This window comes from Scomber japonicus, chromosome 12 (assembly GCF_027409825.1).
Source record: "Scomber japonicus isolate fScoJap1 chromosome 12, fScoJap1.pri, whole genome shotgun sequence".
NCBI classification, from domain to species: Eukaryota; Metazoa; Chordata; class Actinopteri; order Scombriformes; family Scombridae; genus Scomber; species Scomber japonicus.
In genome coordinates, this window is record NC_070589.1 from 8,568,471 (window position 1) to 8,682,888 (window position 114,418).

Consider the following 114,418-nt stretch of genomic DNA (forward strand, 5'->3'; position numbering starts at 1 on the left):
CAGCTATATTATCCAACTGAACTGAACTGACAGCCAAGCAGACCAACAGAGACTTCCTGTAATAATGCTGTGATTTAAGGTGGGTGGTAATCTTTCTAATGAGGACTACTGTTACCACTGATAGCACACCTATGAGTTATGTCCTTTTATATATTGCATAAACATTTGCTCACTCTTCCACTTCAGCTATTTCAGCTATCAAAAGCATAACGTTGAATTAAATGGAGTGTGCTTAGCTGTGCTTAACTGTGTAACTCAATACTCTTACCCTCAACTAATGCGAGCTGTGCAGATGTTACTGCACCCCCACTACCATTGTAATTTCACTTACATCAAAAACATACTGTAATGCTTTAATACATTCTTTAACATTTTATGCCAACCACTCTGTCTCTTGCTCTATTCATTCTTTACTACATTTTTCAAGGACATAAATTTCCTCCATTATGCTTGAGAGGAATCAGTTGCTGTAATTTAAAGCTGGATACAAAACTCTACATGATTTGAACATTTCAAAAGTGAAAGTGTATCACTGAGAAGATTTCAGTTAGAGATTTGGAAATATTTGAAGAACAATGTAGACAGAGTGCAGACCTCCACTAGAGCTTAATAGCCTTAAAGTTAATAGTTACTTTCGCTACACTGACATATGGGTTATGTAAGCACAGCTAAAGTGTGGCCTGATGGTGGTGGGAGTGTGAACATACACAACAGATTTTACACCAATACAGCCATTAGTTCTGAATATGTTGATCACTGGCACACAGAATAAACACAGATGGACAGAAGTGATCAGAAATTGGTGGTGTAGTTGGAAGAAATGTCAAAAAAAATGGTATATTTGGTATACACAATTTTTTGTTGGTGGTCTCTGATTCAGCTTAGATGTATATGCAGACTAAATCTGTGCTTGGCTGAGCACAAACATTATTCTGACAGCGATGACACTCGTTATAAAAACAGGACTAAGTGTAATTTTTCTGGACTATGAGCTTTGGAAAGATTCATAGAACAAGTAAATCTGTTATTTTCACACATGCTGCAGGGACACTACACAAGAGTTAATGGTCTGGCCTCTGTGTGGTCAACACAGCCTTCTCCCTGTCACGTACTAAAAGCAGATTCACAACTATTGACTCTTCAAGGGAAAGCAGCCAATATTTGCCTCAAAATCTATTGACTTGTCACCAGGCTTCTTTTAAAAAAATAGTTATAAAAGAAGCCAAACCTTGTGATGTAGGTGCTAATGGCAACTCCAGGGTAGTTTTAAGAGTTCCTCATTAGGTCACCAGTTGCTTATGTGACTTTTTTCATGACTTTTTTAAAGCTAATGCCATCATGAATGTGTTATAGATTGCCCGTATGCAAAACAAATAGAAGAAAATTTGGTTTTATTCAAGAAGCAATTTTGACATGAACATACAGTATGAGCAGCCACAGCGTATAGACTGATGAATGCACTTGCACATTTGACATTACAAAAAAAGTGGCCATAAATTGCGTAGCTGTGATATTGGATGTATTTACTTATGTGATCATGCGCCTATCTCTTACACAATACTTATCAGCTGTAACCCAGGAGGAACATTGTGGAGGCTACAAGTATACTAAACATTAGAGATGAAATAAATGTTTCTAAAAGAAAATGATAAGAAGGAGGTTTATTCAGCTAAAGTATGGGTTGCTTTAAAAGTAGTCTTTAGGGGGAGAATTATATCCTTTTGTACCCATAGAAAGAAAGGAAAACAATTAAGACCAATAAACCTTAATAAAGAATAAAAATATCTTGAGACAACATAAAAGGCAACAAAGCCATCATCTGGCAACAAAAATAAAGACAATTAGAAACAAAATAAATATGTTGTAGTCACAGGAAATGGAAAAAAGAAATACATGAGTCAGTCTCAAAATCAACTAAACTTTTGGCAAGGAAGCTACAAAAACAAGCAGATAACATAACATACAAAATATAAGACCCAGACTCTAAAACTATGCAATATATACAAGACAAAAGACAAAACACATTTAAAAAGTACCATAAGTTTTTGTACACACAACTCAACTTAGAGGATGATTGGAACATTCCTTGATTCTCTCAATTAAGCAGTTCTATCAGAGGAACAAAATCAAATATTAATAGCTGCAGTGACTGAGACAGTGCTATCTCCAGGCTCAAAGCGAATAAGTCACCTGGCCCAGATGGCTTTCCATTAGAGTGTTATAAGGCTTTCCAACATGAGTTAATACCAAGCCATCTTCAGGCTTGTAATACATCTTTAATGAATGCTAAAATGCCTCCATCGTGGAGGGAAGCCTTGATCTCAGTTATGCTAAAGGAAGGAAAAGACAAATTAGAATGTGGATAATACAGACCAATTTCAGTGTTGAATGTTGATTATAAATTATACACAGCCATCCTTGCCAAAAGACAGGAAAATATCCTCCTCCAGCTTATACATAATGACTAGACTGGGTTTATCTCACAAAGACAAACTCATCGTAACATTAGACAATATCAACACATTATAGCATATTCAACAGAACAAACCTGAAGCTTTCTTAGTTACACTAGATGCTGAGAAGGCATTTGATTCAGCGAGTTAGCCTTTTTTCATATAAAGTTCTTGAAAGATTTGGCATGAATAAAAACTTTATTATGGCCATCCACATGCTATATTATCAGCCGTGGTAAAAATAAACAAGTACCTTTCAGACATCATAGTATTAGACTGTGGATCAAGATAGGGGTACACAATTTCACTGTTACTCTTTGCACTTTATATAGAGCCTGGAAAAGACAGACAGAAAAGCATCAAAAACATCTACATGAATAGAGAAGACCACAAACAAGTATCGTACTGTATGCTGATGACATTTTTATTCATTTATGTAAACGCCTTAACTCATTTTTTTAAGTAATGGTCTTTCTAGAAACATTTGGTGGAAGTGTGGGATGCGAACTAAAATTACAAAATGCGAATTTTGACTTTTAATTATACACCCTCAAAACACCTTTGGGATTAGAAGTCATTGTAATATTTAGAAGTATACTTTATTTAAATATATCTATGATAATAATCCCAAATCTGGAAGAGATAGAATATGACCCCCTCTTAACCCTCGGGTCAATTTTGACACTAAAAAATGAGGTGTAATTTCATTTAAATGAGACACATTGACCATAGTTTCTAAAAATATGTGTAAAATCTGGGGTAACAAGTTGGAATGAAGTTCTAACCCAGAACTGAGTGATAATTTATACCTTATGCTTTATGAACAGTCAAACCAGACTGGATCAATTTCAAGTCAGACAAAAATTGCAGTCGACAGGAAGACAACAGGAGGGCTACAAATAACTAATTCCATCCTTTCCCTTGGTCTCAGTCATAGAATTGACTGAAAAAAACCCAGGGTTAAACTCAAAACTCTATAACTCCCAAAAGAGGAAAGAGGAATGGCATTACCCTACTTTTAAGGATTATTTTATGCAGCCCAGACTAAACCCTTAATTAACATGTGTAACCCAACATTTCACACCAGGTGGAAAGATATTCAGGCATTTTTGACTCTCAAAAATGTGGGATGATTTATAGACTTTGTGCTAAAACCATGGATCAAAGCTCAATTGAAAGTCTGGAAAAGAGTAATACAAACCAAACAAATAATTCAGTGTTGTGACTACTGTTTGAGTTCAAGTTCAATAAAATGGATCATGGATTGAAGCCTTGTATCTCACAGGGAATAACAACATTCTATTCTCTGACTGAAGGACAGACTTTGAAAACTTGAGGAAAGAATACCAATCTTGAAAAATGTGATTTTTATAGAGAGCCTCCAGATATCATTTTTGAACATACCATTAAAAAAACAGACTTTAATGATCTCATAGTGACGATAGCAGGTGAAGTATTCTGACATATCTAACAGTATTTTTAATAGAGTAACTGCAATGTTTAATTCTCTCTGGCTTTCTGTTTTGACATGCTTGAAAAGGTAGAATTGCATTCAGTGTAAATGTCACCTCATTTTTTTTAAAGAGGTGACACATAAACAACTATACAGTAAAAAATGAGTGACTTAGCACATTTTTACCTCCTGTTGAAGACTCTGACATGTGACCTTTCAAAGGCCAGGAGTGAACTTTTATGTACAAAAGTTGTTTTCTAGTCAAATATTCTATAGTGTCCAATCAGATTATCACAACCTACTGTTTCTCTTACAACTAGGCAGTGCACATAATCAGATGTGGCATTCATTCCTTCTGCACACTTCAATGCAACACTCATCTCATCACCACCACCGCCACTGCTGCCTGACAATCCCTCCACTCCATTTCTCCAGCCTTCTCTTGCATTAGCATTTAGATTTGTGTGATTTCAGGATGTTTCTCTCTATGGCTTCATGTTCATTCAAATCTTTAAGACTCTGCCAGAGGCTCTGTGAGCTCTGAGACAGTCTATATGTCAAGCTTTTGTCAGATCCTTGAGTATTTCAGGGGCAGAGCCAAACCACCAAACTCTATCTAAAATGCTCATTGTAATAAATGGTTCAAATGGTGATTTGAGTGTCCTGGATGACATTTATTCAAGTTTAGGTCATGTCCTCCCCTCATACTTTGGCATGGAGTCAAATCTTCCCTGTTAGGAGAAATCTAACAGCCTTAAAGATGTCTGGGAAAAAGGACAGTCAAGCCCTGAAGGCATCATGTCCAATCAATACTCTGTTCAGCTTTTTGGTCTGTGACATTAACAGATCAGTAGAGCTATGAAATAGAAAGCCAGACAGTTGAGCTCATGCTGTTATCCGCTCTCCAGTGATCCTCCATGTTCCCTCCAATAACTCACTGACTTACCGTCTATATTTCTTTTCTTGAGGGGCCAATGCAATAAAGAGAGGAATCAGACAAAATAAGTCTTGTAACAGCAGGAATCCTGACAAAGCAGAGTGTGTTGCTTCTTGTGGAGTGCAGCACATTCAGGCAGTCAAGCTGTTTCCATGTTGCCAGCTGTTTGAGACTCCTTCTTAATCTGTATGCAGGCTCATTTAGCAACTGGCTGCTGTGGATTCGCTTTTCTCAAGCAGAGTCGTTGCTGTGAAGGTCAGCGAAAATGTATTCCCCTGGGATGCCCCCAAAATAAGATAGGAATCCAGGCCTAGAGTCCATTTGTGAAAACGCTTCTGTGATGGTATTGCAGCACCGTACGTGATTACAATTTTAAGGTACTTATAAATCATTTGAGTATATCCTTTTATACTGCTTTATACTACTACTTTTCAAAGGGTATTATTGTACTTTTTGTTCCACTGCATTTATTTGGCAGATAAAGTTACTGGTTTCATTTCAGATTGAGATTTGATATAAAAGAACATATGATAAACTTATAAAACAGAACACATTGTTAAAGATTAAATCTGTGCCTTTCAACTATTTTGGCTTTAGTGTGTCATTTGGGTCCCTTGTCATGTTTCAGAGATATTACCAAAAAGAGATTCACCCTCTGTACTTCTCAGATTCATTTAAAGAACAATTTGGAATCCAAGGAGGTATAATTATCCAACAATTCCCCCCAAAAATAATGTTATGTTACTCTTTAAGTACAGGAGCTGAGTACTTTCTCCATTACTGTGGTATGGTCATAGTAATTTATTTAACCCTTACGTACTGATCATAATCTGACTCATAATTAATCTCTACACCCATTCACATTCATACATTCCCCATCAGTCATTAATAAATATTTGATTCATCTTGTGGAAAAAAGACATTCACAAGCACTATTTTATGCTCCAGGACATTTTGTGTCATGTGGAATACATATTTAAATGCTGATTTTGAATAAAAATAAATAAATGAATAAGCACAGGTTAAACTTGTTGTGTATCAGCTGTACAAACATAAACAAAATGCATTTTATTTCCATGTTTGTATATAAAATGTAAAAAACCCCAGCATATTATATTTATAGTGATTTGTGCTCCCTTACACTATACAATATGCTAATATACAATATCAGTCTTCCTTCTTACCGTCCTTACATGAAATATACAACTTGTGTCCAGGAGATGTTAGCTGTGTTTAACCAGATGAGGGCAGTATATCACAGCTCTGCTACCTGAAGGCTGTATGTTCCTCCAGCACGTTCCATACACTGAAGAGCCTGTGCTGAGTGTTGGAGGACGGATCGAAAGCCTGCTTTAAAGCGTCATCTTGAGTTATTACTGATGTCGGGGAGGAACAGTGAGACAGTGGCCGCTTACACTGGCTATTACAGACAGGATGTTGTTGCCATGCAATGTGTTATACACTGTTACACCCTCCTCTCCTTCCCTCCTTCCCTCCCTCCCTCTCTCACTGCCCCCTTTTGAGGGAGGACTAAGTGTTTCTGTCATGTGTGGATTGTCTCACCTCTTCTATGCACAGATGCTGTGTTGTCTTGTATAGTTACTATCTGCCAAATGACTGTGGTCTGCAGAAGAATAGAAACACAGGCACATTTTTCGATGAATGGATGAATGTTTCCCTTTTTGCAACGAGCTTTGTCTGCTTTAAACACGCTTGCCTCCTAAGTCGCAGCACCTTTTGTAAAACCTTTTTATTCCTGCATTGTTTTATAGAAGCATATTCAAACACATACAGCACCCACACAGACAAGTAATTGAGGGCGTATGGAGTATCTCATCTCCCATCTATGAGATGCAGCATTGATGAATAAATAATGGTTCATCCTTTCAAGTGTATCTTTGAATGGTGCTGAAGTTTTTAAACCCACGAAACCTGGAGACAGCTACAGTCTCCGAAACTATAAACCTCTTATTCTTCCTGTCTCGGGCCTACGCCTGTCTCCTTCAACGCCCCCACCCCCTTTCTCTCTCTGGCATAATGCCCCCCACTGGGTCCTCTTTCATCAGAGAGAAGTATCAGTGAGATGCAGACACAAAGGTCTCTCACACACATGCGCAAACATATACAGAGGCATGCATGCATATAGCAGACACCGCACTTTTGTTATATGGCTCCGGGGTCCATAAAGGGCCAATTTCTTGGAAACGACACCATGGGACACCTGCACCCACCACGTTACACACAAGCACCCTCATTCATTGGATTCTTCATGAGCACATTTGTCATATTAAGAAATGATATATGAGACTAAAAGGGTTAAAAATCCTGGTCTAATTTTGGCCGCCTCCGTGAAAAACAGCTGAATTGGGTTGCATAAGCGATGACATTGACAAGTAGCAGCCATTCAGATGAGTGGGTGAATCATATATCATAGTTACTTACAGTTTGAGCTTCAACCTGCCACCACCCCACACCCTCCATCCCCCACTCCCAAATTCTCCATCCCAAATCCTATCACAGCCATGAGTGGTGATCTCACAACTCCAAGGAGAAAGGCATTGAATGTAACTGTTTGATATATTGCTCTATTTCCAAAAATGTCCTCACAATGTTACAGAAATAGTGCCACAAAAATACATTTATCAAAAACACCAAATCATCTCTGTGCCTCTGACAGTATTACTTTTCAGTGAAGAGCTATAATTTAAACATATATTAAATTAATTATGTGTTATTTTCTGTCACAAACCCAGAATAAATGAGAGTGTTTGTCACATGAAAGCCTTTCTACAGTACAGATGTAATCCTGGATCTGTTTAGATAATATTGAAGGTGAAGTTGAATTCATCTCATTCATTCAGTTTCCACATGTATGGCAGGGGGGGGGCTTGAGGGTCATCACGACCAGATCATTATCATTCAAAGACCTTCTTTAGAGGAAAATAATAAAGTCTGGTAGTGTGACCTCCATCTCCTGATCACACTAACCTGGTTTTAACAAGCTCTGTTACAGGAGGAGGTGAAAATGGCTTTAGTAACTCTGCCTAGAAGCTTCTATAATGCTGAATCTAAGACTACAGAATAACTGCTGCAGGAGATGTGTTGATGTTTGGGGGGTATTTTTGAGCCTTGTTGGTCAATCTGTCCACCACCACATTGAAATATCTATATAACAATTGGATGTCTTCACCAATTCATAGTCTCAAGAGGAGACTATGCTGACCTTTCATCCAGTGCTGCCTTGAAGTTGACATAGTGATATGTCTTCAAAACTGTTGGATAGATTGCTATGAAATAGACAAATAAATATTGCCAAGAGGATGAATCTGGAAGACTTTGGTGACTCCCTGATATTCCATCTAGTTCAAGTTCAAGTTCAAGTTTATTTGGAATTTGTCATTCCAAACATATAGTGGAAATAAATTGCATTTCTCAGGACCAAAGTGCAAGAGAAATAGAATAAATGACTAATCATACATAAGAAACACAAACACAATTAAAAAACAATAAGGCAGCAGCAGTTAAAAATAGCAGTGCTATACTAAAATGAAGTGCAATTAAGTGCCTGATCTACCATCAACAGCAAGCCAACATTTTCACCTATCCTGGGAAATATCTTAAAATCTACCAACATTTAGCACAAAATCCACAGTTCCAACAGGATGACTCTGAATATCCTCTAGCGCCACCTTAAGGTTGATATTATATCTTGATCTGGAGGAACTGCCTTGAAATATGGTTTACATTCATGTTCCCTTTAAGATGTTGAGGACTTTAGAGCAGGGGCGGAGCTAGAGGGCGGCTTTTAGAGCAGCCCCCAATGTTTTCTCAAAAGCCCCAAATCTATTAAAAAAAAAATCACTTTAATTTATCAACAATAGTGAAACTTCTGAAGACATGTTAAATGTAAAATGTAGTTAAAAATTAATATAATACATTTTACTTTTCTTTTTGATTTAATGTCTTATTGTTATTCATTTCATCCATTTAGGAAAATAGTTAATAAGAACAACATAAATCACTACTACTACTGATACATACAATACAGTAAAATTAAATTCAGTGCATGTGAACCATCCAAAAAATAGTGGCCTTGGCTGTGGGTGCTCTGGGCTAAGCTCCGGATCCTGTCAACTCCTAGATGCTTTGATGATTCCTCAACTTTTCCTCTTGTGCCAAATTCGTCCTTTATCTGCAAAGATTTCCATTCCCATCAGCTGTACTTTAATAGTTAGTGCTAACTAGTAAATGTTAACATGCCAACACATTAAACTAACATTAACATTGTCATTGCTGATATTAACATCTAGCAGCCTCTCTAGCATCTGGTTTGTTGATCAATTTAATATGATCCCCTTCAGCTTTAGAACATAATACACTGAGGAATAAACTCACACAGGAGGAGTCAATTAATCAGTTAGGCACCTTAAAGACAATGAATCAAGTTTTCAAGTAAGTAAAGCAGAAATATCAAACATGTCAGAAGATTTGATACTCTTGGAATCAAATCTCTGTAGGTTTTTGTCTGTGTGTTGAATAAAACAAGACATTTGAAGATGTCAGCTGGGCTCTTGGAAATTGTAGTGGGCATTTTTCTCCTATTTTCTTTTGACATGTTATAAATGAAACCATTAATTTAAGAAAATGATTGCCACATTAATTAGTATAATATAAAGTTGCAGCCCCAAAGCAAGCTGCAGCTGCACTGTTTAACAAGGCATTTTGCTTCCAAGAATGAGCCATATGCATATCTAGAAATAACATAGAGCCCCTGATAAGTAAGCCCCCCCCCCCAATGTAACCTCTTTCATGAGTGCACTTATTACAAGAAAAATGTAGTGAATTTGATTATATGCATTGAGTTTGCAACATTATGAAAATACAGCAGCAGAACCTACAACATTCCCTAGCCCCCACTCCTCCCATCTCTCTCTCTCTCTCTCTCTCTCTCTCTCTCTCTCTCTCCCTCTCTCTCCCTCTCTCTCTCATTCATGTGCTTGAGTGTTGAAGTCGGAGGCGCTCCTCGGGTTTTTGCCAGTGCGCACCACGGCATCGTTTTGCATCACTCTGACCGGCTGTTGCTGCGCCCGGAGCACCTGCAGGCGCAGCGGAGGGAAGTCAAAAAAAAAAAAAGAAAAAAGAAAGAAGGAAGGTGGTGGTAGGGGGGGATACACGAGAAGGACCCGTGCACAGCGGCTGTCTAAGGAGACGCTTTGAGTAGCAGAGGAAGGAGAGCTGAGGGCCGGCGGGAGGAGCGCACCATGGCCTCAAAGGAAACCACAGCTGCGGGCTTCGTCAACGTCAGCAGGGAAATCACAGGTGAGCTCTAACATGAGTTTTTGTTCTTCTCCTTTCAGCGAAGTCTGTTTCCACCTCTTACCAAGGGAAAGAAGAGAAGGAGAACATGTTTATTTTTTAAATTTTTTAAGACGCATGGGATTAGTTTTTTTTTCTTCTTTTACTCGGCTGCTCTTTAAATCTCTGCTTTCCAGTGTGTTTGATATGAAAGGAGTTATCGCCGCAGGGAAGCACGGGGAAATGTCTCCCAAGGCTAAAAGCAGAGTTAATGGTTGTTGAAGATTGTAATCCCATCGATCTCGGTGCGTTCGGAGTGCGAGTGTGTTCACTTTCGGATTGATTTGGCATAAAGATCCGCCGTGAAATGTATCGCGCCCAGGGGCCCCGTTGCGCTGTCGGGAGTTATATGGAAGTGGTGCTGTGGTGCGCTCTCGGTGTTCATGTGCGTTCATTATGAGTTTCTTCATCTCTTTTTCTTTGCTTGAGTGTGTGTGCGTGGGAGTTATTGTGCAGACTCGTGCAGCAGGCATCAAGCAAGCATGGGTTCGGTTTCACACAGCCTGAGCCTCCCTCTCATCTCTGCTGGGGAGATTGGTCTGTGCAACAAACAAACACACGCACACACACACACTCACTCAAGGATTTCCACACCAACATGTTTGGATGGTAAGATGTTAATGAAGGTGTGTCTCTCACTGCTAATTATCCTGACATGGCGAGTTAAATCCCGCTGTTTACCAGCTCAACCTGGTCAAAGCCCGTCTGTCTGGCCTGCAGATAAGAGACAAGCAGCATTAGGCCATCAACACACCTGCCACAATCTCAGCCGGTGGGGGTGGGAGGGGGGGGGGGGGAGTTGGGGATGGGGAAGGGAAGGGAAGGGAAGGGGGACATGTGTGGGTTGGTGGGCAATGAGTGAGCAGATCCATCAAGCTGTCAAAAAGCCAATGGGGATATGAGATGGAATTAAAGATGTAGTAGTGTGTGGGGGGGAGCTGATCCATCTTCATTCTTGGTTCTTGGTCTGCCCCTTTTCACCCCTTTGGGAGCAGATGCCGAGGTCACACTAGTAGGCGGTGTGTGTGTGTGTGTGTGTGTGGAGATGGAGGAGGAGGGGTGGGGGGTGCAGAGTGTGTTAAAAGGTTTAAGCGATTGGGTCTTACCCAGCTTAACGTCAATAACTCTGCGTTTGTCTTGGGCTGATCCTGTGCTTCGATCTGCCAGCGTGCCACCTTCCCCCTCGCCACCCCCCCCCCCCCCCCCAATACACACACACATTCCTCCCATCCAATCCCCCCCGCCTCGTCCTCCCCTCATCTGCCGCTGCTCACTCGAGCGTGAGAGCCAACTTCATGGTTGTTGCCGGATGTGGAAAGTGAAGAATTATGAGTGTGCAAAGCATAGTGAGAGAGTACAATGGAGCATCGTGACACAGCATGACTCGCTGTATCTCCATCTGGTAGTTGCTCCATGGGCGCATATTTAACATGAGAGGCCCCCCCCCCCCTCTTCACTGGAAGAACGTGGAGATGTGAATTTCACAGCTTGCAGGCATATGTGCTTTGTGTTTGCAGTGTGAGGATATAGGTTTGCCATTTGCGAGTCGCAGGTTGTGTTATTTTTGGGTGGATGTTTCCTCGGATTGTGCAGGGTGGGGTTGGGTGTAAATGGAGGGAGGCCTCTGGTGCAGTTCAGTGAGCTTCAGCAGGGTCATGTGGTGTTTTGGAGTAGAGGCCCCTAAAAAATTGCAGCTCTGGATCTTGTAGTCAGTTCCATTGAGATGAGCCGAGCTGCTTCTATCTTTCTCTGAGGCTAAAAATAGCCCAGTTATGAGTCCCTTTCAGCTAGAGGTTGTGTATGTGTGTGTGTGTGTGTGTGTGTGTGTGTGTGTGTGTGTGTGTCTGTCTGTCCTCAAGCTTGGGTCTTCGTAGCTGTCTACATGTCTCTGTGACTGTTCACCCTCATGTGTGTTTTTGTCTTTTTAAAGGAATCATCAACCAACAGCGTGTCCTTAAACTGACAATCAGAAAGACAAGTAGCCCGCATCCTCCGCATTAACATGGTGATTTTACCAGGAGATGGTTTATGATTCACAGCTGTTATCGTCCCATTCAAACAGAACAGAACTCATTTGGATGGAAGATCAAACCAAAGCGTTAAGATAACCGAGTCAGTGATTCATTTTCAAAGGACCGACTTCAAACACCTGCTAATGATGTCCTAAATCCCGAGTCTTAACGCTCACATGTCCATCTTACTTTACTGTTGAGATTCACTCGAGTAGCACAAGGTACAAGTGATGAATTTAAAGAAAAAAAAGCCAACAACATAAAATGTCTTAGAGTGTTGGGTTTGGCCTGTAAGCCTCCAGAACAGCGTCAGTACTCCTTGGTTTAGATTCACTAAGTCTCTTAACTCTGCTGGAGGGGGGCAAACACTCAAAGCAGTCTCCTCTCAAGGTCCTTTTAACTTGCTTGAACTGGAACTTCCAACCATCATATACAATCTCCGTCAGCACATGCATTTTTGGCTAAATTGTCATAGTAACGTAAAACTTCAAACGTCATGATTATGAGATTACGACTTTTAGGGCCTTTTTTTCAAATCTAAAATTTAAACTAGCAGCTTGGCCTGGAGCAAATTTCATACGCTGATGGTTATGTAATGTAATGCATGTAAGTGAAGCTGGGGTCAATATTGTTTTATCATTTGTCAAGCTCAATCGTTCTTAATGTTTTGATGATGGCGAGGGATGCAGCAATCTGATAAACCAGATTGTAATCAGCACTGATATTGACCCTGTTTCGCAAATCAGGTGTTGGCCATTACAATATATTCCTGATGCACATTAAATGTAATTTTCTATGTCAGTGTGATTTATAAGAATGAATTGTTTCTGCTATCCGTTACATTAATGCAGTCACAGAGGCCTGCTGACTCAGTTTTTAGCAGCGCAAAGATCCCTGGCCTCATGTTACCTCACAGACTGTATAAATAATCCCAATGAGTTCTACACAGTGTGGTTTACAGAGTTTAAGTGGTATCAGATAGGTATTCAATATCTGAAGATACCCTGGGTTAAGGCATTGGAATTGGCACAGAGAGAGTCAAATGCATCAGTGCATCCCCAATTTTCCTACTCATTTAACCAATTTGTGCCAGCTATTGCAATTATTATGTCTCTAAGGGATGCAGCAGTCCAAGCTTTGGCCAGATGTAACCAATCTAAATTAAAGTGTTTTTTATTAAATTTAATTCAGTGGGATTGGCCTGTTGACTAAAATTTGACCACCACGGCAACCATGTGCATGCAGGAGCCTCATTGTAGGGTTGGGCAGTGCAGTGTCTACCGATTTGGTGTACAGTGAAACAAAGTGATAGAAGATGAAATTCCTGTTGGGGGGAGGGGGGAGGGAGGAGGGTTGTTTAATGGGCTACTCATATAAAGGTTCCATGTTTCCTGGTCCTCTTTGTTTAATGAGAGTACATGACAGTGTTTTAGTCACTTTACTCATCTGAAAGCTCCTTTACTTCTCATGCCAAATAAACTAGCTGACACCATGAGCACATACTAGCAACACATAGTAACATTAGCTGCCACTACTTTGAATTAGGTGCTAATATTTCCAGTGTGCTAATCGCAATTAGCATCTGACTTTAAACACTAACTACATGTTGAAGAATCAGTACAAAACATTAGAGCTCAACTGACATATCGGTTAGTCAATATTATCAGCCGAAATTGGCCTATCACAGATGTATCAGTGAATATGTTGTCAAATATGTGCCGATATTTATATCGTAAAGTTATGTCGGCAGCATTTTATGTATATTTGACCTTTTTCTTAATCTAAGTTTTATATGTGCATATGTTGTTTTATTTCTGTTTGTTCCGCAAAAAAAAATTCATAGCTAATTCTAATTATTGAATTCCCAGAGAAGTTTACTGTTTAAGTGCACTGATAAAGTTGATTGTTAAACTGCAAAATATCACACCTTCATTATATTACATTTGAGGGATCATTACAAAAAAAGATACCAGTTTACAAGTTTTGTTTTACTTCCTAACATCGGTATCAGCATTGGCCCCAAAAATCCAGTATGGGTCTGGCTCTACAATAAACACACACACAGAGGTATTTACCTCCTGGATGTTGCAGTACGTCTGTTACACTTGTTACAGTGTGGCATGCCGATCTGATCCAGGCTGGTCATCACAAATTGGGGTCTGTGTGTGTGTGTGTGTTGTTGCTCTGCCCCATTACTTTCTTATCTGCTCCGTTCATTTGTTGCAGTGAACTTTTGCTACCAAATAAATACACTCATTGCTTCCACTTATAGTCAAAATTTGCATTACGCATAGCGGAAAATAAGAGTCAGATCAGATCTGTACTCGGCAATGAGTTTTCAGTATCTAGAGAGAAAATTGGTGCATCCTTAATGTTCCTTTCAGGAGTTTCCTTGAATTGTTAACCATCTGCATTTTTAAATGTGTATATTTTTCCCACATAAAAGCTTTTCATGCTGATTCAGAGTTTAACTCAGGCCATCTTTTCATTCTTTTATGTGTTGCACATAATATAATTAGCTTCCTTGTTTTCATCTTGTTTTTTTTTCTTCTTCCTTCTGCTCTTTGTCCCTCTCCAGAGAGCATCAGGAAGGTGCTAGACAAGCAGGCCATTAAATTTGTGCGAGCCATCAAACAGGACACCAGGAGTGGCAAATCAGAGGACAGGATTCTGGTGAGTGACCCCAAATCACCCTCACGCACCTTTCTTCCCTCAACAACCGCCTTTCATCGCTCCGAGGTCTACGTGAAGTCAATCGCGCTCAAGTGAAAGCGTCTTAACGTGAGAGGTGTGGAATATGGGACAGGGGGCGAGAATGGAAATCAATGGAGCTTAATTGAGACAAATCGAAAGGGCCATAAGAAGTCACAGATTACGCATGCCGAGACACACAACAGACGCGTTGAAAATCAGGCTTAAGGCAGATGCTGTCTAAGCAGAGTAAAGTGGACACCATGCCATGGCCTACTGAGTCTGTCCTCAGAGTTTATTAGATGTGGCAGGATGGCCTTAATGCCACAGGCGAGAGATTGGTGTGTGTGTGTGTGTGTGTATGTGTGTGTTTGCCTGACATGGCATACTGTACATACAGAGGCATTGTTTTATTGTTTGTTTCTTTCGAAGAAGTAGCTTGTGTGTGTTTGCATGTAAGTGCATCTCAGAGGGTGTGTGTGTGTGTGTATGTGTGTGTGGGGGCAGCCTGCAAGCCAAGGCCATTGCTGCTATTGAGAAATTGTCAATTAGTCTGCCACATTAGCGAGCGATCACTTACTCAACACGCCGTTGCTATGCGGGAGAGCGAGAGTGAGCTCATTTCCTCCGTCGAAGAAGACAAAAAAGGACGAGCTGATGAGCAAATCAAAACTATTAATCAGTACTTTTCTCAGTTTCTGCTGTTTCTTTTAAACATGTTTCCTTCCCCCACTCCTTTTATATCTCCATCATTACCACACCCCTCCTCTCTATTTTTGTCATCTCCTCTCTTTGTTTCCTCTCTCTCTCCCTCCCTCTCCTCCTTATCTGTCCATCTCGATCATCTTCTTCCCCGTCATCACCCTCCTCCTCCTCCTCCTCCTCCCGCTGCGCCATGCCTGTGGCCTCTCACTTTCTCCCGTCTCTCCCTCCCTCTTGCATGCCCTTCCTTCATCCCTCCATCTTTACTCAAACCTGTAAAAGGGTATTGAGCTCCTCTTTCCATCAGAGGCAATTCAATTAGGTCTCCGCCTTACGAGAGTTTTTTTTTTTTTTTTTTTTTACTATCCAAATGGGTCTTGGCTGCTGCTGCCACTGCTCCAAATTCTTTCAAGGAAGGGAAGGGAAAGGAAGGGAGGGGGGGGGGGGGCAGGATGGATATAAGCATTCATTCTTGCTCGTTGTGAAGGTCTACCCTCTAAAAGGCAATCTTTTCACTCTAATGGATAAATTCGGTTGGACGTATGAAGGGTGAACACATGAGGGAGTTTGTAAATAGACTGTTTGTTTCGGTCTCTCTGGGTATTGAACACAAACTAGTCGCTCATGCTTGAAAATGTCACACATGCCACAGACGTGTAGTTAAGGAAAAAAGGTAGAGGAGTATTTTGAGGATTGCTTTCTTAGAGGGAGCTGAATTTTTAGCCTTGAAAAATCACTTCTCTGAGCCTTAAGGCTTAGGCGAGGTCTTCCTTTTCTGTCATCCTCTCTTTCATGTGCATCTCCCCTTTCGACGACTGAAGTAGGTTTAGCAGGTGGACCTGTACAGGATAGCAGCTTTCATCTCCGCTCCTGTGGTTTGTTTGCCGTGCGGAGTTTAACATGTTTTATACGTTAAATGTATATCATATCCATAAAAAGTCTTTGTTCTACATCTTGCTCTTTCTTTTTTTTGCCCCAGTTTCCCCCTCTGGAGACTACTGGTATCCAGCTGTCTGCGTGTGTTGACTGTACCAGCCGTCACGCTGCGACACACACACACACACATACACACAAACACAAACACAAACACAGGGTTGACTACCCCACCCATCTCAGACAGACACAGGGAGAGCTCAGCATGACACCCAAACTGCACCCAGGGCGATACGTTGGGGTAGCATCAACATGCACGCACACACACTCACGCATACAACTTGACATGTGCCGGAGGTGGGGGTGGAGAGGAGGGAGGGCGAGGGTTCGGGGGGGAGCATCTACACAGACACGCATGGTTCATTGCATCAAAATTTTCCTCGCATACATAGACACACACACTCTTACAGCCATTATTAGATCACCCTATTTGAAGATTAGAGGCAACTCAGAAAACAAAGCATCTTCAAAGGCGTAGAGGGTGGGAGAGACAGTGGGGGGAGGTTAGAGGGTGGGGGTGGGGGGGTTGTGATGGAAGGAGATGGGGAGGGGAGGCTGCATCACCAGAGGAAAAGAGAAAGGAGTAAGGGAGCGAGAGAGAGAGTGAGAGAGAAGAGGGGGGGAAAGGAAATCTCTGATGTGTTGTGATGCCCCAGTTGCCGATTTGGCTCTTCCGCCACTTATTTATCCTGATCGGTCGCTCCGTTTTATCCTCTGTCAACTCCGCCGCTCCCTCGCTCCTACCTAATAATGGGCCTATTACTGGCTGAGATTGCCGCTGCTTGACAGTCCCGAGCACACTCGGATGCATCAGACGCTTCGCTTTTTCCACCAAGGTCCCTCGATTTCGTGGAGGTCTCTCTCATGAGACCCCGGCAGGACAGGGGTTTGAGGTTGAGTTAATGGTACTGCATTTTAAAGATTTAGGGTTGTGTTGATTCGGGGGGTTAATGTGCAAAGGAGGATTGTTTATGTAGGAAAGTGGTGGAAGTAGTGGGTAATGATGAATAACAGCATGCTCAGCAATCACTTTATAAAGCTGATTTATTCTACAAGCCTCTATAAGTTCTCCAATCATTTCCTGGAACTCCTCAACCTCAATATTGACTTAATATTGCTGTACAAACTTTACTTGTACTCATTATTGTAACACTAATACTGCTGCTACTTCTGTCTACTCTGTACATTAAAAAAAGAAAAAAGAAAAGAAGTATTCCTCCACATCCCTGTTAAATGTTTTATGAGGTGTGAACTGAGCGAAGACAAGAAGTTTGTGATGTCGGGCTGTAAAGAAAATGGACTTTTTAGAAGAATAGCTACAATCGTCAAAGGTGGCCATACTAGATGTAGTTGAGCGGAGTAGTTCTGGACAACATATAGATAAAAAGAAGTTAAAGAAAATAGTTCAGAGCTTATTGCTTCCGAAATCCGTGTTTTTGTAGTTTATCTGCATCATCAGTGTCTTTCTTTGAGATCCTTTCATTCCTAGCGTCCCAGATTCACCCTCATGAATCTCATTTCTTTTAATTCACTTGTCTTCTTGTTTTAATTTTGTTGTTTTACTTTTTCCCCCTTTTTTTTCTTTTTTTGTGTTAATAAGGTAATGTGTTTCTTTTACCGCTTGGAATTTCTTAACCTCATTTGCACAAATTAGTGCATTCATTCTCTCTGTGTATCTTTTTAATTATTGAATTGTTGGCTGTTTGGGATTGTGAAATTGCCTGTGTTCCTCAGCGCTCTGTCCAGTGAGTAAACTATATAATCGACTTGTGCTTAACTGATTTCTCCAGACCCTGAGTTAAATCAGTAGTGGTGAATCTAAATGTGCGTGTGTGCATGTGTGTGCGTGTGTGTGTGTGTGTGTGTGTGTGTGTGCTAGATAAATGTCTCCTGAAGAGCAAGAAACTCAGCAAGAAGTCATATGTGACATCTCAAAATTACTTTTAGTTATTGGCCAACTTTTTTGTCTGTTCTTGAACACACACAGAAAACCAGATATCAAGGGTTAGGGTTTGGGTCAGAGGGTTAGGGTTAGTTTCAATTTGATGAGCTGAATTTGAGAGCTGAATTTTCTGAAATATGACTATTTGCCTAACCGTTCACAATTTATAAGGCCAATTTCCCGGACAGGGACTAAATTTAGTCCAAGACTAGACTTTTTTCTCATTGGATATTTTCACAGAATCTTGCCTTTAATCTAGGACTAGTCTTAATCCCTGTCTGAGAAACTGGACAATAGACATATACAACATTTGAGCAGATATGGTTTTCCTTTTTAAGCAATCAAAAGCTAAAAAGTTTGGGAACTGCTGGACTACTGTAAATCTGGACCTCCAGCTCAGCCTCACTTAACCCTCACAAACTGTTCATATTCTGACTCATAATTAGTCTCTACACCAATTCACACTCATAAACTCTCCCATCAGTCATTAATAAATGTTTGATTGTTCCTTCTGTTTGGTTAATGGACTGTATACTGTGGGTCACAAAAGTCCAGTTAAAATAACTGTCAAATGTAAAAATGGCTGCAATTTGACACTGAACAGTATGTAAGAGTTAACTGCATTAAAAAAAACATAGTAGGTCACTTGTATTAGAGCTAGGCCTGACAGATGTGACAGCTGATTTTCCAATTAAATAAGTAAAGAGTATGATATATTCCCTGCAAGTAAGTAGAGATCTGGGTCTACCCATTGATGACGAGTCCATACCAGAGCAAAGTATGGGGTACAGGTATAGAATCCTCTATGAACCCTGATCATTAACAGATCCACTTGAACTTTATCCATAGGACTTATCTTTCTTTGAAAAATGTGCCACACAGTGAAAAAGGGAATGTAGTGTAGTCATGGTGTTTTTTAGAGTCCACTGTGTGAGATGTATTTGGAACTTTACTACCATATTCACCTACAGCCATGCTCTTAAATTATTTCTAACTATCATACCCTGGGAATCGTGTATCGTTGGCAGGCCTGACTGCAGCTAAGAAAGATGCTGGGTCTCCGCCGGCAACCTCCTCGCACACTTCCACACACTCAGTGGCCTAACACGTTTCTCGATGTGGTCATTATAGAGCTCTCAGTGGCTAGATTGCTTTGTATAAGTGGGAGGACAGTTATACAATGAGTGGGAGCATATGATAAGGTAAAGAAGCTATTGGAATGAGAGTGATGTCTGTCTTCTGTCTCTGCTGTAATGTTTCAAACTGATCCTGAGATCTGTGGGTGGTTAACAGCTCTGCTATCTTAAATTCAACTTTTAGAAAGCTCATACATATTGCTTTTGGAATGTGATGCTTTTATGTTTTTTGTTATTATCGAGATCATAGTGGGTGGTGTTATACTGCATGAAATTCCATTGAAAGGTAACAACATTTTGTCTGATCCTTTTATGTACATTACATACTTTTACTTCTTGTGGCTGTTGCAACAAAATATGATGTGATAACTTTCCAGAGTTGTTAAATCTTGCCTCCTATAAACCCGCAGTGTGTTCCTGGATCATTACCTGAGGCAACACACTGCTACCAACGCAGCCCCAATTCTTTATAACGCCCACTTAGAACTGTGTCGGTAGGTGAATGGAGACAGATTTCATTGACACTGAGGCCAAGAGTCCACAATTGGTTCTCCTACACAGACAAATGTATCTATCAATCTGAGATCATTACATCTGACAATTACAAGTGTTGTTATTTACTTTTTTATCATTCCCTAATCTTGCTTGAGCTATATCTATTACTGATTTGGTGCATTTCCTTGATTGTGACCATCTTGAACTTGTAGGCACAGAGGACAATATAGCATCCAAAGCAACAAAACTGCTTCATCATAACCAGGAAGACTGCCAAAAGCTCTTTTTGTGGCATTTTATGACTTCATCATCGCTATATAATCACACCATACAAAAAAGGATTTGGGGAGGGAGAATGTTGCAGTCTCCTGAGAACCAAGTCCCGATTCAAACGCTGTACGAGGTTCATGTTTCAGACAACTGAGCCAAGCAGGACGGGGAATAGATTGACTGAGGCACACACGTCGGGAGTGGTGGTAAACGCCGTGTAAAGCAAGAGACTCGAGGAATTGCATAATCGTGTTGTACAGTTTAAACGGTGGAAGCAGGCCTCGCTTTCTGCTCTGATGACACTTTGCTGCAGAGGGGAATCCGACTGTGCGTTGGACTATGAAAGAAAGCCGAGTACAAAGCAGTAAAGTAGAGATGGGGCTCGTGCTAGCGGCAGAATCTTACATTCTCTCAGTGCTTACACCGCCTTGTCAACACCACCCAATTTTTTTCTTTAAGTGTAATATGCTTATGTAATGGCCAACATCTATATTATCCACGATGTTAGTTTCACGGCTTCTTCCCTGTGGAGATGAACTGCGTGGAGTCATCCGGATTTATCATTTGATGGCGCGTGGCGAGCGCTCGCTGCTGTAATTAGAGCCGTCCTTTCTTTAATTATCATAACACATGTTGGTAGCCTGTGGCAGAGATTCTATGAAGTGCGACTGCTGACCTTCTCTCATCCCCCCGTGAGGAGGAGACGAAGGTTGAACGAGCGCGTTGCCTTTTAGCCCTGCCAACGCACACAAAGTATATCTCTGCCTCTATCTCTCCATCCTATTCATTTCCTTTCTCTCCTTTTGCTCCCTCTCTCTTATTGTCCTGATCCTCCTGTACTCACCCCTCCTCTCCTCCTCCCTCTCCTCTTCCTCCATCCATTTGGCCGATTCCACACTCTCTATCTCCATCCCACACTTAAATTTCTTCTCCCATTTTTTCCCCCCTCTCATCCCTGCCACTTCTCAGTCCCTTTTTCTTCATCTCGTACACTCATCTCTTTCTTCCATCTACAACCCCTGTAACCTCTTCCCATTATCTGTCTCTTTTTCCGCTGTCGTCTTTCTCTCTTTAAGAGGTCCTCTGGCTTAAGGATCGCCTGCTTGCCATCTCTTTGATTTAGAAGCATTGGACTTAGTTTTTATGAGGGAATCTGGAACAAGAAGTGTTTTGTTTTTGAGCTTTGCATTTATTTCCTCTCATTTGGTCTCTCTCTCTCTCTCTCTCTCTCTCTCTCTCTCTCTCTCTCTCCCCCTCCCTCCCTCCCTCCCTCCACCACTCTAAAGTCCACTTTTGAAGCAAGACCTAGGGCATCTGTGCTTTCAAACACCCCCCCCCCCCCCCCCCCGTCACTTACACACACACGCACAAACACATGCACGTAAGCTGACAGATTGACTGATGACAGGGTTGTGTTCTTATGATGCTGAGTTCACTTGAGTGATGGTGGCTGACTTTGTGTGTGTGTGTGTGTGTCACAGTGAGAGAGAGAGAGAGAGAGACGAGAAACAGTCAAGTGTAGTCCAAAGCCAGCTTAGCAGGGTATTGTGCATAATTGTACGTGCATGACTGTCCAAAAGGAGTGTGTGTTACTGCACTTGCATGCCGGACTTATCCAAATGTCTGTATTAGAATGTCTATGATTTTTTTGCACTGTGCGTGTGTATGCATGTGTGTTTGTGTGTTTTAAAATGCCCTTGCGGCCAAGCCAGATATACCGCAGGCGGCCAAATCTGGCACTGATCCTCAGCTTGTTCCCTCTGAGGCATCACTGCAACTCTCTCTAAACTCTCTCTCTCTCTCATACACATACACACGACCCAGAGACACACTTTGATTTGCACCATCTCCTTTGAAGTGCAAGACCCAGAGCCTGACAGCTTATGATTAATATAAGCCCCCGCCCTCTGCCCTCTGCGCTGCGCATTCGTGCAAACACACACACACCGCCGGAGAAAATATACAGTTGTTGTTTTCAGCGCACGTACTGTGCACACACACACACACACACACACACACACACAGACAGTCACACAGTCTGTGTGACACACACCAACCGTGCCCTCGCTGTCCACTCGGGGCACAGGCCAGCCGCCCCTTTGAACTAGAGCTTCTGACACCGTGCCATCACAGCAAGGGTACCTCTGTACCCCTTTCCCATCATCTTCACCTACCAGCCCTTTTCTCCTCTCGCCTCCACTTCATCACTTTTTTCAAAATTTGTCACCTGCCGTTTCCGCGGTTGGCTGGGTCAAAAAGTCGACCATCTCATCTCGGAGGATTTCCTGGGTCGGGGGGAGAAGAAAAAAAAAAGAATCTTCAAGCGGCTTTTAGGATCTTCAATTGATCCGTGAAGGAGGATGTAGCTGGAAAGCCACATGAAAGGAAAAAAAAAAATCTGGTCCCTTTTTTAAAGTCGGCTACTGGGGCTTTAGTTTATCTCTGGCTATTTGTGCTAATTAATTTTAGTAGTTGGACAATTGACCTCTACAGTATGCTTCAGAAAGAAACCATATTTTGTTACTTAACTTACTAAAATCGTATGTTTTTTAACCTCTTTTTCAGATGACCGTTTCATATGATATCTGAATAAATACCCCTCTGATTAGTTCCCATCTTCTCTGCACATGCCCCGTCCAAGAAGGCAAAAAATAACTGTCTGGATATTGATTGGCTCTAATGATACCTCAATGGGCTGATAATGATATATCAAGAGAGCCGAAACCCTACACAAGAGGCCTTGTTCAGCAGCGGAGGATCAAATCGGCACCCGTCAGAGGGGCCTGCATTATTGATGCCTCTGTTTACATGATGAGACCATCTGTCAGGTTGCGAGGCTTTTTGATGGGAGAGGATGCTTCTGTCTTTCATTTTCTCACCATCATTTTTTTTTCTCCTCTTTCTGTGAGCCTCAAGGTCCCATTACGCTTCCCCCTCCCCTTTTGTGACTTATATAACAGAGTTTTCAAACTTGTCAAGGTGCTGTGATTGGACTAACAATCTTCTCTAAAGGCCTCTCCTCTGGCTTAGTGTGTTTTTTTTGGCAGGGACGGGGGCGGGGGTGGGGGGGTCTTTGGTATCTGTCTGGTATCTGCGTCCTCCCTTTTTTTTTTTCAGTCTCTCATTTTCATTCCTCTCTCTCTCCGCTGTCTCAACTCAGTGGGAGTCTGTTATGGATGTCTATATAGTTAAGACGCAGAGCTGATGTGAGGCCAGCTTGGTCCTCAGTTGTTGTAGTATAGAGGATGGGAATCTGAAGACTTTATTATCAGGAGGGGAATCTGGTGTCTCTGTCCATCTATCTGTCTCTCTCTCTTTTCCTCGCTCCCTCTTTGTATCTTTCATTTTCTTTCTCCCTCTCACTGCCACTCAGCGGGGCGCCATTAGCCATTCAGCACAGAGAGACCTTGAGGAATTGAAAGCGACAGAGCAGAAAAAGAATAGAAAAACTGAATCGAGGAAGGAGACAGGGGAGTTGGGAGTTGGGAGAGATGGGAGGCGAGGGGAAGAGGGTGAGGGCAGGAGGGGTGGAGAGAGGTGTTAAGGCGGCTGCAAACCAGACAGGCCACTGTGGCACACCGGGAGATGGAGGGATTAGGGATTAAGAAAGAAGAAATAAACAGATTTCCATGGAGATGAAGAGAGAAATCAGAGGAATGACAGGATGCAAGGGAGGGAATTATGGACAAGACAGGAATGGAATTTGAAACCCAGCTAAAAAAAAAAAAAGAGCAAAAGAGAAAGTGTGGCCAAGAATTGAAGAGAGAGAGCCAGAGAGGGATAGGGATGCACAGTGCATGCAATAGGGTATGCTAATTACGGATTTTTGAATTATGAATGAGATTAATTACATAGGCAGATGTGAATATATTCACGTTTTCCATCTCTACTTTACCCCAGACACTTTTAAATGGTAATGCCTGTCTTTTGGCAAAAGCACACCTCTCGTTTTACTTACTTTTCTCGTCTTCTCTGTCCTCTTTCTCCCACTTTGCTCGCTCCTCGTATCACCATTAGTTTTCGCCCCTGATGCAGTGAAGCATCTGTTGAATAAGTGCTGCTTAGTTCCATCAACACAACTTACACCCGATAAATCGGACTGTCATATGACTCACAATCCAGCCACAATATTTCTTTCACACACACGCACTCACACGCACTATCATCATTAGCCCGCTAATGTCCTGAGTGCTTAGTATGACTTACGAGCCATTGCAATGAACTGCAGAGATGATTTGCTCTCTTTATGGGGTGTTTGTACTGTGCTATTTTTTGCTGTGATTTGCATTTTGCATTTCCTGCTCTGTGACAGAAAAATGAATGTGTTCTCCCCTCAGGTCCTGGCAACATGGAGACTGTATCTCTTTGCTGTCAAAGTGCCCACCAAGGTAAATGTTCCCCCACTCTCAGTGGAATTTTATGGCTTTCACTTGCCAGTCTTGATCTCATGGTAATTCGCAAAAGATGTGACAAAGAAAAAAAAAAAAAAAAGAAGTAACAGACTTTCAGAGCACAAGAGAAGAGATAACGATGATGACTGTAGTGATTATGTTTTGGAACGATAGCGGGGATGATGGCGATTACGGTGAAGATGGCAGGTGGCATGAAGCTAGTGGTTTAAAGCAATAATTGAACATTTTGGGAAATATGCTAATTGGCTTTCTTGCGCAGATTTATATGAAACCATGATACCAGTCTCATATCTTAATATGAAGCTACAGCCTGCAGCTGCTTAGTTTATGGTTGTTTTTACACTTTGGTTTCTGAATAGATTATTACCAAATGTATGTGTATTTCCCAAAATGTTGTACTATTCCTTTTAAGGATTAGAGGTTTTTTTAACTTGGGTCTTATTTAAATAGTTTTTTTTTACAATCATTTTGAGTTACCCACAACAATGTGCATGCCAAAATAATTGCTGAAATGTGGGAATGTGGTGACATTACTGCAATAAAGTCCAATAGAGAGAAGCAAACAATAGGGCTGGCTGATATGAACAAAATCTCATATCCCATTATAGACGATTGTATATAGTGTATTTAATTCAGTGAAAAAATAATTGGTCCATTATAAATTGGCTGGATTACAGTCAAGTGAAGCCTTTTTTTTTAAAGCTATTATTTGTCTTTACCCAACCATTATATAAACATTACTGATGGTTATTTATCAAAAACATCATTGTATAAATATTTTGTGAAAGTATCAATAATCATCCTTACAACTATTGTTGTAATACGGATATCAAGGTATTTGGTCAAAAATATTGTGACATTTGAATCTGCCCTACTCTAAGTGCCATAAAGTGCAACACATGTGGATTCTACTTTAATAATCTCTTAAACCCCACTGACCTACTGGTGAATCATTTATTAAAAGCATATGCTGTGTAGCTAAACATTGCTCAAACCTAAGAAATGATGTTTAAACGTCTAGTGGATATATTGTACGTCAGGCAGAACTGTCTCTAGGATGATGCACGACTCAATGTTAACATCATTTAGCTTAAATAATGAACTAGAACAAAATAATACACATGCTATGTAATACTGTCAGACGGTGTGGAATAAGATTATTTTAATAACCTAAAGACCACTTGTGTCTAAGTGACTAATAGGGACAACAGTTTTTGAAACGGGTCCAGCGAGAGCACTTCAGCCGGCAGCCGTGAAATGGGCTGTAATGTAATCCAATGAGGCAATAGTGGCCTGTCAATGTACGTCCACTAACAGAGCTTGTTTGCCACTGACAGGCTCAGATTGTTAATACAAGTGTTTCACAACATTATGAAAAGGATAGAGAGGAAAACATACTTTTTTTCTTTACCTATTACTTGATCCGGTCTGTTTGTTGTGTCTAGACAAGTCTCGCTCAAGGAGAAGTCTCCATCTGAAATCTTGTGAGAGTTGAGTTGTTGTTGAAATCGTTTAAATATTCAGCCATGACTTTGAAAATCTTTAAGATTGTACCAAGCTTTGCATTCTGTGCTCGAACAGAACAATCTCCTCCCGGCACTCCTCTTTCCAACTCTCTGAATATTTAGATGATTTCGACAACAACTCGACTCTCTAGATTTCTCTCTAGATCTCTCTAGACTTTCAGAGACTTCTCCTTGAGCAAGATTTGATTCGACACAATAGCAAACAGACTAAATCCAACAAAAGATAAAGGAAAAAAGGTTTAAGGTTTGTTGCCAGACACTCAAAACAACAATCTGAGCCGGTGAGTCGATAGCAAAAACTAGCACTTTTAGTGGATGTACATTGACGTGTGCAATCGCCCCATTGGATTACATCTCAGCCTGTTTAGTGGCTGCTGGCTGAAGTGCTGTCGCTCAATTTTGGACCAATTTTAAAAATTGTTGTCCTCATTTGTCACTTAGACACAAAAAGATAACATTTGAAAAGTAAGAAGGAAAAAGGAGATTACTGTGCAACATTTCCATTTGTGGAATTGTCTAGTCTTGTTTGCCTATAATGGCATGGTTGGTGGAAAGTGGGTCTGGAATTTGTGAAATGACCCTCCCCTCCAGGCCAAGCAGTAGTCTTTCTATGTCTGCCAAAATCAGGTGAGCCACACGACAATATATTTGCAAGCATGTGCAGAATTGACGTGGATGGCATTAGCTTTGATTATTTTCCATCTTTAAGATAACCAGTTGTAGAAAGTTGCAATAAGTATCTCTGAAAAAATGATGATTAATACAATAGTATAAAATGAAACCACAAAATGGTCTGTACACTGTGTGTTTTCAGCTAAAAGTTTGGGTAATAATTTTACCCAGTCGTTGAAGTTTGGCAGACCTGTTTCATTGTCTGCACTGTTGCCACATTCCTAAATTAGAGCAAAAAAAAAAAAGAAAGAAAGGTGTGTATCATTTGAAGATTATATAAAATGAGAACTTGATCACAGTGATGTTTCTGTGCTGTTTTTCAGGTGGAGGTCACATTCAACTTCTTGGAAATCAGAGCGATGAATACTTATCCCGAGCATCAGGTGACACACTAAAGTACAAAGTTTTCCTGCTTTTTGGACCGTGAATCAATACAAAGTATTACTATGAAAACCTCTCCTGTCCTCACACTGCAGGTTGTCATCGATACAGACAAGACTACCTTCTCCCTGAGACTGCAGACCCAGGACCAGTTAGATCACATGGTCAACCACATCAACTATGCCCTCTCCCGAGTCTTCAACAACTCCATTTATGCGTAAGCTTCACTGAGCATCCTCGCCTCGAGCAAAAAAACAAGCCTTTTTGTTTCTGTATTGTGTGTTCTGAGGAGTGAAGACAAGTTGGCCGATGTTAACAGCACTCGACAGTGCGTTGGCAAAGTTGGCAGATTCACTTTTGGGCAGCTTTCCTCTTCAGCAGCCAAGATGCATTCTTGTACTGCAGCAGTTTGCATCCAACCCGTTTCTGTGTCACGGTTAGACTTTAACACCCAGCAATCACTGGGATTAAATCAACCAGCTGACACTGAGTAGGCTGGTACCTGAAGGCATTGTGATGGCTCTTTAAAAAAAAAAAAAAAGTCTAAGCTGTTTGTGTAGTAAAAACAGTGAGTAGCAGAAACACACAGTCACTGACGGAGCCATACAGACTCATGCTGCCAGTCAAAAAGCTGTTCTTACACAGTTAAGAATCCTGAATCGGGCACTGTGTGGCTTCTTTACTTTCTTTAAAAGGGAAGTACAGAGGGCAAACTCCAAAGAAAAGCCTGGTGAGAGTTGAGTTCAAGTGCCGAAAATGTTTGTCCCATGGTCATGTTAATGTATGGGTGGGCAGGCAAGCAAGGCAGAGTGTACTCCCCTTTCTCTTGGGTCTCATCTACAATTTCTAAGAGCAATGGGATTGACTGTGCTCCGACTATTGACCCGCACAAGGCTATCTCCGCACTCTATCATCCTTCAGAATGGCTCTTTTCCATTAGGGCCACTGTAGATGATTGCTTCCAGTGAGAGCATTTAAACAGAATAAAGAGAGAGGAGAAGACAAAAGGGAGGGAAGTTGTTGTGGGTTTGATTGTGCTGTCTTGTAACTGATTGGCGATGCTGCATTGAAGTACATGATGCAGATGGTATCAAGATAACACACGCATACACATACTCTCTCCATGAGCGGATGGTGATTGTGGAGATAAGGTGGGGATTAAGGTCATGGATGTGGTTAGGTGTGTGTGTGTGTGTGTGTGTGTGTGATGTGTTGACAAATGGGATTAAGGATGGTGTGTGTTGAATGCAACAGTATAGCAGCGTAATCCTATCAAAAAGCTTGAGCAGGTACAGCGTAGTGTTAAGTGCGAACACGGTGTTTACTTTATGATCCCAGTCCATACTCTTTTCTGCTTACTGGTTGGTTTTTTTGTCAAAGAAGAATTCAAAAGAGAACAAGAAGTAAGCTCCCAAATATCTGTCTTTTTTATGTAATTGCAACAGGGAGTAACAGTAGCTTCAAACAGCATCCCAGGGATCCAATTTTACAGTTTACGTGTTATTTATTCACTTGGAAACCAATGCCATAAGCAGTTTTGACACTGCAGACGTGCACTTTCCATCTTAATTCTGACTGGAGCAGCTATAATCAATGAAAACAAGTCTACAAATTAGCATCTTGCCAAGACAAGTAAGACAGTGGTATAATTTAAAAAATATTATGCAGCTGTGGTGCATTTTAGTAGGCATAGGCTAATTCTGGACCGGAATGTTTGTAAGTCAAATGACCTTTTAATGCTTGATTTAACTGGAAGTTGACTGAGAATGTGTTTATTCATAACAATGTTTTGGAGGATGCGGGCCGGACGGCAGCGGGAGGGTTACGCACATTTAATCATTCACACCTGGCAGCAGCCTTGTACCAGTGTATAATCACTTGGGCATTGAATTACTCCACTTAAGCAGCTAGTTCATTGTCTTGCTTAATGGCACGTCAGCAGCAGCAGATGAGGGAGGGGTCAGCATCATTTACCATCCACTATTCACCTGCCTGTATTTTGGACTGCATGCCTTCAAATCACATCACCAATTCTCAAGAATTCAGGTAAAGTATCCTGAAAACATAGATAATGAAGGTGATAGATGTTTAGCAGCTTGGATTGGATGAATCTGGTGAGCTCCACTTTACCTCTAGCACTACCTCAAGCTTGAATTTGTGGTTTTGAGTGAAATATCTAGACAACTATCAGATGAGTTGCTATAACTTTTAGTACACAGATTCATACCCCACCAGGATGAATTGAACTTTTTACCAAACGCTGTCTTCTGCTCACAGTTTTGATTTGTCCAATATTTTGTATTTTGACTGAATACCTGCATAACTAATGACTTTCCCCCCGGCCTTGTGCTCTGTGTGCAAATATTTGCCAAAACACTGAACTAACATAGTGATCTTAGTAAATATACCTGCTAAACATCAGCCTGTTTTTCCATTCAGTGTGTCCAAAGTCCATACCATGTATACTGTATACCTCCTGTAAACAGTATATACTAATTGTCCTAGACCTAGTATACTGTTTTGCTGTAAGTGTGCAAAAAAAAAAAAATCAACAAACACACGTCAGTTTTTTGCAGCTACATTTGCACGTAGGTTCTCAATTTCTGTTGTGCTTTGCATTGTGATAGAAAAGTTTTAATCTGCATTCTTACTGTTCTGAGCACATTTAGTTTAGTCTCTTTTCTAGTGTGAACTCTACTCAAAACCTGCTTATGTGTAGTGTGGATTTTGGACACAGCTATTGTTAACGTGTTAGCATGCTGACATTTAGCTCAAGGCACCTCAATGCGTGGAGTCCCAGAGAGCTGCTGGCATGTCTGTGGACTCATTGTTGTTTTGACCTCTTTTCTCTCTGTCTTCCAGTCCTCCTATTTGTCGAGCAGAAGGTGACTTAACTGATGGAAGTCACAAGTTTTCACCAAACTCAGAGTCGTCATTAGACACCCAGAAAACCTGCGGTGAGTCATCTACTTTTTCCGTGTGTCATCATCACACACACACTCTTGCATGCATATAGACCTACACACATATACGGCAGAGTTCACCCATTCGCTGGCTCACTGACTCACACCAAATCCTTAAGTGGGTCAGAGGACCAAAGTTGCTGGATGCACTCCCTTTCTGCTAGTAATCCTATTAATCTACAAGAAGAGCTCCTTCATGGTGCAATACTTTCATCTCACCTCAATATTTGCAGTTAATCCCCGCCGTCTCTGTTGACTATCTCTGTCTCGCTCTTTTTGACGTCCTCTTTCATCTTTGGTCTGCACCCTTTCTCCTCTTCATTCCTTCATATGTCCTCTACACAGCTTTATTCTATCCTTGCCATTTCTGATCAGTTATGGCCTGGTTTTGGATTGATTTGTTGTCTTCTCCTCTTTACCTTTCCAGGTGGATTTTCGGAGACCTACGCAGCTCTGTGTGACTACAATGGAATAGGCTGCAAAGAAGAAGTGCAGTGGGTAGGAGGCTGAACACACTTTACAAAAACCATTCTTGTTTGATGTGTTATTAGATATACTCTACTGCTATCTTTTGTGCAGCTGAACAAAGCTACTAGGCTATCTCTTTAATGTCACTATCCCATATCTCTCTCTTTTCTGTTATTGTTTTTCCTCTCTCACCTTTTTTCTCTTTCTTTCTTCTTTCTCTGCATCTCCATTCCAGGATGTTGACACCATCTACCACAGTCAGGACAACAGAGAGTTCAACTTACTGGATTTCAGCCATCTTGACAGCAGGTGACATAGTTTACCGACTTTTTAACCACACTCGGGCTCAATGTGCACTGCTTGGAAAAATATAATTACATAGATAGTAGTGTATAGCAGTGCCCTACAGTCCTCCAGCACATTAGATTTGAAATGAAGCAATTCAAATGAGGTTAAAATGCTGTCTTTATTGTTAATTTGTGAGCGTTTACAATCAGCAGGGCTCATTTAGGGAACACAAAGAAATCAGACAAATTAATACAAACTTGCTCCTAATGACAATGCTAACGTGCTCATTTTAAGGTGGTATATTTGTGTGCTAGTTAGCTGTTGATGGGATATTATTTGTTTAGCAGTCACTTGGTTGGAAGTTGAAGTATTGACAAGTTAAAATTTCGACTTGACAGTGGCGGTAGATGTAATCTGTCCAATAAGTTTCCCTTAAAAACCAAAAACTGTCAAACTGATGGCAGAGGAAGTATCAAGAGGATCACCTCTGGGTAGGGCTGGGTATTGTTACGATACCAGTACCAATCCAAGTACCCTTAAAGTGATACCGATGCCAATTGAGGTCTTCATTCGATACCCATCCGTACCCTGATCCAACCCTACACACACCGGACGAGTTACTATTAACATGTTGTGCACAGTTGTTTACTATCTTCTTTAGCCTCCTTTTATTAAAGCAGCCGGTTTGTTTGGGTGCGCTGTAAACAGATAGTTCTCTCCTTGCATTCCTGATGGGGTAGATACTCAAAGTGTGTTTGCGGCCCCTGTGATCATTGCAAGAGTAATTCCGAATGGCTCTCGAGGACCTGTGCTATTAAAATGCACAGGCAGCTACTACTATTCCCACCACCCACCACCACCACATACAATATATCACCATTCAATCATTACTGAAATCTAAAGTTACCCTAATTAAAAATGCAGCCCATGAAACCTCCTATAGTCATTGCTGGAGTTCAGAACCCAAAACAATAAAAACATATCATTGTCTTGATATTTCCTGACTGCACTGTAGACTTGTCCTCTCTGTTCTGCATCACAACACTTTGCAAACACAGATTTGTGCATCACATCGGCTGTCAGTCCTCGTCTCCTCTGACATTAGACTGGCTGTTTGTCTAACATCGCCCCTCCCTGGATAAAATGTTGAGCGTATTAGTCTGCCTCTGTTCAGTTTCAGTACAAATTTTGGAAGATCGTAGACAAGGGGAATGATGAATACATGGAATACTTGGAAACAGCAATAAGATGACATATGTCTACTCTTCTACCTCCCTGTTGGTATTTTATTTCTTTAAGTCCCTTGTTTCCTTTTCCAGACGCGTTGAGGAAGACTAAACAATACCTGAGTGCCGCCGATCATAAAAAGATTTGACAGCTGACATGCAAAAAGAGAATTCAACCTAGCTCTCTTGTCTTTTGTTTGAGGAATGTCCCGACTGCAGAGGATACAGTCTCACTTAAAAATGCATATCTCATCGTAGGAGCAAAGTCTTGCTATGCTGGTAAATATGAAAAAAAAGCCATTCATAGAAGCATGATTGGAGCCGCAACTCATGAATATATTAATGCTTTTCATATCCAGAGAAACCCAGATCACTGCATCGCTGGTTGCTTTTTCCTCAGAATTTTTTTTTTTTGATATTATTAAATAGTGTGTGATAAAGAGAGAGGCTACATCAGGAGAAGCTGCCTGCCCATGTTGTTTTTAAAGATCTTCCTTATTCCTTATTGTTCCCTCGAGACCTCACTTCAACGCTAAACATTCGTTCCTCGCTCTTCGAGAGAGGCTGTAAGAATTGGAAATTGGTAGAGGAAGCAAAGATTTGACAAAATTACACAAGGAATCAAAAAAAAAACACAATGAGAGGGAACAAAATCAGTCCAGCAAGATGAAGGGAGAGAAAAGGTGCAAATAAATGAAAAAAGGGTTCTAAGAATCGGCCTTTCCGTGATCATGTGCCAAAGGCTATTTGTGGTGCATTACTATCCTCCTCCCTTTCTTGTCCTTTCACATTTCCATTCCCTCCATCTCCCCTTGATTGGGCTCGTCTACCGTTACTGCGAGCGACAGGCTGATGCTTTTTCTGCTGACTGCTGCCCGTCCAAACATTGCCTCCGTTTATTCCTCCTGACTGAAAGCGGACACCTTTTTCTCTGGCCCTGTCTCATCCTCTTTTTATCCAGTTCCTGTGTTTTCTTCCCCTTTCATTTCCTCAGCTCTCTCTCTCTCTCTCTCTCTCTCTCTCTCTGTCTGAATCATCATCCTTCTCACACACACACACACACACACATACACACACACACACACACACACACACACACACACACATAAATACACAGTCTGCCTGTCTCTGTTGGTCCCGTCTGCTTTGAAAAAATGGCCACTGCAAGTTGTCATCATGTTGTAGAGAGGACTGTGTTTGTGTGAATTTGGTTCAAGAGATTTTGTCCTGGCATACGTTTCTGTGTGTGTGTGTGTGTGTGTGTGTGTGTGTGTGTGTGTGTGTGTGTGTGTGTGTGTGTGTGTGTGCTTGTGTTGGTGTGTGTGAGGAAAAGAATGTTTCACCTTACTGCCCCGAGAACTTATTGGGGCACCAGCTGGCTTGACAGTCATTCCGCTGTGTGTTACACACACACACACACACACACACACTCGCACACACACACACACACACACACACACACACACACACACACACACACACAAACAAACACAAACTAATAAACACTATCCTGAGTGCACTGTCCAACTTTCCTCTCACTTTCTGTCTGATTTGTTTTTTCCTATTCCTGAAGCAGGAATGCAGCTTCACCTGTCACTGTCAAATAACCTGAGTCATGTTCTGTACAGGGGTAGAGTGTATTTATAACAATACAGGACATTGGTGCACCTCAAAATCCAACCATCTTCCAACTGGTTGATCCAGCTATCAACCACATTGCTGTAAAATTAGTTTTTATGGTGCCCAGAAGATGCTTTCTATAATGATTTCAGTGTCCTGTGACCTTTACTCTAATCCCATCAATTAAATCAAAATATCCCCTTTCTATGGCTAGAACGTTATAGAGATGCTGTAAATATTGATTGTCCCCTCAGGCTAAATGATAATGTTGTTTGTGACCCTTGCTGACTTTGTGGGTATCACTCCAATTAGAGACTTACAAAAAAATGTGAAAATCTAACGGGCAAATTGCCAAGCTATTTATAGGACACATTCATGCTCCCCAGAGAATTAACCCTGCTTGTTGTGGACACTACAGATGACTTCCCTCAACTGCACCCACAAGCTATTTCACAATCTAACAGGCTTACTGCCATGAAATTTTCTGAGCACATTCATGCTGCCAGGGAGACTTTGATTTGAAGGACCCTATGACCTTTTCTCCAGTGCCACCTCTGATTCCCAATCTAAAAATATCAAAATCATCATCATTTTAATGTTGTGTGTATTGTAGGAAGTAATAGATGTTGCAGCCTTCGATAGGCAGCTTGGCAGGCCTCAAAGGACCGGTTCAGAAGTGAGACAGAAGTCTATCTCAACAAAGCACTTACCTTCTCATATGTTCACTGAAAGAGTATAGGATTCTCTGTCTGGTGAAACACAAAGAAAGATGTTTTTAATATAAGAACACTCATTTTGAAGAAGACCATTTTCATACTGCTAATGCCTCCTTTTTAGTTTTTGTAATACACTTTTGCACAGGACAGGGACTTTGGATTTTGTCCTCCAGCTCTTACATTTGAATTCCACTATTAAAGTGATCTCTTAATGGCCAGTATGACCCGAAGGATTGATTACAGCAACCAATAACTCTTTCTATGCACATGTGCATGTACCTCCTTAAAGTTCAGTGACTTACAAGAGACTAATTTAAATCTGAATGTTTAAACTCAATGCAGCAGTAGCTGAGGCTGGTATTAACATGTGATCTGTATCTGGATAATGACATCCAATCCATGGGTCTTGGCATTGGCATTTTCATTATCTCAATTGGATCTCAATGTGCAAATTAGGTAGGCAGGGCGGGGGGGGGGGGGGGGGGGGGGGCTTGTCAATAATCATGGCTTGTACCCAGTTCATAGTGAGCAGTGCCAAGAATGGACGGGATTCATTCCTAAATCACTTTTAGCGAGGGAAGACTTCTAGCTACTGCCACTGCTTCTAGCTTTGAGTGTGACCTTTCAACTAGCTGTGTTCTAATGACTGTGGTCACGCTGTATGGATTACATTTACACTTGTCTGAGATCTGACTACTGTACGAGCTTGACCACCTCCTAAATGAGATCGATATGATCGCATTCTGACCACAGTGTGCCCAGAGTGCATTTACACCATGCATTTTAATGATGTGTAAATAGACTCCCGAAATGCTTCATTCTCCAATTCCAATAATACAAATAACTAATTATACATACAGTTTGTAAAAGTCTCTAAACCACAATGATGACAGTTATTTTCTCCCATCATTTTCAGTCTGTGTGGTATTATTCCTCATGATAAGTATTCTAATTTCCTGTGTGAAATCAGTAGAGTACCCTTGTAAGATTGCCATGAAAAACTTTCAAGCAGCCTTTTAAACATTTTTTTTGGTCTTGTTTATATTAAAATTCACAACATTTGCATGTGTGGTGTGCATGTGCAGTGTGCATGGTCTCTAAGTTGCACCACTTGAACAACTCATTTTCTATGCAGACTGAAAAGCAGGATCAATAACGTACATCGTAAAAATTCATGGCTGGCCACACATGCACTCGCTAATATACTTGTATACGTACGTGTGAGGACCATCAACAGTATATCACATTATTCTGTACCCTAACCTTCACTTTAACCCAACCCCTCACCACTTAATTCTAACCTTAACCCTGAACATGATCCTAAAACTCAATCTAACATTAACCCCTCACTCTTAATTTAAAATCTTAAGTCCTGCATCTTAATTTAAGCGTGCAAAATAAACAGTAAACAGCGACAGATTGACCTGCTGTGCCAACACGTCCCCCGTGTGCTTGTCCATGAACGAGACGACTCATGAACGCCAACACACACATGCATGACTGAGTGAGACATCATAGAGGTCAATTACATGTCCTGCTGTCAAACATGAATCAACCGCCAGCGCTGATGATGAATCCTGACATCTTGTCATCTTGTCATCCACTTATACACACACACACACACACACTGTCAACCTCGATACACTTCTGTTGTGTGAAACAAACATAGGAAGAGTGTGTGTGTTTGTACATACACACACACATTCACGCACATACAGAGGCTCAGCTGTGTTAGTCAGGGTTGACTGTTCTGATGGCTGGCATGACAATGGAAAAGGAACACAGCTTGTAGCCATTTTACTCCTCTGAGATAAACTGTAATGTCTCGGCTACTGCAGTTACTGGCACCAGGACCCTCCCTCACTAGATTACACTCTTTCTTCCTCTCTCTTTCTTTCTCTTTATATTTTCCTCATTCATTCTTTTCCTCGTTCATTCTTTTTGTCTGTCTGTCTGTCTGTCTGTCCCTTTGTATTCTCTTTCTTTTTCCTCTCTACCTCTTTCTTTCTTTCTGGGTTTCTTTCTTTCTTGGTTTCTTTCTGTCTTTCTTTCTTGGTTTCTTGGTTTCTTTCTGTCTTTCTTTCTTTCTTATTTTCTTTCTGTTGTCCGTTCTTTCTTTCTTTCTGCTGTTTGTTCTTTCTTTCTTTCTCCTTGTATTTTCTTTCTGTTGTTCTCTATTTATTTTTTTCTTTCTCTCTTTCTTTCTTCTTCCACCCTTTCTCTCTCTCTCTGACTGGGTTTATTCTCTCTTTCTCTCTGTTGCTGCTTGTTTTTCAATGATGTATAGCAGGTGTAGCAGCAGTGTGGCTTTAGTTGGACCTTGGGGGATTTTAAAACTCTCCCTCTCTCTTTCTGTTTCTCCTTCACAAACACACACAAAATACACACACACACACACATATATACACACACATACATACACGCACACACCCACAGGACAGGTCTGTGGGGTGCTGTGTCTGTTTGCACAGCGGTGGAAGTAGCAGTGTTTGAGGTCTGCAGCTGGGATCAAACTGTGGCTTTATTGAATAATCCACTGACCCAGCCATCGATCTTTATATCTCTCCCTCTTCTTTTTTTTTCTCTTTCAGTCTTTGCTTCTCCTCCTCAGTGGGGCTGCGGTATCAGTCATCTTTCAGAAAGCAGCCCCGCCGATAGCGTTCTCTCTGTGTCACAATGATAAACTGCTTTCAACAAAACGGGCAGCAAAGAAAAAGTTTGGCCCACGATAATGTGAATTTATGGATCAATGACATCAAATGGTTTTTGAGCAGATGGAGTTCGCTAATTTAAAGATTTGAATTTTATCTGTTTGTGTGTGTGTGTCTCTCTGTGTGTGTGTGTGTGTGTGTGTGTGTGTGTGTGTGTGTGTGTGTGTGTCCATTCCAGGGACTTGGCAGTGATCGTGGCATCCATTGCGTACAACACCTGGTTCACCAAGCTGTACTGCAAAGACATGCGCATTGTAACTATCCTTCTTTTAAATCTTCCTCACTCATAAACCTTCAGCCAGATGTCGACTTCTCATCACTTTATTTGATCTTTTTATCTCTTTAAGTTTTCCTTTGCCAGTCTGTGTGTAATGAGAAGACTTTTATTTTATTGAAACTGCTCGTTTAAGTGCTCGTTTGCCCAACTTCAGTTCAAATATGTTCAAAGCTCTGGCATCAGCTCACATTTTCTTACTCTTAACTTAAAATAACATTTAATTTACACCAATGCATCGTCTACATAAGGCCAACCTTGAATATCAATTTAATCTCCTTTCTATACTCTATATATACTAAATAAAACATCAAGAATAGTCTATAAAAACAAGTTTGAAGACAGGACTTTAAAGAGTTTGTCCTCAGCATGGCTTTAAGCACCAATTTAAGATGATATGAAAATGATTGATGCTTAGCATTAAGTTAGATTAAGCAGCATCAGTCTGTGATTGAAGTGCATTAAATTATTTCACCTCAGTGATCATTAAAGTCCCTGTCATATTTTCTTGGAAATGGACAAAAGTTATGTTTACATTGATGGTTTCTAACCAAGAAACAAATATTTTTTTTTACAAATATGATTTTTGAGTCTTGCTTTGTTTGTTGCCATGTTCTTCTTCACTGCCTTTGCTGGAATATTGTCGTGCATCTTCGCACATGACCAACTGCTGATCAGCGTGTACACAATACAAACAAAAGAAAAGGGGCCAACTCATTAAAAAAACGTTGCTCCATAGTTACAGTATTCTAGTGGTAAAAAAAACTCCACACAAAATTGAGTACATTTCTATAATATTAGATGTTCATGGCTAAAAAGCAACACTCAAAGTTAAAATTCGGATTAAAAATATTCAGTTATTAATATTTATAATAATATAATACTGAAAAACATGAAAACGAACATAAAATTGTTGATTGGTGCATATGTGTGTATCACTTTTTTCTAACTCAGTCCCACCCAATTCAGACTAATGAAATGACCCCAACACAGAAATCTCTCATGTAAAATGGTAACAATTGTTTTAAATCTGGCAGCAAGTTTTGTGTTTACTGTATGTAGGGGCCCATCATTTATAGTGAGGAAACAACTGAGGATATATAGATTTTTAGGGATTTAAAAAAAAAAATCATGCTAAATACAAATGTGTGTTTCTTATTTTGAAACTTGATTTCAAAATCTAATCAAGTCTATGAAGTTATTAATGTTAATGCGCATAAGGTCAATTTCATGTGAACTTGAGGCCTCGTGTCACAAGCTTCACAAGTGTTCTTTTATTTGTCTCCAGGGGTCGGAGGTGGTGGATCAGGTCCTGCACACAGTCAGCAAGTCCAACAGTCTGGAGGAGCTCACTCTGGAGAATGCAGGACTTAAATCGTAGGTTTCCTCCTGCCTGACAATCATCTGCCACCTCACCTGTCACCTCTCTTTGTTTAATTCAATTTCCACTCCTTCTCTTCTCCTCACACCTTTGCCTCTCAAACGCTCCTCCGTCTCTCTGCTTTTGTCTGCTCTACTCCCCCTCCCATCCCCAGCATTTTCTCTCCCTCTCTCCTCTTCTCTTCTCCTATATGCCTCTGTCCTCTCCTCTCACTTCTATCTACCTCATCTCATCTCTCAATTCCTCCTCACCCTCCCACTCTCTCTCTGCTGTCTTGACCTTTCCAATTCTGTCTCCCCTCCTTTTTTTCACCCCCTCTCACCTCTCTTAACCTCCACTCTTTCATCATTAACCACGAAAGCTCCCTCTGCTCTGCCTGCGACAGGCTTATTGTTTCTCCGTTCAAACATTATTAAAATTTTAGGCTTCACCTAGCATGACTTTTCACCTTCTACGCATTCCTTATTTAGTATTAATTGAGATGAATTGGCTGTGTCAGGGCATAATCATTTACTTCAGCATAATGATGATGTTTCCAAGTTTTTACACTTTATTTTATTAAACCTATTCCAAAAGAGAGGGCAATTTGTATTAGAGGCTCTCTATAAGTGCTGCACCAACAGCTGACGGTGAAAAACTCTATGTGAGTGAGAGTGAATATACTTTCTGATATGTCATTTAAAATAATTGACACATTTTAAGAGGAACAAACTATAAACAAAATTGTGGCAAACATGCTAGCACACAGTTGTCTCTTTACACATCTAACGGAACAGCTTTAATTTGGAGCCATATTGTTGCTGGCCACCACACAAACATAAGTCTGGTATTCAAGCTATTTTTAACTTTTGGTCTCCAAGGACCCCTGACAACAACAACAAAAAAAATCTGTTTCTTTAGCTGCTTTATGCTCCACTGTGTTCATCAGCTCACCACTCACTTTTCATGTCTACCATTTTGGTGCAGAACAGTGAGAGTGAACCACCAAAGCTAGGTCTGTAAACGAAAAACCGTTAGCTAAGAGATCACAGTACACACTCAATAGATATGAGGGAAAATGCAAGAATATATAATATGACCTTCATATTAAGGCTGCGTATCTGATACTGACAGCAATAATATGTCTGGCTTTATGTCCAAATAGCAAAATTATACTTTATTTTTAGTCTCTAAAAGCTAAATTAATGAGCTAATTAGCGCCATTAGCAAAATTATCTTGTCAGAAGATAAGTACATGTATGCAAAGCTAACACTATGTCAGAAATGACTCCCTTTCATGATTCTCTATATAATATACAGTACCAGTCAAATATTTTACTCAATAGTGAGCAACAAATTGAAATTTCCAACACTTCAAAATCCTTTTGTTTCATACCTTTTAGCTGTAGAGTTGAACAATAGTCTTTTTTTTATAGCTATAAAATATAGAGCATTGCATTAGGGGATTGTTAGCTGAACGGAGTGTACATACTACTACTTTTCTTGTTCCACTGTGAAATTTTCGAAAGGTATCATATAAACTGTACAAAATACACTCCAATACAATGCCAGAGGGTAAATGTACTAGTAGAAGTATAGTAGGAAATACAGAGTGATTTCAGACACAGCCAAAGAATCTGGCCAAGCATTTAATGACAACTTTCACTACCTGACAGTTCTGATACTGTGCTACAGTCACATATCTGTGGTTATATGCAAAAAGTATAGTTTATAAATTTAATTTGGAGCCCTGATAATACTGGGATTTAAAGGGGCAATACTTCTCTTTAGCAGGCTGTTTGGCATTTGTGTAAATATGGAACTTGGTGCATTTAGGCAACTTAGGGTAATCTTTCCAAGAGATTTACTGATTTCTCATACTCAAGTTGCTCATTCAATTTCACTCTAAAAACACCCATTTTCATTTTTTTTTCTCTCCAGGGATTTTCCGCAGAAAATGGCGTCGGCACTGTCAGAGAACCCGGCGTCCGTGATTCACTCCCTCAACCTGGCTCACAACACGTTAGACAACCAAGGTACTAGTCTGTACTCAGTGAACTCTTTCTCCCTCCTACTGCTGGCTCTCTCAGGGCTCCTCTGATTGTTCTTTTGCTTTTACTTCGCCGCGGCTTTTGTTTGCTCTCAGAGAATTCAGAATCAATCTCTGTCCTCTCAGAACCCTTATTTTCTGTTTCTCTTTGTTTTTACTATTTTTTTTCTCTGTCATCTATCTTTCATGCTGTATCTATGAGTGGTCTGTCTCTTTAGAGAAATACTTCTATTTTTTTTGTCTCGCCCACAACTCGCTAGACAAAGTGAACTTATTTTATTTACACACACACACACACACACACACACACACACACACACACACACACACACACACACACACACAGGGTTTCCAGGGTGCATGCTTGCATGTCAGTATCACTCATTAGCTACTTTTGTTCTTGCAGTTGACATGTCACCCCATAAATTCAATAGATTATTTGTACTACACTAGCAACGCTCCATTTACTTGTGAGTGTGTGTTTTATGTGTGTATAAACAGTGTGTGGACTTACTTTACTGTGATTACAACCACAAAAGTGATGCAGCTTTAAGTACCATCTCAATAATATACGTAATCATAGTAAAGAATGACCTTCAGTCAGTGCTGGGCCTATTGTGTTTTTTTGTTGTTGTTGTTGTTGTTGTGTACATGCAGATTAATAAAAACTGAGAAAGAAGATGCAGTAACCATGAAAAAAGGTTTTAGAATGACATCACAATAGATTTTTAATAAAGCACAGCCTTTTGTTATATTAGCATTGCTGCAATGTGTTTTAATAAGATTGCTGAGCTGAAACTGTGAGTTATGTAATCTGGCTTGGCATATGGTATTCATATGGGTTTGTGTCTGCACTGGGAATGTGGGAGAAACTGTAAAATACAGTATGTGTGTATTGTTTGTGGGTATGATTTATATATTGTATGTGTATGTTTTGGACGGGATTTATAGAGAGAGGTTGCATATTAGCTTGATATCAAGTGGCAAAGCTGTGTGTGGGCTGACTTGACAGTCTTACTCATAACTCCTCAATAGTGTAGGCCTTTGTGTGTTTGTGTGTTTTTTTTAATTAAGTGAAGCTATTTTTGTCTTCCCCTCCATGTTTCTTTTTCCTCTTCTCTCTCTGTTTAATCTCTTCTTATGATTATCTCTCCCCTCTCTCTTTGTCTCCTCTTCTCTCCTTATACCAGGAGTGTCCAACCTGATTCAACAAGTGTGTCGCCTCAACAAAGGCCTTCGCCTCCTCAATCTCTCCAAGACTTCCCTGTCCTCTAAGGGTAGGAGTACTCCTCTGACACACAGCAACCCCTAGTGGCTGTCACTGCACACAAACACATAAATGTGAATGAATGCCCAATTAAGTTTTAGATTGGGTATAATCATCAAGGACATTTCAGCAGAGTGTATGCTTTTAACCCCAGCTCCTCTGTTAAAGAGCAGTCTCTTTAACCATAAGGCCACCCTGCTAGCCCCAAATGAAGATTTATTGTGGCTGGAACTTACACAGATAAACAGACCCATGCTGGTAATGTATGATCCATCTACCAAATGATAATCAGGTCAGAATCATAAGCAGTTGATCTGTTTTTCCCCCTAAAATCCTACATAGGCATTAGTGCAGTGTCCTAGTTCTATTGCTTTTATCCCAGACAATAAAACCATCCGCTAGTATTACAGCAGACTCTAAAGGATAATATTGATACAGACATAAATCCATACATTTATAGCTTAATCTTGATAGCATATTTGCTCATTATAGCTTATTTCATAGCATCTTTGATCTTCCATGGCATTTATGGTAGACGTTTATCTGATTTAGCTGATGTTATGATTTATTTATTACTGAGTTGCAAGAGAAGTGTGCTGCCTGACAAAGGCAAAACACAGTAACTAAGTATTTTAGATACATAAAATCACGTAAAGATGTTTAGGTCATGCCTTAACTACAAAATAAAGCTAATAACTAAGTGTTCCACTTAGCCATTGCCTCTCTAATATAGCCAAAGATAATTTTTCACAATATAGACAGTAAAGCTCCTAAATAGCTTAAATCCAAGCCAAGTTGCAGTATCACCCTGGACTCATCAAGCTACTATTGGACTTACTACAAAAGCTAAAGCAAGAGAACTCTGTCAAGTGAAATCTAGCTGATGAGATAGATACAGCTACCGTTAGCTAAACCTAAAACTACATTTATTTGATTGAGTTTAGCCCCTGAAAAATATTCACTTCATTGAACTAATGTGGTAATTTAATTTCTCCATATCTAAGGTACAAGAGAATATATATGAATCCAATGATAGAAAAACAATACAGCTAAATTCCTGCTAAACTAACTAGCATAACAGAGTAGCAGTAAATGCTATATGACTGTAATGGAATCCATGTGATTGGCAGGTAAGTTTAAGCTACCTTAAAATTGTACTAAACTGTAAAATTCCGATAGAAACATGATAGTAGCCAGGCAGACAGACAAATAGCATAACAGAGATTAATTTAAATACTATGGACTTTACTACAAATAATCAAAATAGTTTATTGTCTTGAAGGGGACATTTTATGTTTTTCTTTGGGTGCTTTCACACCACTAGTTCAATTATTTGATCCGCACCAGGCAGTAAAATTGTTACTATGTAGCGTACCGGCTGTGGTGTGGTCCGCGTTCACACCTGCAAATGAATCAAGATTGGCCCGATTGACGTTCCCTCATCTTCACGTAGGAAGGCATTTAGTGCAGAATCAAGCGGACCGAGACCACCTCTTTTTGGAGGTCTCGGGCCAACTGCTGTTGGTGTGAAAGCGCCCTTTATTTTCTCATATATATATATTGTTTCAATGTCAGATGTTCATATTAAATGTGGCAAAGTGTCAGCATGTGTAGAAGCAATCCCTGTGAGCAAAAAGCACAGGCTTGAGTCTACTCTAAACGCTTGGTTTAACTTTTTTTTTCAGCTCTATGTCATTATATGGTCATGTAATCCAAGCGTAGTGTGCAAGTTCACTGCTCCGTTCCACTAACATTATGGCATTTTTTTCATTGTTTTGGGGGTAATCATGCCAAGCCGTGACTCAAGTTGAGTTGGCAGGCTGTGTAAGTGTTTTTCCATTGCACAGCACAGCAAAGTGAAATAAGTTGTTTACCAGTTAGAGGCTGGTCATCTGCAGCTTTTAGTCAAACATCATCATCACTATGGCTGTTTCTGCTTGTACTATTCCTCCCTGCATTATTTCTAATTGATCCACTCAACAGACACAAATATCTCCAGATGTTGTTGTGTCATCTGGTTCTCTGTGCCGCTAATGAAGCACTGCTAATTCGATGAGGAACAAGTCCCTTGTTTAGTCATTAAAATGACTATGAATATGAAGCAATAAAGCAGGAAATGTTGGGTTTGCATCAGTAGTAACTTAACGCAACTCTGATATGACTGCTTTCAGAAAGCCGATCAACCAAAACAGAGTGGACTCATCAGAAGGGGTGCCATAAAGAGACAGGAGCTGAGGCTAGCTGTGATAAAAGGAGATTTTTTTGTGAATCATGCAAAGCTACTCTACTGGTTTCTCAAAATAAAAATAGCTGGAAATGAGCATAATATCTCCCCTTTTAAACTTGAACAAAAAGTTGAAAACCTTCTGTTTGAACAACAACTGCATTTTTCCTAAGGCAGAGTGCAATAGTCATTCTTTTTAGCTATCATGTTGGTTATGTAATACTTTTGTGTGCAACTATAACTAGGCTAAAACAGCATAAAATGAAATGAGTACATCCTTTCTATTACTCTTTGCTGGTCAGCTTGAACACCTTGAAGTCTCCCATGTGTTTTTCTTCTTGTCCCTATTGTTGGTGAAGTTTGAACTTCACAATGCAGAATGATGAATGTGGAGAGTTTGACACCAGAAGGTTGTTTACACATTCATCTGCTCAATGGGGAAAGTTTCTTTGTTCTCATTGAAAATCCGATATTCTGTGGTGGACCTGCAAGCATGATTTGTGACATCACAACTAGTCTTGAAGGCCAAGTGTGATGTGGAAACTTAAAACCTCCAGTGCACAAACACTGAGAATTGACTTCACAGTGTGTTCAGCAGGAAAACTTTTAAAATGAAATATATTTACATATTCATAGATTCTGGGATTTTTAATGAGAGAGAAGGAGTAGATGTCATTTCAGGGATTTTAATGTGGTAATTATGTATATTTTTCCAGAGGAAAAAACACATCAGGCATACATTATTGTTCCAAGCAGAGTATTTACACCTATATACACCTTAATACCTGTGTGGAGATATTTAACAGTTAAACACTCTCTGCTTCGTCTCTGCAGTTACTAGTCTCTTTTTTTGCAGGGAAGTATGGATGAAGGAGCGTTCTATATAATAACAACGCTGAAACCTGAGTGTAATACATATGCTACAGATAACAGCCCCATATCCTGTTAGTGTATGTTATTAATGGGAGACCACACTACTGTAGGTGCGATTTTAAAAGGCAGTGGGTTGACACAGTGATTCTGGGGGAATGCAGTGATGTGGTGCTGACCTTGAATGGTGGGTGTTGGTATGACTTTGCAGGGGCTGAGCATTTTTTGTTGAATATTTATAGATCTTTCTCCCTCTCCCCACCCTCCTCACTGTCTCTGAAACACCTACACACATGCTCAAACAAGCACACACACACACACAGTAGACACACACACACACACACATACATGCACACACCTATGCATTGTCTTGTAGAACTTAATCAGACATGCAAATAGGCAGATATGTCACGCATGCCCCGATACCTTTGCTCCCACACACGCTTGACAATTTCACACCAACCGGATGGTTTCCAAAAGTCCCCACTTCCAGCAGAATTAAGCAGCTGATAGATAGATGGAGGGGGGGATTAGACACCCTGTCCCCTCTTCCCCTCATTTCCCTCCTAATCGCTGCAAATTAGGGATGAAGAGCTTAGCGCTTTGCCAGCTCCAGAGCAGCACATGCAGTAGCTGGCTTCATCCCAATGCTACAGAAGAGAAGAAACACTCATCCTGCAACTGCTGGTTGTAATCGATGATATAGTGAATAGCACACAGAGTAACTATGGTTGCAGACTTTTTTTTAATGTATCCCTGCTTCTAGATATTTCTCCTGTGTTATTGTCTCTATATTTAATCCTCAGCTTGCCATAGTATGCTTTGCTGTGCTTTGCATCAGTGTGGCAGGGTGAGGATTTTAATAAGAGGTCCCATCGGGCTGTCAAGAGTAATTGTGTAGTGATCTGATTTTAAAAGAATGATTTCCTTTTGTTTTGCTTTCAGGGTGATGCTAGGATAGTGAAAAAGTTGGTTGGCTTCATCTAAAAAGCTCTTTCTATATCAGCTCACCAGTCTCGGGCCAATTATTTTTTGCCACTGAGCTGTCTTACACTCTTCCAATATGTAGTTTTGTATTCATTACTTGCAAATGAGTCACGTCCAAAGCATGAAATTGGCCTATTGGAGAAAAAATAGGATAATTATAGGATGATTAAACACTCAAGGATGCATATAACTTGTTTACTCAAGTCCTTCTTCCCCTCCTCTTCCCCTCTCTCTAGGTGTGGTTTCTCTATCCCAGGCGTTATGTTCAAGTGACGACTACTCCAATTCTCTACTGCATCTGGACCTCAGTAAAAACCCTGGGGTTCTGTCTGGAGAGGATGCCACAGTGAGACACACACACACACACACACACACACACATACATAGACATATTTAGCAACTTATTTATTGCCATATAAACTGACACCCTTCTTCCTCCTGTGCAGAACCTGTACCTGTTCCTCGCCCAGCCCAACTGCCTGGTCCATTTGGACCTATCTGGAACAGACTGTACAGTGGACTCGGTTTGTACTCACTATCTGTTACAGTCACTTTCCAGCCATCGCTGTCTGATCTCATCTCTAGAACGGGAATCAGGCCAAGAAACAGAAAGGGAAAGCGCCCTGAATACGAATCACCTGCCACACAAAAACAATGTTACCTCAGTTGACTCAGTGTTAGAGCCACTCTGTGCATAATGCATTGAGTGATGGTAAAAGCTCTTATAGTAGAAGGCTCTACAGTAGAGATATATACCCACTTATGAATTATACAAATGACATATTGTACGAAAAGGATACAGGAGCCTTTTGTTGCATGCTTTTGTTCACATCTTTGTCACTTCAGAGGAATGACTTTGTGTTGTTGCTGCGTCTAAATTTAGCACGTCTGCCACTGTGACGAAAACGCCGTCTTGCCACATTTGCAGATGCACGAACAGCTGAAAGGATGGCAGAGCTGATAGAGTTCAGTGACCACGTTTAAGTGTCTGCCCCTGCTGGTGACTGCTGGGATAACAGCACGGATGTCTGGTTATGGTTTAAAATGGGAGAGCAAACATGAAGAGATGCACATTACTAGTGGAGGGGTCTAGAAAAGGAGGGACAGAAAGTCATTTAAAACACATTTCCTGCATTTCTACACCACATAACCTCTTAAGTCGAGAAATAGCTACAGTACTTGCACTAGTTTAGATTAGTGAAATTGAGGGTGAAATTATATGTATAAAACATGTGGTCGAATATGGTAATAGGTTGCAGGGTAGGCCATTTTAAAGGTCAAACAAGAATAAACATTTATATAAATGCAGCAGCCTTAGAACACACCACCATATGATTTGTATAATTAAAGCTGTCGGTGTCAAACCTGAGGGTTGATATTCTCAATACTCATTAGACCAACTGAATATGCTGCTCTGTCTGGTACGTCTGTGTCCTGTCTTATCAGTTATGAATTAGTTTTTCGTTGCATGAGAAAATGGATGAGTGGTATGAGAGTGTTAGTGAAAAGTGTCAATTGGCAAAACCAACAGCCACATTACACTTTAAAAGAGCCGACTCTAAATCGCCCCCTTAATGAATGTTCATTCTCCACAACTGAATCCTGTCTGATCAGTGAGCTAATGTTAGACAATGTTCGCTGATGTTGACTCATGAATCCTTCCAGCATTTTGGCAGCAGGACAATCTTACTTGTAGCTCATTTAAAGTTTAGTGGCATGTTTCTCACTTTTGTAAATAGGCTCATGTATGGATTGACAGACTGTGATGGAGCTAAAGCTAAAGGGTGCTCCAATAATGTCTGCTTTTATTTTTATTACTTGGTTTTCTCAGTTGCAGAAAATAGTGTAACGATCATTGATATATGCTGATTAAATATAATCTAATAAATGTATTTTAAAATAGACAAAAGTGGAGTAGTAAAACCATAACTTTGCTACCCCTAAATAAATCATGGGGACACATTTGCTCCACTTGCTGCACTGCTCAGGTGTCTATGGACAGCAGCTCTGATATTTTTTCACAAGACTCAGTGCTGAAAGTTACAACTGCACTTAAGATGTTTTGAGTGTCTTGTCATCTTTCAGTGGATGTAGAGGTTTGTAAAGAAGAGAAAAAAAAGAAGTGCTGGCTGAGTAGGAGGCCGTATTTCTAGTTTATGTCCAGTCTTTACTGCTTTGTCTGTGCCGTACTGCTTCTGACAGGAAAATGCGCTGTAGGGACATGCCTGGCTGTTTTTATTGTTTCCCTCCATCACTGGAAGGTCAGAGGTCAGTGCCAGCTACAGATTTACAGAGCTCTGTGTGTACACTGTGACACTTTGGCAGGGCTTACATGGGGGTGGTGTCTGATATGGTGGTGTCTCTCTCTCTTCTTTTTTACTCCATGTATCTTAAAGCTACAGTGACGGCTTACATTGCATATTTAGCTGATTATTTTAAGCTTATAAAACATGATGCGGTGGAAGTTTGTTTCCTTCTATAAAAAGTGAAACAGTCTGCTAGTGTATTTGGAATATTTCTATGGATAGCAACTTTTTGAAGAATGTTTCCAAACTTATGTTTCCCTAATTCGAGTGCTGCAATCTGCAGACATTAATTTCCAGAACATATTTAAAACAAAATACTGAAAATGTAAATGTATCTGATAAACAGCTGCTGTGAGCATAAACCTTAGTGGCTAATGAGTTTCCTGTAACAGCTTCACAATAAAAGCCACCTCATGTAACACTGGATTTCATACATGGAAAGACTTTTGTGAATCCCTTACTTGAGTTAAAAAAAAAAAAGCCAGACCAAAAGTAGTATTAAATTTATTTCATGAAAGTGGAATTTTAATTTATTGTGTAACTTTAAACTGCTCAATATATTATAAAATAGTTGAAATCATCTCCATCTACAACAACTACAGCAAAAATGCTACTCACACATACTTTAAGTACATTTTGCTTATAATACTTTTACATGTAAATTTGAGTATTTTTACATTGTTGTATTACTGCATACAGTCAGGGGCCACTTTATTAGATACACCAATGTAACATAATTCAATCCAATACAACAGCTCTGCTATAAATTCTACATTTATGAAGCTTATTGTATTTTCAGTTTTTTGTTGACGTTGTGAAGAAGGTGATATGTTTATTACTGAAGTCATAGTGAGTGATAGTGGTGTATTAGGGTGCAATATAGTAAATGTCAATAATAAACATAAATTAGAATTATCACTTTTTTGACAATGTTAACAAAAATGGAAAATGTATAAACTTCAAAAAAAGTAGAATTTATAGCAGAGCTGTTGTATTGGATTGTGTTAGATTACACAGGTGTAGCTAATGAAGTGGCCATTGAGTGCATATTTGAATAAAGGATATGAATACTGGTTCTCTAATACCAAAACTCTTTTCACTTCACTGTGATGCGTTTGCTTTTTGTCCTTGCTGCGCTTCACTTCACTCAAATGATTTTAAGCACCTATGAGAACACAGAGCTTGTCTAGCAGGTGTCCGTTTGGCAGAGGAAACCCTGTGAAACTAATCCTCTTCCCTCCCTGTTAATGTGGGCCATCAATTTTGTATTGAATGATGTGCTCGAATTCATTGAAGTCGTTGCATCTATTCTGCTTCAGTTGCAAATTCTCCAAACTTTGTCTCTTCTTATTTCTTTTTAAACCCTCCTTGAGACTAAAGGAGTGTGAAAACCGCTTCATGTCCTGTTTTCTTAATTGACATCTATCCTTTTTTGAAAGGCAACTGTCTGAGGAAGAATTTGTCTTTTTTAGTGTTGGCCTACTGGATTGAATTATTAATCAGTTCCTGTTTTAATCTGCGGTGACGTACTGACGACGGTCGATTAGTCAATGTACGTGATGGATGGCGCTGCCAGGGAAAAATGGATTTGTGAGATAGTTTAACCTCGTGCGAGTGATGAGATGCTACTTAAAGTCTAACAAGAAACTGAGATTTGATGTCGTTCAGATTTGCCTGGAGCTCCCTCCTGTCTAACAAACACACATATATCATCTTCATTTCTACATTAAATGGGTCACGATTTAGTGTGCATTCATTTATTTTATCTTTTTTTTTTTTTTTTCTGATCCCAGTGAGTGATATCTTCACAAGATGAGAGAGACTGATTTTGATATGCAGTTTGATGGATGGAAGATTAATTATTGCAGCATGATTTTACTTTGGTAATCCAGGCTGGGGAACTGTGGGTGACACAGCGTACTTTATTTTCAACACAAGTTTTTTAGTGGTTCTTTCCCAGTTTTGAATGTGAAACTTGACATTTGATGAATATTTAATAGAGCAAATTGAAGAACAGTAAGTAATTCTCTTTTTTTTTCCTGGTATGGGTTCAGCTTGACTTTGATTCACTGCAATACAATTACTCTCCTTATTGCCCATTTGGTCTTGCTATCGGGAAATAGTAGACTTCTCTGGCAGATGAGTGCTTTCAGTACACACATAAAGACTGGTTGAAACACTGTCTATTATGTATTATTGAGCTGCTGGAGAAAAGGGGCATTAGCCCTTAAATGGGCAAGAGTATATACTAATGATAAAAAATAGGTCACTGTTCTTTTCCAACTATTAGAGTGTAGACGTTTATAATTTTCCTCAAAGTGTGACTTTACATTTCACTTTACAATGTATATATTGACATTGACATAGAGAACATAGAGCTGGATCTTTGCTACAAATGTAATTAACATGTACAATCACTAACTAAATTGTATATGGCTTTGAATATTGGGAACACTCTAAGATAAGTCAACATCTCTTTGGCATTTTTAGGTATGGAAAGCAGTTCTGTGATGTAACTATGCGTGTATACATTTACTTCTGATGGAGGCCTGTTTACTTAAATGAACCCTGCATTGACCGGTCTCTGAGCTGCATACAGATGCACTATAAAACATTTAAAGATGGTTTAACTTAAAAAGTTCCCCTACTGCCAATACACTTTAACTCAATTTGAGTAATTAGTTTAAGGTCATTAATTGTGAAAATCTGAAACTGGCAGAATGAAGTTCACTGAGCATGAATAAGAAATTTCAGTAAATTGAAGTTAAGTTCCATCTACAACTGTTTAGTCATATTTATGTCACAGTCAATTTTGCTTTCCAGTTGTGTCTATACAATATGAAGAGTAATTACAGTAACATTTCCTATGGCACTCTTGTCACTAGTGCATTATAGACATACCTATAATGTGTTGTAATCTGTTTACAGCATGTATAATTATTGTTATAAATGCTCGTAAATATGTATAAAGCTGTATAACTAATAATAGCACAGTAAAACATTTCATAATGACATAAGGTCAAGTATATAAATTCTACAGTACATATTGAAGTTTTTTTAAGGAGTCACTTTTGTCGATTCACTACATTAGTGAGATGTCCACCAATCAGTTGTGTCAAATTGCAGTAATATATACCGCTACAAGAGAAATAGTTTTCTTTTTTTAGTTATTGATCATTTGAGTCAATTTAGTTGAGTTTTTAAACATTACACCAGTCAAATGTGAATATCCATCATTCAGCTGTTCATCATTAAAAAGCTGAGTCAAATCAGAGTACTCAGTTCATGGTCTGTTATGACCCGTTGAACAAACACATTAATTTTACAATGTTTTGTGTTAGATAGATTGACCACACCAGCATAGATTGACCACTAAATGACCACAGTACAACAGGCCTGTACTGTATTATATCTGCCTATACCTGAGGAATTTCATTACCTCACTTATAGTACAATATGACCACTAAGAGTAACTTAGAATTACACTATAATGCATTATTATACATTATAATATTATTATAATATACAAAAACTATGAGAATTATACTTCACTATGATCTTTGAAAAAAAATGTCAGTCACCAGCAACTATAAAGTATTATGATACTTGACCATTTTATGAGAAATCATTATTATCAAAATGTGTTATATTTATAAGTGCTTATAACTATAATTATACAGTGCTATAAGCGGATTATAAGGCATAAGTATGTTTCATAGGTGGTGTCATAGAAAGTGTTGCTGTATATGCCTTCACTTTGTACCAGAGCCTGTACGGTAGCAACATAAGGCTGCTCCCACTTACTTCTTTTAATTAGTGTACAGAGGTAGAGCAAAAACATGAATTCATTGTGGTTTGCACTGTTTTCATTATAATCAGAAAAGAATCCGAAAGAAACAATGAATTAACTTGGCATGTTTTCAAAGTCAGGCAGCAAGTTTCCATCATATTTTTATCCGATTAAAAAGAAGAAGAGTCTCTGCAGAGATTTCACTCTCAATCGCTGCATTCCGGAAAGTCTGTCACTCTGTTTTTTTCTTAAGAAAGTGAAACTTAGTTCCTCGGGGAGACAGACATGTTGAATTCAGAACCTATTTATGCAGCAGATACTAGAGTGTGGGCACATGACTACAGTACTCAAGGCAAATCCCGTTGCTGTCAGTGAGGAGTGTAACTTACAGCTTTTACCAAGTGTCTGTATCTCTGAGGACACACAAAACATTTAGGGGTGTGTGTGTGTGCCTTGCTCAATAATGTAGCATCTTCCTCAGGACTGCTAGAAAACATGAAGTGAGAGAGTGATAGTCCCTGTATATTTGTTTGCCTTGACTCAATTTTCCTTGGCAGTCACATACTGTACAATAGATAGTGAATCCAATTGAGTGTGGTTGTGTAAACATAATGACAGATCTTGTATTATCCTACACACAACCCAGTGCCCCCCCAAAAAAGGGATAAAATCAATTTTAAAACAAATTGCAAAGACAGCTTTAGCCTCATTTGACCGGCAGTAACATCTCATCTCATTATGTCCAGCTTCATTCCCCTCTATGAAATTCAGTTTTCTAATGCCTTAATGCCAGCATGATACATTAACAGATGTTTTTATCATAGAGGCTTTAGCCAAGGAAAAAAAAAAAAAGTAGCATGATGTCACTTCACATTGCATTCGTGTCAACTGTACACTCTAAGCATTCATGCTGCATTCAGGGGCCAAAATAAATGTTACACAACGCAGTTCCATTCGCTGTAGTGAGCATAACATAAACCCATTTATCTCTCTGTCTCTCTGCCAGTTGTTCGGGGCCTTGCTGCGAGGCTGCTGCGCTGACCTCTCCTACCTGAACTTGTCCAAGAACTCCTTCTCCCACAGGTGGGTGTTTACCTTTGCCCTATTAAGCCCCCCCCTCCACCACCCCCCACACACCTCCTTCAAACCACACAAACACATCTTTTCTTTTCTTTTTTCTTCTGACTCAGCCAAACAGCTCTGGAGAATTTCCAGTCAGGAGTCATGGAGCAGAGCGAGCATCATCATTTATTTTTTCCGCTGTACATTAGTGTTTCGCCTCGGACCTCACTGAGCAAATTAGCGTGCGCGCTGGGCTCGCCCCGCCTCCGCTTGTTCTGCGTGTGTGTGTGTGTGTGTGTGTGTGTGTGTGTGTGTGTGTGTGTGTAGAATCTATTTCCATCTTCAACGTACACATGTCTCTGTTTGCTTACAAGTTTTCTATCTATCAAGTGCTTGTATACATGCCTGCAAGTCTTTTACTTAATGTGTGTGCGTGCGTATGTGTGTGTGTGTGTGTGTGTGTGTGTGTGTGTTAGAATATGTGTGTGTGTGTGTGTGCGCGTGCTTGCACGTGTTTACCTAGCTAGCAGGCACAAGCAGCTCTAGCTCTCATCATTTCATGTCCCCCAGGAGCCCAAGAGCTTCCCTGCTCAGTTGGTGAAAAATGAGACTAATTTTAGACGGGAATTATTGTTCCAAATCCCCCAGGCTCCCACGCTTGCATTTTTTTCCCTCTCTTTTCTCTCTGTCTGTATCTTAGTATCTACTGTATCTCTCAATCTATCCATCTTTTTACTTTTTTGTTTTGTATCAAATCTAGCTGCACCTCCCTCCTCTCTCTTCCTCCTTCTTTTTCTGATGTGAATTCTGGCTCTTGGACGTATAACTCTACCTGCCTTCTAATAAGAGGATTGAAATTCCCAGTAGCTCCCTCTCACCCCTCCTTCCTTTTTACTGGTGACACCCATGCTCCATCCATCTCATCTGTCTGCTTTTTTTATTTTTTTTTATCTTCCCTCCCTCACTTAATTCCTCCCTCTCCTGCCTCCTCGCTCATCCTCTTTACTCCCTTCATTCTCTACTTATATGCACTCCGCTTTTCATCACTCCTCCTCCCTCAACACATCCTTCACCTTCCCTCTCTTCCCCATCACCTTTCCTCACCCCCACCCCTCCACCTAACGCTCATAGTTCATCCCACCTCCTGCCAGCTGTGCTGTGTGGTCCTCCGCTATTAAATGCACAGTGGCTCAGCGCCGCCGGTCAGACCGCAGCGGTTGTCGCGGCGACAACTCAGAGCCACAAAGCTGAACCGAGCTGATAAGAACCACCCGGCTGCCACTCATGAATATGAAACGGGAGGCCTCAGACCCCCTTCTTCACCCTTCACGCATAAGCACCGTAGTGACACGCACGCACACCCCTAGATGTGACACTTTCTGTGAAACAATGACAACACACACACACACATACACGCTAACAAGTTGCTGATACAGCTCTCTGGAGGGTGTTTTGGGAGGGAGACAGTGACACTGTGTCTGCTTATGCGACAGGAGCCATTCTGTATCTGCAGAGTCTTGACAGGCTGTATGCTAATCATTACAAATGGGTCAAAGAAGAGCTGGCGTTCCACACACTGTGAAGTTATCACAATAGCAGTGACTTGTAATACAGCTTGCCTGCTTTTCCCTCACCACTATCTTAAGGTCCTCATCTTCTTTTTTTCTCCCCCCCTCCCGCCATCACTCTCACCATTTGTGACCTTTTCCTTTCATTACCCTTCCTAACTTGATTTCACGACACTTTTTCTCGCCCTCTTATCTCACATTTACTTTTTATTCCCTTCCTCTTCCGACTAAGCTAACATGGTTTTATGTGTGTAGGGTGAATATTGCAGCAGTTTGAAATGTATGTGACTCGGTCAACCGCGTATTCGCCTAATTACTGGGCAAAATTAATGTTGTGCAAGGAATAGAGTGAGTGTGAGAGATTAGTGTGTGTATGCAGGACTTGAAATGAGAATCCGCCAAATGAAAAATAAATTAAAAATAGATTTGTGACAGGTAATTTTGTTAAAGTTTCAAAGAAAAACATACATCCCATTTTGGTTGAGCGCCTAGTTAAATTCTACTTTAACAGTGCAATCATAGCAATCAGTGTGAAGCGCCGGGTCCTGCACAGGAAAATTGTACTTGCACAGAAGAGTTCAGTGAAGCGGAACAGGAATTGGAGAGGTGTAGCGATTGGTTATTATATTCCCAGCCAGTCACATTACAGCTCCCATACCTATTAAACAGCTGTGCCAAACACATGGGCACATGACAAAATGGGCTTAGCTGACCGGCGATGAGAGTGCAGAGCAGCTTTTCAGTTATGACGTCCCACAGGCTGCTGCTGATGTGTCCTTTTTAGGCTGAATTTGCAATAATGGAGATACTTCTCAGATCAGGTTTTTTTTTTTTCCTCCAATGTGCAATGATGTGTCTCTCCATATTGAATGAAAGACACTGCTTCACGCAACCGTATCTGCAGTTAATGGATTTTACAGCAATAGAAAGGGGGAAAAAAAGATGTAAAACTACAAAATGAGGAAGTATTTGAAACAGTTTAAAACTGTCTTGGCAAAGGCGTTGAAGTGTCAGTTAAAGTTGAAACACTGAGCTTAGTTTAAGTGTCATGGGGAGTTTAAATGCAAGTTAAGTGTCGGTTGACGTTGAGGGGCTGAAGCAGGTTTGATTTTCAGCAGAATTTGAGGCGTCTTTGAAACTACTGAGGTCAGCTGAAGAGGAAGTCCTGAAAGCAAATGAGGAGTTTGAAATAGCAGGATTTAAAGTAGTAAAGGTCACAGTGTCAGTGATGTAGCATATGCAGCATCCTCACAGACAGAAACAGACTGTGGATTAAACAGACAATATTTAACATGTCAATTAGTGAACTTTACTTTGTCAGACTGCCTGCAGCTTTATATTTAACCCTTATATACTGTTCATGTTCAGCTATTTCAAAGTATCCCCCCATAACTATAAATCATTTCTGAACCACAAATCATTCATGAATACCTCATCAGTCATTAATAAATTGGTGATTAATCCTTTAATGAAGCTTTCAGAGAGCAGAGAGAGCTTATTCATTAGTTTTTAGGCTTTTTGTTGATGGAGACATTTTTTTTTAAACATTTACAGTCCCACTATATAATGGTCCAACATTATATAACACTGGAGAACATAACACTTTCAATAAATGATGGTGATGATGAATGGTAAAAAAAGGGTATTTTTGAATGGTAATCTTTGAATTTCATTGAATAAATAATAGCCGAACACTCAACCAAAATGTCTATCAACTGCACAAATGTTTTTAGAAAGTTGAAATATTTCTATTTCTGTTTAATTTGGGGTCACCTTAGTAACACATCAGATTTCAGCCTAAAATGACATTTTTAAGGTGTTTTTTTCCTTCTCTCAAATGTAAAAATGGGTTAAATTAGACCCTGAACACGATGTAATGGTTAATATTGAGATATGAGAGAGTGGTATCAATCTTCTCTTCTGACTCTCAATGAGAAAGTGAAAAACTATCCAGAAGAACTATTCCTATAATGGTTTACTTTAAAGATACTCAGTGTGAAATCTGATGACTAATGCGGCTGGTGAGCTGCAATATAGTTTCGAACCGTGTGTGTGTGTGTGTGTGTGTGTGTGTGTGTGTGTCTGTGTGTGTTTCTATATGTGTGTGGGTCTGTGCCCCTGTGTATAAAATGCCTCATTACTGAAAACAATAGTCAGAATGAGGGAGGAAAAAATAGAGCAAAAAAAAAGCCCTCTTTTCTGCACAAGTCAACAACATATTAGCTGCCTAAACAGAGGTAGCAGGTAATCTTTTCCCAGAAAAAACAAAACCTCATCATCCAGGAAGATAAATTCATCTTCCATCTATCTCTCTATTCTCCTCTTACTCTCTCTCTCTCTCCCTTGCTTCTCATCAGTCTCTCCTGCTGTCTCCAGACGTCCTCCCCATCCTCCCCCCGTGGTGAATTATTTGTGCACTGGAGGCAAAAATGGCAGATTGGCTGCTTTGACAAGCTCTAAACACAGATCTGAACCGGTGCACTACATCAATCCTGTGAATGCCGGGGAATAGTTCCCTTATGTGTTCTGACTCAGCGTGATGTTGAACATACACACCGACATACTTTCTATCTGCGATCTGTCCTTCCTCTGATGACAGGCTAATGTGCTGTAGATACAGAGCAGATGGCTGGATAATTGGTCATTGATACCTTTTAAATTGGAGGCAGTATTTAATGCCAAGCTCACCTTTTTCTCATTGTCTGGTTGATATAATACTGACCCAAATGTCACAACCAGCATCTGTCTGCTTGAGCCTTTTTCTGTCTCTTTCTCTCGCCTCGCTCCCATTGTTTTGTTCCCTCTCTGTCACTTCCCTTCTCATCTGCTGCAAACTTTTTTTTTTTTTGTTACACTCTATCAGTGTCGCATCCTTCTGTCATCCCCTCTCTCGTCTCAATCTGTCTCCTATCTGCTCTCGTCGTTCTTTCACCTCCTTTCATTTTTTTGTCGAACTGCCTGATTGTGATCCATCTTTAATGCTGGCTGTCCTGCTCTTCCTTCTTCACCCCCCCCCCCTTTTTTTTCGCATTTCTAACACTTTCATGTTCTCTTTCTTCTCAAGGAAAGCGAGAGATTCTCTGCCAACTTTCCGCCAGTTCTTCAGCTCCGCATTCAGCCTGACCCATGTCAGCCTGGCCTCTATGAAGGTCCCTCCTGATTCACTGAGGTGAGTCACTGTCACAGGCGAGGATTTATAAGGACCTTTGAAACCCTGAAGATCTTTGGGCATGTCTGAGAAGCAAATCGCTTGTAAAGTCTGAACCGGGAAGGGATGAAAGGGGAGCAGCAGTACATCTTGGCTCTACAGCTTAGCCTCATTTAATTTGACCCCTTTTGCATTTGCCATTAACTTGTATCTAGGGTGGTAAACTTGTAATTTTATACAGCAGAAAAGAATAAAATCATATGTAAATGCACCTAAGCTGTATTAAAACCCTGTTTTATCACCTCGGGGGGTAATAACAGATGCATATGGCTGCACTGCTCACAAAATGCATCTCTTAAATCCAGCTACAGTATAAACACCCTTTATAAATGCATTGTTAAAATACACACGGATGTCCTTCTATACAGTAGGCCAGTTTTAACAGAGGAAGTGACCTGTGGAAAGAAAAGGTTTGTGTTTTTACAAGGGAAATAAATCAGTTTCAGTCCATGGTGCACATATAATCAAATCAACAAAGCACCAGCCTGCTGAAGGGCAGCTTTCAGAAGCCGGCCAGTCAGAAAAGAGTGGCGTCACTGTCTTAAAACAGCTTTTTTTCAGACAGAGGCTGAACTGAGGGGCTGCACAAAGAGCCAGTATGAGATAAATAGAGTTTTTGAACTGCAAATTATCCAGAGATATTCCAGTAGAGCCCCTGAATATAAATATAGACCTAGAAATGCATGCTGTGTCCCTTTTTACTGTCAGTGAGATGTCTAGATTGACAGCAATTAATCATCACAATTGACTGAAAACCCCTCTGTGCTGTTTTCAAGTCATGTGGTAGCCAAATCTTACGTATATTTTGGTGATGTACTTTAACGTCCCCCAAGTGTCTGTGCTATGAATATTCCACTGACAACGTGCAGCCCTGACTAGTGTATCAACACTTGTGACAGCCAGCTGGCAGGCAAAGTCTCTTACCCCTCATTTAGAGAGCTTGTGGACACGATGCACGAATTGAGTTGGCAAAATAAAATTCCAAGAGGATGCACTAATACACTACACATATTAAACTGAAGTTATGTAAGGAAAATACTATAAATTCACTATTGAGTAGCTACGATAGAAAGTAGGTTACTATACAGTACTGATTGAATAACAAATAACCTGTTACTATAGGAATATTGTGAAATTGAATTTATAATGCATTAGACATGGATGTAAAATATAAAAAGGTCACGATAAAGTCACAAAATCGCTCCAGAAACAACCAAAATCCTAATTGGAAAATTAAAGGAATATTACACAGGCTTTGGAATTATAAACTGAGTGAAGCTATTGCTTTTATTGAATTGTTACAATGCATCCCCAAGCATTTCTCTATTGAATTTCACACACTGTAGGAGTAAATGGAATCCATAAAATAATCCACTTAAAAAAGGAAATACTGTATACAATCCAGTTTGCTGGTGTACTGCATTAGACATGTTTCCTTATTTTTAATATTCGAGCCAGTGTTTCCCTTCAGATTACAGTCTAGCAGCTGTATGCTCAGATAAATGCGGCTCGTTTCATGTGGAGGATGTTGAAGTAAAACTCCGATAGAGGTACGTGATATAAGTAGCTTATATGACAACCCGTGCGGCTCAATATTTTTAACTCCACACCTCTTTTTGAGTGCGTTACCACCAGTTTTGACTGATACCGCCGCTTTGTGTCAACAAGCGTTTGCGCTGCTGACAGTGTTTAGTCAAAGTTCAAGGCTTAAGAGTGGTGACGGATGATGAATTCCCACTGAGGCCACTCGTGCTAAAAATATACCCACTCATGATGCTGTAAGGTACTTTAGCTTAAAACGCTGGGGAAATTGTGCACAAGAAGACTTTTTTTTATATCCAATATTTGGCAAACAGTTAAAGAGGAATTTCTTAAAGTGTAAAAACCTGTGTGTGTTATTCAAGTGTTGAGAGGTCAGTGATATAATCCACCAGCATCAGTACCAGCAGAACCTCTCAGCACACAAGGATGATGTGTTTCTATTTTTATTATCTCAGACTTGAATACCAAAATAGCTCACACCATATGGGGCGTTATAGTTTGCATCCAAATCATCAGTGAGATCTTATCATCAAGGCTTGCGTTAGGTTTCAAACACTTTTCCTTGACGGCGCAGCCATTTTCTATTATATCAGCGGATTGGCCTTCAATCAGAGGACACAGATTGAAGCCCCCGTGTTGGCTGGCGTCCACTGTGCTGACGTGTCTTTGTGCAGGACTCTATCTTTTACCAGTTCCAGGACATGCGTACTTAAATCAGCTCAGTGTGCAGCCATGTGAAAAGTGGGTCTCCCTATGGGGATAAATTGAGAATTTCTATATTACAGTTTCTCTGTAAGGTGTGCAGCCTGCTGTAGGCTTCACATAGCCAAAAACAAAATCCTCACCACATAATCAATAGCGAAGTAAACAAAGCATACTGCCAACTATTGAGATGACTGTGTGCTGCATGATGGATCTCAGCCAAAATGGATGGAGGGGACTCCCACACCTCCTCATTACCTCCTCATGGTGCATAACTCTTCAATGTGTATTCATTGCACAAGAACAACCTCCAGCAGAGCCTTGATGTGCAAATGCAGTTTTCCGTCTGCATCCAGCTGGGCTTTGTCTATGTGTGTGTGCATCAGCAACAATTGGCCACTTTTCTTGAACGAATATTGAAAGTCTTTAGGTGATTTCTGCTTGAGCTATGAATCTTCTTTTTAAGCTACTTTAGTCTAAATCCTTTAAGATGGCTCTAAAACTTTTAGGTGTGCGGAGGACTGAGTATGCAGGGTAGGGTGGTGGTGCGGCGGGGAGGGGGAGGTTTTGGATGATCCGTTCAGGTTGTTAGAAAGAGGAAAAAGCAGCAATTGGATTTATGTGGGTATGATGTTTCTTGTTGTTTTGTTCACTCTGTCATTTTGCTTTGCCTTTGTTCATTAATTGCCATCTGTTCTCCCCCATTTCTTTAATCTGCTTTACCTATCACTCTGCTCACTTCTCTCCTGCCTTATGTGCATTTCCATTAATCTCTTCCTCTCCTTTTCTTTTTTTTGCCTCTATTCTTGTATCTGAATTCCCCCCCTGTTCCCCCCTCTTTTTCTCATCCCATGCCTGTGTTTTTCTTCAGGGCTCTGTTCCTTGGTCTGTCCAATAACCCTCATATCACCGATTTACATCTGGACATCAGCAGCTGTGAGGTACGCTCTGCCAGTCGGCGCTGCTGTGGGTATATTCATTCATCTCTGTATAGATTAGCGCTTGTGGCGGTCCCCTCATGTTCGACTTCTCTCCGTTTCCCTCTGACAGCTGAGGTCAGCAGGTGCCGGTGTGATTCAGGAGCTGTTTCCTCGGGTGTCATGTGTGGGGACTTTAGACATCTCTGACAATGGTATGAGACACACCCAAACACGTCCTGCACACAGACCTAACAGGGGATATTTTGATTGTTATATATTTTGTAAACATGGGTAGAATTCAGATTTAACATACATTTATAACATTTTTAATTCCTTTTGATGCTGTCCATCATGGCCGAGACACCTGCGTGTTTAAGCTGAAGCGCATCTTCCAAACTCCCTAAAGGCAGCCGCTGTCTTCAAGTCCTTTTGACTTTTTAATGTATTTTAAGTACTTTACTTACTTACTTTACTTTACTTACTTTAATAGTTTGTCACTTTGAACTCTGGAACATGCTAAATTATCACCTTATGAAGATTATATGGCTAACGTGTTAGCAGTTAGCAACAGCTGTGTAGTTGAACAGCAACATGAGCATTCATTTTAACTGTTGTGAAAAATATCTTGGGACCTAGCTTGCTAAATGTTATATTTTCTTCTGCTAAGCTAGTTGCTAACTTTCCTCAAGCCTGTAAAACAAAAACAATGATACTAAAAGGTTAAATGCTTCGAAGAACTGATGGAAGAATTGTTATAATGTCAGTTGTCTTTACAAGCCACAACTTTCACGTTACATAAGGGTTAACTAACTGTAACAGTGGCTAGATTTAGTGTCTACAGCTACGCTAGCAGCTCTGTGATGGTACTTAGAGCAATGTTTTGAGCTAATGCTGATGTCGTGCTATCACGCTCACACAATGCTAACTTGCATATGTTTATCAGGTAACGTTGACCAAGTTTAACCAACTTAGGTTTTCCTAGGCTGCATGGCTAAAAATAATTTTACTAACAGCAACAAAAAACAATATTTTCAGCACTTGTGTTCACTCGTACAACAAAGATTTTCTTTTACCATCATAATCTTACTTTTAAACTCATGCTTTACTATAATTCATTTTACAGCAAATTCAAATTCTTTAAAATCAACCAACATATTGAAACTATAGGCTACTGTAGCTTGCTAACACTCAATATATAGACTACGTTTAACATGCCCGGCTATTTTCATAAAGGGACATTTCACCCTCTCTGTTTACAAAAAGAACTGCGTGCACACCAGTCCGTTTTCAGAAAAGTTTCCGTTTACACTAACCCGTGTATATATGCCATCAAGAGCAGCTCAAGCCCACGTTAGCCAATCAGAATCCCGCATAGCAACAACAACAACGTCACTTCATTCCTCCACATAGTACAGCACTTGTATTTGCAAATGCAAACCAATACAAAGGATTGCACCAACATAAATGTGACTGCTATTCTGCATCCATGATCACCATAGATTATAAACATAGACTGTGTATTGTAAACAATGTCACATTTAACCAAGGAGCAGTTTCCGGTTCCCCAAATCTCTGTTCTTCTCTGTTTACATGCAAATGTGCAAACAGAGTTTTCCAAAATCTCCACTCTGGCCGAAAAGCATCGTTTTCAGGGGCGAATTCTCCGTTTGCGTCTAAACGGAGGGTGCAAACGATGGTTAATGTGTCCATTTTTAAAAATAACCGGGTAAATATAAATGGGGCTATAAAGTCCCTAAACATACTCCCCAAACAGGTGTTTTCACTTATGGTGTCTGATTAGACCTCCTCTGTGGGCTTTGTGGGTGTGTACAAACTGGATTCAATTGACATCGTCCTCCCACTCCTGTTTGCACCTGCTATCATTGTAATTTATCCATTGAGTTTGATGACATGTAATTCCAAACGTAGCTCCTCCTGTATTCAGCCTAGCCTAGATGTCTAATCGCTTCGTGCCTGAAAACACTGGTGTGGGTGGACAGGGACTTTTAACTATCAAATTACATTTTCAGACTATAAATGACATACAGTATTATTCTGTGCTCAAAAACAGCAAAAAAACACAAAGGCATAGCAAATGGTATCACCATAGCCTTAATGCCTGAACAGGCATGAGGCCAGCTATTAGTTTAATAAGATCAGTAGTAATGTCAGAAGCAGTTGACAGGTTCCTCATATTAAGCATATACATAAATATGCATATTACCATCATCTTTTACATGATGGTAAAAGAAAATCCATATTTATTGTCTGCTCTTTGAATGAGAATGATGTTTTTCTTGCAAAAAATATCTTGCCATGGTAACCATTCCCTCTTAGCAGCATCTTCCATCCTTGAGCTTTTGAAAACATGAGTGGGTGGGAGTGCGGGTTAATTGGGAGTATTTTGGAATTTCAGTGGGCAGCATGATTTTGTTCCAAAACAGATGATGAGACAAATACAGAATTTTGCATGCCAGAAATATTAGCACATGTTACATTTTTTTTGTAGGAAAATATCACTTATTCAAGTTTAACACATCATTTAATATCTTGTGTTGTTGTCTTATGTTCAGGATTTATTTTATGTCGAAGCAGCATGAAAAATTCATGCCTGTTCTCTTGTGTGATCAGTACTTACAAAAGATGTAATTAAACATCTACTTGAACAAGAATTATCACTAAGGACTCAGTACAGTGTGGTATTGCTGGTGTTGCATTTGTACTCTAATAATGTGTGTTGTGTTGTTTGCAGGTTTGGATGCTGACTTGCTGGCTGTCATTCCAGCTTTCTCCAGGCATCCCTCCCTCAAACACCTGATGCTGGGCAAGAACTTCAACATCAAGGGCAGGTACAGACCACATGGGGAACCAGCAATACAGATGGTTATGAGGATGATACTGATGATGAATGTTTTCCCTCTTCTCTCTTTCTCCTCAGGGTGTTAGAGGAAATTCTGCAGAAAGTAGTTCATTTGGTGCAAGAGGAAGAGTGTGTGAGTTGGATTATGTAATATATTGTACACACGCACACACACAAATCCGCTATGGTATTATGCGCTGATACTCGCCTACACATGCCTTCACATGCCACACACATTTTCCTAGCGTGCACAAAAACACACACTTTTCACAGTTTCGCTTCTTGTGTCCTCATTGACGTGCATTTAAGCTTAGTCTCCCAACTCGAGCACACACGAGGTGCAAACATGCACACGAGTCATGATGTCTATGGGCCCGGCAAGTGATTCATTTGGTCTCAGTTTATTCTCAAAGGCTCCTGGGGCTTCCTTTGCTCTCTGCTCTGCAAATCCAGCATGACAAGTAGCTTATTCAATTATTTACCACTGTTGATGGTGATAGCTCAAAACTATGCTCTTGCACTGAGTAGGGACTGATGCATGAGTGCAAACACAGATGGATGTAAATTCTTAAGTTTCACAGAATCACGTAGTGTTTCAGAGATTGGCCAGTAAACAACACAAACATCAAAATCATCTCATGCAGAGCAGTGCACCATACTAACACTCAGTTCAATTAAAATTAATACTTTATTCATCCCTTAAGGGGCAATTTCAGGCGAGTGTATTTGCAAACCGAAGTACACGTAGGACTTGAAGAACTAAAAATACAAATGTGTCAGTGTTAGAAAGAGTTGACATACCCGATGATTAATGGCAGTGGCCAGTCTGTAGTGCATTTGTCTGTCTATATACCATGTCAACCCACTATTTTCTTGTGCTATGGATGTTGACATGTCTAATGGCTCCTGTAGGTGAGTCACACATGGCTGCTGGCATCTAAAGTGAGAAAATGAAAACTGCCAAGAAATTATTACCTTTAGCTCAGTGTAAGAGTGGAAACAGGAAGTCACTGCACTTTATTACACAGCATTGTATTTTATTCATTGTATTTGCGATTAGTAACTTATGTAATGTTTTGGGATTTTTTTGTCAATCGTGAACTTTGTGAAAAAACGTCAATGTTTGCACTTTGGGACTGTTTGGAATTTTTCAATAAGGGTCTTTATTTAAGTCTGGCTTTGTCCAAAGGTTTTTAAAAAAAATCAGCCCACAAGCAACTATAAAGATCACTAAATCACATCTTGTGTGTACACTTAGAGTTCTAACCCAAACACTGAAGTGATGCAACGATAAGTAACGGTTTCCGCCTGTTGAACAGACACTTGAGAATATTTGAGTTTTTCATCTAACTCTCTTGAAGACAGCAACAATGAATAAAGCCTGTTTCATGAAATGTCATGCCATACCTTCAAACCCTGCAAAGACTATGGACTTGGTTATTAAATATTGAGTGCAGCTAAAAATCTCTTGGGTTAGGGGCTAACCCTAACCCATATTAAATACTTTATAAATTCAAAAATGTGATGAGACTAAAGCCTAACCACGTACAAACCAGCGTTAAGTGTAGTACCAAAACGTATAATTAAGGCTCAATGAGGCTCAAAGGCTCATCATTTGTATGTTTTTTTGTTGTTGATTTACACTAAAAGATACCCAATATTTGAATACTGTAATACATCCTGCTACAAGAAGACACAGTTCACTGCAGTTTACAGTAGATGACATTGTCTTGAAGAATTGCTTCTGGTAAAAGACAATGGCCAAAAAAAAGAAATTTGATGAGGAAGTAAGCAGCTGATTATTATGCATTAAATCTCTCTGGGTAAGCAAAAAAACCCCAAAACAATAAGTGATTAAACTGCAGCGTATCCATGCTGCACATAATCCACATAATCACATATTTTATAATCATCCATAATATACTCTAAATTCCCAGGTTCCCAAGAATAAGCCACACCAGTAATCTAACCAGGATACATAGATGATTTTTTTTGCTTTCCTCACTTATCTAAACTTTTCCATCTGCTTACTGTCAAACCCTTGCTCTTTTTGAACTCTCTCACCCTGCATCTTCCAGGCCCTGCAGTCTCTCTCCCTGGCTGACTCAAGGCTTCGCCAACGGGGCACGGTGCTGGTCAACGCCCTGGGCTCCAACGCCTGCCTACGAAAGGTAGACCTGAGCGGCAACGCCCTGGAGGATTCTGGTGCCAAGATGCTCAGCAAGGCTCTGCAGATCAATACAACGCTCAGGTGAGCACCTTAAGTGTGCGTATGCATGTTTTAACAGGCAGGAACGGAGGGATTTCCTTAGCCGATCAGAGGAGAGGGGGAGAGGAAGGAGAGGAGGAGCAAAGCAGGAACGAAAGCGGTTTTAGAGACAGATGAAAGAATAGGGTCAGAGAGAAAATTAACATGTTAGGTATGGTTACAGGAGAGGTTGCTAAGAGGCAGAACAGTGAGTTCAGCGCAGCGCTTCAAGGATGGGTGGAGGGGAGGAAAGGGAGAGAAACCTTGCAAGGAGATAAGAAGGTAAGACTGAATAGTGAGAAGTCGGAGGGATGGCGAAGCGAATCCTTGGGAGGGAGGGAGGGAGAGAGGGAGGGAAAACGGGGGATAAGGTATAGAAAGGAATGGCCTTCAGGCATACATGTATTGTATAACATCAGTGAGGAAAAATATAGGACTCAGTGAAGAAATATTGATGTTTTTTGAGGTTTGTCGGGGGTGGAGGAATGGAAAGGAATAGATGAAAAAAAGACAAGCAGAGAGAGTGAGGAAAAAAGGAGGGCAGAAGACAGATGGAAGTCTTAGGATGAGGGAATGGTGTGATATGGATAGGAGAGAGAGAGAGAGGGAGGATGTTGCGGAGGGGACTAGAGAGCGAGACCACCCGATGAGCGAGATTTGGATTTTTTACTTTTGAATTTCTAGGACAGAGATGTGTTTGGGGAAAGCGGAGATGGAGATGGAGGAGGAGGAGGAAGACGGATAAAAGGGAAGAGGGTCTGAAATTGTTGTATAAATGATGTAGCGAAAAAAAATCGAAAACAGGAGTTCGACAGTGTGGAGTGTAGGTGGTGAATCTGCACTGTGAAATAACAGAAGCTCATTAGCCGCATGGCAGTTGTTCATGCATTCCTAATTGCGTGATATGGCTGCAGTGTATGCATGTAGCGAATGAAAGTCCTGACAAATGTCTCGTCAAACCCTTCTGTGATGTGTTTATGGAGCTGCATGGTCAGATAAGTACTGTAACAGTGATACTATGCCCCGCATATGTGTGTGTGTGTGTGTGTGTGTAGATGCGGTTGTGTCAAAAGCTTTAGAAAGGCGACTGATCATCTTCTTCCTCCTCTGTGCCTGTCTCCCCCTATTTCCCGCTGTTTTGATCCCTCTTCAGGAGTGTGACGTGGGACCGCAACAACACCACGGCCACGGGCTTCCAAGACGTGGCGAGAGCACTGGAGCAGTAAGATGAACACAACACATGCCAAAAAAAAATCCTTTTTTTGAAGAGGGCTTGCACACATGAAACCGGATCAGTTACACACACACACACATACACGTATGAAAGGCAGATAACCATCTCTGAGCCTCAGTGTACAGTGTTTACTATTACACAGCGTTTCATCAGTCCTCTGACGTAGGTGCCAGTCAAACTGTTATTTTTTCCCCAGTATGTTTGAGTGTCAAATTTATGTTGATGTGTGTACACAGGCTTGTTTTAATATTGGTAAATTTGACACAAAAAAGTGCTCTGTTTGTTCCTATTAACGTCACACTTCTTCTCAGTGATGATTGCAGAAGTAATCTCACTTTTTTCTTCTTTCACTTTTTAGCAACTTCACCCTCCAGTACATGCCCCTCCCCCTCAGCGATGTCACCCAGGCGTATCGCAGCGCCCCGGAGAAGATCGACCAAGCCCTGGCCAAGGTGAGAGGAGGCAGACTGTTCTTTCACTTTTATCCACATCACCTCATAAACACGCAGGTGGTGAATAACAGCATTACCTGACAATTAAGGTCGGACTGAATCCCAGGTTTGATGAATGACTTTCATTTGCTCGTGCATAAGAAATTATGAGATTTTTATAGATTGCTTTGTTGTTGGCATGGAAACCCTGCAATCTGATGTATGCCATACAGGTTTACATGTAAGGCTGTATGCATAAATTTACCATACTGCTACAGTTTGTGTCATTTAATACCAGAGTCAGTCTCTTTGAGTTTATAGCAGGGATCAGTAACCTTTTTAGATATGTAACCCTTTTTTAATTAGTGTGCCATGTCAACATTAAGGTGGTGTTATGACATCATGTCAAAATTAAAATTACATTTTTTTTAATTAAAATGTTTTTTCTCTTAATTTTATTTAAATGGGCAGTGCGCAATAGAGCATTAACCCTGTATAAAACAAGGAGAGTTTCATTGCACCGGGTTTTAACAGGTTTCTTTTTTCTACCCGTTGTTCCTGGGCAGTTAGATGTAACATTCAAAATGTCCAATGGCTCTATAATATTATTCCATCCATCTAGGCAATTAACATTTTTTCTCCCATAATCAGGACATTATAATTATATATGAGCACAATACAAGAATGCTACTATCCTTATGAAAACATCCACATCTGAGTTGAAATTATTAACCCTACCAACCTTCCATCAGTCTTGTTCATCAGCAATAACCATGACATAGTTGTTTTTTTACCTCATTTCAGCATACTGCTGTCAGAGATATTCCCTGATTTATAAAGTGTTGCAATGGCAGCAATTGTCAAAAGAGTGCAAATTAAGTGTAAAAAACAGAAATATGAGAACTATAAAAGAGTTGCTGCCATCCTTAATGAAAACATTCACATCTGAGAGGGAGAAAAAGGAGATGGGGACAAAGAGCTCTATTATGCAAGCCTGCCTGCTACATAAACAGATGCCTACCAGTCAGTGTAAACCCTGACCCTGCTTTTCTTTGCCGAGCTCCATTATCTAGGGGTCTTACTTGGTCACTTTATCTTGCACACAAGCTTCAAAGTCGTCAGTTGTCAAATGACTGTGGGAGAGGCTGAGCATTAGTTCAGGTACAAGAACATTTGCTCACAGAGATATGTCGATGCAAAGACTGTCAGCAAAGCCAGTGTAATATGCCTGAGGCAGCTGAACTTCTCCGCTAGAGATATCTAGCAGGTTAGCTCTGTGATCATGCCCTGATGTGGCTTACAGATGTTTCTGAAGGTCAACAAACTTTGTCACCCACACTGTTGACCTCTTCAGCTCAATTGCTGTATTAACATGTCCTGAGTATCCAGCCAGTCTGTCAGAGATAAATCCAATTCATGTTCATGTCAAATCTATCAGCTTTGATCATGAAAGAGTACAAGGGTTCATACTTTTTGTGAACTCACATATTTTAGTGGTACTGATGCTGTGCAGAATGAAAAACTCCCTTAAGTATCTAAAGTAGCAGATAGGAGGTAGCAATGTTGGCTTTCCAACAAAAGCCATCCATGTGTGGGAACATGTCCAAAAGGTTTACCCTGCACCTTGCAGTTGGAGATAGAGCTTGTTTCCGTGACAAACATGAGTTTCACAACCCACTTCTCGTCTTCATGTTCTGGATAATCTTAGCTGTTTTCAGCCAAGAAGGCCTTTTTATGGCATCAAAGTAGCTGACAGACTGCTCCAAAACTTTTCCACAGCATAGCCAGCTAACTGTTGAGTGGAGAGGGATATGTTTTTATGAGCAGTGACTGGAACTGTCGGGGTGTCAGAGCTGATCGCTTAGCTACGAAGTTAAGAGCCTTCAACACTGTACCCATGACCTCATTAAGATCTGAATTTGACATCTCTGCACAGGTTTTTTTTTGGTGTATTATGCAGTGGAGTTTCATGATGGGGTTGACCGACTTGTTCCTCAATGTGACCACTCTCCTCTTGTTTCCCAACCGTGGCAGGGGGACTATCTGTTGACACTGCAAAAGTCTTGCTAATGTCGATTCCTTGCTCCTATAGGAACTTCGGCTATGTCCTCACCTTTTGTTCTTTCAGGCTTTGGGTTTAAACAGCAGAACTCCTCCCTTAAAGTCATATCACAGTATCTCGCAACGACTACCAAACATGGTATGTCATTCACATCCATCTTCTCATCAAGTGTAATGCTTAATACCGTGGCTTCTTTCAAAGCAACTGTCTGCTGCGCTATGATTTCAGCCACTTTTCCGTCCACCTTTCAAAGCTTCTGCCGTTGTTTGGTAAGCCACCATCTTTCAGCTACAGAGGAAAGTGTCCTCAATATATTTTGCATCAGTAAATGGGTGTTCCACCTTTCGTAATACGATGAGCAATGTGATAGCTTGCTTCGGTAGCATGATTTTTAGCAGTGGCAAAGACATTGAGGGTGTTTTTTTGCTTCACATACCTGGACATGGCACGTTTGATGGATTCATCCTAAGTTTTCCTGTTTTTGGCACTTAACCCTTGACATTTGGCAAACTTTTTCAAAACAAAGTACACACAGCACGGTCCTTCTAAACCATAAAACCCAACTTTTCTATCCAGGGGGGTTGAAATGCCCAAATCTTTACTTTAGTTTAGTTTTTTTAGATAAAAAGAAAACTAAAAACTAACCCAAACCATCTCACTCCTCATGCCTAAATCTAACCAACCTAACCAATGAAGGTATCCAGTACTAGCCAATTACAAGTAGAGTGGGATGGATCTTCGTTTAATGCGGGTGGAAAGAAAAATCAGCCAAACTACTGTAAATGACAGGGTGCACCACTGCCAAAGGCTGTGAAGGAGGTAATTTGGCATGCGGATGAGAGGACACTTCAACATTTCCAAAAAAGTTAATGCAGAGCTCCATCTGTCTGCTGTGACCTCTCTCCTCTGCGTGTGTGTAGCTCAGTCTGGCATAATTTCTTAAAAAAATGACCTAAATCACTTTTCAAGTAAATTTGCCAAACATTACCCAGAGCAAGCTTTTCAAATGTGAGTATTTACTGCTTTACTTCATCTCATGAAAGTCAATTGGGTATCTTTGGGATTTGGGACATTTGTGGACGTCACCTTGTACTTTAGGATACTGCTATGGATGTTTTTCCACTCTTTTCTGACATTTATTAGACCAAGCAATTATTTAATCAAGTCAAAAAAAAGTTTGTTGCCTCCACAAATAAATTGCAAGACTTGTGTTCACTGCTTCTGCTAGTGCTTATTGTAAAATGTTTAGTTTAATTGTGGTTCCTTGGTGTAACAAGAGGATAAGTCTTTGTTAAAGACGTTTCATTGACATTTTTATTTGAATCCATTGGCCACTGAAGAGCCCCCTTATCTATGCATATATCAGATGGTGGTTAGATGTCTAAACAGATGATTTGTTTGCATATAGCCAATCAGAATTTTGTATTTTAAGTCACAGTGGTAACCATCACTTTTCTCTTATTGGCCTTTGTGACATTCACTAACAACCTATGACGCAGGCACAGACTGTGTGCAAACATTAGTTTTTAAACAGCACTGTCTGCCCCCCCTCCCCACCCCCCCTTTCTGTCACCTTCATTTGTTGCATAAACAAATGTCCACACGAGAAAGGAAACACTGGCTAACATCGTTAGGCGGGAGCGACGGCTAATTAGCTCATCAACTGTTGAACAGCTTTAAAGCTCGCCTCTGTCATTTCACATACAGATTGGCGTGCTCACGTTTCCTCGACACTGCTGCTGCTCGCCGGAGTAAATGCTGTCTGTCACTTAGTTGGCTTGTAAGCTGCAGTTAACGGAGCAAGACTGTTTACATTACATGTCAAACCCTGCTTCCCTGCCGGCTCGGCTCTCACTCAATCACACACAAACATCTCGCCTCGCCAGAAGCTCGGAGGCTAAAGGAGACTTTCTGATACATCTCCAGAAAAAAAAAATCTATATTCTATTTGAATATCAGTGTAGCATAATTTTTTCACTGGAGGTGCCACTAGCCTAATGAATCATTTATGGCTCTTATTGAGTATGCCTGATGATTTTACTGTAGTTGAAGGTTTTTGTTTGTCTGTGATGCTCCCAAGTCTTGTCCTTGAGGGATGCTTGATTCCATCTTTCTTTACATAAGATGATTAAGGAGTGAACGCTTCCACCTGCTGAGTCAAGAAAATAAATCAAAGGCTTCCAGTTTATTTCTGGGGATCAAAACTGTCTCTCCAGTCACCTTATTACCATGCAAATGGACTTGTCTCCTGTCTTCTGCACACTGTGCTTTGTAAACACCTGTCATCTCCACTCCTCTCCCTCCTTGTTTGTTTTTTCCTCTGTGCGTGTGTGTGTGTATGTGTGTGTGAGACAGATCCAGCGTGCCCTGCTTAGGAATAACCAGACTCAGCGTTTCTCTCAGAAGCAGGCTCTCAGGCTGCATCAAGGCCTCGTCACCAGCACTGCCGAACAGGTATGAGCCTGTTTAAGTGTGTTTGTATTTGTGCACATGATTCTAAACATGCCAAGATTTTTAGTTTCACAGTATTGTCTTGGTTTTTTATTTTTTTTATTTTTTGTCTGATTGTGTACTTCCATTCTCTTGTCTGTGTGTGTGTGTGTGTGTAGGTGATGGAGCGTCTGTGTGTGCGGGTGCAGCAGCAGGTGTGTGTCCTTAAAGGTAGTGAGGAAGGAGAGGAGGTGCAGACGGCAAAACAAATTCTCAAAGAGGCCAGGAACTCGAGAGCTGTGAGTGAACTCCTACATTATAATGTGCGCGTGTTTGTTTGTGTGACATTAAAACTAGAAAGGGATTTATTATTTTTTGTTTCTTTGCATATTTAACCCAATCATGAAAAGTAAATGAATGAATACAAATAATTAATCCTTTTAAGGTAAGGTAAGGTAAACTTGACACAACAGTAGCCTTGTAATGGTGAAGTGATAAAAAATCAAAATAAAATAAAATACTATGTATTTATATAAATCTGCAATATATATAAATTCCTTATACTATATAGAAGTTTGCAGTGTTCCTTGGATTAAACAGTAAGTAAAGCCTGAGTCTTATTAGTGGGAGTGGGAAGTGCTGGGAGCTGTACTGTACTATGTTGTAGTACAATTTTGAGGTACTTTTCCTTCTACTTTATGCTCCTCTACATTTTTTAATTCATATTTTGCACATTCATTTTTTTTAATAGATAGACAAGAGGATTTAATAGGTACACAAAGACAATCACATTCAAACAAATGTGTTTACCCACATATAGTCAGCTATACATAAATTCAAATCCCCAATATGCATCAGCAGAAATTGGGGATCCTCTTCACAATAAACAAATGCTTGTGTAGGAGGCTAAACACATAGAACACTAAATACAAACAAGCAATGACATTTCAGTGAGAAATAATGTAAAGCAAGTGTTCTGCTGGAGGAGGCGGCAGCGTAGGCAGAAATCACAGTGTGGGTGGGCTCACTAAAATCAGGTGGGCCTTGCCGATGCAAAGCTAATCATACTTAAAAGGTTCTGAAACGCATATATAAACCAAAATAGGCCATTACAACTATACTTGGCTGAATGCACCACAGTTAAATCATACAAGCCTTATACATCATCAGAGGTAATGTGAAAGGCAGCAAGATGTAGATTAACAGCATCGTATAACCTGACGCAGTGACTTCATATTCACACATATACATAGCTGACAGCTACAGCGTCATAAATGAAGCATATGGATAAGTATACACCCGCACAAACATGCTAAACACATACAGCTGTCCCCTGGTCTTTAGTCTGAAACTTGTCCCTGAAAGTAGGCTATGTCAGATACACACACACACACACACACACACACACACACACACACACACACACACACACACACACACACACACACACACACACACAAAGGTGGGAGAGGCAGCAACATAAGCATTAAATCCAGCTCCAAACCAAATAAAAACTACACCCAATAAACATTACCAGTGAAAATGACAGGGCTAGACAACAGGGCTCGGTGTTGAACACTCAAATTATTTCACTACAGTCCAATGCTCCACTCAATTCTCTTTAAAAGGAGAGCAGAGTTCAACCTGTATGTCATCACTGATACCCTGATGCTAGTTTTTATCCCACTGACAGAAAAAGAGTCTCTCAACAGTACAGCTTACTATGAATAGGGTAGCGAGGGCCTGGGGGTGACGATTCATTTTGGAAAATGTGTCACAGGACAATGTGTCAAAGCACCTCAACAAGTGATAGAAAGGCCCTGTCTACTGTGACCTTTCTTTTAGCTGCTGTACAAACACTTCATGTTCTGCATCTTATACAGAGATGGAGAAGTTTGTGCTGGCTGGCTGTATTAATGCCTTGTCACCAAAGATGTTTGACCAAGGCAAGCAAGCAGCTAGCTAACAGGAAATGGGGCTTCTGTTCCTCTGTGTAATGTGTGGGCTAGACTGAGTGGAAGAGGAGTGTGCTGCCACTCAAAAAACTGACCTAACATTATCATATGGCAAACAAGAAGTAAGAAACAAGAATAATTAGATTTTTACTAGTTGCATAGTCAGATACAGAGTGCAAAGTCGGCGGGCCTGGGAGAATGGGCCTGGGAGGATGGACACAGCTGGAGAGATTTTTCACAGTTCTTTTTAATGCCTTATGAATAAAAATACTGCATACATGAAAATAAATGATTAGAAAGTAGTTCATGAAATACATGATTTTCTTATAAAATGATGATTTTGTTAAACTAACCAACAGTATATCATCTAGGCAAAATTAGCTCCAACCTCAGCCTGCTGCAACATCAAATTCTGCTTATAATGCATCAATAATAATCCAATAATATAATACATAAAAGACATATAGTGATATAACATATAATGAGAGTAGACATTCTGCGTAATGAGTACTACTTTTACTTTTCATATTGAACCTCCTCTCTCCCCTGTCCTCCTATTTATGTGTGTATTAGTTGTATCCGTCCCTGTGTGAGCTGGCCCACGTGTTGTCAGTGGACGGCCCCGTCAAACAGCGACTGGACAATCTAGCTGGGGAACTGGCGAAAGCTGCCGACAAGGAACTGCAGGTAGGCCGTGCTGGAATCGCCAGAAACAGCCATTCCCTGATGCATCCATATTTTGAACAGTGGTGGAGCTCTGGACTAGTTGCATTTAAATTGCCCATTAATAGCGTGTGGCTGTGTGTGCGTGTGTGTGTGTGTGTGTGCGTGGCTGTGTGTGTGTGTGTGTGTGTGTGTGTGTGTGTGTGTGTGTGGCTGTGTGTGTGTGTGTGTGGTGCAGGTATGCTGACTTCAAAAGAAACGCAGCATTTAAATTCCGAAGGAAAGAACAGTTTAATGTTTTTTATATAGTTCCGTTCTCTTCCCATCGGGATTCAGGAGCACAATGCAGTCGAATGATGAAAAAAAAGAAAAAAATCGGCACACCCTGAGGAGGAATACGGGATACCTTCTGTTGAATTTAAACTTACTTTTTAATTTACATATCTGTTTGTGCTTTTCAGTGTTGTTGGTATGCACAAGGCTGCATTTCTAATTTGCAAAGGTCAAGATCCATGAAATTGCCAAAAATATCAACAGGGGAATTTCCACATTTATGCCTTCATGATTAAATGTGCAACTTTATTGGAAACCTTTCTGAAAGAGTTAAAGATCTGAATGAAGGTACTGAATAGATGATATGAATTGTTACCACAGCATAGCATAAATAAAAGATGGCAACAGGTCAAAGTAAAGGTGCTTGATGAAAATTTAAGAGTGCAGACGAAAACACAGGCAACGTGTAATTAAACATGAATGGATTCACATTGGAAACATGAATGTGAATATACTGAGAATGTGTGTAAGGTGTGATCTGTTGTGTCTAGTGTAGTGATGCATGTCTCGGTGTGTTCCTGTCCAGGTGGTAGTGGACTCCATGGTATCTCTGTGCCGTGAGTTGTGTCCGATGTCCAGCTCAGCTGCCGAGAGACTCAGCCCGCCCCTGTCGTCCATCTCCGAGCAAGTTTCGATCCCTCGCTCGGCCATCCGCAACGCCCTGATGGAGAGAGCAGCTGAGGATATCAATAGAGCCCTGGAGTAAGAGAGAGAGCTGGTTAAAAATGATCAAGTCGAGCAAAAGAACCTCAGCTTAAGATATTGACTCATTAATTGTTATTCCCTTTCTCTTCATGTCAGGGAGGTGAAGTTGTCTGTTGTCTCCTATCTAACCAACTCCATCGTGGATCAGATTCTACAAGAGCTCTACACCACTCATAAAACGCTGGTACTGGTAATATCCCTTTACTGCATGACTTCTTTGTAGAACTGTAGAAAGAAAAACAAAAAGTTCTTCCAGTTTCGAGCAGAAATCTGTAACTCTCCAGTGAAGATGAGGAAACATCCAGTGTGGTATTTACAAAGTTGTTTCACCTTGATTTTGGTAAAGTTAAAAAATTGTGTACTAGTATCAGCCAACAGACTGATGTCACACAAATATACTGCATTACTAATAATCCATCTTATTTAAGATGGATTCAAAAAATATATTCACCACAAAAAGTTACAGACTTAAGCTTTAAATTGTTGTAAGATTGATTTTTGTTCCAACTGTGGCAGAAAATAGTGTATATAATACTGCATTCTCTCTAGTGGCCATCAGGGGGCGACTCAACGGACTCTAAAAAGAAGTCCAATTGTATAGAAGTCAATGAGAAAACGACCCTACTTCTTACTTGATTTATTACCCATCGTCTCAATTGCTACTTTCAGGTCTTCTTCAATGCAGCATGATGTTTATTTTGTAAATCATTACCCCATTTTATTTAAATTTGACGATAAAGCAGGATATGCTTTAAGGTGTGGCTGACAAGTTGCTACCATGGCGACATTGGTTAGGTAACGTAAATATGGTGTAACCTCAGATTCAGAGTTATAGCCATTGCAGTAGCCACTAATATTTCACTGTTTTCAGTTTATCAAAGTTAATTATAACATTTTGGTTGCCTAAAGAATTTGGTTATACTCCAGTAAGTTTTACTGATCTTAAGCCAGTTGTCCCTAGCTAAATTTAGCATTAGCATTAGCACAGTCAACCACAGACTATAAATGCATAATACTAACCAAGCTACCAGTTAGTGTTTATGGTCACTTCTCATTATTTCTGTCTCAAAAATCCAAGAAGGGAGTGTCCCAAACTCAAGGCTTCAAAAGGCTTCAGGCTTCAAAATGCGAGTCCACAAATCATTGGGTGATGTAACAGGGACTATGTATGTAATTTTATACAGTCTATGATTTATTCAGTTCAGGCCAATTGAGAAAATAGGTTTTCAGGGACTTTAACTTGACAAAAATTGATTTTGAGGAGGACAAAGATCAAATATGTGGAAATTCAATCCAACTCAAATAATGACACTCAAAAGATCAAAACTCATCCCCAGAGAAATAGGATAGAGTTTGTAGTGACTGGATGTAGTCATATCCTCCATGATTTCTTCTCATTGGTTGGACATATTTTCTAACTGCTTACCAATATGGATATTTCTACAGAACTACTTCAATCGAAATAATAATAGTTATCAAGTTGTCTTTATATCTTTTGCTGTTGCATAATGAGTCCTCAAGAAAAATTTAATGAAATTAAACTTGCAAAGCATGTAGCCCTACAGTCATGACATGACATTGATAAAATGTTTCAAAATAAAGACATCTACCCCTCCAGTCACATTAGTGTAGAGTATTGATTTTCAGTCAGCTCAGAAGTGGCTTGAGAATGCACTTACATTTCAATAACACTCAACAAATCTTAACATGTACTTCAAGTTCAATCGAGTGAGTCAAAAATCAGAACAGTAGCCATGCCATTGGGATCAAGTGCAGCAACTCAATACCATTCTACAATCATTTATGAAAAGCTTCTTCTAACATGTTGGAGGACTCATGTCTTTTCATGTCTTTGACGTTTTTGATAGAAACGTCTCTGGCTATCAAGAAAAGGTTGTACATGTTGAACTTCAAGGTTCTGTAATTATATGAAAAAAGAGGCACTGTTCTTTTTGTCATTGCCATATCAGGATGAAGGTTTAAGTATAGAGCAGCTTTTGGAGAATATTGCGCCGAGAGACAACATAACGACAAGATGTGAGTCTGTTAAGGATGTGATTAGACCCTGCAGGTCCTCCTTTACATATAATCAAATTGTTTAAAGTGAAGCCAGTGGAAAGCAGGCAGAAAATAGATTTCTGGCAATAACAGTGGCTGCCCTGCTCTGCTTTGCATTCATTTCACTGCCTGCACATCTCATTTTCCTCTCCTGTTTTGCTGCAGAGCACGGGTTCGTCCTCTATCATGCCTCGCTTTGCTTTGATAATCACAAACTTGTATTTTATTCATGCTCATCATGCAAACAACCCTATGCTTTGTTTGCAAGCTTCTTGCTTACAAAGGCAGACTCTCTCTTCCTCTGAAACTGTGTTGAAGGATATTGTGTCAGGTGTCGTCACTGTGTGAGTATATGACGGCGCATATTTTTTGATGTTGTCTGTGTGTTGCATCAGCTGCGGCAGGTGTCTCAGGCGAAGCGCTGGGATGACGCCGGGACGGGCAGACGCACAATCAGACAGTCCAGAATAGTCGAGTCGCTGGAATTCCCTGATGAAGACCTGGGCATCAATCTGGGAATAGTAAGTGTCTGATAATGATTATACACACATTCACACTTAAGACAGCCATACGTAACATCACGTAGAAACTCATCTCTGACTATCTAATGGAAAAAACAAAAAACTTTTTACTTGTATACTTATGTATGTTTATGTCTTGAAGAATAATATTAATGAAATACGTGTAATAGTGTGCAAAAAATTCCAGTAAAAGTGCACTGCAGTCTTAAAAAAATATCCAAAGGATATAACACCTAAAAAAACCTGTGTACACAGCACACAATCTAAGATAAAACCTATGGATAAAACCACAGACATTACTTGAGCACATTAAACACTCCATAAAGTAAAAATTGATGAAAAGGTCATTCTGCTCACTGTTCTCTGTGTGTGTGCCACCATATTGCAATTTTTCTGTTGGTAGACTAGATGGATCTTGCTCAAGTTTCCAATGTGAATTTCTGACTTGAATGACTGTTCTGTTGCACTCTTATGTGTCAGAGTTCTGAGTACAATGGTTTGCAGCATTAATTTGTTCTTTCCTGTCTAGTAGTGAATGCATATTTTGAAAGTACTAATGTATTCAGACATCTTATGTAAAATCACTGTACACTCATTGTACAATTTAACTCCTCTGACAAAAGGACACCATGGCTATTAAGAAGCGGAGCTCCAGAACCAGGAGGATTCGTCCCGTCTCCACCAGACTGAGTGAGTTCTGCTTTGATTCACAGCTGGCAGCTCTCAAGTGCTCATGTAGCAGAACATTTACAACAATCCTCACAGCTCATTCTACTTTGGAGTGCCATGCAAGCAGTGTGCCGCAAACCATGATTAACTGAGTGACCGTGTCTTAGATATTCAATATAATATTATAAATATTTAGGTTGACTATAGCTTTTACTACCTTAATTCTATCCATATTATTATCCAGTTAAAGTGTATTCACAATAGTAGTGGTAATGACAGTTAATAGTCTCCTCTATTTTTTTGTCTTTTTTTTCCCTCACAGGGCAGCTAATTTGTCTACACATTTTTCATATACTGGTTCTCAATTAGAAAATAAGTTACTATACTTTACATTACTAGTGTAATGTAAGTTCTCTGTAATTAAAGAACACTTACTTAAAACGGATTAGCATGTATAACTCAAAACATGATGTGAGATGAAAATCTTCATTTTTTTTCCTGCCTCGTTGCAGGTCTAGGCGACGAGCCCAGTTCTTCTCCCACCCCCTCCGCTCCACCGCACTCCGGCTCTCTGTCCCACTCGGCATCATGGGAGTGTCTGTCCACCCTTCCCACCAACGGCTCTCCCTTACGCCACGTTACTCACGTAAGGCCACGCCCTCCGCGGAGACACAGAGCGGGGCACCTTCCTCCAGAATCTGTGAGTTAATGGCAAATGGCACAGCGGTGACCTTTGACCTTGTCCTGAGCTTCAGCGGGCAGGAATCAGCTTCAGAGTTACTGTATGAGATGTGATGTTGTGAGCACTTTAAAAATGGTTTCTGGACTCTTTTTGCAGTACCTTGTTAAGAAAGTTGTTATTGTGCTCTTGGCATCACAGTGTTATGCTTAACTGCCCTATTTTTGATCTCATACAGCATGAAGTTCAGTAAGTGTGTTGCCACAAAAAAGCTCAGAAAGGTTTTAGAGGTGAGATAGTTCTGCATAGTTCTGAAGGTTTTCTTTAATCTCTCGACTGCTTTGTTTGAACTTGTGTTATTCATCTTGTTTTCCATGCCAGCGGCTCTTTCCAAAAATAAGTTCCTTTTTAAAGTAGGAATCTGTCGCATGTGTCTCTGTGACTCAAATGTTGATCATGCACAGTCATCTCCCAGGGGCTGCGGGGCGGCCTCTAACGTAGCAGCCTGTTTGTTTTGAGACTTGGTAAAAGCTTTTTTCTAAATCGGTACAAACTCAGTTAGAGCAGCATGGTGAGGAGTTGTTTTACAAATAGACTCATGTTGGCAGTGGGTTTGGTTTTGCTGGCCAGCCATTCCAAATGATAATACCTTTTGTCAGCCTTTCAGCTTTTTGTCGACACGCTGGATTGATCATTGTTGTTCTGTTATTCTATCCATTTCCTGTTTTGTGTGTGTGTGTGTGTGTAGCACTGCTCAGAGAATGGAGGAGTCAACATGCTGGAGGATGGACTGCCTGATTTCTACAGCAAGAGAGTTCTCCCTGACAGGTAGCTCACAGAACCCGTTTTTTTGTGCAATGATTAAATATGCAGTAGATACCTCACTGCAACACTCACACACTAGAGTGAAAGTATAACAATTAAGAGGACTACACTCTAAATCTGGTAACCTGATATTTTATTCTTAAACATCTAACAGGGGCGTATCCAAGGAGACCTACGAGAGCTTAATCTTGTAATTATGTGAGACAGTTCTCATTAGTATGAGACAATTATCTCTTAATGATTATTAGGAGATAGTTATCCTTTAATTATGACAAAAGGATTTAAGTATTGATGTCAGGTTACCAGTCAAAGCAATGCTTGTAAGTAGGACATGGGGCTGGTGGATTACTCCAGTGACCCTAAAGCAACGGATTAAATGACTGATAGTTTATGAAAGGGCGCACCCACAGAGAATTATCACCCACTCTCTAATAATCAGTACAGCTGTGTATCGGCTCACATTTCGCTTCCGGTTTATGCACGTAAGCATGAGGTAAAGCTTATTTTTCTTCTCTTCTTGTCTATTTTTGTCTGAGCGATTCCATAACGCAGGTGACCCACACTCTGTGCTGTGCTTGAATGCATCTTGTGTAGATGTAGGTGGAGGACTGAAGCTGCTGCTACCCAACATATATTGTGTTTGTTCTACAGAGCATGTTAGCTCCTCTTTAGCACCTTTCATCTCGTTGTTTTGGTTTTACAACCGACAGCTTTACTGTTTTTGGCTACCTGCCCTGCACTTAAAGGCACCATGTGTAGTTTTACAGCACTAGTATTGCTATGGAGCATTGTTTTCACATTTGAGTCCCAGTTTTATTTGTTATCGTGTACACACAAAAATAAATGCATGCATGCACACAGGCAATGCAATACATATGGATATAAACAATGCGGGTTTTAAATTTTAATGTAAATGGGGGTTTGCTAATGTTTTATGAGGAAGGAAATAGATTCAGAATGTTGTTAGACCTCAAGGATAAAGACGATGCGTTTTGATGAGTATCATTGAATGTAAGCAAATATTCCATAGGGTACCTTTAACATCTGAAATCTAAAGTTACTGAGTAGTCAGTATCTGCTGGTTGTGTAAATAGGCAGTTGTTTGTTTACAAGTTAATTATATCAAATTAAAAGCTGGTAAAATACCCCCCCCCCTTTTCCACTGCCCACTGCAGATCTAAGTAGGTTATGATGTGCTTGTCACCTCAACAATTATTTTAATTAGTTGAATAATTAAAGATACCTGAGCTGTGTTAACACATGAATGATAGAGCCATGTCCGCATGTCAGTGTCTACCAAAGCCTCAAAGCATGAAATGATGGCAAAAAGGGTCCTGTCCATTCTTTTTCATCATAATTATGTGATAGTTTTCTCATGATTATAACAAAGATGTTCTCATTCTGAAAATGTTTTCTGATAATTAGGACATTTTGACTTCTAATTATAAGATATTAAGTCATAATTATGTGAGATTGAATTAATAATTTGAAGAGAACGCTGCTGAATGTGATGTGCTCAGTATAATTAAAACGGATGCCTTATCTCTCTTCCATCACATTGTATTGAATTGAAGAAGATAATTCATGTTGCAGTTCATGTAGAGAAAATTGAATGCTATCAATCTTTTGACTGCTTAACACGTATGTAGATGCATCAAGTTGTTAACTGCATACGAACATATGAATCAAGTCATTTCACGCCAGTATTTTTCCTGTATGAGATTACAATTGATACTACATGCATTAATAACTATCTATACCTATTTAATGTCCTCCTCCTATAATGCGTTTGTTCTCTCATGACATACAGTACAATATTATATAAATGGAGAATGAACAACGTGATCCAGAAGCACTCAGGCTCGAGACTTATGTCCATAATATAGTGGAGAGGTTCCATTTGCACTGAATACAGGCCTCATCTGTGGCTCTGTTTATTCAATAACCAGAACGAATTCCAAGATATAAAATAAATCATGGTGTTTACTGTCAGAGTCCAGCCTCTTGTTTCCCAGCTAATTTTTCTTCAGACTATACAGCGGTCAAGCAGAATTGTTGCTCTCATTTTTCTGTATAAGAAACTCTGACTGTTTCATATACTTTTTTATTAGACCTGTGGTGAAAAACAATTATGTTGTGTAGAAACAACAACAGCATAAGCTACAGCATTAAGATACATTTTGAGATATACTGCAAGTAGCTACAGCAAATCAGGGAGGTGAAGTCAATTTCCCTTTTCCAATTATTGAATGTGTACTTGTGTGATCAGATAATTTTCAATGTATTTCTTTTTATTAACTAATTTAATTCCAGAGTACATTGTTTTCAGTGGCATGATGATGTGACAGAACACCGAATTCCCTTAAAGTACTGTATTTAATAGTGAGCTCCATGATGATTTAATCATTTGGCTCGCTTTAAAGTGGCTATAATCAATATCTCTGAGTGTGTGTGTATATATAGTGATGAACCCATAGATAATTGTCACCTGACTCTGCATTTCCCTTCAGCTCAGTGCAGAATTTTAGTGTCTTTCAGCTTTGGTTTCTTGGCCCGCAACTTTAGAATTGACTGACAGCCTTCATCTGCATCATTTTTGGCAGCAAGAAGCAACTTTTTTTCTCCTAAAAAGGCTGTAAAAGCCCACTTCAATCAGCACCAGACGGCGGAAAGACAAAGTGAAGCCAAAAAGCTAGATATCTCCCTCAGGAGTTGGTGGAGACCAAAAACAGAGCTCAAAGGAGGGTGCTTATTGTAATTATCAACCCTAACCAGTCAAGGCAGAATGTCGTCCACCTAGAGCCCGCTTCTGCTTATGGTTTCTTCCCATTAAAGGGGAGTTTTTCTTTGCTGCTGTTGCCAAGTGCTGCTCATATGGGAATGTTGAGTCTTTTTAATTAAATTAAAAAGTACAGTCTAGACTTGCTCTGTTTGAAAAGTGCCTTGAGATAACTTTTGTTGTGATTTGGCACTGTATAAATATAGATGAATTGATTGAACCATTTATTGCAGTTTTAAAGCAGCACTTTGAGAATCTGAGTGAAAGCTTCATATTTTACAACATAAAAGTATAACCGTTATTAGTAAAAAGGTACATGTGTGAAAAAGCTACAAACAGGGCTTTCATTCCATTATCAACAACCAAGGCTACTGCTATAGATAGAAAGATAGATGGATAGTGTCTTGAGATTTCAAAGGAAATTGCTTGGTTACAGCAGCTAACACAAAGAAACACATCTGTAACTATCCAGAGCCAAACTAAAACCTTGGTAGGTAATGATAGTACACTTTAGGTTAAAGCTTTAAGACAGTTTAATGATGATTTTGACACATTGTGACTCTGTTTTTAAGCCATTTGTTAGCAACTTCTGTAGACCATAGTTTAAAAAGGCAGACGACACTATGTCCACCCAAACCATATGAAAATATTAGTTCTCAAACAGTTGAAAGGCCATATGGAAATGTGTGCTTAATGCCCACTAGCCCACTGTTAAATACTGCCAGAAATGGTCTGTACAGGCCCACTCACTGTAAAGTAGCTTGTTATTGTCAAATGGTTCATTAGCATAAGTAAAACATGTAATGCTGTTAAAACTGAGACCAGGAAGCCAATGATCATAAACAGTATATAGAATGCACTGATCAATAATTAGTGGTTGGAGGCTGATTGCATTAACAGTATAACTTTGACCACGAAAAGTCCTCAAACACTCATCCAGCCCATTTGTCTCTTTCCGTGCTTTACCAATAATCTTTCTCTTCTTCCTCTCCCCTTCAGTCAGCTGTCATCCCTCCATCAGGCCCAGTCACTGAGGAGGAAGAAAAGACGCAGCGTGTTGTCCATTTTCTCCGGCTTCCGCAAGAACCGCAACTCCACCATCTCCAACCAGGACTCTGAGTAAGTATGCAGCACAGGGTGGCTGAGAGGAAGGAGGGGAACAAAAGAAGCATTTAAGTGCACCGACCCTGAGAATGAGAGGGCTGTTAAATTAATCCAGCGCCAGGCATTAACGTCACATCATAGTTTCATAAATATTTTAATGGAAGAAAATATTTAGCTGTCTTTTTTCCTTTGGTTGGAATTGATTGCACTGCCTACATTTAAAGCCGTTGTTACATAATGGCACCATAGGCAAAAAGCAGAAAAAAGTATTACAAAGGGGGGGGGGGGGGGGGGGGTGAATTATATTGATTAATAACTAAGGGAGAGGACAGCACTCAATGAGAACTCTTTGAAAACCTTACTGTTAAAAAGGAATTACATAGTTGCACAAAATAGAGAGAAAAAACAGTCAGCTATGCATTTCAGCTGAGGTGCTTAAATATTGTACATAAAGAGATTGTGGCAAGGCTAAAAACACAATAGCCTCTGCTGGTTGAAAAGGAGACTGAGTTACACAATTAAAACAGCAGTGTGAAAGAGAAGAATCAAAGAGCAGATGACTAATCTTAAAGCCAGCTATAGATACAAATGGCTTCTTTTATTTTTACGTTTACCATGTTTTAAAGTGTCTTTCATTAAGATAGTTGCTAAGCAATCAATGAGCTTGTTGCAGCTTTCTCTTGGCTGCTGTCTACATTTATTTCTTTTGTCCTTTTAAGACATTGCAGAGTGTGTAGGAAGTATAAAAGCATCTGCGCCAAAGATGTGTACACCTGCTGCCTTTTCAAACTGGTGGCATAGGACTTGCATGTCTGTACTACTACTGAGCAGTATAGTCCTAGAAAATTGTAATTAATTACTCTTTTTTTTAAGTAATTATATTATCACTAAGCACTATCACTAATTTCTTTACTTTGCTTTCAAACAGCTCAAAATCTTACCAATCATACAAACTGCATTTTATGTAACATACAGAAATAGAAGCTGAGGCGTTTGTGGTAGGAACAGGCAGGAAACAGTTTGGATGAATTCCCTCAGCTGATTCACACACCCTCCAACTCCGAACTAAAACCAGCATCAGGTGACTACTAAATGTAGGCATATCTATGGCTATTGTTATCAACCCTCCATTAATCCCTTTAAGACAGCCAGCACACCAAAGAATGGAGCTTCACTTGGATTAGTAATTGAAAATGTAATTACTGAATTTCAAACTGTAACCCTTTACACTACTTGTAACAAAAAGAAGTCATAATATTACTGTAGTACATTACTGCTCAACACTGGTAATATATTAATACAGCAAAGTAAGTCAATATGAGGCCAAGTTAAATCACCCAGCACTTTCTCACATATTCCCAGGCCTCTCAGGTCAAACGTCAACCCCCCGTAAATTTCCTGAAATATGACTCACACATCACATTTTTCACATGTGGCTGTCTGTCCATCCCAGCAGCGCCTCAGAGAACGTCTACTCCATGATTCAGCACACTAGGGATGGCGGGCGGCCAGAAAGCACTGTTCCTGGAGCAAACGGGACCATGCCTTCACCCAGACCCATGCAGGGTGTACCTGTGCACGGCATAAGGGCTGCCAGCCCCCCCTGCCTCATCCAACGACAGGTACAGTCTCAGGGAACACATCGAGACCTCCCTTCAAATAGAAACCCAAACTTTGGACTCCTATGATAGCGAGCAGCTACTGACACCGAATCCCTATCAGGGCTGATGCTCTATATTGCGAACTCTGACCTTTGACCTTTTTGAAGCGTAAAGACACTTCACTGACAAATTAGCCCACTATTAGAATTACTGCCATGTCTTCTTCCTGCTTCCAATCAAACTCATAAACAGAGATCCAAATTACAAGTTTTCACATGCAACAACACAGCACACAGTTGCCTGCTGTGCCCACCACCTGCTATTCCCAGCTTTTTTTTCTGTGATGGATTTATCTAGCTTGTCTGAGTTGTGGAGGACTATATGGCCTGTTTTAAATCTCTGCCTAACCACACACACACACACACACACACACACACACACACACACATATCCACATATATAGAGTCATCCAAATCCCTTTGGTTCACAAAGAGTAGAGTCCATGGACCGTTGCTGATCCTTGAGGGGATTTGAGGACATCCCCAGCAAAATGAGGGCTAATTTAATTTAGTTTTAATTGGATTCACTTAGAATGATGCATAATTGTAGCTGTCACTCTCACCACTGTTACCACCAGACTAGACCTCTCTTATCTCTTATCATATGAATGTATGTGAAGTTAAATATTTTACTTCTTAAGATTTCAGGAATGTCCTTTACCTCTCCCCAGTCCACAGACCTGGTAAGTATGGTGTACAGCTGCATCGGGGCTGAGATCGAGGACTCGGACACAAGCAGCACCTGTGACTTCAAAGCGTTGGACCAAGACGCCGACAGGTCGACCACCATCTCAGATGCCCCCACAGATACCCGGACTAACGGCCACGTGGTGTCCTCCAAGCAACAGACGGACAGACAGATGGAGACGTGCAGGCAGGAGAGGATCGTACCACTGATAGATGCACGGCCCGAGCTGGAGGAGGACACGCAGAGTGGAGTCTTGGCTCTCTCTGGGCCAAGACCAGATCCTCCGCCACAGAGCACCAAGCCCAGTCTGTCTGTCATGAGGCAGAGACACCTGCAGGAGAGTTTAGGTACTGCAACTGAAGTGGAATTAAAGGTTCTATGAATCATTGTGTAATTAACTGTGATGCCATTCTGTGACTGCTGTAAACAAATGATGTAGAGAGCAGGTTGTCTGTCTCATCTAATTACATAGTTGTTGTTTTTTCTTTGCTCAAAATATAATATTCATTGGCTGATGTTAAAATACATCATATGTTACGGTTCTAAACTGAGCCATAACATGATCCACAGTGATATATTTTTACATCACTGTTTATAATTAAAACAGACTGGTGAAAAAAGCTCATAAGAAACTATGTGAAGCAGTCACAAAACTATAATTAGGAACATTAGAAAAGGACTGTTAAAAGACCATTTGTTAAAGACAGGTCTGTTAAACAGTTTAATGAGAGCTCCAGTATAAAGGTGGACATTGATTTGTCTGACTATTGTAGAGGCCTTTAGAGATTAAAGAGCCATTGTTAAAAGGCTGCTGTTAGTTTCCAGTTCAAACTTTGTAACAAGCCAAAAGCTCCTCACTTTCAAAAACTCTAGAGAGAAAGTGGCTTCAAAGGGAATTAAAAGATCAGTACGTCAACCAGAGGCCGGGACCGACTGTTTCGTGAAATCAATTTGAAAAAATTTGAAATGGTGAAACAGTACAGGGATGTTCACTTTTCTCCTCTCATTGAAAATCTTGCTGCAATATGTGGACAACGAACAAGGTTTAATTGTAGCTTCTGCTTGTGATGAGTTGTCACACCTATTTCACTGACAACCCATCAGAATATGCAAAAAAACAGGTGGCCAACTGCCTGCATGAATATATCTTTTTTAAAATCTCCCTTGAGGTCGTAACACGCACTTAACATGGAAACTGTTACAGCAACTCAGTCTATAATTATAGGTGTTGTATTATTTTACTTGATATTTCCATGTTTGTGAGAGATTTAATCCCTAGTTGAACCAGGGCTAACATTTCCAAGTACAGCATGCACACCAAATATGTGCTCCTGCTACTTGTCAGCGATTTTGTTTAAGGGCTTTCACTTCTTTTTGTTATATTGTTTGTTAGACTGTGTTCTTTTTTTCCAGAAGAGGCAGGGAGGCTGGAATTAGAAGAGGACCAGAGTGAAAGAAAGCGTGAAGAGAAGCAGAGAACACGAGGGCCAGAGGGACAACGTCCTCTTATTCCCAATAAGGTGCGTGTAATAGGAAAAAGTAACAGAAGACACACTTTTTTTAAAAAAGCCTTTACTTTAAGTCTGCACAATGCATCACATAACTAAACACCCATGTCCCACTCTCAGCCCAGTCTAGACCTCTCCAAAGACAGGATCTCTCCGGAAAAGGTCAAGGCATCTCCTGAAACCTCGCCCGTCAGTCCAGGTGAGGAAGGATCCACTGATCAGAGGGGTATGCCTGCTACTGACTCCATCATACATGAGGAGGAGACCACAGAGAGGAAAAGCCCAGCAGCATCTCCTCCAGATCCTGCTGTCAGTCAAGGTACGCTAACAATGTTATTTTACAGCAAAGAACAGTAAATAGTGGTAGGAGCTGTGATGTGGTAGGTTAGTAAAAATGTATGAAGTGTTTGACCCCAAAAATCACCAGTCAGTCAAATCGAACGGGTGGTTCTTTGATGTCTTTTTCAAATAAGACACATTACACTTTTTCCTCTCTGTTTAGCTATAGTTGCCAACCTGTTCAATCATGCTTATTACTAATGTCAGTAAGGGCATAATATAACACAATGAGATGATGATGATAATAATAATGTTACCTGTTCCATCATTAGATGAGGAAGGAGGCCGTAATGGATTTCCAGCAGCATCGCATCACACCAGGAAGTCCAACTCATTTGACATAGGTACTGTGTGTATGACAGTGTGTTTGTTGCTCCCCTTCTAATGTCCACACACTACATGATGTCCACCCAATATGCATGCTGTTCAGTTATAGTATGTGAAGGCCTCTTGCTGTTTTTGTTCAGAATCTATAACAATGGCTCAAAGTATATTTATTTCTTTATTTTATCAAATAAAAAGCAGCACGAGTCTCTTATTTGATGTCCTCCCAAGCCCGTAGTGCTTTGCTGGCTGTTTACGGTATTACCTGCAACCCCTTCTGAGTTCCCGTACCCCACTCTATGTGTGTGTGTGCGTGTGTGTCTCATGCCGTTTCCCCCTCAGGCATGGAACGAGACAGCCCCTACGATCTGGAGAGATCTTCAGATCGCAGATTCCCTGTGAAAAAGCCCTGTTTCCCCCAGTACAGAAACAGATCTCTGGACTGCCCTGCCGGGACCAGGTGTATGTATCTGTTTCCCTTCCTGCAAATGTGTGTGGTATGACAGCAATGTGACGGGGGGGGGGGGGGGATTTTGAATTAGCCTAAAAGTTTACAAAGTTGATTCACTTCCAAAAAAGTTATACATCTTAACTTTTGGAAAGACTCAAGTATGTGTAAACCTTCTCATAACCCTGCACATGGATGAGTCATACCTTACATATTGAACGCATGCTTGTTCTGGTTATTCAGTTGACGGCTGACCTGTGAAAGAAATCATCAATTACAATTTAAAGACGTAATCTGGCTGGTTTCCAGATCCGTCTCATTGCAGCTGGCAGTCGGATCTGACACTGCCAGGATAAGTGCGCTATTAGATGAGAACTTCACTTATTTCAGAAATAACGACCTTTTATTGCACCCTGCTTTAATTGGAGCTGAGCTTTAACTGGATCTCCTATTTGATATCATGTTCCATTATTGAGATAATTGGCAGCCATGTTTAGCTGATTCATCATCACTTTCTGCTCCTGAACTGCTTGGCATTGAATATGAAAAAAAACCCTGAAGCTGTGGAATACAAGGGGGCACTAATGACATAGCAAAACCACTGCCAATTACCTCTGTAATATGGAAGTATATATCAAAAAACCTGCTGCAGGGGACTCAATTACTATCACTCTGAGAATAAGAGGGTTCACATATGTCACATAGTGCCATAAAAGCCTGTAATATAGAATGTTTGCCTCGTCTGGTTACATTTTCCACTGACTTCACTTTTCTGTACACATTGAAAATGAATGAAAGGACTGTGTTAGAGTGCTTATTGTCTCTGTTTGTAGTGAATTATATTTGCTCCTAATGCTAAGTTTGGCAAACTTGAAGCTGGATCAGTTCATTTTTTTGGCCACTAGTGTGCAGCGTAACACTCATGATATACACTTACCTAGCACTTTATTAGATACCTGTGCAATCTAGTGCAATCTAATACAATCCAATACAACAACTCTACCATAAATCTACTTTTACGAAGCTTATACAGTTTCAGAAAGGTGATAATTCTACTTTCTTGAGGTCTTAGTGGGTGGTGATGGTGGTATCCTGGAGTGAATCATATTTAAAAGTGATCCTAATATTTTGGCCAGCCCATTATCATACACGAGTGGCAAAATATTTGATTTTCTGACAATTTTGACAAAAACTGAAAATGTTTAAACTTTGAAGCAAAATGAAGAGTGAATATCCAGTGGAACAAAACTTTAAATAGGTGCTAATGTTGCTCCATATCTGCTGGATGTGTAAACACTACAGCATCAGCTTCATATAAGGAGATAATACACCCACTAAAGCAATTTATTAGAAACACATGTGCTGTCTGATGCAATCCAATACAACATCTCTGCTTTAAATTTGACTTTTGCAAAGCTTAAACATTTTCAGTTTTTGTTGACATTGTTAGGATGTCTAATATTTTGCCACCCTCATGTATAATAATGAGGTGGCCAAAATATTAGGAATACACACACAACATTTTTGACATAATTCACTCCAGGAGAACACCATCACCCCACAAGAGAGTAAAATTATTACCTTTTGGACTACATCGACCAGAATTGAAAATTTACAAGCTTCATAAAAGTAAAATTTAAAGCAGAAATATTGGATTGGATTGCATTTGATAGCATATGTGTTCCTAATGAAGTTCTTTACTGAGTGTATTATCTCTTTATATGAAGATGCTGTAGTGCAGGGGTCTCCAAACTATTCCACAAAGGGCCATGTGGCTGCAGGTTTTAGTTCCAACCAAGCAAGAGCACACCATTTGACCAATCAGCTGTCTGAAGACTGAGATCAGCTGATTAAATGAATCAAGTCCTGCAGAAAACCTGCAGCCACATGGCCCTTTGTGGAATAGTTTGGAGACCCCTGCTGTAGTGTTTACACATGAAGCTGATATTTAGAGTTTTGTTCCACCTGATATTCATTCTTCTTTTACTTCATTGTCTGACAAAAATATCTGGCTCATTATCTGCTAAATGCTATTTCCACAGATTGGATGCTAACTCTGTGCAGGGCAGGTTGTGTACAGTGGGTTTATCAGAGATTTGCCACTAAAATACCTCCTGCTGCAATTGCAAACAAGTTAGGACAAGATCAGAAACAAACAATGATCCAAAATAGACTTAACTATGTTCAACAGCTAGCTGATGAATTTGCATGTTGTTTAGAACTGTGTAAGTAGCACACAGTGAGTTTTTAGAGCTTTTTCCTTGGAAAAATGTTGTTGCTGCTGCTATAAAGGCGGGAGATGAAAGTTTGCAAGCTGTGAAACCAAAATAATTAGCTAAAATATGCTAAGACGTTCTTTATAACAGAGCGACCCCTTTCAAATCACACTCAGTCATTCCAGCTCATTAGTAGTATAAAAACCATTGATTAGTTCAGCTTCTAAACTCAGGTCCTGACACTGTATTTGCTTATTCAGATTATGAAAGCCCCCACCTCGGTAACAGAGATGCATTATGACGTCACCAGCGGACCAGGAGAAGTTTGCTGGAAAAGAAAAACTGGAACACGGAGGACTTGAGAGAGACGAGCTTTTAAGAACTGTGTGGATCCAACAGCTGCTTTTTTTTCTCTTTTTCTTTTTAATCCATGTAAACATTTGTTGCTGAAAATGCATGTACTGTACGCTCTCTGTTTTTAACTGGTCGGATTTGCTGTGTTTTTTCTCAGGCATAATGGGAGTTCTCACCTGCAGTGCATAAAGTACCTGGCACACACACACACACACATAAATATACACACAGACACACACACACACACACACACACGCAGAGTAGTTCAACGTCTCTCCAGTAGTCTCATGAACTGTTGTTTTTATGCATTTGTGCAACATCATTTGAAGCTATCCTGTCTCCCTGTCTTTTACTGACAATCTGTGACAACTAGAAGTGAGTTTGTACTGTATTTATTCTAATGGAAGATGTACATACTGAATAGAAATCTGCACTAACCATTGTGGTAACTCTACCAGTTAACAATCATGTTTTTATTTGTGATAATTCTCTCATTTGATAACCGTGTTTGTAAGTATGCTTTTACTGTATGCTGATGTTGACGATTGAGAAATGTGTTACCATGCACTTAGCACTCCCATCTCTTCAAGAGTATTTAAGTCAGTCAGTGGATCACTTACAGGTTGAATCTGATTTTGCAGGCCTGAAAATGAGTATATTTTCTAAAAATGCTTCTATGAATCAGAATAAATAAAATTGACTTTACAGAAGGAACTGGATGATTGAAAGTTATTTTTGTGATGCGTTTATGGGCATGTTACAAGTTCTGCATTTGTATCTAAATCTTCACTGCTGTAATATAAGGGTCAAACATTTTCTAAAGGGGAATTTCACCAATTTTAAGCATAAAGGTCAATTAACGTGTCATTACGGTTTAACCTTTTTTGGGGTTTTTTGTTTTTGTAGTATCATCTCTCCTGTGGCTCATAAGAAGCTTTCTCAACACCCTGATGATGTCACGGTGATTGGATTGGTTAGCCTGGGCTCAGTGTGGAAATTGGAATATGTGGCAGCTTCCCAGACAGGAAGGGTTTAACTAAAAAAGGTTGCATTATGGGAAAAATAGTATCCAGGGTGTTGACCCATATTAAAGTCAGGACATTTCAGCTTCTGTTTCTTCAATGTTATTAATTCCTCTTTTAAAACTCTGTCTCATGTGATTCACCCAACTTTATGTAGGCAGACTGCCAAATTGGTAGAGGAGCTCTCTTTTAATTGGAAACATTTTAAACAGTGGTCAGGATTTAAGGGCCTAAAAAGATGCTGTTCTTGAAATGTCAGTTGAAAAGTCATCTTAAAAAAAATGTAAATTGACTAATTTGTCTACATGAAAAAATACCTCTATAAAGGAGCTTGTAAACCAGATAATCCAAGGAAAGTCATGACTCCAGATGCTATTTTTTAATTTAGGGCCAGTTACCGCCTCTGAACAGTAGATGGCAGCAGAGACTAAGAGCTTCTCCATCCTGCTCACTGTTCCACTGAAACCACCAAGTCCTGATGCACTGTCACCACAACTGTAAATACCGGCAGCAGCCACTGTCTCTGTAATAAATCACAGCAGAATATATATGATGATACAGATGTTAAGATGTTGATTTTAGCAGATGAGATCACTTGCTGACAAATCAACAGGAGACCTGCTAATGAGCAAAGATCAGCGCTTAAGTGAGAGTGTAAGCATGCTCATTAATTATTACTGTCTGGCATATAAACAGCAGATTAGGCCTATAGGTTACTGCTCTGTGATGCATGCAACTACAGGCCTGTTGGTTTTGTGACAATGGGAAGCTTTAATTCCCTCCATACAGTCACCTGATCTCACATGCTGTCAGGAAAGATCACAGACAGGGGTGTTGCAGTCACCGGATAAGCTATGTTAATTCTCTATGTATCTTTTCTTTCCATACACCATATGCTCAGCTGAATGTTTCATTACAGTATGTGTAAACCTATACGCGGCTTACTCATGCATTCAAACAATGCTCTACTAACTAAACAGTGTGTGTGTGTGTGTGTGTGTGTGTGTGTGTGTGTGTGTGTGATATATTATCTTAGGGTAATGCAGTCTATTCATTTTGATGTGTATCAGATGGGAGTCTGTGTGAGGTGTGCACTCAGATATCTGCACGTTCGCATGCTCGCTAATTCATCTCTGTATTTGTAGAGAAGTGTGTGCTCTCTGTGCACAACACCAGCAGATGGGTCAGCAGCAAGCCCCTTGACTCGCTGTGTCAACAGTGGCAGGCTGGTAATGAGTTTATATGAGCCACTGTGCTCTGCTGTGCACCAACTGAGCAGCACAAAAACAGGTAACAAAGCTTGACCATCCAAGAGTTTTTCTCAATGTGATAGTTTAGAGAGAGAAAAAGGATTTGGGGTTTCAGCAGGCTTCTGTTTCCAGTGTACGTGACACCACACAAAAAGAGGATTTCAGTTTAGTCACAGCCATGGTGCAGCTGTTGAAGTGGGAGACCTCCATGCAAACATACAGTGTACATGCGTGTGCTATATGATGTGTGTTGTATGCGTATAATCTCCATCCAACCTTACAGGAACTGTTTTATCTGAATGCAAACAAGCAGCATATATGAGACTGCCCATTTAAATCACATATGTCCTTCAACCATACACAGTGATGAGTGGACTTTGGTAATGGGAAGCATGGATGGGAAGCATATGGCCTGAATCCCAGCCCCTACCTCCATATGCAAAACCTGGCTGACAAAACCAGTGCAACTGAGCATTCATGATTCATATGACTGATTATGAAAACTACCTTTTCTGATTTTTGGAGGCAATAGTAATATTATGAGCAGCAACATGGCGATTTTCTGCTTTTGTTTGTGCTGCTTTGCTTTAAATCTATTTTTAATGTTCATGAGGGAACCGGAAGGGGAAACAAAAAGATTTCTATCAAGCTTGAATAGTCTGCAGCTGCAAGGAGTAGAAGGCTGAGTGAAATGCAATGTTTTCAATATAATAGTTGAGTGGTGCTTGCCATGTGTAAGGACTTGAGTCACGTGACTTGGACTTGAGTCTTGAATGTGGTGACTTTGATTAATGACCTATGACTTTGCTTGTACTCAGAATGTCTGGATATCATCATAGCAGTAAGAAAATCAGCATTTGTTGCCCGTTAAGCTAATGTTTGTTTAACAGCTCTACCAGATGATATCTCCAATTATCATATTTACATAAACAAAATAACAGCTGGCATCATGCAAAACATTTTTTCTAAGAAATTTAAAATGATTATAATACAAACCAAGGCAAGCCTGATCATTTTTGCTTTTAAATATTTCATTCAGTTGTTTTTTTAATTGCTTTCCAAATATATTGAAATATTTAAGGATTTCACAGCCATGACTTAAGATTAACTTGAGACTTGCAAAACAAACATTTTGTCCCACTTTTGGAGTAATTAATCTTTTCGATTTATTTTTTAAATCCCTGTTTAATCTTTAATTCTGTGGTAGCCTCTTCAAATTACTTGTTTTATCCAACTTAAAATTTGAAAAATCTCTTTTTTTTGCAAAGATGTCAAATGATCTGCATTTTTACTTGATGCAAGACTTACAGGTACCTTCCTTTGTATCATGGTACTGTAGCATCATCTGCTGTGGACAAAAGCAAGTAAACTCCTCATGGAAAAACTGCTTCAGACGTTGGTTATAGCTTCAAATGTTAGTTAGGGTTACAGTAGGGATTCCATGTCTGAGTTATAGAACTATAAAGATCTATAAGTACTTTGATATATTGGCGTTCAAACCTCCAAAGGGGCTAAAACTATAGATCCCTCCCACAATAATCCATTTATCTATTATCTATTATGTCAAGAGGAATGGTCATCATCAATCATGACGTATTTGATATATTTCCTCTATTTATTTGCCTTTTCTGTCTTTCCTTTTCTTTCTTTTCATGTTCCTCCCTCCTGACCATCTGACTGAGGGTGTTCACACTCAGTTCAACTAGTCAGATTCTGCCATTAAACCAATCATTTCATTGTTGTGAAATGTTAATAACTGTTCCTTTTATCTGCTGCTGTAATTTCAGTATCAAATCAATGCCACCCACCCATTCCTATTCACCTCCAGTTTGATCTGACTCAGCTTTCCATGCATCCTTGCACAGGGCTAATCAGAAGTCCTATTATATATTCTATATATATTCAGCTCTTCCCCTCTTCATCACCACCAGTGTCTAGACTTCATTGAGGGCATATTCTATGTAAGGTTCATGGTGTGACTACCCCCTCCCAAAACAGATGACCTAATGTTGGTGTCTAATCACAGTAGACTCCTCATATATCTCTTCAATCTTTCCTGTTTGCACAATACACAATATCAAATTAAATTAATTTAGCTTTTCTGGAGCTTTTAATTAAAATCTCCCCTGATTGAAATACAGCGTTGTACATGAAGGGTTGACAAATGCTGCTAATTGGTTTTCAAGCTAATATGACCTCCCAAAAATCACAATCACATCAAGGCACATCACTTTAAACTCCATACACTTTACTTTAAATCAACTGAAGCAATCAACCCATAAACTTTACTGCTTCTGTGTTCCTGGCTTGGCTCCCTTTTATTCTGCCTTTAGAAATATGACGCACAACAGAGCGGCACACACTTAACGGATTCCTCTGGCTCCATCCTGAACACTACACGGCTCAGACATCTCCCACCGACGCAGCCGTCACTTTGTTTATCCTCAGGTTTATAAAAGGCCTCTATTCAGTTTGCCTCCATCTTTACGATCTGAGGAGGTGTATTTGACACTTTCCACGCCAGCCTCGATGGAAGCAGTCATTCATCGCCCTCTCCTTCCTTCTTGATCTTAATGTTCTTTCACTCTATTCCTCTTTCTGCTCTCTCTCTCTCTCTCTCTCTCTCTCTCTCTCTCTCTCTCTCTCTCTCTCTCTCTCTCTCTCTCTCTCTCTCTCTCTCTCTCTCTCTCTCTCTCTCTCTCTCTCTCTCTCTCTCTCTCTCTCTCTCTCTCTCTCTCTCTCTCTCTCTCTCTCTGTCTCTCTCTATCTCCTCTGTACCTGCTTGTGTTCTGAAAACTCTCATAATACCTAGCTAGCAATTAGTGGAGATTAAAGCTGTGTGTGTGTGCGTGTCTAGTTGTGCTTGTACGTGCGTAGGCGGCTCAGCGTGTTTGTGTGCTCCTCTGTCGTCGGTGTATGTGAGTGAAAAAGAAAGTGATAGTGAGGTCAGCGCGGCAGGAGCTGAGGCAGTGTTAGATTTAGTAGGAGTGAGACATTTTTGGAGACAACAAATACCTTAAGGGAGAGATGCCAGCTTAGTTAACCATGTCACAGAGGGTGGTTGTACAGTGAAGAAGCATCACATGGCTAAAAGTGTGTTAACAGGTGGACATTTCATCCATATGTAATTTTTGTTGATTCCAATACAACAGGCAATGAGATGCTGCTATAACAGATGTTGAGAATTTGTTTGTCAGTGGTTAACCTCATCAGTGGTGCTGAGGAGTCTGAGGATGGATTGGGCTGAAAATGTTTATTGAAGCTTGGCCAATACACCTTCTGGTCATGATGCCACCACAGCTCTGAAGATCCTGTCCTCCATGGATGGTCTTTAAGCCTTCACGGATAGTACCGCAAATACTCTATGCCCATAAATGGTCATATACCCAATGCATCTAATGGGATTTGCCAATTGGTTCGTTATTCTACACACAAGGAAACACAGTTACACATATATTCGGTCATATTCTCTGATCTTGGGTTCCACAGCAATGCTGCTCCACCATTATCAAAGTGACTCCGGTTTTCCCCAAAGCAGTATGTGTCTCAGCCAAGATGATAGTGCTGTGCTTCCAATTATTACTGATATTTTGTTTTTATTCAAAGCACATTGTGTAGCCCCTGTGTAAGAAATGTGCTATATAAATAAAGCTGCCTTGCCTTGCCTTGTCTTGCCTTGCCTTTACCTCAAGGCCCATGCTTGACCTTAAATTCCCTAACAGATTTCACTTTTTGGAGAAGGCATTCTCTTAGATTTTGGGATCTTGCTACAGCGATTTACTCTGCAGGCACAGGACAATTAGTGAGGTTGGCTACTTATGTTCTGAGATGAGGCCTGGGCTTCTATCAATTACTCTTATGAAAGCCAATTTCGTTGTATAGTTGCTAAGATTGAGGAATAAGACACATAAATCAAGCAACTTAGATGTACCTACAACAATTTTCAAGAGTAACCTTCAAGAACAACTCTTAAGTGACAAGACAGAGACAAGCCAATAAATCACATCTCCATAATCTAAAGCAAATAGAGAATAAGTTTTAAAATGTTATTCCTAAAAACAAAGTTTGTTTTATTTTTACATAAAAAAAACATATTTTTGTTGTTGTGGGCGAGATATCTCCATGAAATCTGAATGCAAATTTGTCATCTATCCATAGACCCAGGTATTTACATTCTGTAATACTCTCAATAATGGATCTTTGTATCGTTGAACTATGAACATTTTTGCTATTGTCATTGTTACTTCTGGCCTAAGAGAAAAACATAAACTTGGTTACACAGAACAAGTGTCAGATCATTAAAAGCTTGGAGAATGTCAAAGGCAGCTTTTCCACAGCAAAGCAGAGTCTGCAATACACTACAACATCATCTGCATATAAATGTGCATGGCAGTTATTTAAAAAGATGAGAAGATATAATGTATTCATTTATTCATTCATTTTCCAAATCACTTATTCTGTAGAGGGTCGCAGTGGGGCTGAAGCCAATCCCAGCTGTCACTGGACCAGAGGTGGGATACACCCTCGACAGGTCGCCAGTCCATCACAGGGCTTACATATAGAGACAGACAACCATTCACACTTATGGGCAATTTAGAGTGACCTTTAACCTAAGCTGCATATTTTTGTTCTGTGGGAGGAAGCCGGAGTACCCTAGTACAACCATGCAGGCACGGGGAGAACATAGAAACTTCACACAAGGATATAATTAATGTAAATTGTAAAAAGAACTGGACCGAGGACTGAGCCTTGTGGAACACCTTTAGTTATCAGTATAAACTTTGAAGAAATAGTTCCCAAAATCACAAACTGTTGTGAATAAGATTAACAGGTAATCCAGGATCCATGCATAAACCCTTGAAATAAAACCAATTACCTAAAATATGTCAAAGCCATGAAGAAATGAGAAAAAAATCTGAAATGGCAAAGTTCTGCTGTGATGATAGATGCAGACAATATAAATGCAAAGGAAAGTGAAAGAGAATGCCAGCATTATTATATATTAAATGCAAGAAGAGTGTTGTAACACACTATCAAATGCTCAAATCAAATCCAAATGAGTGGCTAAAATCACGCTACTCTAAATTATACCTTTGTTCACCTATATGTATATTTATTACTAATCATGCCCAATGATGAGTAATTTTGTACCACTCCAAAACCTATCCTATCACTACAGTGACCTATGATTCTGCTCCTCATTTACCAACTCGACAATGGAACTTTATAAGATGTAGAAAATGTGTAGCTTTCATGTCTACCTTTCACATAATTCCAAATTTTCATTTTTAGCAGTTTGATTAATAGACACCCTGGTTTGCAATCAGTGTTCTAATTAGTGTCAGGTAATTTCTTGTTATGCTGAAAAAACACGGGGGCCCCAAACTGTTACCACTAAGTTGCATGTGATTGTCTAAAGAGTATACGCTGTAGCATTTGGGTTTCCTTCATATTCCACACCATGAAAAAACATCTCCTGTATCACAAATACACAAATGCTTTATCAACATATTTTTGACCATATAGTGTACATAGAGCCCAGTGAATTTGGTTATTATTTCTGTCATACAGTAAAGTCAGTGGATCACTGGATGGACATCATGCTCATTATCTTGACACTTTGTAGGTAGAGGGGAATGAGGTTGTTTGTGTGACCAAAGGACAGCATGGGAAGTCAAGAGGAGGAGGGCATATAGGCAGGAACGCAGGTGTATGCCCTCTTTCTCTCTCCCTCTCTTCTTTATGCAGTACATCAGCTGATGGTGAACGGAGGGCTTTTCCCTCGAGGAGCTCACTGCGCACAGTAAGTGAGACTCATAATTTTACCATCCTCTCTATGTATGTCCCTGTGGCTCTGCCCGCATTCCAGACCTCTGCATTTTCTTTTCAGCTCTACTTCAGTCCACACCTGTGTCAAATAGCTGCTGCACAAATGTCTTCATTTAGATTAAACCCACTTGAAGTTTGACCTCATTGTGCCGCACTATTCTTTGTAGCAGATGTTTGGTGATATTTGTACTGGCTGGATGATTATGTAAGACATGTTTGAGTTATACTTTATACTGTTCTAGCACCTCTTCATATATACTTTTAAGTGATAAAATGTGACATCTTCTTATATCATTTCCAGCACATGGGAACAATGCTGTGTCCAAATGTTGCCAATAAATCCTACAAGGGAGCTCTAATTCAGTGTAAGGGTACATCTCTATTGCAGAACTGAAGATTTGTGGATGTGCACGTTTGCCCGTAGCAGTTAGAAAGTTACTGAATGCAACAAAATGACCCATTTAGCATCTAAAACAGGGGACAATAAAAGAAAAAAAAGGTATTCGTGAAAGCAGTTTATGGTTTAAACTATTGGATATGATGCTGCTATTGTCTGCTTTGATTTTTTGTTGTTGTTGTTGAAAGAGTAATATATTAATTAAATGATGTGCGTCTTAATCCAAGTAGTAGATAGATGACAAATAAAAGAAGAGCGAGGGTCTACAGCAGTGCTAGTGGCTCGTGAGGCTGTACCTTGGATCAATTAAAGACCCCCTACAGACATGGTTTAAAACATATCAAAAATAAGTGAAAAAGTAGATAACATGCTCCAGGATAGCAGCCTGTTCATTATTATGAAAGTTTCCCACTGGGCGTATATGCTGAAAAAGTCTGAGTGAGCATTCATGTTTTTGGCCCCGTCATCCACAATATGGAGTTTAGTCTTTGGAGGTAGCTGATTTTGCATTGGCTCCCGGCAAACATGAAATGCATTATATAATTTAATGATACGGCTCTTCTAGACTTTCCAATTTTTATTGACCAGAGGGGATCAAGTTCAGTTGTTCTGGGTCGTTTTTGAGACTCAACAGTTCTATGAATGATTGTGTATGTGGCAATAGGCTTTTTGAGGCAATGTGTGATGTGATACTGTGATGACACGTGTGACCACTTAAAAAAAAAAAATCACCTCACAGCCCAACGCCATTCCTGGAGGCTTGAGTTGCTTTGAGATGAATGCTAACATCAGCCAGCTAAGATGATGAAACTAAGCAGGTATCAGCAGATTCACCATTTTAGCTTGCAGCATCATGCAGCATCAGCTAATTAGCACTATACACTAAGTACAGAGAGAGGCTGATTGCTAATGTCAGTCACTGGGCAAGTTTAAAATGATCAACATCTGATGATGGTGCTACATGAAAAGTTCATCATCAATATGATTAAAATTCATTGTGATGGGGGCATGATTATGTGCACCAAATGTCCTGGCGTTCCATCCGATAGTTGAGGAGATATTTCCCTAAAACCACCACAAATGTGAACTTCAGAGTAGCGCTTAAAGAAAAGTTAGCCAACTGACATTGTAATTGTCTTGCTGAGGTGTTGAGCCACTGATCTGCCACAACAGCTTCCATCAAATACATTCTCCAAGTCTCTGGGGATCTACTGCTCTGTGAACACAATTCTTGCAAAAGGGATTTCCCCATTGGTGTTTTGATGATAGTAGTGGGAAGTGTCACAAAAATCTTCTAAATGCACTCAAATGAGCTGAGATTTGGTAACTGCAAGGCTGGAAAACATGACTCCACACTATTTTTTAACTTCCATCAAACTATTCAGTGACCTTTAGTTTTCTTCTCTACTTTTCTTTACAGGTTTTATTTTTAAATTTGTCCCCCATCTGTAGGCTACTGGATTAAATTTTGTGGTAAATTAAATCTGTTTTTCCTTCTGCTTGGTGATTTTCTCTGAGAAACACAGCCTGGATTGATTGATTTTCATGCTACAGTACAGATGTATGTAAATCCATAAAGTGGCTAAGGAGTAGTTGTGGTTGGACTGAAAATAGCCTGGAGCCAGTCACAAACTCTAAATTAGTAAATCAGTTCAGTGGAAGGTCAATGTGTCTAAAATTAAACACAATTAGTTTAGCCTTGTGTTGTTCATTTCATGTCTCTGTACTCTTCATCAGTTCTGTGTTCTTGGCTGTCTCTCCTCATCTGTCATGTTATCTTTCCCTTTCAGCCCTTTTCACTACTCCTGCTCTTCACTGTTTATTCACTTGCAGCTGTCCTGATAGAACCAGAGTGACAAGAGAAATATAAATACTATGAAGCTCTGTCACCAGCATAATGTGCGAAGTGCATTTTAGTAAGGCTGGAAGCAGGTTGCTGATTTGTTATTTCCCCTCAAATAAATGATTTCCACTCTAATCACTGTCATTTAAGACGTGCATTCAGCATAGTAAGTAGGATAGTTTGTGACCTTTAGTTCAAAATACCAACTAAGATTTTGTTTTGTGCACAATATCACCCATCCCCAATATGATATTTAGACATGGATGTTGAGCTTGAGTGAGATGCCGCATAAAAGGCACAGATGGATGAAGAAATGAACAAACATTTGTTGGTCCAGCTGTCCCTCAAACACACACACACATACACAAACACACAATATTGTGCACACAGTTGATCAGATTTTGACAAAAGTGGGAGTAATGCATAAATGCATAAAAAGTAATGATGCATCCTACCACAACAATGGCATTTTCAAATTCTATTAATAATGTCACAATTAATGACTAATTAATTATTAAGCATATGGAGAAAGGAGAAAATTCTGAGTTTTTATTTTATTTAAATTTTCTATAAAAATGTGGTTGAAACCTTTAAGTTACCCTAATTGATTTCATAAGATAAGAAGATTGAACTCAATCTCATGTCTGTGCTACTTGTTGGAGTCAGGCCATGGTTAGCCTAGCTTAGCATAAAGAGTAGAAATGGCTGTCCGAAGTGGGAAAATACCCCAACCAATACCTCTAAAGTTAGCTAATTAAAATGTTGCATCTCCTGTGTTTAACTCCACAAACAGATGTAATAATTGTTAAGCTTCCAAATTGATTCATTCCTATCCAATGCTAAGCTAACTTAAAATATGTTTTAGCCAGTGTACATGAGCTGAAATTTCCCTACCGGTGAACTTATAATTGACAATACAGCTATAAATGAATGATAAATAAATATTAACTTGGATTTAAGTGACGCAAGATTAAAAAAGAAAATTCATTTGGAAAGCAACTTAACACAACAACTACAACTAGCTAAACCTAGCTAACAGTCTAAGAGTTTTGTCTCTGTTTTCTTAATATTTAATACAAATTTACAGGAAATTCTATGTTTTTTTAATAATTTACAGACATATAAAAAGGCCTTACTGAAATAATTACCCAAACTTGTCTTTTTACATTTCTTTTAATATACATTGCCAACAAACATGACCATTCATGTTGGTCAGAATCAGGCTACGTAGGCTCTTCATACTGAAATAGGGTAAAGTTGTAAAGCTCACTCATGGGGGAAAAAAGGAAGTGTTAAACTATTCCTTTAATGATTTGTAGGTGTTCTGACTTCATTATGCCACACCACCGACCAATGTCTTTCTTAGCTTATTAAGTAATTTATGAGTTTAATAAAAGTAAATTAAAAATTGGATAGTGGATGTTAGACTGAGACATTTTAAATGCATCTCTAGGTAGACACCTCCCAGGGTGTTCTAAAGAGTTCATAATTTAATCCATCTTCAAAGTGTTTGGGATTGTTTTCTTGGGGGATATTCCAATGGGATGCAGTTGAGGATAGCTGTATTGATCCATCAAGACATCAGTAAGACTAATGAAACTCAGTGGTATATCTTTGTTTATGCATTTGGGGTTTTGGGGAAATCAAGACAATGGCTTTATTGCAGGTTGGAGTCTGTTCAGATGTTGATGTAAAATCAATTACTCAACAAACCTTTGCAAATGCCACTGCGTAGGTTGCAGAGTCATCTCTTATAAATAAGTGGCTTGTTTACTTAAAAGGATAAGTGGCTTGTTTACCTCTAGGGTTTCACTCTTGTTAACTGAATTATCTTTACCAAAGACAGTACAAAATACTGTAGTAGTGCAGGTAGATTATATGTGTTGTTTATCCCTCCTGACAAGCTCCCTTCCTCTGTCTGTGTGAGACATCTGCCTGTGCCTTGCCATGTTGTTGCTGAGGTGAGTTGTCTTGTTTGTGTCGTGATGCAGTCGCACTTGCTTATGTCACTTAGTGTTTGTTGCTTAAGTCTCCTGAGACAGAAGAAGGGAGACTAGACCATCTTGTCTGAATCATCAGGCTTGTCAATCACAGAAAGAGCCTGGTGAGCTCCAAATTTCAGGTGATCCAGGAGATAAGGAGTATCAGTTATTATAAACATGAATAATGCATGGCAGATGGTTGATTATTAAAATGAGTTTTCAAAATTATTGTCACCCTGTGTGTCTCACTAGATTCCTGATTTTGTCTACCTTGCTTTAGCAGTTGTTGGTAATTTTCTTCACATCTAAAAATCCTCTTCTCTATTATGCCTTTGCTCTCTCATCATCAGATAGTTTACATTTTCTCCTCACGACCCCTCAGTGCATTCATTCCTTGACTGGCCTTGTTCTACTCATTTACAATCCTATTTTGTAAAAATACTCCAATTTCTCCAATACTCCAACTACTTATGCACCAGGCTTTCTTTCCTCAACTATTCTCCAACTCTAAATCTGTTGCTCTTTCAGGGAAACACCTTGTACTGTACTGAGTCTCACGGTCACCATGCCTGCCATAGTCAACCTCCTTTTCAGCGTTGTCTCCACCAACACCACCATCTCCTTTGCTGTGGTGCTGCCCATGGTCAGTCTAGTCTCTCTTGTGGTGGGTGTTGGGGGTCACCTCCTGCTGTGGCTGGTGCTGATGAGGAACCCCCGAAGCCGCTCCAAGCCAAGCTCCGTCCTGCTCCTCAACCTCAGCCTGGCTGACCTGGGCGCCCTGCTCACCTTGCCCTGTGTCCTCCTAAGTGCCAGTTTCCAGAACTGGCAGCTTGGAGGTGGGACCTGCGTCTTTCTGGGGTTCATGACTTCCATAACAGTGGGAGTGGAAATCTTCAGTCTGGCAGCTTTGTCAGTGCTGAGGTATCGTATCGTTGCACCACGGACGAGACTACTTGCTAGTCTGATGCAAGTGTAAGTATCACTTTGAGAAGATTTTACAGGATAATACTGGTGATATAATATTTTTTATTATCAACAAATCCCATTAACCTCCTGTAACCCTGCCTCTTCATATCAGGACATTACATTTTGGGTTTGCTGGACCTTATACTTCATTCTGCTTAACTTGGACTTGTTGTCCTCATTCGTACACACTTTTTTTGTGCCACCTAGTGGTAGCAAAAGCACAATAAATTAATCAGTGTAAGAAACAAGATGACAGCCAATCTCCAGACAAGTGCAGCAGGTACAAAACCATATCACATTTTATGGTTGAAACTTGTTTACTTATGGTTAATAATATTTGTAGTTTGATATGCTATAGAAATTTGACTAATTTCAGCAATAGCAACAAACTAATCAGGAAGTACTCAATTGAGGACATTGGGGCTTTATTATCATTAATGCAAAGGGAAGGTGTTAATGTAAGGAAACAAATAGCAATAACATTGTTGACTCAGGTGTATGCTGTCTTATACTCTGCAAATATAACCCACCTATGCAGAAAATAAACCTACTGTATGTTCCCTCTTTCCCTCTCCCACAGGTTATGCACTGTAGTAGCCATTTGGATTGTCTCAGTAACCATGGCGTTACCAAAGGTCACCTACATCAACTTTGATGGCGGTTGTACATGGTCCGTAGGCCGACACGAGTGGCTGTCTTTCCTGGTTCCCGCCTTCCTGGTTTATTATGTGGGCCCTCTCCTTTGTATTGCCATCAATTGCGGCCTCATCATCTCCCATCTCCATGGCTGCAGGGGCACTCTGGCTGCTGACCGGCGCAACAAAAAAGCTACTGCCCTGCTGATTGCCTCAACACTGGTTTTTGCTATCAGCTGGTTGCCATATTACGCACTTGAGTTTGTTAACGTTATGTCACCTCATGTTAGCTCTGCAGCCTCTCCCATTAGCACATTTGGACAAAGGCTTTCTTTAACTTCTCCATCACATATGTCAGTCACTACACCTGAGCCAAGTGTGGAAACAAAGACAAGGGTGTCCTTGCTATGGGAAATAACATCCTTGATGGCCATTTTGCTGGTATGTCTAGCACCATGCTGGAACCCGCCACTATATTTCCTGCTGTCACGTCCAGCAGTACGTCAGCTCCAAGCTCTGCTGCCTTCCTTCTTTCATAAGTATTTAGGCAAAAAACCAATACAGAGCTGGCGTATTGCTCCTGCTCCTCCCCCTCCCCCATGCCCACCACACCCAGAGCCTCCTTCACACTCACTAACTCAACAAACTCTGACACACAGACTGACTCAGTAAAAGCACACACACAGCTGTGTTCACTCACATACAGTCGCCCCCCCGCCCCCTCTTTTCTCCAAATATGAATAGTAGTCACTATTCATATTTGCCATCACAAGAAACATGCAAATACATGAGTCACTGCCTGTTTTGTATATACATTCTATTGTGTTTGCTTAGATGCTTATTTGGTCATGCCAACATCCACTTCACAACGTTACAGTAAATGTATAAAAAGGCTCAAGGGAACAGTGTGTGGGGCCTCTCAGATAGATAACAGTGTATCATAAACAGAATGCATTACATGCCATAAAAACAGAAGATTCATATTCCTCATTGTAATGCAAGAGTCACTAAGCAACTCACTGTCCCAGTTAGGGGAAGCTTAAAGAGGAGAGCTGCAATTCGGAGGTGATTTAAGAGAAAGAATTACAGCAAAATAAAGCAGGTCCTCTGTATATCAATGTGCACATTATAATTTACAAAACCAGGTCACTGAACTTCTTCAGAGCCCCCACATGGGACCTCAAGCTGCAATCTTAATAGCCTTTTTCAGGCACACACAAAAGGATGTCTGCTGAGCCCATACTGACTGGCATGACCCATCAAAGCACACATAAAACAGATTCCCCGTGGAACTTTTAAACAACTGTCCCCAAGCCACAATAAAAGCACGCCTGATAAGTATAACATATGGCACATGCATGATGTGTGAAGTATTAAAAGGGCATTGCCTGTTTCCAGAAGCCTCCATATAACATGATTACGTTGCATCTAGTAGATTACAAGAAATTTAGCTTTGTAACCCTTTAGCTAAGCTGTCTGACAGAGCAAAAACACAGGGGACAGAGAGCACCATGCCTGCCTCCATGTAAAGCGCTTGGTTGCAACATTATCTAAATTCAAAGTCATCTCAATAACGTTGTGAAAAGAGGCCTTCTTGACTTATGACAAGCATTAATAGAAGCTGACCTGTTTTGTTCTGAGCTTGAATGTGGAGAAGTGCTTATTAAATGAGGGATTGGCAGAAAGATGACTACATAGGAAAATTACATCTTAACAAGTAGAGCCCATCTGCAACCAGAGTGGTTTAATATTACAATGTAAAGGTCATGTCATGTACTTGCATTGGTCGGGGGCTTTGTTTGACAAATTGGCTGCAGACAAGTAATTGGATTTTTTGTTGTCGGGGCTATTCATACTGAGAGATGTAAAGCAGTGATTTAAATTTATTGGGAAGTTTGCCACGAATGTTGTATAATGAGTTTGTTTTTCAGCTAAAATGGAGATGGCTTAAAATTCTAGTCTGAAACCCAAACAGATATTTAGCTTGTCTGAGCTACCTAAATACATAAAAACAAACAAACAATGGGGGAGTCTCCCGACTGTTTGTTTGTGGAAATATAAACTATAATCATACTGCTACAATCATGCATTATCTTTTTTTCAAAAGCTGATAAAAAGTTTTTAGACAATGGGAATGCATGTAAATTAAGTTTTAGGCCTCTGGGTGGGTGTTTCACTTTGATAATGATTGATCATTTGACCTTGCAGGGAGACATTCAACTTCTGAGGTGTGGTACCAAAGTAAGGCTGGAGATATACTTGCTTGTTAACCACACACACACATAGACAACGTTGCATTATAAACGTATTTCTTCACATACTTGCTTGTGCACATTGCGTGTTACTGAAGGATACCACTAGAGGGCACACCAGAGAACTAAGGATATAAATAGAACTTCTGGATTTGCATGATGTAACTGATGGAATTGAAGTTACTCTTTCACAAAGTCAAAAATGTACCACCAAATCAAATTACCAACTTCACTACTCGTAACAAATCTCCGTTATCTTGTAAAATGCTAATGAAGGCGCTACATTGGGAATTATAATTTGGACCACATAAGTTCACAAGTTAAAACAAACAACAAATATATTTATGCTATATTAGTGAGAATTCAATTTCAGTTTGACTGTAAAGTAGAAATATGTAACATTGATATCAAGTGTTTAAAATGGAGACTGCAGTCCAAATTGAAAATATTGGAGATAGTTGTCTCTCCCCACCATTGCTCCCAAAGCTCATGTTTTTTTTAGGTAGGTGGAATCCATCTCAATTGATCCAGTTTTGTTTGATCTGGCAACCTGGAGTGTTGAAATGGACGTCAACCTGATCCCACAGAAATGACCACAACCTTTTACCACTGCATTACATGGTGGTAGTACGTTCAGGTCGAATGAGCAATGAGCAGAATCACAGAGGCCATTGAATTGAAATTTCAAAGACAACATACTGGCTGTAGTATTATAGTCAGAGAAGCCAGTATTTCAACTTCACATGTTTCCTTAATCTCTGACTCATAAAATGACCATTATCATGGACCATTATCATGGTCATTTTATGAGTTACAGTAAATACATTACATACTGGTCCTTTAAGTAATAGCTGGCCAAAACAACGACACATAAACAATCAATTCTCACAAGCTAATGTTTAAGTCATGCTTTATCTACAGTGTTACAGTTCACTGGACGGCAACAAGTAATGATGTTCCAGTGGTGTCATTATCTAGACATGAGCATGGCAGCCATGTGACCATGATAAATACATGAAGTCATCTCTGACCTTGCAGATGTCATCATATTGACAGCCATAAATCCTGCCTCGGTTACCTCTTGACCTTCTGACATCTCCCAGACTGCACCACTGCACATTCTAATGACAGACCAGCGTGTTTCCATTAGCAAGGAGCAGGCGAATTTTAGTCAATACAGTCTTGGTGGCTAATGAGAGCTCTTATCGCTGTCATCTGTATGCCCTGTGATCCTCTCATACAGTGCACGGCACTCGCGAGCTCTGATGTCCTGATGAGACTTAATTAAGTCTGCAGATTAGCGAAAGCTTAAAATATAAGTCATGCTCAGCAGGCCCATTGAGATGATCCTTCCCATCTCCATTCAGTCTGTTTACTGTAGCCTCAATGTGTCTGGAGGCTTCTGCGACTCTTTCACACAGTGTGAGATCAGGCAGCTATAAGAACAGCAGTAGATAGAATAACTACAAAAAGTAAAGCTGAGAGGAAATTAATATCCAAGGGATTCAGGACTGGAGATTGTTATAATGGAGGGACTTCTCATTGTCTAGACGGGCATTTTAGAGCTGTATTGATTCTTTGAGAGTGACAGTAGAAATGAACACTTATCAATTAATAGCTTAAATAGGGTGTCAGGTCATTCACTGTCATTGAGTGCTATTTAAATTCCACAGGGAAGATCTGTTTAACCCAGAGCTTCAGTATAAAGCCACAGTGCTTCAAAAATGGTCCAAGCCAGCATGTTCACACAGCATGAATTATATGCTCCTCTCAGCAATCGGCCCCCTACTGTGTGTTAAACAGGAAATGAAAGAAACCAGTGAAAATTGTTTACTCATATACAGTTTATGCTGTTTCAAATGATTCTGCATGAATCTCTCACCAATTGTGTCCTTTTTTCAAATTTGCTGTGCTTTAAAGCTACTTTAAAGTCAGCATCAAATGGCTGTGCAAATGTACTGTATCATGCATTTCATTTTTATTGCAGTTTTTGTTTTTTAACTAGTTTTTGATTACAGTAATGATGTTGCTTCAATTAAAGTTAGTTAAATTACTTGAATTTGGATAATTTCAGGTTTGTTTCTTTTTTATTTTGACAGAATAAACAATTTATTCTAACTTAATGTAAACTCGTGTGAAATGTATGCATTAAATTAAGTTGATATCAAATGGTTAATTGCAGGGCTATGGCACAGTGAAAAACAGAATACCTTTAAGTCTAATACAAGTGACCACAATACAAGAACATCTTTCACATAAAAAGGTGAAATATTTCAGCACTGGACAGCGCCCATGCATCCACAGTTAATAACAACACTATACATCCAAAATATGACAAGAAGAAGGAGTGCATTTATTCCATATGCATAAGCAGTAATACTGTTTTCGGATGAAATGGCTATCACAGCGCCAGAGATTAAATTAATAATATCCAATGTGATGCCACAATGAGAAGTGCAATACATTTAATCTACGCTATGTCAACTATGCATGCATTTGTAAAACAAACAGGCTATTATTACAATCCTAGTGATTATATTTCTATTGCAAACAACGTGTGGGCCAATGATATGTACTCATACTGATGTGCATTGGTTATAATATTGTGGATTAAATGGTCATGTCAGAAATGAAAGGAATAATATCCACAGTGCAGCCACACCCAGAAGTGCATTTATCCTAATGTCAACTGTTCACACATGGATATCAAGCTGGATATCATCATGGTCTTAATGATTTTATTTCTATTGTAGGCTGACTGGCAAACAATAAGCATGTGTCAATTTATTCCACACACACACACACACACACACACACACACACACACACACACACACATACACACACACACACACACACATCATAGGGTACAAGAGCTGCACATGCACACAGCCAGGGATCAGACTGGGAACAGAATGGCTGGTAATTAACTTTCACATATCTCGTTATTTAAAAAAAGAAAAACGAAAATGCTTGAGGGGGGGGGGGGGGGGGGGGTTAACTGGGGTTGCGTAGATTTATTTATGACTTCTTAGCCCCCGGTGTAGCATCGTGCCTGGCTAATTGTTTTGAAAAAAGGTTATAATTTGTTGTACAGTCCTTGCATCATCATGTTGGCTCCAAGCCAATTTACTACTTTAAAGGTATGTTCAGATAGAATACAAAGTGGGTACCAACTCAGCAAATATTAGCTCTAAATCACCAGTACCTCCAATCCTTTCTGTTATTTTCTGCCAGTCTCTCTTGTTTTAGATGCTCTGCCAAATTAGACAGAAGTTCTCCATCTTTTAGTTCTTTGAAGATAGATAACTTGTTTCCTTACAGCCAATCAAATTCACGGTCCAACTGAGGGGAAAAGGAGCATTTCTCATAAGACTGCTTTTCTTTCTTTTATTGATAAAAAAACCCATTAAACACTCAATTTAGAAAACCAATTTATATTCTTTTGCACTGCATTGTGATTTCAGTTGGATTTCCTTAAACATCAGAGTTGGCTTATTACTGCTACAATGTGTTAAGTCACCGGGGGATTGACATGTGATCCCACCACTTTAAATTAAAAAACCTAGCAATATGCTGTAAACCATCAGTGCATTGCGGGAAAAGCTTGGCCTACCTCCCACCGCTGTGCTTGGGTGAAATGACGCCACGTGAGATGAATGGAATTCTCTGGGGTTCAGCTAGACACACATCCTTTCTTTGGTATCAGCAATTGAACTATATGTTGCAACCAGTTCGCTGTTGGTGTAACACTGGCTTTAGTGTTCATTAACTCTCCTAGATGCAACAATATATCATTTATCCAGTACTTCCTGATGTACTGAAAACAATCGCCAAAGGTAGTTCTTAGTTGTCTGTATTTATTGCTGTGTATTGCTATGTGTTTACTGTTGAATGCTTGGCCCACACATTTTTTGATTGATTGATCAATCAGGGAGCCATAATAAATCACAGATGCCTGAGTGAGAGAAACAGGCTTCTTAACATTACTGGCGAGTAGTGTTTTACTGCATCTGGACTCTCGCTCACGCTGGATTCAATTCATATAAAACATGGTAGATATTGCATGAGAGTTGCACTTGAAAACATCCGTCAGGTCAGCTTCTTGATGTGGAGTTAAAAGGAATGACATCAAATGAAAACAGGAGATGTATAAAAAGGGTAAGAGCTGGCAGAAGGCAACAAAATGTGATGTTTAACATGAGTGCAGACATAACCTTGGCTTGCAGAGTAACATTAAAAACATACCACCACCATCAACAACAACACTAAAAGCAACTGTAATAATAACATATTAGTCTAGAATAGAACCCTTAAAAGCAAAGAGCAAGAGATCACATTTCTCCTATTTTGCAGCTCATGCAGCCGCTACGAGCAGAAGAATGAGATGTGACCAAACAAGGTTTGAACACTGGGACAGGATGTTGCGGGTAGACGTGATGACTTATGGGAAGCTGGTTTTATTTGTCACATTTTTGTCAGATATGATCTGAGTCTGAGATGTTGTCAGTTGAGAGTTTTTTAAGTAAATTGAACCAATGAATTTTCCAGTGAGAGTGCCAGTTCACTGATGTACACAGGCTCAGTGTTTCGTTCTGTTGGCAGCATTGGAGTTGGACTTGATAGCTCAAACACATCCTTCACTGCCTTCTGAATTACTTTTTGGTATTTTGCTAAATTACAGTGTAAATATAGACTGGAAACATGAGGTAGGATAGCAACAGAGTTCCCCTGCTGGGATCAAACCAGGTTTCCACAGTTATACTGTATCACCAGACTGCCAGTCATCCATCCACCACGTTGCCACTTTCTGTTGCCAACATGGGAAAAAACTTACAGAGAATAAAATTATCACTTGAAATGAACAAAATGAACTATTACCATACCAGTAACTCTGTGGCATTTTGAATAGAACAATGTGCCTCTGGCAAGTCTGTGAGCAGCATCAACCCTAATCGACAGAGTACTTTGTTCTAAAGCATTTGACAGCTTCACTGATCTGCGTTATTGACTAATTACCCTCATTTAATGTGAACACATCATCCAACCTGCAAACATAATGATTCACAAAGCAAGTCACAGAAGATTAATTCAAAGTTTGTATTTATTTTGATTCTACAGCTTTAATATTTGTCATGCAATTTATGTTTATTTTTTTGGTGAGAGGCTTATCCCATTTTATGTTTTTTTGAGGATTATTGTTTTGAACTTCAGAGTTAGCAGCTTTGCAGTTTCTTGCAGAGTAATTTTGAACTAATTTATCTTCTGACAGATGTTGCTACAGAGGATTTGAAGTTGTATATTTGAGTTAACTAGAATAAATCCTTGTGAAAACTAATGTCAAAGCTAGTTAAACATTTCTTTTTTTAAGAGACGGTTAAAACAAAATATTCTACATCACCATGAATGATGAGAGTCTTTCTTTTCAATAACATATTACTCTGTGGGCGCAATTTCACCTCATTCCTTTGTACAAACGCTGGCAACACCTTTTCAACGAGGCGTCCCTCTACCTCCCTCTAGCGGCCGTTTATCATCCTAAGAGCAAAATGTGACTACCTTCCGTCAAACCTTGAATGAAAAGACCAGCGAGGTGTTTGCCAAAGGCGCATATTTGAACCAACCTGTGCATCTGGGCCAACATTTACGCAGGATGG

General features: G+C 40.0%; 1 protein-coding gene across 1 annotated transcript; it reads left to right on the forward strand.

Moving 5' to 3' along the window:
* The first annotated feature begins 10,104 nt into the window (after positions 1-10,104).
* Positions 10,105-105,884, forward strand: carmil3 (capping protein regulator and myosin 1 linker 3). The gene is made up of 40 exons (XM_053330646.1): positions 10,105-10,162; positions 14,789-14,883; positions 24,717-24,767; positions 27,313-27,372; positions 27,466-27,587; positions 30,233-30,327; positions 30,761-30,831; positions 31,037-31,110; positions 37,541-37,616; positions 38,925-39,013; positions 40,938-41,032; positions 42,237-42,323; positions 46,631-46,740; positions 46,841-46,918; positions 53,497-53,573; positions 58,185-58,289; positions 61,444-61,513; positions 61,623-61,704; positions 64,245-64,341; positions 64,431-64,485; positions 66,431-66,603; positions 67,754-67,822; positions 68,193-68,286; positions 72,683-72,781; positions 72,937-73,056; positions 75,286-75,399; positions 76,235-76,410; positions 76,510-76,597; positions 78,867-78,992; positions 79,616-79,682; positions 80,174-80,361; positions 81,089-81,168; positions 84,944-85,063; positions 86,502-86,670; positions 87,380-87,743; positions 88,810-88,916; positions 89,025-89,223; positions 89,516-89,587; positions 89,910-90,027; positions 105,437-105,884. The coding sequence occupies exons 1-40, from the start codon at positions 10,105-10,107 to the stop codon at positions 105,882-105,884; spliced, it is 4,638 nt and encodes a 1,545-aa protein (XP_053186621.1).
* Positions 105,885-114,418: the final 8,534 nt, after the last annotated feature.

Coding starts and splice junctions, on each gene's coding strand:
- carmil3 (XM_053330646.1), top strand. CDS start 10,105: ATGGCCTCAAAGGAAACCACAGCTGCGGGCTTCGTCAACGTCAGCAGG. Junction 61,705..64,244: donor TTTAGACATCTCTGACAATG/GTATGAGACACA, acceptor TGTTGTTTGCAG/GTTTGGATGCTGACTTGCTG. Junction 78,993..79,615: donor TGGGCATCAATCTGGGAATA/GTAAGTGTCTGA, acceptor CTCTGACAAAAG/GACACCATGGCTATTAAGAA.